This window comes from Mercenaria mercenaria, chromosome 18, assembly GCF_021730395.1.
Source record: "Mercenaria mercenaria strain notata chromosome 18, MADL_Memer_1, whole genome shotgun sequence".
NCBI classification, from domain to species: Eukaryota; Metazoa; Mollusca; class Bivalvia; order Venerida; family Veneridae; genus Mercenaria; species Mercenaria mercenaria.
The window spans coordinates 31,613,386-31,735,281 of record NC_069378.1 but is presented as its reverse complement, the minus strand read 5'-3'; the positions used below and the strand labels follow the sequence as shown (position 1 = coordinate 31,735,281).

General features: G+C 34.2%; 5 protein-coding genes across 10 annotated transcripts; 3 read left to right on the top strand and 2 right to left on the bottom strand.

The window, feature by feature from the left end:
* Nucleotides 1-877: 877 nt before the first annotated feature.
* LOC123538948 (uncharacterized) lies at nt 878-12,976 on the bottom strand. The gene is made up of 5 exons (XM_045323374.2): nt 12,873-12,976; nt 3,807-4,063; nt 2,473-2,566; nt 1,473-1,782; nt 878-1,245 (listed from the first exon to the last, which is right to left on the bottom strand). The coding sequence occupies exons 1-5, from the start codon at nt 12,893-12,895 to the stop codon at nt 904-906; spliced, it is 1,026 nt and encodes a 341-aa protein (XP_045179309.2). The 5' UTR covers nt 12,896-12,976; the 3' UTR covers nt 878-903.
* Nucleotides 12,977-26,154: 13,178 nt separating this feature from the next.
* Nucleotides 26,155-40,584, top strand: LOC123538347 (L-threonine ammonia-lyase-like). Of its 2 annotated transcripts, none has more exons than XM_045322379.2 (14): nt 26,155-26,252; nt 28,145-28,203; nt 28,472-28,568; nt 28,892-28,962; nt 29,380-29,425; nt 31,044-31,229; nt 32,192-32,247; nt 32,589-32,751; nt 33,216-33,306; nt 34,282-34,357; nt 34,872-34,997; nt 35,274-35,441; nt 35,752-35,809; nt 40,125-40,584. In XM_045322379.2, the coding sequence occupies exons 2-14, from the start codon at nt 28,166-28,168 to the stop codon at nt 40,233-40,235; spliced, it is 1,287 nt and encodes a 428-aa protein (XP_045178314.2). In that variant the 5' UTR covers nt 26,155-26,252; nt 28,145-28,165; the 3' UTR covers nt 40,236-40,584. The 2 variants fall into 2 exon arrangements, with proteins under 2 accessions (XP_045178314.2, XP_053385995.1); XM_053530020.1 differs by lacking the exon at nt 26,155-26,252 and adding an exon at nt 26,448-26,492.
* Nucleotides 40,585-45,410: 4,826 nt separating this feature from the next.
* On the top strand, nt 45,411-61,084 carry LOC123538346 (L-threonine dehydratase catabolic TdcB-like). Its single transcript, XM_045322378.2, has 14 exons — nt 45,411-47,174; nt 50,196-50,254; nt 50,485-50,581; nt 51,690-51,760; nt 52,038-52,083; nt 53,778-53,963; nt 54,523-54,578; nt 54,908-55,070; nt 55,553-55,643; nt 56,870-56,945; nt 57,378-57,503; nt 57,773-57,940; nt 58,199-58,256; nt 59,748-61,084. The coding sequence occupies exons 2-14, from the start codon at nt 50,217-50,219 to the stop codon at nt 59,856-59,858; spliced, it is 1,287 nt and encodes a 428-aa protein (XP_045178313.2). The 5' UTR covers nt 45,411-47,174; nt 50,196-50,216; the 3' UTR covers nt 59,859-61,084.
* Nucleotides 61,085-65,680: 4,596 nt separating this feature from the next.
* Nucleotides 65,681-82,910, top strand: LOC123538348 (L-threonine ammonia-lyase-like). Its single transcript, XM_045322380.2, has 14 exons — nt 65,681-65,911; nt 70,833-70,889; nt 72,078-72,174; nt 72,952-73,022; nt 73,701-73,746; nt 75,717-75,902; nt 76,457-76,512; nt 76,915-77,077; nt 77,346-77,436; nt 78,299-78,374; nt 79,633-79,758; nt 80,280-80,447; nt 80,741-80,798; nt 81,059-82,910. The coding sequence occupies exons 2-14, from the start codon at nt 70,855-70,857 to the stop codon at nt 81,167-81,169; spliced, it is 1,284 nt and encodes a 427-aa protein (XP_045178315.2). The 5' UTR covers nt 65,681-65,911; nt 70,833-70,854; the 3' UTR covers nt 81,170-82,910.
* Nucleotides 82,911-93,849: 10,939 nt separating this feature from the next.
* On the bottom strand, nt 93,850-107,484 carry LOC123538084 (L-threonine ammonia-lyase-like). Of its 5 annotated transcripts, none has more exons than XM_053530015.1 (15): nt 107,348-107,484; nt 106,438-106,655; nt 105,433-105,502; nt 105,035-105,131; nt 104,323-104,393; nt 104,028-104,073; nt 102,899-103,084; nt 101,418-101,473; nt 100,926-101,088; nt 100,375-100,465; nt 99,075-99,150; nt 97,839-97,964; nt 97,395-97,562; nt 96,520-96,577; nt 93,850-95,883 (listed from the first exon to the last, which is right to left on the bottom strand). In XM_053530015.1, the coding sequence occupies exons 3-15, from the start codon at nt 105,468-105,470 to the stop codon at nt 95,776-95,778; spliced, it is 1,284 nt and encodes a 427-aa protein (XP_053385990.1). In that variant the 5' UTR covers nt 105,471-105,502; nt 106,438-106,655; nt 107,348-107,484; the 3' UTR covers nt 93,850-95,775. The 5 variants fall into 5 exon arrangements, with proteins under 5 accessions (XP_053385990.1, XP_053385992.1, XP_053385991.1 ...); XM_053530017.1 differs by having other exon boundaries at nt 105,433-105,492; XM_053530016.1 differs by having other exon boundaries at nt 106,438-106,560; nt 107,348-107,464.
* Nucleotides 107,485-121,896: the final 14,412 nt, after the last annotated feature.

Sequence of the window (121,896 nt, the reverse complement as noted above, 5' to 3'; positions counted from 1 at the left end):
TTTTTTTTATCTTTTATATATGTATAATTGTATTTTTTCTCATTTTTTTTTCATGACAAACCTATACTCGCTTATAACTATGTATAAAGAAAAGGGTAAACATTTTCTAAAATTGATCGATTTAATTTTTCAACAATAAAAGAAAAAAGAGTCGATTTTTTCGAACTTTCTTGGGATTTTTGTAAGCCATAACATTTTCCCTCCTTGACTATTCAATCTGCTTCCCTCTACTTGGTCGCGTTGTCTTTTATATAGAACGAAATCGCAACAGGGCGAAATGTCCAAAATTAGGCACCATAGTACACTTCTGGCAATATTGTGAACAAAATAAAGTTAATGAATATAAAATTCTGAATGCAACCAACTTTACTTCAAGAAACTTGGAAGAAAAGAAGTGCTTCCTGGATGTATCCATACATTTTCTATCACCTGTTAGATCAGACTGTTTAAAATGCGACGAAATGCGAGAAAAAAATAGTCCTTTTTTTCAGTCATGGATAATAAATGTAACATCCTGAACGCAGTCAACTTCACTTCAAGGAACTTGGAAGAAAAGAGCGCGTCCTGGATATATACATATACGCATCTATGTTCATTCTTTGACAGTTGTTCCATGGGGGGAAAAGGCCACTCTGTTCTATGCAGCAACCTAATCATCACATTTCAGATTTTAGTGAAAATTTGATGAAAGGAAACATACCTTTCATTTAACATAGTGGGTGGGTTATGCTTGACTGCGAAAACTTGCATATTAAAATTTTCATCAATATTATCAATGAATTGTTTGCTATTTTTTTATCAAAACAGTTAATTTGATTTTTGTAGCATATAAATGTAAGAATTGGGTCTAAAAAAGAAAAAAATCGAGAAAAAAGTATGAGCATGCATGACGATTGTAAGGAATTAAAATGCCGTCCGCCTAGACACTCCAGAGGAGCATCTAGATCTTGCGGACGCTGGGTGGCAGGCGTTTTTTGTAGCATAACTTCCGGTATACATGGCGTGAATTCTGCCAACTTCTTCTTCGTGCTTCTCGACGACGTCAATGGCCTCGTTCTTATTGTAAGGCTTCATCAGTTCGGCGCTTGCATTGATGTAATCTTGGCTGATCTTTTTCGCGAATGCGGTATTGAGGACTATGGCGTCGTGTTTCTTGATGACGTCAACAGCATTGTTGTCTGGCAAAGATGGGCCTATTATCTCGTATTCTTGTATCTTTGGCAACTTTTGGATGCAAAAATTTACCTAAGAATTTACCGAAACATTACGTTCAAGCAACAAATTGCACATATAACATAACACAGAGCTACCTCAAACACAATTATCAAATTTTACATGTCGCAGCTCTAATCAAGAGCTAAGTTATTCATAAAACAAATAAGAAACACGTAAGCCTAGAATTAAAACCGACACTGATTTTTACTTTGCTTACAAAAAAGTGTTTAAGCATCCTAGCAAATCAAAATAATTACCTCTGCCATTTTTCTTCCGATGGCTGGAAGAGTGTCCTTGTTCCCATTGAACATTGACCTGTTTCTTGATAGTTCCGCCATCATTCTCTCCGTTTCTAATTTTTCTTGCTCTTTCTTTCTTTCCTCTTCCATCTTTTTGGCTTCTTTCTTTTCCTTTCTTTTTCTTCTCTTTTCTGCTTTTACATCAATGATAACAGGGGTAGGAGGGGGGTTGTCAGGCGACTCGGAAGAGCAGGAGCTAAGGTTTGGAGTTTGAATGAACTCATTGCCATATTGTTGCACGGAGTATGATTTCAGTCGCTCTAAATCTCTGTGTTAAATAATTGCAAATTATCTATTATTATACCAGATTTATATATCGTCCCTTTTTACGATAAACAGGTTTAATACGCGCTTTGCATAGCGCAAAGGCAGCCACACAGGGCACCAAATTCATTCTCTTCTAGTACAGACACAGAGCGATCTGACCAGAAAGACAGAGTGAGACAAAGACCCAAGAACAGAGAGAAAAATCCTTTTAGATACAGACATGTCCGGTTAAATTAGCCGAGCTCTTTGCGAATAGACAGTCTGTCTTTAAAGTGCCCGGTGTATAGCACCGATAAACGCGAAGCCGTCTTTCCTGGGAAGAACCAGTACTGGCCTCCTGTGCATCTCAGAAATTTGCAGTGTCCAGACGAGGGAACCACGCGCATGCGATGTTTATTTACCTTTTTTATAATTGTCTGGAGTAAAATGTATAGGTATTCAATACATGATATAGTTTATAATGGGACTGTTTTATTTAAATTAATATAAAAATGAACATATTTTCTAACCGGCCATCCGTAATTTTGTAACTGTAGCAAATTCTTGGCCAGAAACTTTAAAAGTGATTGAGTTTATTCAACCAACTGTTATGTTTATTTATGTGGCAGGTTTTTGTTATAAAGTTTGGCCTGTTGATAGATGTATATAAATTCAAAAATCGAATCTCGTATTTAATGTAGGGGACATTTACCTATTTGCACACTTGTATAACATTTCCAATTTAGCTCTTGTTTCTTTGTCCTCCAGCTCAAGTGCTGTATATGTGTGTCCAGACTCTGTCATGGCTAAAGTATAAACCACGTAAAGCTCATGAAAAATATAGAAATGGTTTGCCATCTGCGGATTCTTTATTATTTTTATATAATTGATATCATGGCTTAAATTTAGCATATCCTTTATCAATACAGGAATGATGTCTGTGTTTTTTTTATATAAATGTAAGTATCACGTGCCTAATGTACCGAGTGTGCAGTAGTACAGTACAACCTCTCCAGAGCGGCCCTCTTTAAAGCAAAAACCTCTCTATAACAGCATCATCAAAATTTCCCTAAGCTAAAATATACTATCAAATTTACAACTCCAGAACAGCAACCTCTACATAACAGTCAATATTTGTATCTCCCAAAGGGTGTTGCTCTACAGAGGTTGCACTGTATGTGCTAGATTTGAGTATTATTTTGAAATTACGCAAAAAGTTATAATTTCTTTTAATTCCAACCAAACATATAATTTGACTACCACAATGTGAATTTATCCCAGTGTTACTTCAGTAATACGGTTTATATTACTCATATATAATTTCTAAAGACTACTGGTAAATTTTCAAAAATATTCCGTTTAATCTTTTTGTTTGGACTTCAAATAGTCCCTTGTTTCAGAGGTGTTTAGGTTGAACACCCGTGACTTAGTCCGACTGTTCTCTACTTCACATCAAATTCATTTATTCAATAACGCTATTTCGACAGTTTCTAGAATATTCTTATAAAGGACTATATCGCTACTATAGAAAAAGAAAATAAAGGTGTGTTATTTTTAACGCTATAGATCTGATATTCTACAATATGTCAAAATAACGTTATTCAATAAATGGAGAAGAGTCAGATTTAGTGGTGTTCAACTTTTTACCTTGGAATCGATTGAACTTTGGAAAGACAAAGCTGCAACTTATTTTTGTATCTAAGCAACATTAATGAGCCGCATCATGAGAAAACCAACACAATGCATTTGTGACCAGCATGGATCCAGACTAGTGCGCATTTTTTCGTTGTTCGCTAACGGTTTCTCTATAATAGGCTTTGAAAGCGAACAGGTCTTGATCTATGCATTTCGCTAACGGTTTCTCTAATTGCAATAGGCTTTGAAAGCATTGATCCTGACCAGTCTGCTCGGATGCGCAGGCTGGTCTGGGTCCATGCTGGTCGCAAACGCACTATGTTGGTTTTCTCATTGTGAGGCTCATTTCTGTTTTGATTATTCTCAGAAATTGCACTGCTGCTACGCTATGTACATGTAACTTAGCATTACCTAGTGTTGTCATTTTCTGACCACTGCCGGGCCTCTGACGGTTGATTTCTCCACCGAATGAAGTAGGAGAGTGACCACTATTGGGCCACTGTCGTTCGGTGCTTTCGGTGAGTGGAGGGCATGGTGTATGTCTATACGATGTTTGTCTTCGTATACCACTGAGGGGCCTCTGTGACGTCACCATCTCTGTACTGGAAGATAAGGAGGTTCTTCCGGGTGGAATCAGTGGAAAGCTGTCTCTTGCTCTTGAAAATGACCTAGAAAATACACACATGTCTAAATTTCATGTTTTGATTCAGCTAAACAATCATCAGCTTCCTTACTTTTAGTAATATTTTAGGGTGGTTAAGACGATTTTGGTAAAGTTATGAATTTGTTTGAAACTTTGACAATTAAAACTATACACTTCATTATTTATACTGTGTTCTTGACCCTTGTTAGAATTTCATGGTAGTTATTTCTTAATTTGTTTTCCTATCCTAGTTGCGCAGCCAAGATAGAGTTTTTTTTAGCATAAGCATAAAATTTGCTTAACTGTTTTTGCCTACGGAATGATATGAATTCAACAACATTCGACAATATTGTATATTTGGCCGAGAGTTTGCCTATCTTGGTTGCAACGAAAACAGTTTGGAAATGAATGAATTAGGACGCTACACGCATTTTCAAATTATGTATATGCAAATGTAAAACTAGAAAATAAGAGGTATTATTGAAATCGAAGGGAATAACCCGCTTTTTAAACATTTCCATATGACTTGTGTGTGTGTGTGTGTGTGTGTGTGTGTGTGTGTGTGTGTGTGTAAGGGCGGCGGCGGTGGTGGTGGTGGTGTGTGTGTGTGTGTGGAGTGGGGGGGGGGGTGCTTATGTATTTACACATTAAGACGAAAAATACTAAAAACATACATTTGTAAACGGGATCTAACTCTATGTCATAGGTTTTCCTTTTGTTAAATAAATCTGTAAGAGAATATTCGAACAGTTGAATATACCATAAAATATTGTTTAAATGTGATTGACCTACTTTAAAACTTTTAAAGGAAACTCATTTAACTTGGTAACATAATAGTGAAAATATATTGTATATTTATCAAATAATCAAGGTACTGTGGTGTTTTGTCGCCTGATTTATCAAGGTTCAGGGTTCAGTTGCGCATTAGCACAAGTGATTAAATATCCAAGCATTTGAACGATGAGCCGTGGTAGATAAGGCGATAAACCAGAAGTTGGCCTTGATTGTTTTCATTTTTACATGTTCATTGAATTATTTTAAAGTAAAATTGTATCGGAAAAATACAAAAGAAATGGAAATAAATAGCCACTTAAAATAAGTCAAAATCAGGCATTAACAAAGATCATTTTGGGAATTTGCGAAAATGAACTAAACTCACACTGGTTATTCGGGTACCTACTCGAGTGAGCGATACCACCCTCGTGTGATTTATATACATGTACGTTGTATAGGGTATATAAAAACAATACCAACGTATGACGCATATTTAAGCATGTTGAACATTTTAAAGACATAATCGTCCGAGGAAATGCATTAATTCGCACTGGTGAAAATATCACTCCTCAATAATATTGATATGACTACAAAATTTGAAGAAATGTAACGAAATTCATGTAATTTGACGTTTTGAGACGTATTTTTCTTTGTTCGAATTTGAGATAACTGAATTTGGCACTCTCCTTGGTAAAACTATGCATACTCAACTACAAAACGAATGGATCGTGTACCTGCAAGTTATTTTTGTTGATAAAATTTCATTTATATGCATCCTGTCGCTGTTTTTGATGGTACCTCTGACGATGGATGAAAATAAACAATGATACCTACCCGTTTGCACATGGGTACCGTCCTCGTTATGTCAATGAACATTTATAAATCTCCCCGCAGCGATTACTTCCGCAATACGGTACACTTAAATCAACGCAATTAAAGGTAATCGCTTTGAGGATCTGGAAATAAGAACTGGAAATGTGAAACCCAACATTTAGTAGATCTATCTGATTAGAATGTTAACTTTAAAAATGTAAAGAAGTGAGTTAGCAGTATTTCACCAATATCAAATCTTCCCTCACACCCGCCCTCTACACTTGCTATCATCTTGCCTACTTGGAGTTTTTCTTTTTCTCCTTCAGTCTCATTATGAAAGCCACCAAACTTGTCGTCGCACCGTGCAAAAGTGCTTATATTAAGACTGACCTTCTTTTTCTTCCTGAAAGGGAAATCGGACCCTCTCTCTGGGCATGTATTCGTATAGGGAGAGGCTGCGGCTTCATAAATCTGCCTTTTATCGTATCTTGTAATTATAGGTGCACCCTCCATTAAGTTCGTGCTAATTATGCGACTTATTTACAAGTGCATACAATCTACACTACTGTATAAGTGTCTTACAGGTGACTAACTGAAGAAAAAGAAGCTGATAGGGAAGTCTGGTTATCAGATCCAATCTCTTTTTAATGTTTGTTCACACACTCCTCACAGTGGTTGTAAACGTTAAATGTACGTCAAGGGAGGAAATCTGTGAGATTCAAGATTTCAAGATTTTATTTATAACTGGACCCATACGGGCAACAGTATTATAATAACAACAAATTTAACAAAACAAACACTTAAAGGGACTACATAAAATAAAACAGTAGTTTAACGGTCATAATAGATCTGATACAAATATTTTGTCAGCTAAAAGATAAAAGACGGTGTACATTTAGAATTAACCAGGTATGAAAACAGTTTTTTTAACTGGCCAGCAGATAACTGCTAGTGACAAAAACCTATTCCTCCCAAAAAATTTGAAGTATTTTCTGTACAAACAATGCTAGCTTAAAAAGAAGAGTACTATCATTACTATGAAATAAACGTTGAAATGACATTACATTTGACTGTTGAAAGTCATTTGGTATATATTTTACTCTATCTAAATTTAAGTACGGACGTTCTATAATTTAATGAAATTCATCTCCTAAAGATGTATTATCACACAGATAACAAGTCCTGTTATTGAGCTCAATATTAAAAAATATCCCTCTTTCAACTTGTAACAAATTGTTCCTACATCGGAAATGACACATGGATATTGCGAGATTTGTTGGTAAACTTTAAAATATATTTCAAACTCAAAGGTTGTTATAAATATTCTGTAACACAAACATTTTCTGGAAATTTGCAAAGTTTTTTTTCATTCCAAGATTGAAAAAACTGGCCTTTAACCTCTGTTGTAAAATATTGCGGAAATACACTGGTGAAAATACTGATTGATTCAACCAGTATTCAGCAAATCCAAGTTCCTCTAAAAGTTCTTTTACATATGAAATCCAAGAACAATAATTTACATTTTCTGAGGGAGTCTCTACATGAACCTGTAAAGTATACAGTTTATCTTTTTTTGTTTACCATTAATAATTGTACACCAGTAGTTCAATATTCTATTTCTAATCATAACATCTACTGGTAATATACCAAGCTCGCCAAAAAAACATGACATTAGGTGTTGACTTTTTTAACCTTCAGTACCATTAAAAAAAATATTAAGCTGAAAACCTCTAACAATGCTAACATCACCACAACCCCATACCTCTGATCCATATTGGTTGAACCACAGACTCAAATAAACGTAATTGTAAATCAATACTAAGCTGCAACTTCCTACATTTTTTTCAACAGAGCAAACATATTTTTTCTAGCTTGGTCAACCAAATACATTTTAGTTTTATTGAAGTAACCATTGTTGTTAAATTAAATTCCTAGATAACTGAAGTCATCTACTACTTCAAGTGCCGCATTATTATAATAAAAGGTAGGCTTATTTCGCATTTTTACACGTGAAAAAATAACAACCTTAGTTTTATTGGAATAAACTGTAAGTTTCCAAATATAACAATATTCTGACATAACATTTAATGCAGTTTGTAAATCATTTTCTGATTCTGCAAATAACACTGTATCTATTCTGAAATATCATCATTTAGCAGGTCCTTTACATTGTTTGATAATTCCACTAGTACTGAAAAAAATTAGGCATACGTGAAACTAAATCATTCAAGAAAACAGAAAATAAGATCGGCGATAAATTTTCACCTTGTCGTACACCAGTTGAGCTATAATGAAGAAATTTGATAGACCTTGGCTTCTCTTTACACAAGATTTGGCTTTATCATATATTGCATATTTAGACTCAAAGACTTTGTCATCAATGTTATGCTGCAGCAATTCATTCCATAAATACATACGATCGACAGAATCAAACGCTTTCTTGTAATCTACAAAGGCACAATACAAAGGCACAATATAAGAGCAGATTGGTTTGTTTATACTTTAACTACTCCCCTTAGAATCATAATCACAATTTGCAATACAGAATTAGACGATAAAACAGGTAAGATGATATTTTGTTAAAGTTTAAGTATCAGACGAGCTGTAATAACTTTGAAATGATGTACAAAAAGTTACCCAGAGCAAGCATAGGGTGGACCCAGTTCACCAAAATTTCTCGTCTTTTTTTTTCATTTCCAATCCTTTCAGCTCTGATTTTCAACATTTTGATGATAAACAAATTTCTCGATGCTTGAATTGTTCGACAAACCTGCAAACGTACTAAACTTCATGTCCTCTTTACCTATCTTAATCAAGCGTAGCTACCTTTACGCAAATACGCAGCTGCATAGTGAAAATCTGGCAACCATACACAATTAATTGGCTAGTGCCATTGTTTACTTCATATTATGTTTGAAGTACAGTAAACTCCGGTTTTAGCGAACTCATCGGGACAAGCAAGTGTGTTTTCGTTATAACCTGAGTGTAATAAAAATAAAGCGAACCTGTTTCTTATAGACATTATTTGTATAGCAAACTGATTTATATGATTAGTTGATTTAACGTGCATTGAAATTCACCAATTGTCTTTGTAGTTTTATAACAATTTAGGTACAGTTTTGCAATTTATCTCATAATCCTACTATCTGATTGCTTATTTTGTAATAATCCTGACCATGTAAAATGTTACAATCATACGCTGTCTAGGAGGAAATTTCTATAACAAAATTATAATACAGTGTTAACAATTAATAAAATGTTGGTTGAGAAATCGGAAAAAAAAACATTTTTAAGGCTAAAAGCTTTTGAATATGACTTTTTGTGTAACACTGCAGACGTAATTTGTCTCGCATAATATTTACTTTATCTTGAGCTGAGCGCGAAACTATTGTAACGGTATATAAACAAAAAAATAAGATATAATAGCTTCACGCTCAGCCTTTGATATCATAGATATATGTTATAATTGTACTCAAGTGTATGAAATTATCAACTATTATTCCATAGAAAATAAAATTCAATAGAAATCCATTCATTACACCTAGTAAAATCTTACGCTATTGACACCGGTACAAGTCATACGATATTACAGTATTTGACAACCAATTCACAGTGAGATAAATATGCTCTTTCTATATAATTGGTGATTTAATATTTTCAATGCGTATTACCTAACTAAATTATATGTATAATATTTCGAAAGACCTTAAACAACATTTTTAAAAATCATCAAAACAAGATTTCAGTGTAATACTTGGTTTTAGATGTCCTTTAGATAATATTATATCAACAATCCCGCTACGTTTAAACACTTGTTTTATGATTCAATATTGTTAGTACGAAATCTGCCCAATGCTAATGTTAACGCCTGAAATTTTCATAGTTTCGCACTTCTCCGTTGTGATCTCGCGCTTCGTCTTTCACGCTTCTCTGTCATGGGAAGGCGATACCCGAAGCGCGAGATCAAAATGACAAAGCACGAAATGGAGTTTTTTTTTTCTTTTTTTTTCGCTTCACCACCGTGATGTTTAGCTTCACGATCGTGATTTCGCACTTCACGCTTCACAATACGTAAAGTGTTCACAGCGCGAAATCACGATGGCTTCACCACCGCTATCTCGCGCTTTACAGCTCGCCAGAGAAAGAGATGCATGAAGCGCTAAGCGCAAGATCATGAGGACAAACTGCAAAATAATTTAAAAGGAGTAAGAAACATTTTGCAGAATACTGTTTTAGTTGAAGAAAAGATAATAATACATTTTAACGAAGTTGGCATAATGCAGACGTCGATGACATTCGCCGAAATATTTTCCCTATGCAAGGCATCAGTTTCTTATTTGGTATATTTGTAACAATATCATGAAACTTAGCATGTCTTTGTTGACTAGTATTCAGTTTGGAGTTATGGCAAAATTCCTTTTAACAACTCTCGAATATATACTTATAAAAACTTCTCTTGTTATCCAGTCATAATGATGTTTTGAAAGTGTGTTAGCACCAACCATCTGTTTTGAATACTGCACACATATAACATGGATCAATGAACCACAAATTGCACGTGCAATATTACACGCATACCTAGTAAAATAATACATTTTATATAGAAGATTTAGAACGAATAAGGTTTTCTTGCAATGTTTAGCTTCAAATACACGCCAAAATGCACCATTTGCGGCTCTCAGATGAAAAAATAAATCATGGTGAGGTTATCAAGACCCCTACGCATTACCTCTGCGTACTATGAAGAATGCCCTGGCTACGCGCCTGTTAATAGAACATCCTTTTTTCCAACACCTATTTTTCATGAAAGTTCTATCATAACTTAAAGTACCGATGAAAATAAAGAGGGAGTGTAATACCCCTACTTTCGGTTTCGATCCGCAAAACTTGCTCATTTCATGCAAGCATGATGTATTCTTGCAGTAAACTGTGTGATTAAAGCACTTGTGCCATACGAATTTTCGAAAAACAAAACATGGAGAAATAAGGATCTGTTTACTACCGGCTTCTTTCGACTACTTTTCGACCGAATTACTGGCTTTATTCCTCAAAACGAAGCTTAGAAACATGGGTCGATCGCAATAAAATATTTGACAAAGATCATAGAATTTCTGAACAAATTTAATTTTGTTTTTGCTATGAACATTTTATACCCCGTAACAACTTAAATAACAAGACAAAATGTACGGAAGCAATATTCAATTGAAAATACACATAAGAATGTGTCTATGTAGATGGATCTTGATACGAAGTTGATAGCGAATTTGAAGCGATGTGAGAAGTTTTTCTCCGGATAGGCTGCTTCCAGTAGCTGGAGGGCATAAAAGACCAATGTTTTATCTTTATCTTGGCTGGTCATTGCATGTTATCGCTAAATTACACAAGGCAGTCTGAAAGACAGCTAAATCCCCCGCCACTGCTATGGATAGTGAAAGGGTAAAACCTTTGATTTTAGCTGTGACCTTGACCTTGAACTGACACGGCTGACTCATGAATTCTGCACAACGTCTTGATGAGGTGATCATTTGACCAAAGTTTCATGAAAATCCTTCAAGGGGTTTAGGAGATACAGAGCTGAAACCTTTGACCTTCAGTTGTGACCTTGACTTTGAGTTGACATGGCTGTCTCATGAGTTCTTGATGAGGTGATCATTTGACCAAAGTTTGATGAAAATCCTTCAAGGGGTTAAGGAGATACAGAGTGGACACCAAATGGAAGGCTCAAACCTTCGACCCATAGTTGTGACCTTGACCTTGAGCTGGCATGGTTGACTCATCGTCTTGATGAGGTAATCATTTGACCCAGGTTTTATAAAATTCCTTCAAGGGGTTTAGGAGATATAGAGTGGACACGAAATGGAAGGCTAAAACCTTTGACCTTCAGTTGTGACCTTGACCTTGAGCTGACATGGCTGACTCATAAGTTCTGCACATCGCCTTGATGAGGTGATCGTTTGACCCAAGTTTGATGAAAATCCTTCAAGGGGTTTAGGAGATATAGAGCGGACACAAAATGGAAGGTTCAAACCTTTGACCCTAAGTTGTGACCTTGACCTTGAGCCGGCATGACTGACTCATGGGTTCTGCACATCGTCTTGATGAGGTGATCATTTGACCCAAGTTTTATAAAATTCCTTCAAGGGGTTTAAGAGATATAGAGCGGACACAAAATGGAAGGCTCAAACCTTTGACCTTGAGTTGTGACCTTGACCTTGAGCCGGCATGGCTGACTCATGGGTTCTGCACATCGTCTTGATGAGGTGATCATTTGACCCAAGTTTCACGAAATTCCTTCAAGGGGTTTAGGAGATATAGAGCGGACACAAAATGGCAGGCTCAAACCTTTGACCTTGAGTTGTGACCTTGACCTTGAACCGACAAGGCTGACTCATGGGTTCTGCACATCGTCTTGATGAGGTGATCATTTGACCCAAGTTTCATGAAAATCCTTCAAGGGGTTTAGGAGATATGGACCGGACACGAATTTGTTACGGACGGAAGGACGGAAGTACGGAAGGACGGACGGAAGGACGGACGGACGGAAGGACGGACGCAGACCATTCCAATAATCCCTCCGCCACGGCGGGGGATTAAAAATGGGTCTGCCTCAATGTAATGCTCATTTCAGTAACGAGGACGGTATTCGCTCGATTGACAGAAACAACGAGGATGGTACCATGGTACATCGTCAGAGGTATCTTTTTTTCTACACACTGTCTTCGAAAAAATCGATCTAATTTTACTGTGATTCCAGATTTTGTGAATGGAAGTAACGGCTAACACATAGAATAACTGCTTTTCATTTTCCTAACAAAAATATCCTCATATAATCCGAAATAATACCATCAATCGTGAAAATATATTCCATCGCCTTAAAATATCTGCATTTTCGCAGCGAAAAAACGTAATTTTTTCACAGGTATTCGGATTATATTAGACAGATATTTGACATGGATATAGTTAAGGTATGATCTTACACATTCAATACTAAAACTTTTCAAATCTTCAGTTAAATACGGAATAATAACCTGTTAAAGGTGTGAATTTCCTGTTCACCAACATGTACATAAATCACACGAGGACGGTATCGCTCACACGAGTAGGTACCCGAATAACCAGTGTGAAACTGTCAGCTGATAGATTAGTGAGTTGACAATGATCCTTTTTGAAGAGGGGGGCGGGTTAAATACGTCATCCATAACAACACTTAATCATTTATGAGTAAGATAATTAATATTTTAACTAACCTTTTGTGGTTACGATGATCCATCTTGAAGTGAATTTTCTCTAATATGAACAAAAAACTTCAGAGACGCGGTATCTATCGCCCGGAGATACTGATGGCGTCCAGCTTCTTTGACGACGTCGCTCAGTAACGGGAACATGTGACTTCCGGTGCGCATCATTTTTCCGTAACGTCATTGACAATGTAATCGTAATAAGACGGATGGTTACGATCCGTATTCCGTATTCTGTCCCACTCACATTTATTTAACCTTTTTGAAGTTCGTTATGTTTTACACTGCCGATGGTAACTGATGGACACGCTTATGTTATGTGAAAGTTGGTTCAAACCATAATACATTGTGAAATTCTATGAGGGTCTAACAGTACGTTAAAGAGTATTTTATCCGTTTAATTAATGCCCAGGTTAAACTGCAACCATAAATGGGGTGGGGTTAGCTTTCCTTCTGGTGGCGACACGTAGATAAATTTCTGCGTTTAAAATGCAAAATGAAATGTGCAAGCATGTTTTGAGTACAAATATTAGGGAAACTGAGCGCCCGGTCAGATTTTTATTGCGGGGTCTTAGAAGGGAAGAAGTCCCGTATTTGGGAAAATCTGGCTCATGTCTAAATTTAGTGATCTTTACACCCAAAAATGAAATGAAATGAAAACGCATATACCACTTTTTTTCTTTAGAGGAAGTACCGTCAGTTTTTTCTCTTTTTGGCTCTTTTTCAGATGCTGTCTAATTTCAATCTGGTTTAGGCGCTATGTATATCGTAATAGTTCTAATTTTATTAATTTAAGCAATTTTAGACGGTTATTTTTCATACATACGCGTATTCCAAATGTGACATAAGGCACGAGGATCGAACTTGGGACAAAGGATATATGATCAGATTGATAAAACATCTGTTTTCGCCCAAGATCAAGCCAAAATGAAAAACACTTGTAGTGAAATATAAGCCTCTTTCAAACATAATACGAGGGTTGATTCAGAAGTTATGTCACTGGAGTCATTAATATGAGTAGATACTTTTATTTCCTTCTCGAGGGAGAGCAGGGCATATTTACAAAATGTTTAATAACCGGTCACCGTGGCCCAGTGGTTAAGGCGTCCGCCTCGGGGTCGGGAGGTCGAAGGTTCGAGCCCCATGGGAAGCGTTCGTCCGGGGATGTTTGTCATGGGACTCATTCCGAAATGCCCGGTCGTGAGCCGCGAGCTAGTTAAATGAATGGTTATCGACTTCTATCCGCCTGACGCCTGGCATAGTGGTAGGAGTTGGGAGATAATTGGTACGCACAATAAAGGTGTCTCATAAGCCAAATTGGCTGGTCCTTTCCAATAGGGGTGACACTACAATAAACAAGACCTTTACCTTTTTATAGATATACAATGAGCAAATTCATTACAATTTTACAAGAATATACAAAATATAATTATACAGATAAAATCAACACTCATGTATCTATATGAAGTTATTTAAAAGTAATATATTACACTAACTTACATACTCGATTAACCTCTATGGAAATACCATCATGAGAACAATATCTTACCGAAACGAAAAGCAAGAGCAAGTTATGATAAATTTCCAGCTGAACATTTTAATCAAACAGTAATATTATATGAACAGATAATGCAAATACGTGAGACCTATCTTATGAAATTCATCACGCGCATTTCCTTTTATACAGAACAGACCAGAGACAAGTTCACACACTTGTCGGGTCTCACTTAATTTTATTTCTGTTTTCCCATTTGAGCAAAAACGACTTAGACAATTAATAGCTGTTTTGCAAATAGGCTTTAGAGATGGTTGGTCAAGACATAGTCTCCATATTATATCTGAATATATATTCAAAAATAGCTCTCTCCACAACTCGTTCAGTCCTAGCTTTTCGGTCGTTATAGTGGAAATTGAGGACGCTTGTCTTAACTTTAGTTCACCAAACAGCTTTTGACGTGAAACAATCAGATGCCAGAAAAATGGTAAGACTATCCATCAGGCCATATTTATTCAAAGGTCTGTACCAGTCGTGAACAAAGCCTTGGGTCTGACGATCCGTGTCCAAATATCTGGTCAATATATAAGAAGCTGCTTGGCAATTTAATTTTCAGGTAGTCGGCAAAGTTGGTCAAAGAGCTGTACCTTTTCATAGCAATAATTGATTCAATGGAATATACACCGAGTGTTCCAAGGGCAACATCGGTGGAAAAAATATATGGACAGCGTCAGAATAATTTGATATACAAATGTATTGATAACGTAACACATAAGCACATATAGTGCTTGACTTCCTTTTCATGCTACCATCACGGTGAGGATGCGTACACCGGATATTGCCACCAAGTGATAAGGTATTTTCCGAAAACGTGATTATTTTTCGTCAACAAGGTAAGTAAAATCCCGATTTACTATTGTATTATACTACTACAGAAGAAAAGATCATTACTTTTCATAACTAGATACTATGTATATGCTCTCACAAGCCTAAAATGGGTCAATCTTAAGTAGAAATGCTAAATTTTTTGATAAAATGACAAGTTTATCATTTGATAAATGCATGCCGTAAAAAACATTTGTCCTGATACCATAACCTATTTGCATTGTGGAGAAAATCTGAATCGTACGATTTATTTAGTCACATACAAAGAAAAAATGTGCAAAATTTCAGCTTTGTAAAGGTTCAAATTACGGAGAAATCGGTGATAAAGAAGCGTCGATGGTGTACTGTGTATTGAGTTTTCAAAGTAATATTTGTACTGTGTATTGCAGTTTAGTGTACTGAGTATTGATATTGGAAAATGTGCATATTTTCAGCATTTATGGTCATTAGATAGACAAGGCATGTAATTCCATTGGCCTAAATGACGGAATGTCTTTTTCTGTTTGCAGATGAAATTAGACTTCACAGCGAAAATAACAAGCACCAGTTTGAACACTGATATTACAACTTACAGTTACAGCGGCATGCCAATAGTCACTCCGAGAAACTGTCTAAAGACCCAGCCACAAGTTCAGCCGTGAATTTAAATTTTATAATAATGGAACACGGGGTATGATGACGACAAATGCGGAAAAGGTCTCACCTTACAAGAAGAGCAAACATGGAACTATGTTACCCTTTCGCTTTCATACTACAAAGAGACATAAACCTTGGTCAATAGACGACCTTTATCGATTATGGTGTCAATAGTTCAAAGGTCAATATGGTAGGGGCTTTGAACTTTTAAAGTTGTTTCTACTTAATAACCCTAGACTCATTCTACGTAAAACCTTCGAACTAGTTTCACTTGAAATTTTCTTAAATAATATAGTCAAAGCTATTTTTATTGCTTTAAATGCATTGTTCTGAAAGGTAATTAGCTCACCACTTGCTTCATACGAAACAAAATGGGTGTCATATGCACTGAGCAATTTGTGTTAAAAGTAGGAGGAAACAGTGCCATGTGTTATTCTTGGAAGTGTTTTGCACACTTCATTTGCAAGATATATGTCATTTTTATGCAAACAGTTCGTTAACACTTTTATGTGATCAACTTCCCTGTTGACCAAAATTGTATATTTATTGTTAAGGTCAACTTTGAACTATAAAAAACGATCGGGAACTGACTTGAAGATCATTTCGATTTTTTCATGTATTCAAACTGTTGAATGTCAAATATTTATGATCTTTGGTTTAAACATATTTATTCCCAACAATATACATAACTATATTTATATACTAACATTACAAGTACAGTTGGTGGGAAGGATTAGAACGAAAGACAAATCTTATAGAGTTCTTCTACTATCTTATTATTATCTTTGCTATTTAATGAATTTGTGTTTACGTTTCAAGTTTGTTTAATAAATATTTCAATGTACATGACTTTTTGTTCTTTATCAAAGTAAAACATGACTTTTACAATATTACTTGGTGGTAAAATAAATCTGTCACAACAGAACCTATTTCAGTATCAATGCCCAATCTTATGTGGAAGTAATGTACACTCATCACATTTATGCAGTAACTAGCTGCTTCTTTTAATGTCAATAAGTATTCGTCTGTCTTGCTTTTTTCTTTCCTCTTAATTTAGCGTCAGAAATGCGGTCTCTGTTATGCAAGAAGTTGTATAATTGTAAAATCAGTGGAAGAGTTATAAGACTGCTCTTCAAAACAACTTGCAGTCTTCACTATACCTCATATTAACCAAGTTGTCGATGAAAACATTTTGCGACGTCAAGAAATATAGGAAACTATAAAATCGAAGAAAACGTTTCTTGGCAACCAAACTGATTAAAGGCTATTTATTCATCCATCTATTTTGTCACATTCTTTCATAGACTGTATAACAATACTCTTTGAAAACCCTGTCTGTCCATGGAATTGCACTCTGTGTAACATTAAAAGTTCTATGTACACCGCCGTGTATGTGTCTCTAGATTATATTTTTGTACTGGTAGCACAAGTAAATGTTGAGTTCTGCTAGATGGCGAGGTAGGTAGCATACATTTTCACTGCCATCAATGAACAGGCTACTCACCATTTGTCCAAATCAAAGGTTTCTTTCTGTTGCAAATTGGTCGCTTTGTAAGCGGGTTCCTTTTTGAAACAAGTATGTTAATATTTTCTGAATCAACAGTATTTTTTCTGCTTTTTTTTCTCTACATATGTCTGGTGCTATCTTGTAATTTACTTTTTTGCCGTTTTGGTCGTTAGCGTACTATAATGTTCTCGTATTTTGGGTGGTGTTCAACAAAATGACATACAATGGCCTTAAATTCGTTCGTCGAGCCAGCCATAAACACACATAAACAAGCTGAATCTGCAACGAAAAAAATCACAATATAGTATTTATTAGTAGGGCCGGGATTTCTGTTGGATACTGAGAGTAAGTCTTAGTGGCATCCAAATGCAAAATTATAAAAGATGCCTTTAACTGTTTTTGAGGTAATTCGTGTAAAATCAACTTAATCAATGCTCTGTGGAAGAATATATATACATTTACAACTGCTAAACGTAACAAAAAATATTGCCAGCTGTTGCACTATGGTGACTGAGAGTTACGTTTAGAGCTTATTACATGAATTACAACAGAGTAAACGCTATAAATATCAATGTAAAATATCACGTATCTTCACGGCTAAAGAAATTACTGTTTTGTACTTTGGAAAGGAAATGATAATGTATATTTTGTAAGATTAATTCTATAAAACTCAGCGATAATGTAAACAATACACAGTACACTAAAATGGGATACAAGTCAATACTCAGTACATATATTTGCAATACACAGTACACCATCGACGCTCATTTATCATCGATTTCTCCGTCATTTGAACATTTACAAAGCTAAAATTTTGCACATATTTTCTTTGTATGTAACTAAATAAATCATATGATTCAGAATTTTTATCACAAGACAATAAGTGACGATACCGGGAGAAATGTGTCCCCGACCTGCATTTATCAGATGGTAAAGATGCCATTTTATCACAGATTTTAGCGTTTCCTCATAAGATTGACTCATTTTACGCTTGTGAGAGCATATACACAGTATCTAGTTATTAAAAACAATGATCTTTTCTTCTATAGAAGTATAATACAATAGTAAATAGGTGTTTTACTTACCTTGTTGACGAAAAATAAACACGTTTTCGGAAAATACCTTATCATTAAATGGCAATATCCGGTGTACGCATCCTCACCGTGACCATTGCTATAATTATAGTTGAATCGCTGTAAATAATTGGATTTTGTTCATGTATGGACGATTTGGTTTAATTACAGTGTAAGCTGGATCCCAGCATCAGACATTATGTTATATACAATTGTAAAAGGGAACCAACTATTTGTTAGAGCAGGTACTCGTTGTAAAGTACTATGTTCGAATTTGAACCAATCAGAAACAAGTTCTATAAATAGCACCAATCAAAGCTCACTTCTGCTAAGGTATAATTAGGTAGATGGATGACAGAGAGATCATTCTGTATCCAGCGACCGAAGAAGACATATCGAGGACTCTACTAATAACTTATCTCAGTACCTTGACAAGTCAAATGGTTTATCGCGGCCAGAAATTTGTACAAACCGGGACAGAAGTTGCGAAATTATCATTTGTGCAGGAAAGAAGCGTTTACCATAATGTCCAGTACTGGACAGGTATAGTGACCATGCACGGACAAAGCCAATTTTCTCAGAGGGTGTCCGATCCCCTGCCCCCTCCCCTCCCCACCCCGTGGAAATTTTGAAATTTAGCTCTTCATTTTTTTGCATTCTGGGACAGTTTTATGAATTAACCTGTTAAATTTGGGAAAATGATAAAATCAAGCTTTCTTGAAGGTAAAATTCTTAGTTTCTTTTAGATAAATAATATGAATTATGTCGGGGTCGTATGTAGCAGCAGCCGCATATACTTTACATGCAGTCCTAATGTTGCCTTTTTCGAAAAACATTTTCTTTCCTTCTTGTCTTCTTTTCTTTTTTAAAGATTTTCCAGAGGGGGTCCGGACCTCCGCCCACCTCCCCCCCTCTGGATCCGCGCATGGTGACATATCATGCTTTCTGTTTATGCATGTAAACGTGTGTTTGGTTAAATTTCAACAGAGCACAATTGTCTGAACAATGTACAAACTCATTACTGTTTTTTTCAGGCAAGGGTGGAAAAAAGGTGGTAGACAATGAAAGCAGTAACATTTTTATTGAAAAAAAAACAACAAAACAATGAGACAAACATTTCCAACATCTTTGGACGGTTCAAAAATCCCATGTTAAACATACGATAAAGCCCGAAACGCGTGAAAATGTTCCGAATGTAAATCGGGTGAAGTAAGCGCTCTATGTATAGAGTTAGATTATGCGTCTAGATTGATTAAACTGGGCGAGTCTACTTACTTATTACTTGAGGATGAAAAAAAACGTGTTTTTTAGATGTTGCTCTTAAACAAGGGTGGCGGTTGAACTACTAAAAGTACAACAACAGTTAATTAACAACAAATCGTACGGTATGTTTTATAATCAGTAGAAGCTAGTCGTATTTACGCTTATGAGACCTGTTTCACCCACAAGTTAAGAATTCACAGGTCCATCATGAAATATTTCCCCAGCGCGCATATACTTGTCCTATTCAATATGATCGCGGCCTCATAGGATGCGATCAATAAGGAAGTTATTGCAACTACACTATCAGGGCGGATAAATTATTAAAAAGAAGACGTTTGAAGTTCATAGACTAAAGAAGAATTGCAGAATTTCAACAAGGTTTTGAGCTATAGGGCCAGCGCATAGTGTAAAGTGTCCGAGTTATAATTGTATGGGAATATTAAATGAATAAAGACTGTCTATGATAATATACATTTTAATGATCAGCTACGATTGCATGTTTGTTAAACTCTGATAAAGATCTTACTCATACTACAATGAAATATAATATGTAGGCGGAGCTTAGAGAGTCTGGCTTTAGATTGACAGACAAACTCTACTATAGTACACATAGGAGTTTTACCTTAAGGGTAGTCGAATGTTATAGACGATAACAAATATAGGCTGAGCATCGGAAAGCTGAGACAGAGACTCAGAGTTTGGTAATCTACTGAGATAGTAGGAGAACGGTTGCAGCTTATAGACGAGGTTTAGCGTTGTTGGCGAAGTACAGCCAAGGCATCGGGATTATATCTATATGATAGTTAAATGCTACATGTGATGGCATATAAGCGCTAAGCATCCAGGAGTCAGGGCAAACATAAAGTTGCAGCTTCAATAAAGAAGACATAGGCTGAGCATCTACGCGATAGGACTCGTACGTTGTTGTTCAAAGACATCGTCTGACAGAAACTTCGACAAAAAGACCAGTCAAGTATAGTATCTCCAGCCTATAGGAGTCTGAGCTAATTATCGTTAATTGAAGATTGTTAGTTTGAAAAATTTAGTAATTTACCTGATCCCTGAAATTATTTAGCTCTTAATAAAAATCATTTACGAATCACTGGTACACGAATCATTTAGGCAAGTTAGCCAGAGGAAAATTTTATATATGAGATATTTGGTTTCACCAGCTGTACGTTTTAACAAAGGAAATTTTACATCGTTTGTCAGCTAGTCTAAGACATAGTCACCTTAGCGATTGGACCAATTTCATTGTTCAAGATACAAAAGGCGTAGGCACTTCCCTGTGTCATATAACTCGTATCCTGACAGACAGTCCCTGCAAACGTTTCAATCAAAGTCGGTCTGAGTTATGTCCGGAATAGGGAATCCACATGTCACAACCGTAGAGAGCCTTAGGAATTACTTCTGTCAACATTGTTAAAGGGTTTAGATCTCCTAGACGAAGTCCACAGTTTAAAAGGTTAAAAAACGTTTGGTGTAATTTTACAACGTACATCTGCATCGCGAGTTTAATTGTTTACCACAGATGATTCCTAAATGTTATAATGAGGTCCGGCTTGAATGGCCTTAAGTAAGTAATTAAATGAATTTACTGTGCTAGCATCTCTTATTGAGTAAAATATGTCTTTCCAAATTTCTACAGCCATAAATGAAAACGAAAGTTTAAGAAAATTAGTTTAGGGTCGAAGGTGCTGTAGATCAAAATTCGTTTTAGAAGAAGGCTATAGTATGTATTGTCGCAAATTTCAATTGTGTTACAAGGTGCAAGCTTGTTTAACGCTTTATAAACCAAAACACCAATATTGTATGTAATCTTGTTTGTGAAAGTTAACCATTTAAGCTCACAGAGGAGAGTACTGGATGATGTTTGGAAGGATGCTTTCAATATAACTTAGTTGAGCTGCCCTCTTTTGAATTTTAAAGATTTTTTTTCTATATTTCCTTTAAATAGAGCAGTTTCCGCATATAGTTGATGCGTAGTCAAAATTCGGTAAAATGCATGAGTTATAAAACAGATTCTTCATACCAACATTTAGGTATTTAGATATTCTGCCAGTAAAATAGATACAGTTTAGAGTGCATTTTTTTCACACACCTTTTTTACATGTTGATCCCAACTTATTTTTTATTGATATAAACACCTAACAATTTTGACATGATACATTTTGAATATAGTTATCATTCAGAGTAAGGTTTATGTTTCTTACTTTATTTAATTTCTTGTTGGTACCAATTAACATACCAGTTGTCTTATCCGGATGGAGAGCCATATTGTTAGATGTGCACCAATTATTAACTTTGATAATATCAATTTGCAATTTTCTTTCAATACCTGATACGTTATGATAACTTACATGCATCGTTGAATCGTCAGCATGCATGTCAATGTTTGAATTTTCGACAACTAATGGAAGATCGTTTATACATATCAAGAAAAGCGAGGGGCCAAGTATAGATCCTTGTGGAACGCCAGTTTTTATATACGATAAAGTAGATTTTATATTATTTAATTGGACATATTGAGTTCGATTCTTTAGGTATGATTCGAACCAGCACAATTAAAGTTCACTAAAATAATACAGTTGCATTTTGTTTAAGAGAATGTTATGATCCTCTAAGTCAAAAGCCTTACGAAAATCTATGAAAACACTACCAACTATTTTTTCCTGAGTCAATGTCCTTCGCCCAACCCATTTATCAATTAATACAGTAAGGGCCGATATCTTTAATTTCTGTTCATTTATTTTCTTAAAATTTAATTTGTTATTATAGTTACAATTTTCAAATATTTAGAAAACTCTAATTTATTCATGAATGCAACCTAATAATCATCACTTAATTAAGAAATAACATACCCTCATCAGTGAATAAAGTCATTGTTGAATGAATTATATCACGAGGACGCAGTCCATGTGATATAATGATGACTGTGACTCAATGCAGACTTGGAGCGCCGATATAAATTACAGACTCCGGTATATACCGGATTAACTAAATTGAACGAAAAATATCTTAAATGTATATATTTTATAACCATGCTGATGCTAACCATAACCTTTAGTCAGTATATTATGCATATTATACACTAAATGCGTGCGGACATGCAAAAATATGCATATTTTTGCCGTGCGCTACAATTGATAATCACTTTCGGGCATGCGCAGAAGACCGCTCCAAGTCTGCAATGAGTTACATCGCTCAACGACCTTACGGAGGCCCCCTTAAAGAGAGAAAAAAATAAAACAAAAGTATAAGCAAACAATACATTTCTGATAAGAACTTACTTATACTTTTGTTTAACTTACATTATGTACGAAAACTATAAAATGAGCAAACTATTAAAGAAAGAATTAACGATGGGAAATATAGTGTTGACTCTGAGATACACATTATTTTTATTCTGTTTCTATACAACTTAATTTGTAGATTTTGGCAATCTAAATTTGAGAACAAAGCACATTTTTATCAGTTTAACTGAGTCGAAAACTGTATTTTTATTTGACTCATTAGCTGATATACAGTTTGCTAAATAAAGCAACCAAATTTAAAATAACCAGTTTTTATGCTCCAATCGGGTTAACCGTATGATTTTTTCTAAGCATACTGTTTAACCTTTAGCATGCTAGATAAATTGTCGTCTGCTGCAAATGTCGTCTGCTAAAATTGTAAAGTTCATTCAGTTTGCTCCAAAATTAGAAATAATATTGTCAGAGTAGCAAACAGCTTGGAACCTGATCAGACGCCGATTTAATCGGCGTCTGATCTGGTTCCAAGCTGTTTGCAAAGGCTGTTAAATTCGCCTGCAGCAGGCTAAGGGTTAAAAATACGTAAACTTTATTATGAAAGTGTCCATTTCTTACAAAGACATAACAAATGACGTATGTATATGCTGTTATTGTGAGATAATTTGATATGTAATTAAATAACCACCCTTAAAGCCTGCTGACAATGGACATAACCGGTATATAAACCTATTGAAAAAAATTTTGTACAATAAGCCGGCTAATCAGTGCATACCACTTATTGCAGTATTGTGTGGTTCTATTTTGGGCTTGAATGCAAAATATGCATAGCAAGCATGTTTCAATCAAGTCAGCGTAAATTATTGCGATATTGATTACGAGATAACACTGCAGATAGAGCAAATATGATTACATAATAATACAAGCTGTATTTGCTTTTTTAAATCCACGTTTAAACAAATAAAACAAGCAGTACACGCTCTGCAACAGTTATTTCGCTCATACAAGCCCAAAACGATTCATATTTCTGTTGTAATTAAAGCGTCCTAATTGTCAATACACTGAAAATATTTTAAGTTTCATAAGACTCTAAATTTTGACTGTGACTCAATGCAGACTTGGAGCACCGATATAAATTACAGACTCCGGTACATACCAGATTAACTAAATTTGAACGAAAATATCTTAAATGTATATATTTTGTAACCATGGTGATACTAACCCTAACCGTTAGTCAGTATTTTATGCATATTGTACACTAAATGCGTGCGGACATTCAAAACTATGCATATTTTTGCCGTGCGCTACAATTGATAATCACTTTCGGGCATGCGCAGAAGGCCGCTCCAACTCTGCAATGAGTTACATCGTATAATGATACCCATCTGTCTTAGATATAATACTTCGATACTTATACGACGTCCACCAAATATTTTGCCTGTTTTGTGCTGTTTTTCTTTTCCAGCACGCTGATATGACATTTGAAAAAAATCAAGGAAGTAAAACATCATGACTTATAAAAAGTTATATACTTGGGAGACAGTTTGTCTCATGGTGCCGTACACTATCGACAATAAAAACGGTAAATTTTGTTGAAATAAAATGATCTGACGCAATCCTGATTCACCTTTTTGTAACGAAACTTTTATGTATTTTCAAAATAATTCAAACAACATGCTCGAGGAATTACTAATTCATAAATAATAATAATAATAATAATAATAATAATAATAAAAACAATAATCAAAACATTTTATGAATCAATTCATACTTTGTCCACTGGAGCAAAAACAAATGCACTAAACTAAATGTTATTCAAATAGCTTTATCGATCGGATTACCAATAATAAAAGTCTTCTAATCTATAAACTTATGTGGTTGGTATACGTGCAGATATTTCGATTTTACTAGTTGTAATAACGATTGGAGATTATGTTATCAACTGATCTGTAGTCTATATATAGTAACAAGTCTTTTCGTCCAGGTTTCAGAATACCTTGTTGTTATTGTTTGTGTTGTCATGTTTTTTTTTCTCTCCGTACAATCAAAACATAAGAAAATATCTACTTTATGTAGTACTAGCGCAGACATATTCGGACATAAACACATCACCGCTTAGTATAAATTTGTAAAAATTCTAAAACACTGTGCACAACCTTCAAGTAACTTCACTATCTCCGGAAAACTCTGGGTCGGCCAGAGTCTTAAAGGTATTTGTTAAGTGTTTGTATAAAAAGTTAAAAGGGTAACTGAAAAACAAAATAAAAAAATGAATTATTTACTTGTAAACAGTTAAGATGTTTTTAGGCAAATGCAATAAACGCAGAAATGGTTATTTGCTCCTTTTATCATTTGTTCGTAAAGTTCACCCCCATCCCCAAAAGTAGTTTCAATGAAAAAAAAATAAGAGTAATTTTTGAAGTCATAATGTTAAAAGAAAACATTAAGTCACAATTTTCAAATTTAGGGGAAATAATTTTTTAGAATGCTACAAACTCAAAAGCGAAATTTAAATCGGTTTGAAATCCAAAATTATTCTTTTGAGAAAATGATAATATCAATTACTAGAACAATTAAAACTCTTTATTTTATGTTTTTCGGTGGTTTATCGAAATATAACGGTGAATTATATCCTGATAAACTCACTGGCCACTCAGTGAAAATTATCAAATCTGATACCCAGATTAACGTCAAAAAGTTTACCGAGCGTACTGAAAGCCGGAAACAATATGACGATGACGTCGTTAAAATGACGTCACCTTTGCGATGCTTCCTGATAAAATTTCCCGCAAATTTCGACATTTTATTGAAATAAACACAACAAAAGTAGAGTTTTAGACATAAAATAAACAGAAAAATTGTTGGTATCGATGTAATATCACGGTAATTTCACTCGTGAACACCAAAAGTTGTTATTTTTACTCGTGGCTGCGCCACTCGTGAAAATATCACTTTTGGTGCCCACTCGGTGAAATTATAACGTGATATTACACCGAAACCAACAATTATCCTCTATGTAATAGCTGTTAATAGCTGAACGATTTTGTATGGAGTTCATGTAAACTAAGTTCTCATTGATCTAAAAATATTTGTTATGGCCTTGGGTATAATATTTCTTCCAAGAAGAGCTATTGAAAACGCCGAAAATAAATTTGCTTAAATTGCAAAAAAAAAAAAAAAAAAAAAAAAAACATGCATTTAAAGAAGCGCTCAAATAAAGAAAAGAGTTTTGTTTGTAAACTTTAAGGTCAGCATTGCATTTTCTTTTAGGAATTTTGTCTGGTAAGATTTTACTTCCAATTTTGATTTTAAAAAATATTTTTACTTTGATTACTTACTTAGATTACTATTAGTCACACAGAAATAAATTAAGACATTTGGATAATACTGTAATATTAATGTTTCAAAAATATCTAAAGTCCTGGCAGAAAAAAAAAACGAAAAAAAAAAAAAAAAAAAAAAAAAAAAAAAAAAAATTAAAGGAGTTAGTGTATGGTCAACTACACTTCTGTTCTGATTATTGTAATATATTTTCATTCTAAGTAATATAAATATCATAGCTTTATATTAGTGAACAATACATTTCACTCATTTTATACCTTTATCATAAATTAACATATCGGAAGCATTGTTTAGGTAGGAAAAAATGTATTGCTCACATTTTAATTTGACCGGCGAGTCGTTTGGAAATGTTTATTGAGATGCTTGTATTGAAAATGTAAAGGCCCGCCCACTTAGCTCAACAGAGAGAGCAAAGATCAACGGATCGCGGGGCTGTTCTTGTCACTTTTCGGGAGAGTTTTAACAAGTGAGAAAACGTGTGTTGACAGAGAGATTCTCGCGCTCACGTACTGTTATAACACCTTTTTATGTATGCGCGTTTCGTAGTAAAGTGTTAACGTATTACGGCCCCAAAACGGATAATTTAAATTGAAATGGCGTCAACGTGAAAAAACAACTCCGACATTTTCGCGAATTTCATGAAAAAGTAATGACGTTCAGGTAGAATGTATTCATTTATTAGTGGTTTTGTTTCGCGTTTTGTGCTAGAATAGCGTTAGCGCATGCTCATTTCGTGTTACAACATCTTTAGAATCCCTCGGGATACGTTCGTTCCCTCACCCTACGGGCTCGGGCACCAACCAATCCCTTAGGATTCTGCAGACGTTATAACACGAAATAACATGCGTTATCCCTACAAATTCTCGCGCTCATGTGCTGTTATAATACCTTTTTTATATATGCGCGTTCCGTGACAAAGCGTAAACGTATTATCCCCAAAACGGATAATTCAAGTGGAAATGACATCAACTTGAAAAAAAAACAACTCAGATATTCCCGCACATTTCATGGAAATTTAATGACGTTGAGGAAAAATGTATTTATTTATTAGTTTTTTTCCAAACAGATGTTATGCGTACTTACATGGTTAGAAAAACACTACTTTTGATATTGCACATGAACTGTTCCAGTTAGAGCATTAAAGGGAAGTAATAAAAACAATAGATTCAATGAAACATTCTAGCAATATTCAAACCTTTGACAAATGTTAAGGAAAGTAATTATCAGAAATGGGATTTAACAAGAAATGAATGCATTTTATGTTCATAACGGAAAATGTTGCAGTCCCATTTTAAACAAAGGCATTATGAGCCTTTTAACTTCAGGTGTGTTCAGATCAACCATTAAAACGGGCTTCTTCAAAATTTCTATTTGTGTCATAAATTCATCCCTTATGTTTTGAGATGGAAAAATGCCGACCTTACCTATGTCAACAATTTGTAAAGAAAAAACAAGAGCTGTCGCAAGACAGCAACGCTCCATTATTCAACAGCCTTCTCAAAAGGGTAATAATTTTGTAAAAAAAAGCAAGTTTATCAGAGTGAATAAGTGTGTGAAGTTTCAATCCATTCCCACAAGTGGTTACTGACATACCGGCTTACATACAAAAACTTAACCATATCGGGACGCCGATACCAACGCACGGGTGAGTCCAATAGCTGTACCTTTTCTTTGAATAGTCGAGCTAACTAGGACTGGCAGTTAATAGACGCATACCAGAAATCCTGATAAAAACACTAGTTCACGCACGGATAATTTCCAATTTAAACACCAGAAATTAAAAATTGTTAAAGAGTCATCATAACATTGAAAATCTTAATAATCTTTTCCAGAAACATCTATCTCAACCAACTATGTCCACTCAAAAAGCAGAAAATGTCATCATGGATGCGTGAGTAATTAATTTCAAATGTATTTAACTTTATTACAATTCTGCTTTGAAAAAAACCCTTGAGAACGGTCTTAACCTAATTACTATGATAAAGCATTAAACCAACGAACGTGGTTACAATTAGGGAAAAATGTTTTGCAAAGAATGACTTATCAAGAAGGCTTACATGACCACTTATGCTGGAGGCGTCACCATTCGGTGAATGATAACAGGTGGCATTTTCACTTAAAACGGACGTGTTTTATTGAAATTCAAAATTCTATTTTAGTTTCTGCGATCCAGACCACCCGATAGCGGTAGACTTTAAAAAGGTTGTAGCTGCTCAAAAAGCCATTGGAGACGCAGTTGTAAAAACACCATGCCGTGTGAGTAGAATATTATTTAAGCCTTGTTTGTAGACCTAGCACATAGTCTAAGATTTATGATCATCCTGCAGGTAGAATATAAGATGTAGGCCACGGGATAGCATTAAAGAGAACTAAGAAAAAAGAAAAATCACAAAATCCACCAAAAGTAATTAAATATTAATTAATTTTCTACTATGCAACCTCTGTGTAAGAGCTTTCCTGCTTTAAAGGTGAACCCATTTATCAGTAAATCTGCTTTAGATTAATCGGGAACCAAACTTATTGCTCGAAAAGGCATCAAGCTAAAATTGTTCTTTTAGACTTGCAATCTTATTTTACAGCAATCCCAGATGTCCGACATGTTCAACATGGAAATTTACTTCAAGAAAGAGTTTCTTCAGTACACAGGGAGGTATGGGCGTTTCAATTCTTATTGGCGATGTTAAAATAGAAGAATAGTATCAGAATAAAAAGAAAATTATCACCATTACAAAAGACGTTTTCCGCATCGTTTACCAGTTGAGTTACAATATAATTTTGTTGCTAATGACAACCGTATCAAAATAAAGCGTGCGACCCAAAATACAATTCTCTGAAGGAGTTCATATTTAGCACAATACTGTATTATATATAGTGTATGGTAGTACAAAAGCTTAACCTTTAGTCTGCTGGCGTCAAGTGATTCTCCCTTTGCGACCAATGCTGACCAAGATGAACCTGCACATCCCTGCAGGCTGATCATGGTCTACACTGTTCAGTCAGTAAATTTTCAGTGTGAACACCCCTTCGGTTAAAGTGTTTTTATCTCGTATAAAATGTATTATTTCAGCTTCAAAGAAAGAGGAGCAAGGAACAGCCTGTTGAACCTGACTCCGGTATACAAAACAAACCATCTCATCCTGTTTTATAATACATGTTTATCTATTGTTCCATTTATTTCAAACCCGTAAAAGGTTTGCTTAATTTGCGTTTTATACACCTGGAAGACAGCACATTTCCCTACAGATTGTGGATTCCTAAGGGTGATTGCAGGTTTTAGCTTATTAGCATTGGTACATGATATTTATATTTAAAACAGCAGAAAAATGTCAGGTTTGTAAACTATCCATCCTCTTATTAGTTTACATGTATATCAGATTACAGAATTTTGATAGCCCGCCCGCTTAGCTCAGTAGGTAAGAGCGTTGGTCTACGGATCTCGGGGTCGCGAGTTCGATCCTCGGGCGGGGCATATGTTCTCCGTGACTATTTGATAAACGACATTGTGTCTGAAATCATTAGTCCTCCACCTCTGATTCATGTGGGGAAAGTTGGCAGTTACTTGCGAAGAACAGGTTTGTACTGGTACAGAATCCAGGAATACTGGTTAGGTTAACTGCCCGCCGTTACATGACTGAAATACTGTTGAAAAACGGCGTTAAACCCAAAACAAACAAACAAAAGAATTTTGATGTTTGATCCGTACGAGTTGACAGCAAGCCATGTGACCTTTGTATTCCTTTGTTAAGTACACTTTACATGCGTATACAATAAGGAATTAAACCCGTAATAGAATACCTCCTTTTTGAAGAGTATTCTATTCCTCCTATAAACCTACTTAGACTGAAATTTTTCAAGGGGCGTAGGTTCAAGCCCCACTGGGGCCGAATTTTTTCCCCTTATTTTCCTTTTTTCCTAGTAAGTTTTTACTTTTTTCAAGACTTATTATCTATTTTTTGTTACAGTGACTGTTGCGGTTACTTTTAACTAAAAACATGTTAACTTCACCTCATATGAGGAAATGTAAAATATACATTTTTACTTTTTCTGTAATTTTTTTTGTAAGTGTTCAACTGCAAAATAACAACCACTCTGTGCTGTGTCAACATAGGCTAATAGAGACAAGTGAAATATAGCCATTTTGACTTCACTCAAATCGAATTCATGTTCTAAAAACAAGTAATTACCACGGGACTTAGTAGTCATTCTGCATCTTAGAAATAATTGATTATCCTGCAGTAAAATATTCTTTAGTACACTCAAAAGCTTGCATAAATTCAAATAATATCATTTATGCCAAAGACGTCACTCCACATTTATTTTTTTTACTCTGGTTTTGTTGACTGAAAAATTGAACATAATACATTTTAGAAAGGATACATATTGAATCATACCCTGTATCTATCCTCAGTCGAATGAATCAGTTTACATGGAATCAAGTATCAGTCTAAAAGCAACGAGACTGCATAAAAAGAATCAGAGAATAGGATGTGCCGCTAACAGACAATGAATTAATTTGATAATCTTCTGCAATATACAGTTTTCATCATTGTCCGAATACAAGTGTTCATAAAGGTCTCTGCTAGAATAATATTTATCTGTTAATAGTAACTTGATGAAATTTCGTTTTTAGAGTAAAGTTTCTTTAAAACACAGTACGAATCTAAATCAGTTAAAAGTGATTATCATTTGGAGGAACACATTTTTGAATGACGTGCATGAAATCATTTGTAGGCGCAGAAAAAGAAAGGAGTAATAGCAGCCAGTGCCGGGAACCATGCCTTAGCTTTGTCGTATCATGGAAAGTGTCTCGGGATACCAGTGTCTGTTGTCATGCCAACAGTAGCTCCACTGATGAAAATAAAGGCGTGTGAGAAATTTGGAGCAAATATCACAATTTCAGGAAACAACGTTTGCGATGTAAGAAGATTGCTACTGTGTAATGTAAATTTTGCTCTGGCCGTGTTTAAATCTACCCTTTCCATTTAATGTTGATAATAAACACAATTTTGAGAATAGAACTCATTTAGCTACGATTAAGCAAAAGAAATATGGCAAATATAAGGAATGCTAAAAAAAGGCTTTAGCATTTATTTGTGATCATGGGCTATTTCCCTCATTGTCGAGCTGTATATTACATTCTAGCATAAAACTGCTGTTCTTGTCACTTTTCGAGGGTGTTTTAACAGGAGAGAAAACGTGTGTTAACAGAGAGATTCTCGCGCTCGAGTGCTGTTATAACACCTTTTAATATGCGCGATCCGTGGCAAAGCGTAAACGTCATTCGGCCCTAGAACGGATAATTCAAAACAAAATGACGTCAACGTAAAAAACAACCCAGACATTCCCTCGCATTTCGTGGAAAATTAATGACGTTGAGAGACATTGTATCCATTTATCAGTTTTTACGCGTTTTATGCTAGAATAGCGTTAGCGCATGTTCATTTCGTGTTATAACATTTGCTCGCCCGGGATACGGTTATAACACGAAAAAAACATGCGTTATCCCTACAAAATTATTTGTAATTTTGCTGTTGATTAATTTTTATTTCCCGTGTTATATGTTCTTAGAATGAAATTGTAAAAGAAAGTTACTGATACCGGAAAAGTAAACGAAAGTAAGAAAAAATCTATATTTTCGTGACAAAAAATACAATTGACACATATTCGGGATTCATTATGATAATAGTGTTAATATCAAATGATTACGTACTCTAGAGTATTATTTAAATAAATGAATTTAGAAAGCTAAAAGTTGACAATATTTGTTGAAAGGAGTAGTTAACGGCAACGAGAAATAAAAAATTACTTGCAAGCAAACAAAGAAAACCTGTGCAATCGTATGTTATTAAATAGTAAAGCAGATAAATTATAAATTTCAGTCCAGAGTTATTGCACTGAAAATGGGTCAAGAGAGAGGACTGATGTATATAAACGGGTTAGTCCTTTTTTAACATTTCTAAAAGATTTATCTATAAGGCCATCTTAGTAATCAGCCATCTGCACACCCCTTTTTGTTACTTCATTGATACACCTTGCCATATAACACGCTTATCACAGTAAATAAATTCTGTGTAACCATATGTATATAAAACTGATATACAAAAGTCATATTTTGATAAGACTTTTAGTAATGCTACAAATACTATATTAAATAAGATCATCCAGATCTAATAAATATCTGGAATTGGTGACTATATTATCATACAGCACGATAAACTGCGAGGTTTGCAATAAATAACTAATAGATATATACAAACATGATACATGTCTAAATAGATACGACCATCAAGATATAATAGCTGGGCAGGGCACGATTGGCTTGGAGATTGTAGAACAAGTACCTGACCTTGATGCATGCATAATTCCCATTGGAGGAGGGGGTATGATATCTGGAACTGCTCTAGCCATCAAGACAAAATGTCCACATGTTAAAATCATAGTAAGTTTGAATACGGTCGTTTTCGATGTGAAACCATCTTTTTTTCTGTTTACATTTCTTCAAAGAATTATGAGGTCAAATGCAAAAATGCTTGATAGATTAATTGTTCTTTTTATAATATGGTGTATTCATAATGATGAATCCTATATTTTTGGTTTATTTGTTTAATCCATTTTCATTTCATTAGATTACATTTGAATGTGTTACAACCTTAAAAAAGTTGCATCCCTCCTTTTACATATATAGAGAAGAGTGACTACTTAATGCGCTCCACCCGAAGAGTGAATAGCAGATCTAAAATTTCAACTTGTGAAAACATTTTTCACAACAGACGTACACACTTCCCTATTTGACAAGTATAGAATGACATAGAGAACGTTCAGTTTATTTAAAATCTTAATGTTAAGAAACCTTATTTTTGAGATATAGTTTACCAATTCAAACTGTTTATATCTTTTTATCAGGGTGTTGAGCCAGAGCACAGTCCCAGTTTCCAAGCAGCCATGAAAGCCGGGAAACCAACTTTTACATTGACAACTCCTACACTTGCCGATGGTAATAATTATCATGTTATAACAGCGCTTGTATGAATACTTAGACACCATTTATTGTATATTTTCCATTAGACCGTTACACCATATTTGAGCCGTGCCATGAGAAAACCAACATAGTGGGTTTGCGACCAGCATGGATCCAGACCAGCCTGCGCATCCGCGCAGTCTGGTCAGGCTCCATGATGTTCGCTTTTAAAGCCTATTGGAATTGGAGAAACTGTTAGCGAACAGCATGGATCCTGACCAGACTGCGCGGATGCGCAGGCTGGTCTGGATCCATGCTGGTCGCAAACCCACTATGTTGGTTTTCTCATGGAGCGGCTCATTTAAATACTAAAAACTTTGAATTTGAATAGGCGGATAAGCAGACATACCTGTTTCAAATTAGGAATAACAGCAGTGTCTTAATATCATTTTCAAATATCCCATTGGCTGCCTTCGATGTTTGAACTAATGTGTGATACGGACAAGAAATGGTACTATAGTATACTAATATTGAATAGTCAAAGGGCAATAACTTAATGAAAAGTCATCCGACCGGAACATGAAGAAAATGTGCTAATTTCCTCTAAAGAGTGAAGCTTCCTATGAAGTTTCCCTAAATTCTAGTTAGTGGTTGCTGAGGAAATGGTGTTATAGCATTCTAATATTGAATAATGAAAGGGCAATAACTCAGTGAATCAACCGACTCCGAACATAAAGATATTATGCGCATCTCCTATTGAGAGTGAAGGTTCCTATGACTTTTCGCTAGATCCCAGACAGTGGTTGCTGAGAAATACTCCTGACAAAAATGCGAGACGGACGCACGAACGAAACAGTGACATTTTCACACAGTTGGACATGCTAAACAATTTGGTACCTATGACAGGGTGCATGGTAGACGTTACGGGCTCCCAACCTACCAATCATAACGTCACATGTATACAGAATTACAATGCTATGTATTGTCTTTCTCTGGCTGTTATATATTCAGGTTTGGCTGTTCCAACTGTCGGAGTGAATTCATTTGAGACTGCACATAAATTGATAGACCGCATCGTCACCGTAAAGTAAGTAACCTTATAGACCGCATCGTCACCGTAAAGAAAGTAACCTTATAGACCGCATCGTCACCGTAAAGTAAGTAAACTTATAGACCGCATCGTCACTGTAAAGAAAGTAAACTTATAGACCGCATCGTCACCGTAAAGTAAGTAAACTTATAGACCGCATCGTCACTGTAAAGAAAGTAACTTTATAGACCGCATCGTCACCGTAAAGTAAGTAAACTTATAGACCGCATCGTCACTGTAAAGTAAACTTATAGACCGCATCGTCACCGTAAAGTAAGTAACTTATAGACCGCATCGTCACTGTAAAGTAAGTAACCTTATAGACCGCATCGTCACTGTAAAGTAAGTAAACTTATTCATTGTATACATCCATTATCAGTAAAACAAGTTTTAACATAATGGTGTTAAATAAAAAATGAAAAAGAATATAGCTTTTTTTTCAAATATCGCTAAAATGAAGATGCTTTGTAGGTTGAATGCACATTTATGTAGAATTCATTGTTTTTGCTAGTGAAGAGAGTATAGCATTGGCTATCCTGAGGTGTATAGAGTTGGAGAAAGCCGTAGTGGAGGGTGGTGGAGCTGCAGGATTGGCCGCCATCATTCAAGGACTTGTACCTGAACTGGAAGGCAAAAAGTATACACTTTTGTGAAAGGTTTAAGAATTCATATATACTGAAAAAAATAGATCGATCAGAATATTTTAAAATTTACCGACCTAAACCTCTATGTTTAAAAAGATGCACGCGTAAGACAAAATTTCAGCCGCTTATATTATGCTTGGCACTTTTGATTTTTTGTCCGCTTTTATTTGCAAATACATTCGTAAACAATACTGCCATATTGATAGTACTTAAAGCTTTTGAGAGGTGTAGATACTCGACAATATAGTTTGAAATTCATTTACATTTAGAGTCGTGGTAATCCTAAGTGGCGGTAACATTGACACAACAGTGCTTGATCGTGTGATTGAGAGAGCTTTGGCTGAAGATGAAAGGTTGGTCAGATTCAAAGTTTCTGTCAGTGACAGACCAGGAGGTATTGCAGAACTGACGAAAATAGTCGCTGATCTTGGAGTCAGGTAGGCAGGGACATTCTTTTCCTTCAGTATTCCTTAAATAAACTGCTGTTGAAAATAATAAATTAGACACAGTAGTTTATGGTTAATGGGAGGTAACCAATTCCGAGAAAAATGTACCTAACGGTACAATTTAGATAAGTTACAAATGATATTATTTCCGCTCAAACACACGTTTATTTATCGTAATTCACTACTATCATTATTATGTATAATTATGGCAATAATAGTATTCTTATGAAAGGGAAGACTTGATTTTTCCTTACAATAAGTAACATCTGTGTAAATATTTTAATAACCATAACTATTCCAGCATCAAGGACATATTCCAAGAGAGGCCATGGGAGAAACATGATGTATTTTCTGTGATGGTAAGTAAATGTGTCAGTGCTTTGATCTAATTTGCATGTAAATATCAACAAACGTGCATGTCTAAACGATTGCAGTTGTGGGACCAGCACTACACGTCTTCCGGTGCTCGGCGTATTTACAGCGCTCGTTGTATTCCAGTGCTCAGCGGCGTGTTCCACTGCTTGGCGCATTCCTGTGTTCGTTGATTTTTAGTGCTCTATGTATTCCAGTGCTCGGTAAATTCCAGTGCTCGGCATATTCAAATGTTCGTTATATTTCAGTACTCGACGTTTTCCGATGCTCTGCATATTTAAGTGTTCGGAGTATTCCAGTGCAGTGTTCAGCGTATATCATCAGATCTTGCAGTTTTCTTTTTGTCCTTTAACTGAAATTAAGTGATTCATTTTGCGGAAAGCACCAATAAAAATCAATTGAACTTGAGATCCTTATAATTATGTCTTTTAACTGAACAATAGAGTCCAGTTAAGACATACTGATCTACTCAAAGCCCATCATAATTTTGCAAATCAAGCAATACCATGCCTTGCGAAACAAGAGCTGTATTAGTCATGGCCATTCCTACACTGAAGCAAATGTTTCCTGAAAAAGGCGGCTAAAGAGAGAAAATATTTTGTAATGGTGACTCGTACGCATGTAAGTTAGAGGAGCTGGTCAGATCATTGTCAATTGTCTGTGACATTGTAGGCAGTTTAAAAGCAGTTTAAAAGCATTCACTTCGAAACTTTTCAAGTTGCGCTTCAAACAAGGGAAAGTAACAAGATGAATAATTCTGTAAAGACAAAGCAAACTAGTTATACTATCTGAACAATGAACTCATTGCCACTGTAATGTCTTAATATTTCTGAGTTATTGTCCGGACATACATATTAGACCTTTATCACGGAAACGGATCTGGAAATGTAAACGTATATGTACTCTGTACTTCAATCAAATTTGAGGGGTCATCTCAAAACTGTAAATTACTTGTTCAAGTTGTTGTACGTGCGTGTATATTAAGGATTTGTGCAAAAAGAAGCTAGATCTAGTAGTATTTCATATTTTCATTTTTTTCTCTATCAAAATGTGCGGATGTTAGGAATGTTGTAAATTTCTCTCAATGGGCTATGGTTTTCTGCAATTAAATATTTAGATGGATAAATAATGCTGACACATCTACAAGCAAGTATTTTAACGTCATGGTGGAAATAACGTTATTAGCGTTTCTAGCTGTGGCGTCACTGATGACGTACGTCGTTTACATGTGAAATAGTGTATAACGCTAGAAAAAAACGTGTTTTTGCTATAAAATAATAATAATAAAAACAACAACAACAACAAAAGAAAAAAAAACAATCCGCAATGGAAACAATTTCCTTTATTTACATGGTCATGTTGAAGGAAGTGTTATCTCTATCACATAACAAAATTTGTAAAGTTTACCGCTCGCGAATACTGAGTGTTTTTCGAAGGTCTGATATCTTGTAAGTGTTACTTTTTTTTAAAAGAAGCTAAATATATTTTACTAAAATGAGTTTCTATTTATCTAAGTGTTCTTTGAACAACAGCCCATTGAAGTATGAAGATATGAAAACTATCTTGACAATTTCTTTATTGAATATTAATATGAGACGAGAGTCTATCCGGAAGATATAGTCCCTGCAGATTCGTAACATGATTAGATCTACAGTATGGCAGTAAGAGGTATTTTGGAAGAGTAAAATATATTTCAACATTTTGAAGGTAACTTAGTCAAAAATGAAATATGTTGTAAGTTCTAATGTACTGTACTTATCATGTGCCGCTTTCAGATTAACATTAATTAGAAAATATATGCGTGGGTCTCCGTAGTTTGATAGCTATAGCGATGTGTCATGCATTACCAAATCTAATGAAACATACACGCTTTAGAAGTTTTATAAACTACACTGCTTAAAATCACAAACTTTTAAGAATGCATCGAATATATCGAAGCAATCAACTTTTCATTCCATTTATCATCGATTTCAATGAAACGGTGGAAATTTCAAATTCTATATATTCTTTCAGCATAATACAGATTTACATAATTTTGATAACTATTCATTTGAGTGAATTATTAATCTTTATACTTGAATTTTACGGGCGTTGGCGAAATAAATAGATGATGTTACATAAGTGAGTTCTTTTACTGAATTTATTCAGCTAGTTAATTAACATAACAAAACGCGAGGCTCGTGACGAGCATTTTATCTTTAAATGAATAAGGCAAGTGTTTCTTCCTCGTTCTTATAATTAACAAAATGTTATTAGAAATCATAACGTTTTAGCAAACTAGTTCAAAGTTTTCATAAATTTCAGCCACGAAGACCCCCAGTCATGTTTCGTGGCTTTAATCCGTTTAATTTAGAAAAAAAAACAACAGTACTACATGTGTTCTATGGACAATTCACATTTTTTCCTGTGACGTTATTACTGATACAGTCTTAGTTATAAAATGGTACAAATATTTCAATTTTGATTTCATCCTCCTTCTTGCATTCCAATACTTTAAGCCCTTTTTATACAATTACACATTAAAATGCGCTTAAATGAAACTACGTTTATCCCAGTAAAGTTGCATGTCGTACAAGAATTCAGAAAAAGTTCCGACATAGAAAATGCCTGGCTATTACTACTTTTGGGTAAGGTAGTTCTGGTCAACAACTTTTCAGATTGGCAAATTTCCAAGATAAATAGTATATAGCAAATTTATTTGGAGACCTAGCTTAGGATAGTGTTTGAGGCACTAGATTCAATGTCAAGATCAATATTGCTATAAACATTTTTTTTTAAATGTGTTATCTCAATGAATTTATATTAGAGTGAAACCTTGCCTAAAGGTAGCTTCAAGAAAAACCAAGGCTCAAATTGTGTTTGCAGCCAGAAGTTTCAATACTAAATATGCTGTACTTGAAAAATTCCAGTGTATGCAGCGATCATAGGCGCTGATCTAGAGTACATTTTCACATTTAGGAACTTTGAAGATTTGTAGTTAAAATCCCGATCGGAACTTTACTTTGTTTTGGCAGTGTTGACGGCATTAGGGTCAATGCTGCCAAGGTCAACATATTATACTAAAAGTAGAAGAAAAATGATTCAGTAATTGGATCGTCGAGCAGAACAGATGGTTTCCAGTTTATAGCTGAAGTACATAAATTGTCACCAAACTCTGTATATAGCAAGCTGCTGTAGAAACTAGTGGGTCCTCTAAGTCAATGTCAAGGCCGCCAATATTGAGAATAGAACAGAACAGAAGATTATACAGTCAAGAAGGTTATTCAATTAAGTTGACTTAAACACAGTATAATATAATCATGGTGTGATATAAACACTGAAATAGTAATATTTAAAGCAGAAAAAATATCAGCTGAATAACTCGTAATAAGTCTGCAATATCATCACGAACCTTACTAGCATAAAAAGGCTTAGACTGTAATTGGGGTCGCTCGAGGTAGTTAATAGAAATAGATAAAAACAGTATTCGGCCAACAACTTAAGCTTGGAGGGACATATTATCCATCAAACATGGTATATAACATGCATATATAAAGACCAAATTTGTGACTTTATTTGCGACGCCATTGTTTATTGAAATTGATTAGTTTCGAATTTTATGTTTTGAGAAATCCCCCCCGGAATTTGACCAAAGTACAGAGTACGTCTACATTTACATTTACATCTCCGTGTCCGTTGTAAAGGTCTATTAGTAACAAAGAACAAAGGAAGATAAATAAAAATGGGACAAAGTTGACGTATGCTTCTTTGACAGCGCACTTCCTCTCAGTCTCATAGGTTCCACTGTGTATAATATCAACAAAGTCCATTAAACAGTTCTTGAATAATATTTATGACAAAGATGACGCGTTACGCTTGAGAATAAGACAATGTAGTGTTACGGTTCTTAGAACACTGCTCTTTTCCTTTTATACTTAATATCCTCCATCTTTTATGCAGTTTAAATAAAGTTTCATCAGCAATAATGTTAGAGTTGTTCCCTGACAAGTATTTTTAAAAATGGGAGATAATTAAAAATCAAGGAGAGTAGAGTCAAGGTTCTTTAAAAACTGAAATTTCTTTCAATGTTCTCTGACATTTCATAAATATTTAACAAATCATTTCAATAGGTTTTGAGTTATTAACAAGACAATATGTTACGGACGGACTCGGGGTACAAATGGAATGAGACCATTATCATATCTCCTTAACCTTCTTTGGGTATGGTGGTGGCGGATTAATAATAAACATGTTCCGAAATGATTTTATAATTTTTATTGTTCAACTGGTTCTACATTTTAAATCTAAATTGATATTTTACAGGTGAAGGTCGTCTGTGAAACACGTGATGCCGAACACAGCAAACAGTTACATGATGCTATCAAGAAACACTACCCAAATAGCCATCTGATTTGGGGACCATCATATGATTAACTGAGCTATGCAAATAAGAGTTCAAGTGATTTTTGTTTCTATCTAAAGTGTTTTAGTTATTCAGAAGTTATCCATAAAATAATAATATTCTTTTATTAATAAGTACATTCAATAAACATTTAAAAGACTTTTAAAATGACAATAGGCAAGAAAATAATATTTTGCCCAAAACTGTTGATGAATTGTTTGTTTTTTCAATTCGTTTTTAGATTGTTGCCATTTTAAGCGATTCAAAATTTTGGTGTTTAAAACAATGAAAGGGATAGTTATTTCTTCCTATATAATTTAATCTTGACCAGGAAAAGCTGTACAATAGAAATAAAATAGCATGCCTCAAGTTAATATTTAATTTGACATTATTGTTTAACTTAATTCCTTTAAGTGTTTTGTGTATACAACAACAAAAGGAATCAGCAGAAAAGGAATAACTAGCTAATTAATTTTTTATTAACCGATGTTGTCTGTTAATAGTTTAGTATTTCTTAAACTGTCACTGTTACCTGTACATTAAGCCTAATAGTTGCATTAACGTTTCTGCAACTCATTTGCTGCTCTGTGTTTGAAAACTACTTTGTTTTGTCTGTAGGTGGTCTGTTACAATACCATTTGATATTGTTTTGATTTGTCCTAATTAATTGTGCTGTGACAACATAAAAGACTGTGCTGTGATAAAAGGATAAAAGAAAAAAAAAAAGCTTTTATTTGATGTTTAAAAATGGCTTTGATATGCTATAATCACTTATTCTACTGACGATTTTATGTGTGCCGTTCCTTGTCGTTTCTGTGGGCATTCAGCAAAGTCTTCTTGTACTTTTTGGAATAGGAAATCTTAACATCAATTGCAAATAAATAATCTAGGTCAAAGAACATTGTCAAAAATAGAGATATATGGGTTTTTTTAGGGTGGCGTTCCGGGCCGTAGCTGTGGCTACATTTTAAACACTTTATTGTTTTGTCATCTCACACAATTCTAGCATCAATTGCAAACACAAAGTTTACGTACCAAAAGTCGGTAAAAAACCGCTATTTTTTTCACGCAACCTCTTTAGAGAAATATGACATAAAATTATTTGCGGAATGATTTTTTTTCAAACTTGCATTATCCGAAACAATACGAGTGTTTTCTCCTTCAAATAACGTGTGAGACAGGTTGTTCTCGTAAACGTCGGAGATGACACTTCTTTTGCTAGAGATACTTAAACCTCCCTATCTCTATTGTCATGGTTAATCATCCTTGCATTTGATTCCATAGAACAAACTTTAGATTCCCTCATTTAAAGCATCTTAAAACATGCCCTTACAGTCTTTGGCTTTTTATTCATGAGATATTTTGATAGGACTTTCATTACACACTAACTTAACGTTGGGCATACTTTAAGAGGAATTAGAAAATCACTAAATCGTTAAAAGAAAGAGTTGTTTACATGAAAACTGAACACCATGTAAAGCAGGCATATTATATTCCAATAGTATTGTCAGTTTCCTGATATATGCCTTGATTTGTTGAAAAGTCTGCATGAAGGGACTACATTTGCGGACAGTTCACAGTTTCTGAAAATACATCTTTTTCAAAGACCTGTTACATATCTTCATTTAGACGCATTTATAATAATTTTGTAGTGCTGAAAGTTCGCATAACTAAGTTTAACACCGTTTTCGACAATCTTAAAATTGTTTATGCTTATTTTTTATAAATGGAATTTTCAAACGGGAACACCATTTTTAGAACATTTGAAGTATCAAATTGTACGGGATAGTAGTATCGGTCAACACCACGGTTAATGTGCGTATAAAATGTAAATTTGTTGGTAAGACTGTTCTTCGTTCACCACCATTTGTTACAAGTTTATTTTATGATCATTATTTACTGATGAATCAAGTCGATTTAATAATGTCAGTATATTAACAAGTTGTTTCCCTTAGTGTAATTGTATATGGTAGTCAATAAAAAATGCTTTTGTCGATCACATAGAAATTATGATTAAATCAAACATTTCGTTATATTTGCAATTTTACTGACCATGCTTTTCTAAAATTGTATTTATGCACAACATCTATTTGGACAGCTGCTTCATCAGATTTTGATAATAAAATTTAGAGTCTTATGTAACTTAAGATATTTCAATGTTTTGGCAATTAGTGCGCTTTAATTGCATCTAAATGCACATGACAGGCATATGAATCACTTCAGGCTTGTACGAGCGAAATAACTATGGCAGACCTGTGTACTGCTTGTTTTTTTTGTTTAAGCATGGATTTAAACAAGTGGGTCATGAAGGCCCTGTATCGCTCACCTGACCTATTGACCTAAAGATCATCAAAATTAACATTCTGACCAAGTTTCATTAAGATATGGTCATCAATGTGGCCTCTAGAGTGTTAACTAGTTTTTCCTTTAATTTGACCTGGTGACCTAGTTTTTGATCCCACATTACCCAGATTCGAATCTGACTTAAATATCATCAAGGTTAACATTCTGACCAAGTTTCATGAAGATACAGTCATAAATGTGGCTTCTAGATTGTTAAAAAGCGTTTCCTTTGATTTGACCTGGTGATTTTGTTTTTTAATTCCACCTAATCCAGATTTTGACTTGACCTAAATATCATTAAGATTAACATTTTGACCAAGGTTTTAATCCCACCTGACTCAGATTTGAACTTGACCTTAAAATCATCAAGGTTAACCTTCTGTCCAAGTTTCATCAAGATATATACATAAATGTGGCATCTAGAGTGTTAACAAGCTTTACCTTTGATTTGATCTGGTGACCTAGTTTCTGACTTCACTTGACCTAGATTTAAATTTAACTTAAAGATCATCAATATTAACACTCTGACCAAGTTTCATTAAGATATGGCCATGAATGTGGCCTCTAGAGTGTTAAGGAGCTTTTCCTCTGATTTGACCTGGTGACCTAGTTTTTTTATCCCACCTGACCAAGATTTAAACTTGACCTAAAGATCATCAAGATTAACATTCTGACCAAGTTTTATCAAGACATGGCCATGAATGTGGCCACTAGAGTGTTCAGAAGCTTTTCCTTTGATTTGAGAGTGTTAACAAGCTTTACATTTGATTTACCCGGTGACCTAGTTTTTGACCCCACCTGACCCAGATTTGAACTTGCCCTAACGATCATCAAGATTAACATTCTGACCAAGTTTCGTTAAGACATGGCCATGAATGTGGCCAATAGAATGTTCAGAAGCTTTTCCTTTGATTTAATCTGGTGACCTAGTTTTTGACTCCACCTGACCCAGATTTGAACTTGACCTAAAGATCATCAAGATTAACATTTTGGACAATTTTTAAGATACAGTCATAAATAGAGAGTTAACAAGCTTTTCCTTAGATTTGACCTGGTGATCTACTTTTTGACCCTGATAACTCAGTATCAAACTCGTCTAAGATTTTATTGAGAGTAACATTCTGACCAAGTTTAATTAAGATTGGACCAAAATTGTGACCTCTAGAGTTTTAACAAGTTTTTCCTTTGATTTGACCTGGTGACCTAGTTTTGAATTCCAGATGACTCAATATCGAACTCGTCCAAGATTTTATTGAGGGTAACATTCTGACCAAGTTTTTTCAAGATTGGACCAAAATTGTGACCTCTAGAGTGTTAACAGTAAAATTGTTGACGACGGACGACTTACGACGGACGACGGACACAGGGCGATCACAAAAGCTCACCTTGAGCACTTCGTGCTCAGGTGAGCTAAAAAGAAATACAGCTTGTATTATTATGCAATCATATTTGCTCTATCTGCAGTGTTATCGCGTAATCAATATCACAATAATTACGCTGACTTGATTGAAACATGCGTGCTATGTATATTTTGCATTCAAAGCAGCATGCCTCCAGATTTGGCTAAAAATAATCTTTCTTTCAAATTGAAGTTTGGTCATATTATTAACATTAGAATCTGAACTTTTGTTTCTAAAATATTTTAAAAGTTCCAAATCAAGAAAAAAAAAAAGATGACCGCGTCGGGAATCGAACCCCGGACCGCCGCGGCAATAAAGACATTTTCCCGTCGTCGTAAACAATAGTGGTATAGCTCAAGTAGTGAATAATGACTTCAAAATATAGATATTTATAATCGAGACAGTTTACCTGGAGTAAAAGCGTGACAAACGCTTTTCGATTTTCATCGTAAAAAGTATTAAAAACAGCAAATTCTCATGTGTTTCCGTGACATAAAGTTTGTCAGTAATTAAGTTTTAAAGCCGTCTTAAGAAATATAGCGTTTATTTCAAGATATCTAAATTTATTTTTATTTTTTTGTTGTCGAACGATCTGGAGGCATGCCGCTTTCAAGCCCAAAATAGAACCACATAATACTGCAATAAGAGGTATGCACTGATTAGCCGCCTTATTTGTACTAAATTTTTTTTTCAATAGTTTCGGTTTATATATCGGTTATGTCCATTGTCAGCAGGCTTTTAGTGTGGTTATATTATTAGTTACGCTGCTTGTTGGTGACAGGATACGGGATATACGCTGTCGAGGAAATCGAGGAAATTCGCTCTCGCCTTATATGGATTTTCGAGACAGCGTATATCCCGTATCCTGTCACCAACAAGCTGTGTAACGATTTTATCTTGCCGACTACCCTTTACTTACATGCTATTATCTAATATTTTGTAAAGTAACAAAGCGGCAGTCATTTATTTTTAAATCAAAATTCATATCTGAAAGGTACTAGCAGGATATGGAATATATCCTGTCTCCACGTGACGTCTATTGACCAATAGAAATGCAAGCAAGATAAAATTACATACCAAATTATCTCACAATAACAGCTTATGCATACGTCATTTTTTATGTCTTTGTAAGATATTGACACTTACGTATTTTAAACAGTATGCTTAGAAAAAGATCATAGTTACCTCGATCGGAGCATTACAACTGGTTATTTTGCATTTTTGCATTATTTAGCAAACTTTGTGTAACAGCTTAAAGGTCCACTACTAAAACCCGAACGAATATTATATGAAAACCAGAGTTTGTAGTTGAGACTTCATATTTACTAAAAATATGACCCACTGTATCGGATCTGACCAAATAGTCGTGAATATGTTCAAGAATAACCAACAAATAAAAAAACAAACTTTTGCCTATTTCAAACAGAAAGTATGATTTCCGACTGCTTACGAACCCGATTTTTTCGGAAGAATGCTCCGAAACTATGATTTATTATTTTTAGCTTGAACATTATTGAAAATTCTTTATTTTTCTGGGCAATCGCAATTGTTATATCTAGTATATTGGAGGTATTACTTCCCTTAGCCACCCACCCCACTTTTACGCCCCTTCTCCTTTTTACGGTGAGTGAGGTTAGGTGCCACCAAATACCCGTTTGAACTCACAACTGCCGTGTCCTCCCTGTCTGTTTAACATCGCGCGCGCATGCGTGTATGTATGTGTTGATTTTGTGCGCGCGCATGTTTTACTTCTGTTGCTCAGGATTTTTTTCTTTTGGAACGTGGCTTTCCGTACTGAGTATTTGTCCTTGGTATTTCCGCTCCAGAACATACACCCCCTTTTTCTTTACCCATTACCGTTTATATCTTTTATATAATTTACATTTACATTTTTATAGATATTTGAAACAACTCCTGTTTTTGTTTGCTATGCTCTCTGCTTCCAGGAAATTTACCCCTATCTTCTAATCTTTAAAGTTCACTCAAGAAAAAAAGAAGATTTTTGACAAAGGCATGACAAAAGTTCGATCGTGTGGTACTTTTGTTTCTGAGGAATTTCTAAGCGCCTGTAAAATAATATCTATCAGTACAAGCCAGTTTATGAAAACTTATCAGCGCAACCAAGTGCCTGTAAACAATTTTGTGTCTACATGACAAGAACGAAACTTATTTTGTTTGCTGTAGGAGTTCACCTTGAAATAAAAATTTACGAACCTTGCAAATCGTTACACACTCCCATTTTATTGTAGATAAAAGAAAAAAAACCCCTCATATATTAGAAAAAAGAATGTAAACTCTGCACATTGAATTGCTTAATATGCAAACAAAGATTTATGAATAAATACATTCAGTATATTATCTCTATTTTGAAAGACATTTTGATCTTGACATGGAAATCGAGCAAACTTGTTAATTTCTTGTTTTAATTATTCTGTGTCCTTAATGCCCAGTTATTAGTAAAACTTCAAGCAAAGTGTCATAACGTCATTACAAAAAATAAAATAGATGATTTCTCTTGTATTTTATTCTAATATGACTAACAATGCTTTAATCATCACAACGATAGTATGTTGACGTCACGTCAACGTGATATTTAGCGCCATGTACGCATCAAGAAATAGCGCTTTCAAATTTCATGAAATATTTTACTTAATAACATGTTTTAAACGAAATGCCACATTGCACAAATGTGTTGATTAATTTACACACATACTGAGTTAGTTATTCGCTTTGCTGAATAATTCGCAATAATTTACGCCCGAACTGAACTCTGCCGCAAGACGTATTACCATTTCCGGTCCTGGCGTGTTTAAATAAAGACCTACTATTGGCGCAATGCTTGCGCGAAGAAACAGTTCCATCATATGTGATATAAATTATACAATAAAGAACATATGAGAAAATCGAAATAATTTATAGCAAAACAGTGTTTTAACACTATTTATACACTCGGTTGGTAATACGTAGTCCAGTTTTTTTTTTTCGAAAACTGTATTGATTTACGAATTCATTTTTACCTCGGGTAGTCACCCTGTCCTAAGATCTTTATCGCTTCTAGGAAGAGATAGCGTTTGGTCGATAAATATTTGTAGTTTGCAAACAAGCAAACGCGCATTTGAATGCGCGCTTTTGACAAGTTAAAACTCACTGTTCTCTCTATACAAAGAAATTTATTTGAAATTTTTTTAAACGTTCTTTATAGAATTGAGTTCTGGGATATTCAATTCGGTAAGACATATTCCTCTTATCATTGTAGCAGATTTGAACAAAATTAATAACGTTTTAAAAAAAACGTGTTAAGAAAAACAAATATATAGTTACAAATTGACAGCGCCATATATATAAAGCCAAGAAAAAGTGGTTAATGTCTATTCATTTTATTAAATTAATGTAGCAGTATGCACAAGTACTGGATGGTTGACTTTAGTTGATCAATTACCGATGTTGAAAAGAGACTCGCAAATAGGTTGTGAAGTAACCTGTCATCTTGAAGTATAGCTGTGTTATAACAGTTTTGTCAAAATGATTTTCATAACGTTCATGTGGGAGGAAAAAGTAGTTCACTAGGTTCTGGTGGGTCTTTTAACTTTTTTACATTGTAATTATATGAGAACAAAGATTCTCAATATCGTGTCGACAAAATGCGCAAAAGATGAAGCTCAATGAAAAATTAAGGTCCTTGTACCATTTAGTTTGCATTTATTTATTGCTTTATTTTATTTGCTTTTAACAAATATTTCTTACCAGTTAATGTTTGACTTTAACTATATTATTATAATTATATATGACTTTTTAAAAATAAATTTTCGAACATTATTGTTTTTTGTTTGCACTGAAAGATATTCGACGATATCATAAAAATAAAGACTATTACTCGTATAATACGAAGTTTTGAAAGTTTCTTATCTCATATATGAATGACCCTGTGTGCAATTGTATTTTCCTTGGGATAAAAGCGAAAGAGGCATACGTGCATATAAAAAGGTTGTAGTCCTTTATATTTTATGTACATTAGCGAGCCTTGACAAATACGTAATCAAAACCTTTTCAATCCTGTAATGTCTTTTTGCAGTAATGGCCAATGATATGTTGTTCTCTGCGAGTAATGAAAAATAGTTAAATTTATCTGACAACAATATGGCTTCACGGTATCTTAAACTACTATATGATCCGAAGGAATCGATACATTGGACGACAAACCACTCGAAGGCCTTGATTATTTAATAAGTAGAACATAAAACATGCATTACACATTTAAGGTGACGTAAAATGCTTTGTGCAACTGGTTTGTGCCTGTTGTTAATATATATAGAAATTTTTGGAAAGGATTAGAGAAAACAAAAGGACCGCAGTCTCTTTTACTACACAACGATACAGGGCATCAAATGAATAAATAAATAAAATAAAAATAAATAAATAGATAAAATGTCGTAGGTATCATCTCTGTTTGGACATGTTTTACAGTTATATTGTATTTTATACATTATTCCCGGCTTGAGGGAAAAGTAAGACAAAATTTTGATACATGTCTTCAAATTAGTTTTATGCCCATTTTTGTGCAGTGAGAGCGGGTTATATCCTATATCCTAAGTCATGAAACAATTTTCGTTTCCGTATACCGAGTCCAGGCTTTATTCTACTTTATCCGGATAAATGACGTTATACAAATATTTTCCGGTTTATCAAACATGCAGAACTACCAAGACCTTTCAAAAATATATAGGTTTGTATAACCGGATGTAACCAGCGGAACGCCAGCGATCATCAGCAGAGCGTAAAGAATGATCAATAGAGTCAGTCTAGTATATTGAACTGCGTTTTATTAAATATTCAGGGGTTAATTACTCGAAATGCAAATAAACTTGATCATGAGGAGATTGTAGAACTGTTCGAAAATAACGACTTACTATTTTTCACTGAAACGTGGTCGAATGATTTAACTAATATGACATTTCCCGGTTTTAATTTGCATGCACTGCACAGATCTGACAAATATTCAAATGCTAAAAGGGACTCTGGAGGAATCTGTTGTTTCACTGCGGGGAATCACATGATCAAAATAATCTCTAAACCAAAATAAATGTAGAAATAATATGGGATAATATTGAAGAATCTTTTGCTAAAAATCTAAAATATAGACTATCATATGCCAACACACATGTATCCTAAAACTACAACGATTTCAATCACAATCACCTTCTGATTATCTGGAACACTTCAAGAAACTGATACTTATTATTTTCCTTAGTGTTTGTAATTACAGGATATCTATCATTATCGTCAACTACATGATAATTTAACAATTTTCCTTAGTCACATGATAGGCTATGTTTAAATATCTTATCATGACAGGAAATTTTATTCATGTTCTTCAAAATATAACTTTGGTTTAGACATTATTTTGATCATGTGATTCCCCACAGTGTGTTTTATTAGAGACAATTTATTTGAAAATGTTGAATTTTATAACAGCGACAGCGATGATATTTTGTGGTTAAAATTGTCAAATGTATTATTCAAGAGCCAGTGTGATTTATATATATGCTTATGTTATGTCATACCACAGGGCAGTAGCCGTGAAAATTTAACTGATATCCCAGTGTATGATAGAATTTTGTCCGACATGTTAAAATATCTAGTATATTGGAGAATCCAGGAACATTGGTAAGGTAAACTGTCCACCGTTACATAACTGAAATACTGAAAAACGGCGTTAAAGTTCCTTTTGGATCATCGAGATTTTATTCCTGAACCCCATACCTCGAAAGTCGAAATCACGAAACTACGATGATGAAAACCGAAACCATGATGGTTAATGTCGAAATCACGTAACCACGATGACGAAAACGCGATATCATTTTGCATTTTCACCATCGTGGTTTCGTGTTTTCATCGTCGTAGTTTCTACTTTCATCACTGTTTGGACATAGTTTACGGTTCATCGTCGTAGTTTCTACTTTCATCAACGTGCATTCGACTTTCATCACCGTGCTTTTGACTTTCCATGGTAAAAGTGGTACTTCGAAATTTCTATTTATGTCATAACGTCATCCCTTATGTGTTTTGAGACGTTACCTATGTCAACAATTTGTAAGAAAAAAAGATAGGACTGGCAGTTAAAAGACGCATACCAGAAATCCTGATATAAACCTCCGTTTTCACGCACGGATGATTTCAATTTTAAACATCAGAAATTAAACATTGCTATAGAGTCATTATAACGTTGATAATCGTTATACTCTGTTCCAGAAAAATCTAACTGAACCAAATATGTCCACTCAAGAAGCAGAAAATGTGATCATGGATGTGTGAGTAATTTCAAAATTTAGACTTGAAATGTCTTAAACTTTATTAAAATTCTGCTTTGAAAAACCTTGTAAACGGTCTAGATTTAATTTCGATGATAAAACTTTAAACCAACGAACCCGGTTATAGTTAGGAAAATATGTTTTGCAAAAAAGAAGGACTTATCAAGAAGGCCTACATGACATTTACTTAAGACGGACATGTTTTATTGAAATTCAAAATATTATTTTAGTTTCTGCGATCCGGACCACCCGATAGCGGTAGACTTTGAAAAGGTTGTTGCTGCCCAAAAAGCCATTGGGGATGCAGTTGTAAAAACGCCATGCCGTGTGAGTAGAATATTGCTTATTCAAACCTTGATTGTAGACCTAGCATATATCTGGGATTCTGGGATTTTTGGTCATCCTGCAGTTAGAATATAATATGTAGACCACGTGACCGCATTAAAGAGAACCATCACAAAATCCCGATTCCACCAATGACTAATTACCTACTAAGTGCTCTCTCATTCCAGTGCAGATAGTTTCGTATACATGTACTAGAATTCTTAAGGATTGATTGTTTGTTCGTTTGCTTTTAGATGTTAGTTATCGAGACGACATTGCGAAATATGCAAAATGTAGGCGATGAACATGAACAAAAGTGTATAATCAAAGCCTTGAGATGTCTGGTGGTTGCGGGTTTTGCTAGATTTATTTTCTATTTAAATAGCAATCTATAAATATACATGAATGAAAAACAAATACAAATGTGGCTCATATCTAAGATGAACTCTGTCTGACCTAGCTTGTGATGTAAATATGGGCTGGAAAACCTTATCATTGATAGATCTTGTATAATCTTAAACAATCTATGAATGGATACAGATTGAATCAGAACTGCTTGATCATTGATAATTAATCCGCATTGTTCATGAATGGGACTATTTTGTGTAGCACATGAACATCCTTTGGATGTGATTTGGAATCAAATAAAGATGCTATATGATTGTCAGAATTACACTTAACTTTGGTAGCGGGTAAACCCGCAACCAAAAATGAATTTGTATAATTCTTCCATATGATTTTCATCGTCACGTGAAATTTGTGATGGTTGTGTTTTGTGTAACGCAAGAGAAAGAAATCGGGGAGTTTGAATAACGGCTTCCTTTATGTATAGATAGAGCATTCGTAAAAACATTACAGAAAAAGGTTAAAACTGTAACAGAAATTTAATAACAAAAAGTGTGCAATGATAATGCTTGAATTTAATAGATCGATTGAAAAGGGCGTAACCAGCATAACAATTCTTAAGGTATAAAACGTTTCATTTAAGAATCCATTCCAATTAGAGAAAATACAACCTGTGGGAGGTAGTGTAAAATCTAAAAAAGGTGAATCCATTTGTCAGTAAATCTACTTAAGGTTAAAAGCATCAAGCAAGGATGTTCTTTTACAGCGCTCGCAGATGTCTGACATGTTCAACATGGAAATTTACTTCAAGAAAGAATTTCTTCAATACACGGGAAGGTATGGGAGTTTCACTTGTTATTGGCGGTGTTGAAATAGATAAATAAATGGGAAAATTTTCGATAATTATGACTAAATACGTTATCCACATTTTCTACCAGTTGAGTTACAATATAGCTTTTCTTGCCAATGGCAACCGTATAAAAAAGTCATGTGACCCAAAATACAGTTTTCTGCAGGAGTTCATATTTAGCATAATACTGTATTATATCTTGTATGTATGGCGGTATAAAATGTTAAAAGTATTAAAGTCTCATACAAAGATGTATCATTTCAGCTTTAAAGAAAGAGGAGCAAGGAACAGCCTGTTGAACCTTTCTCCGGTATACAAAACAAATCATCTCATCTGTTTTAAATACATGTTTATTTATTGGTGCTTTATTTCAAACCCGTAAAATTGTTGTGCTTACTTATACCGATATACACTATTTGTGTGTTTACAGGATTACTTATGGTGATAGTAAGGATGGTAAGTCATCCGACCGCTCACTACTTTATATAAGATTATAGGTTTTGATGGCAATCCATGTGACTGTTATATAACCTTTGTACATTTTGCATGTCCAAATTTTGAAGATTATACAATGGTAAATAACACTAAAAGAAGTTTTAACGAACAGTTACTGCTGCAGTTACTTTTAACTAAAAACATGTTAGCATATACATTTTAACTTTTTGTAAATGTTCAAATGCAAAATAAGAACCACTGTGTGTCGTTATAGGCTAAAAGATATTCTAAGTAATAAAATACTGAAAGTTAGACATTTTTTCATTCATATCGAATTCATATGCTAATGCTAATAAACAAATAATTACCACGTGACATGGCAGGCACGTTTTCGCGTATTTTTGTTTTCATAAAACAATTGATTATCTTGCAGTAAAATATTCTTTAGTACACTCAAAAGCTTACATAAATTCAAGTAACATCATTGATGTCTGCTGCCTAACAAAGGCGTCACTCCATTTTTATTCTTTTTGCGCTGATTTTGTTGACTGGTAAATTGAAAATAATACATTTTAGAAAGGATACGTAATGAATCATGCCCTGTAACCATACACCATTTAAGGTGGGCCGGTGGTCTAGTGGTAACACGATTGACTGCCAATCCAGAGGTCCGGGGCTCGAATCCCGGTCCAGGCACTGGAAATTTCTGAGATGCTCTCTTGAGTGTCTCCTACCTAACTTAGAGGCCTGTACTGGTTCTTCCCAGGAAAGACGGCTACGCGTGTATCGGTGCTATACACCGGGCACGTTAAAGAACCAGACTGTCTTAGCCGGACATGTCTGTATCTAAAAAAGATTTATCTCTATCTGTTCTGGGGGCTTTATCTCACTCTGTCCCTCTGGTTAGATCGCTCTGTACTAGTAGAGGATGAATTTCGCGCTCTGTGTGGCTGCGTTTGCTATATGTAAAGCGCCTTTGAACGTGTTTATCATGAAAAGGGCGCTATATAAATATGGTATAATAATAATAATAATCATGAATCTATCTTAAAGCAACGAGACTGCATAAAAAAGAATCATGGAATAGGATGTACCGCTTACTATGGCGGCTGATTTCTGCCAACTTCGCCTTTTAGCTTTGTCGCGGCGAAATTTTTGGTTTTGGCGCGTTGTCGCCTTTTGGCTTTGTCGCGGGCGCTAGGGCGGAAAGGCGAGACTGAGAACACGACAAGCGAAAAACTCCAACGCAAAAAGGCGAAATAGTGAGATTTTTAACGCGCCGCGTAAATCTCGCCTTTTTGATTTGTCGCGGGCTACAAAGCGAAAAGGCGAAGTTGGCAGAAATCAACGAAATAATTTCATATTCGTTTGCAATATACAATTTTCATCATTGTCTGTAAAGGTCTCTGGTAGAATACTCTTTATCTGTTAATAGTGAAATAATAAAATTTTGTTTTTTAGAGTAAAGTTTCTTTAAAACAGTACGAATCTTAATCAATTAGAAATTAAAAGTGATTATCCTTTGGAGGAACACATTTTTGAATGACCCTCGCATGAAATCATTTGTAGGCGCAGAAAAAGAAAGGAGTAATAGCAGCCAGTGCCGGGAACCATGCTTTAGCTTTGTCATATCATGGGAAGTGTCTCGGGATACCAGTGTCTGTTGTCATGCCAACAGTAGCTCCATTGATGAAAATAAAGGCGTGTAAGAAATTTGGAGCAAATATCACAATTTCAGGAGATAACGTTTGCGATGTAAGAAGATTGTTACTGTGTAATGTAAATTTTGCTCTGGTCCTGTGCTTCCAGGAAATCTATTCATACCTTTAAATTTTGATAAAAAAACAACACAGTTTTGAGAAAAGTACTTATTTAGCTACGATTTAGCAAAAGAAATATGGCAAATAAAAGGTATGCTAAACAAGGCTTCAGCATTGATTTGTGATCACGGGCTATTTCCCTCATTGTCAAGCTGTATATTACAAAATTATTTGTAATACTGCTGTTGATCAATTTTCATTTTCCGTGTTATATTTTCTTCTAATGAAAAAGGTAAAAGAATACTAATATTGGAAAAGTAAACAAAAGAAAAAAAAAACATATATTTTCATGACTTAATATACAGTTTACACATATTGTAGATCCAGTATGAAAATAGTGTAACTATAAAACGATTATGTACTCTAGAATATTAATTTGAATAAATGAATTAAAAAAATCATATAGTTGAAAGTTGACAACATTTCTTTAAAGAAGTAATTTTACGGCAACGAGAAGAAACATGTGCAATCGTATGCTATTATGTAAATTTCAGTCCAGAGTTATTGCACTGAAAATGGGTCAAGAGAAAGGACTGATGTACATAAACGGGTTAGTCTTTTTTGAACATTTCTAAAAGATTTATCTATATAGGCATCTTAGTAATCAGCCATCTGCACCGCTTTTTGTTACATCATTGATACAAATTGCCATATAAAAGGTTTATTACAGTCAATAAACTTTTGTGTAACCAAATATATAAAACTGATATACAAAAGTAATGTTTGATAAGATTTTTAGTAATGCTACAAATACTATATTAGATAAGATCATCCAGATTCTAATGAGTATATGGAATTGATGACTACAAGATATACTGCGAGGTCTGCAATAAATAACTAATAAATATTTACAAACATGATACATGACTGTCTAAACAGATACGACCATCAAGATATAATAGCTGGCCAGGGCACGATTGGCTTGGAGATTGTAGAACAAGTACCTGACCTTGATGCATGCATAATTCCTATTGGTGGAGGTGGTATGATATCTGGAACAGCTTTAGCAATCAAGACAAAATGTCCAAATGTCAAAATCATAGTACGTTTAAATACGGTTGTTTTCGACGTGAAACCATCTTCTTGAAAACACTTTCTTTTCTGTTTACATTTCTTGACAGAATTATGAAGTCAGATGCAAAAATGCTTGATAGATTTATTGTTCTTTTTTATAATATGGTGTATTCATAATGTTTTTAGTATATATTTTTCATCTTTTTTTCATTTCATTAGATTACATGTGAATGTGTTACAACTTTAAAAATATCTTTAATGTAGGTGACATCCCTCCTTTTACATACAAAGAGACGAGTGACTACTTAATGTGCTCCATGCGAAGAGTGAATATTATATATCTTAAATTTCAACTTATGAAAACAAGTTTTACAACAAACATACACACTTCCCTATTTGGCGCATATAGAATGACACAGAGAACGTTCAGTTCATTTAAAATCTTAAAGTTAAGAAACCTCAGTTTTGACATATAGTTGACCAATTTAAAATGTTTATATTTTTCATTAGGGTGTTGAGCCAGAACACAGTCCCAGTTTCCAAGCAGCCATGAAAGCCGGGAAACCAACTTTTACATTGACAACTCCTACACTTGCTGATGGTAATATTTATCATGTTATAACAGCGCTTGTATGAGTACTTGGGCACCATTTATTGTATATTTTGCCGTTAGATTTTGCCGTTAAACCGTTACAAAAGCCAGTCCGCTTAGCTCTATAGGGAGAGTGCAGATCTACGGATCGCGGGTCGTTAGTTCTAAAACAATAGACCGTTACAACTTGTTTAAATACCCTTTGCACCATTAGACATATGAAAGAACCGCCAACCCTTAACCAATTACCTTTGTTGTTATAATCATTGTATTGTATTTATATTGCTACCATTTATATTACAGAATACATGTACAATATAACATCCCAAAACTGGAAAAATATGTTAGGCTTTGTGTCTCTCAACAAGAAATTGAAAGTGATAATATGGACAACACGTTTTTCAATTATAATTCAGGAAAACATTTGTACCGCTGGATTTCTAACACATTTTTCACAAAGCCATGAGCCACTCCCATTAGTTCTACATAACGATAAAACATATCCAATAATCAAGCCATTTTAAGTCAAAGACAGTGTTGAAAGTGAATTGATAACGTATGGAAATTTCATATGATAGCGTACTGAAATTTCATGAAGAAATTCCATCACCTTTTCTTTGAAGAGCACATAAAACATTAAACTTGAATATTTTCACTGTTTGCCTTGTTATCGGTGCTTCCGAGGGATCTACTTTCCAGATTTTATTTATTGAATAGGCTGATAAGCCGACATACCTGTTTCAAATAAGGAATGGCGGCAGTTTCTTAATATTATTTTAAAGGATCCCATTTGATGTTTGAAATATTGTGTGAAATGGACAAGAAATGGTACTATGGTATTCAAATGTTGAATAATAAAAGGGCAATAACTCAATGAAAAATCATCCGACCGGAACATGAAGATAATGTGCTTATTTCCTCTTAAGGGTGAAGCTTCCTATGAAGTTGCGCTACATGCTAGCCAGAAGTTGCAGAGGAATATACCGGGCAAGAAATAGTGTTATTGTATTGTAGTATCGAATAATTAAAGGGCAATAACTCAGTGAAAAATCGACTGACCCTGAATATGAAGACATCCTATTTGGAGTGAAGCTTCCTATGACTTTTCGCAAAATCCCAGCCAGTGGTTGCTGAGAAATACTCCGGACAAGAATGCGGACATATTAATTATAACGTCACATGTATACAGAATTACGATGTTATGTATTGTCTTTCTCTGGCTGCTGTATATTCAGGTCTGGCTGTTCCAACTGTCGGAGTGAACTCATTTGAGACTGCACATAAATTGATAGAACGCATCGTCACCGTAGAGTAAGTAACCTTATAGACCGCATCGTCACCGTAAAGTAAGTAACGTTATAGACCGCATTGTCACCGTAAAGTAAGTAACCTTATAGACCGCATCGTCACCGTAAAGTAAGTAAACTTATAGACCGCATCGTCACCGTAAAGTAAGTAACCTTATTCATTGTATATATCCCGTGTCAGTAAAACAAATCAGTATATTTTAGTTTTCACACTTTGGTAAGGCCCTTACATGCTAATGTTGTCCGGGTAGTTCTAACATCCCGATAGTGGTATTCAAATCGTAAATTCATATCTTTGGAAATACTTTGAACCGTGTGGAGTCGCAAATGGTGTTAATAAGGAAAGAAAAATAATATAGGTTTTTCAAATATCGCTAAAATGAAGATGCTTTGTAGGTTAAATGCACATTTATGTTGAATTCATTGTTTTTGCTAGTGAGGAGAGTATAGCATTGGCTATCCTGAGGTGTATAGAGTTGGAGAAAGCCGTAGTGGAGGGCGGTGGAGCTGCAGGCTTGGCCGCCATCATTCAAGGACTTGTACCTGATCTGGAAGGCAAAAAGTAATACATTTTTGTGAAAGATTTAAGAATTCATATATACTGAAAAAAAAAAAATAGATCGATCAGAGATGCACGCATAAGACAAAATTTCTGTCGCTGATATTATGCTTGGCACTTTTGATTTTGTGTCCGCTTTTATTTGCAACTTAAAATCAAGAAATAGATTCGTAAACAATACTTCCATATTGATAGTTCTTAATGCTTTTGAACCTTTCAACATGAGAACTGTAGATCCTAGACAATATAGTTTGAAATTCATTTACTATTAGAGTCGTGGTAATCTTAAGTGGGGGTAACATTGACACAACAGTGCTTGATCGTGTGATTGAGAGAGCTTTGGCTGAAGATGAAAGGTTGGTCAGATTCAAAGTTTCTGTCAGTGACAGACCGGGAGGGATTGCAGAACTGACGAAAATAGTCGCTGATCTTGGAGTCAGGTAGGGCCTTTCTTTTCCTTCCTTATTCCTTAAATAACGAATAACAGGAAGTAATGGAGTGATAACAGGAGGTAACCGATTCCAAGAAAACTTTACTTAATAGTTTTATCTAGATAAGTTACAAATGATGTTATTTCCAACAAAACACACGTATATTTATCATAATTCACTACAATGTATAATTACGTATGAAAGTGTAGACTTTCCTTACAATAAGTAACATCTCTGTAAATATCTAAATAAGCACAACTATTCCAGCATCAAGGACATATTCCAAGAGAGGCCATGGGAGAAACATGATGTATTTTCTGTGATGGTAAGTAAAATGTGTCAGTGCTTTGATCTAATTTGCATGTAAATATCAACGAACGTGCATGTCTAAACGATTGCAGTTGTGGGACCAGCACTCAACGTCTTCCGGTGCTCGGCGTATTCCATTGTTTGGCGTATTACAGCGCTCGTTGTATTCCAGTGCTCTGCGGCGTGTTCCACTGATTGGCGCATTCCTGTGTTCGGTGATTTTTAGTGCTCTATGTATTCCAGTGTTCGGCATATTCCAATGTTCGTTGTATTTCAGTACTCGACGTATTCCGATGCTTTGCATATTTAAGTGTTCGGAGTATTCCAGTGCAGTGTTCAGCGTATATCATCAGATCTGGCAGTTTTCTCTATGTCCTTTAACCGTACTCCAGTGATTCATTTTACGGAAAGCACCAATAAAAATCGATTGAAATTGAGATCCTTATAATTATGTCTTTTAAATGAACAATAGAGTCCAATTAAGACCTACTGAACTACTCAAGGCCCATCATAATTTTGCAAATCAAGCAATACCATGCCTTACGAAACAAGAGCTGTATTAGTCATGGCCATTCCTACACTGAAGCAAATGTTTCCTGAAAAAGGCGGCTAAAGAGAGAAAATATTTTGTAATGGTGACTCGTATGCATGTAAGTTAGAGGAACTGGTCAGATCATTGTCAATGTTCTGTGTCATTGTAGGCAGTTTCAAAGCAGTTTAAAAGCAGTTTAAAAGCATACACTTCGAAACTTTTCAAGGTGCGCTGCAAACAAGGGAAAGAAACAAGGTGAATAATTCTGTAAAGACAAAGCAAACTAGTTATAATACCTAAACAATGAACTCAATGCCACTGTAATGTCTTAATATTTCTGAGTTATTGTCCGGACAAACATATTAGTAACAAAGAACAAAGGAAGATAAATAAAAATGGGACAAAGTTGACGTATGCTTCTTTGACAGCGCACTTCCTATCAGTTTCCTAGGTTCCACTGTGTATAATATCAACAAAGTCCATTTAAACAGTTCTTGAATAATATTTATGACAAAGAAGTTGCGTAATGCTTGAGAATAAGACAGTGTAGGGTTATGGTTCTTAGACATTGCCCTTTTCCTTTTATACTTAATATCCTCCATCTTTTTTGCAGTTTAAATAAATTTTCATCAGCAATAATGTTATAGTTGTTCCCTGACACGTATTTTTAAAAATGGGAGATAATTAAAAATCAGGGAGAGTAGAGTTAAGATTCTTTAAAAACTGAAATTTCTGTCAATGTTCTCTGACATTTTATGAAGATTTAACAAATCATTTCAATAGTTTTTGAGTTATTAAGAAGACAATATGTTACGGACGGACTCAGGTACAAACGGAATAAGACCATTATCATATCCTCTTAACCTTCCTTGGGGATGGTGGTGGCGGATTGATAATCAACATGTTAAAAAATGATTTTATATTTTTTATTGTTCAACTGGTTCTACATTTTAAATCTAAATTGATATTTTACAGGTGAAGGTCGTCTGTGAAACACGTGATGCCGAACACAGCAAAGAGTTGCATGATGCTATCAAGAAACACTATCCAAATAGCCATCTGATTTGGGGACCATCATATGATTAACTGAGCTATGCAAATCAGAGTTCAAGTGATTTTTTCTTTATCTGAAGTGTTTTAGTTATTCAGAAATTATCCATAACATAATAATATTCTTTTGTTAATAAGTATTTTCAATAGACATTTATATGACTTTTAAAATGACAATAGGCAAGAAAATATTTTTTTGCCAAAAACTGTTGATGAATTGTTTGTTGTTTCAAAGCGTTTTTAGATTGTTGCCATTTTAAGCGATTCAAAAGTTTGGTGTTTAAAACAATGAAAGGGATAGTTATTTCTTCCTATATCATTTAATCTTGACTAGGAAAAGCTGTACAATAGAAATAAAGGAGCATGCCTCAAGTTAATATTTAATTTGACATTATTGTTTAACTTAATTCCTTTAAGAGTTTTGTGTATACAACAACAAAAGGAATCGGCAGAAAAAGCAATAACTAGCTAATTTTATTAACCGATGTTGTCTGTTAATGATATAGTATTTCTTAAACTGTCACAGTTACATGTACATTAAGCCTAATAGTTACATTAACGTTTATGCAACTCATATGCTGCTCTTTGTTTGAAAACTGCTTTGTTTTATCTGTAGATTGTCTGTCATTATACAATTTGATATTGTTTTGGTTTGTCCTAATTAGTTATGCTGTGATTACATAAAATACAGGAAAAGTGCTTTTATTTGATATTTAAAAACGGCTTTGATCTGTCATAACCACTTATTCTATTGGCGATTTTTTATGTGGGCCATTCCTGGTCGTTTCTGTGGGTATTCAGCAAATCTGCTTGTACTTTTTTTGGGTAGAGACTATCTTAACATCAATTGCAAATAAAAAATCTAAGTAAAAAGATTCGATCAAAAATAGATAATATTGAATTTTCAGGGTGGCGTACCGTGCCGTAACGGTGACTACAAGAAATATGACAAACTTATTTGCGGAATGTATTTTGTTTTCAAACTTGCATTATCCAAAACAATATGAGTGTTTTCTCATGCCATTGATTTGATCTTGTTCTTGTAAACGTCGGATATGACACTTCGTTTGCCAGCGATACTAAAGCCTCCTTATTCCTGTTGTCATGGTAATACGTCTTTGCATTTGATTCCTAAGGACAAACTTTTTTTTTGGTAGCTTTGATTTAAAGGATCAGGCATAATGTTAACTTTATGGCAATCGAAATTCCCTCATTTAAAGCATAATTATACCAATAATGTGATAAAAATTCTTAAAATATACCGTTACAGTCTTTGTCCTTTTATTCATGAAGTAATTATTTGGATATGACTTTCATTACACACTAACTTAACGTTGGGAGTATTTTACGAGGAGTTAGAATATCACTAGATCGTAGAAAGAACGAGTTGTTTTACATGAAAATTTAAGGATGAGATTCAGGCCTTGAGAAACAAAACTCAAACAACACCAAATCATAGAAAGAAAGATTTGTTTGACATGAAAATTGAACAGCATGTAAAACATATATATTACTTTACGAAACAAGTGTCAGTATACTTATAAAAACATTGAATTCCGGAAAAGAACTGCCTAAAGGGGCTCCACTTCCGGACAGTTAAACGCCTTTAAAAACTCACCATTTTTAAAGAATAGTTACACATGTTCGTTTTGATGCATATGCAATAGCGTGCGAGTGGTGAAATTTCGCATAACAAGGTGGAACACGGTTTTCAGCAATTGTTTATCTTTATTTCCTTACAAATGGTATTCATTTTCAAAGGGAGACAACTTTTTCGGATTACTTTAAGTACAAATGGCATTCATTTTCAAAGGGAGACAACTTTTTCCGATTATTTTAAGTAATCGTCGAGAAAAAGTTGTTTCCCTTTGAAAATGAATACCATTTGTAAAGAAATAAAGATAAACAATTGCTGAAAACTGTGTTCCACCTTATTATGTGAAATTTCACCACTCGCACGCTATTGCAAATGCATCAAAACGAACATGTGTAACAATTCTTTGAAAATGATGAGTTTTTAAAGGTGTTTGACTGTTCGGAAGTTGGGCCCCTATAGGCAGTCATTTTCTGGAACTCAATGTTTATGTCAGTATACTGACACTTGTTTCGTAAAGTAATATATATCTTTTACATGCTGTTCAATTTTCATGTCAAACAAATCTTTCTTTCTATGATTTGGTGTTGTTTGAGTTTTGTTTCTCAAGGCCTGAATCTCATCCTTAACGTCATATACAACATGCATATTATTTTTAATACGCTTGTCAATTTCCTGATATAAGCCTTAAGTCTGCATGAAGGGGTCACATTTGCTGACAGTTAAAAGATTTTAAAAATGTACATCTTTTTCAAAGAACTGTTATATATCTTCAGTTAGACGCATTTAAAATAGTTTCTCAGTGCCGAAATTTCATAAAAGTAGGTGTAACATCGTTTTATTCATATAAACTAGGTGTAACATCGTTTTATGTCTATTTCTTTATATTTACATTCCCCCTATTCTTTTCCGTTGAAAATTATGACATTCATTTCGTAAACAGCAAAAGGGAAGGCTCGAAAATTACGTCATTGCTGCTTAGTGATAACCGACCGCTGTTTTGACGACGTCCGCGTATAGTCAGAGAGAACGTTCCTTAGATGACATCGAAGTTGTTCCGTCTGGTGAACAGAATGTCCGGGAAGCTGATTTTAATATTAAATGCCACAAACCATGTGCAATTTATAATTTTATCTTGTTTACAAATGGAAAGGAAATATAATGTAAATATAAGAAATGAAACTATTTTTTCGGAGTTCATGCGAAATGAACGACAGAATAGGATCTGCAAATTAAACATGAATCGCGCTATTGATTTGCAGAACCTATTCTGTCGTTTATTTCGCATGAACACCGAAAAAAAATCATTTCCTTTCTTAAATAAATGGAATGTTTTAAACGGGGGTAACTATTTAGAACATTTTAAGTATCCTGTTATACGGTATAGTACAGGTCAATATGGTTAAGTATGTGTTTGTGTATGTGTTTTTAATGCATGAGTGTACAACGCCATTGAAGATGCTTTGTGTATTGAAATAGGCGTTTAAGATAATTCTCAAGTTTCAAGTTTCAAGTAAAAATGTTCTTCGTTTACCACCATTTGTTAGAAGTTATGTGTATTGGTTTTACAATAGCTGTTTCCAATAGTTTAATAATTGTAAATCACAGTCAATAAAAAAATGCTTATGTCGAACACATAGAAAATATGATTAAATCAACGAAACACTTCCTTATATGGTCACGCTTTTCTCACCATGTAGTTATGCACAGCATGTATTTGGACAACTGTTTCATCAGCTTTTGGCATAAAATTTATAGTCTTATGAAACTTAAAATATTTTCAGTGTGTTGACAATTAGGACGCTTTAATTATAACAGAAATATGAATCATTTTAGTCTTGTACGACCGAAATAACTGGGCAGACCGTGTACTGCTTGTTTTATTTGTTTAAACATTGATTTTTTAAAAGAAAAAATACATCTTGTATTATTAGGTAATCATATTTGCTCTAACTGCAGTGTTATCTCGTAATCAATATCGCAATAATTTACGCTGACTTGATTGAAACATGCCTGCTATGTATATTTTGCATTCAAGTCCAAAATAGAACCACATAATACTGCAATAAGTGGTATGCACTGATTAGCCGGCTTATTTGTACTAATTTTTTTCAATAGGTTTATATTTCGGTTTATATATCGGTTATGTGCATTGTCAGCAGGCTTTAAGGGTGGTTATTTAATTACATACCAAATTATTTCACAATAACAGCATATGCATACGTCATTTATTATGTCTTTGTAAGATATGGACACTTTTATAATAAAGTTTACGTATTTTTAAACAGTAGGCTTAGAAAAAATCATAGTTAACTCGATCGGAGCAAAAAAACTGGTTATTTTAAATTTGATTGCTTTATTTAGCAAACTGTATAACAGCTAATGAGTCAAATAGAAACTACAGTTTTCGACTCAGTAAAACTGATAAAAATGTGCTTTGTTCTCAATTTAGATTGCTAAAATCTACAAATTAAATTGTATAGAAACAGAATAAAAATAATGTGTATATCAGAGGCAACACTATATTTCCCATCGTTAATTCTTTCTTTCATAGTTTGCTCATTTTATAGTTTTCGTACATAATGTAATTTAAACAAAAGTATAAACAAGTTCTTATCAAAAATGTATTGTTTTCTTATACTTTTGTTTTATTTCTTTCTCTCTTTAAGGGCGGCCTTCGTAAGATCGCTGACTTCAAATCACCGATGTGGGTTCCAGCCTCACTAGGGGCGTTGAATTCTTCATTTATATTAAGTTTTACAAAACTTCCTGTTTTCTATTCCACAGTAATGAGGTGACTGCCTTAATAAGCATTTACAGTGTGTTTTGTAAATGGTTCTTGGCCCAGAGTTAACTTTTATTCAAACTGTCTGGGTTCTGCATGCTCTCTAAACAAAAGGGAGATAACAATAATACAAACCTGTATGTCTTTTTAAATTTGTACACAGAAAACATTTTCCTAATCACCGGAAATTGTAATACCTAACATTTTTGGCTTAAACAATATCTTATTAATCACAATTCATTTACAACATGTAGATATATCTAACATTTTTAGTTTGAACATTATTGAAAATTATTTTTTTTCTGGGCAATCACAATTGAAAAATTACTTCCCGGTAGGAACAATAATTGTTATATCTAGTATATTGGAGGTATTACTTCCTTTAACCACCCTACCCACTTTTACGCCCCCTTCTCCTTTTTACCGTGAGTGAGGTTAGGTGCCACAAAATACCCGTTTGAACTCACAACAGCCGGTTTGCCACTGGACGTTCCTGGGAAGTGCCCCTCTGTGCTCCTTTTTATGTTCGTTTTGTCCTCGCTGTCTGTTTGTTTAACTTCGCGCGCGCATGCGTACATGTATGTGTTGATTTTGTGCGCGCCCATGTTTGTATTCTGTTGTTCAGGTTTTTTTTTCTTTTGGAACGTGGCTTTCCGTACTGAGTATTTGTCTTTGGTATTTCCGCTCCAAAACATACACCCCCTTTCTCTTTACCCAACAACGTTTTATATCTTTTATATAATTAATATTTACATTTTTAAAGATATTTGAAACAACTCCTGTTTTTGTTTGCTGTGCTCTATGCTTCCAGGAAATTTACCCTTATCTTCTCATCTTTAAAGTTTACTCAAGAAATAAACAAGATTTTTGACAAAGGCATGACAAAAGTTCGATCAACTACCTTTAAACAGTGTCTACATGACAAGAACGAAACTTGTTTTGTTTACTGCATGCGCGCACGAAGTTAAACCTTGAAATACAAGTTTACAAATCTTGCAAACCAGTTTATTGCAGATAAAAGAAGAAAAAACTTATATATTAGAAAAAAGAATGTCGCCTCTGCATATTGAATTGCATAATCTGCAAACAAAGATTTACGGATGAATACATTCAGTGTATTATCTCTAATTTGAAAGACATTTTTATCTTAACATGGAAATCGAGCAAACTTGTTAATTTCTTTTTTTTTTTAAATTATTCTATTTCTTTAATGCCCAGTTATTAGTAAAAGTGCCATAACGTCATTACAAAAAGTAAATAAAATAGCTGATTTCTTTTATATTTTAATATAAAATGGTATTTATTTCAATGCTCTTGTAAGAAATTAAGTTGACGAGAGTAGTTTCATATTTTCCAATTATTTATGAGTGTTTGTCTGGTTAGTGAAATTTTATTTAGTAATTGAAAACAGGAGCAAGGCAACTTAAAAATCAAGTTTGATTTTTTTTCGAAAACTGTATTGATTTACGAATTCATATTTTTTGCCTCGGGTAGTCAGCCAGGTATACCTTACCTATCCTAAGATCTTTATCGCTTCTTGGAAGAGCTACAGTTTGGTCAATAAATATTTATAGTTTGCAAACGTGCAAATATGCATTCAAATGCGCGCTTCTGACAAGTTAAAACCCGCTGTTTTCTCTATACAAAGACATTAAGTTTAAATTTTTGTAAACGTTCTCTTCAGAATTGTGTTTTGGAATATTTAATTTGGTAAGACCTGTTCCTCTTATTATTGTAGCAGATTTGAACAAAATTAATAACGTTTTAAAAAAAATGTGTTGAGAAAAACAAATATATAGTTACAAATTGACAGCGCCATATATATAAAGCCAAGAAAAAGTGGTTAATGTCTATTCATTGTATTAAATTAATGTAGCAGTATGCACAAGTACTGGATGGTTAACTTTAGTTGATCGTTAATTACCGATGTTGAAGAGCCGGCTGAATAAGTTTGCAGATAAGTTGTGAAGGAAGCTGTTGCCATCTTTTATAACAGTTTTATCAACATGATTTTCATGACGTTCATGTGGGAGGAAAAAGTAGTTCACTAGGTTGTGGTGTGTCTTTTAACATTTTTTACATTGTAACTACATGAAAACAAAGACTTTTAATATCGTGTCGACAAAATGCACAAGAACAGAAGCTCAATGAAAATTTCAAAAGAAGCTCCTTGAACCTTATTGTAACATTTGTAATTGCTTTCTTTTGTTTGCTTTTAACAGGTACTTCTATTCTAACCAGTTGATGTTGAATCAGGGTTTAACTATATTTTCATATATATATATGACATTTTAGATTAAATTTTCGCACATTATTGTTTGCACAGAGAGATGTCCGATGTTATCATAAAGATAAAGTCTACTATAGTATTATAATACGGTATTTTGAAAGTCTCCTATCTCAGATATGAATAACCTTGTGTGCAATTGTATTTTTCGTGGGATAAAACGTGCATATAAAAAGGTTATAGTCCTTTATATTTTTATGTACATTAGCTAACCTTGACAAATACGTAAAGAAAACCTTTTCAGTCCTTTAATGTATTTTTGTAATAATGGGCAATGATATGTTAGTATTTCTCTGCGAGTAATGAAAAATAGTTTGACTTATCTGACAGAACAATATGACTTCATGGTATCTTAAAACTACAAAATGATCCAAAGTTATCGATAAATTAGACGAAGAACCGCCCGAAGGCCTTGATTATTTAAGTAGGACATAAAACATGCTTTATGCATTTAAGGTGACGTAAAATGCTTTGTGCAACTGGTTTGTGTCTGTTATTATATATAGACCTTTTTGGAAAAGCGTTAGAGAAAACAAAAGGATCACAGTCTCTTTTACTACAAAACGATACAGGGCATCAAATAAATAAATAAATAAATAAAATGTCGTAGGTATCACCAATGTTTGAACATGGTTTATAGCTACAGTACCCAATACTCAACCGTTATATTGTATTTTATATACTATTCCTGCCTTGAGGGAATAGTAAGACAAAGTTGAAATTAGTTTTATGCCCATTTTTTGTACAGTGAGAGCTATAGTGGCTTATTTGGGACGTTTCGTTTTGTCGTGTTGGCGTGCGTGCGGCCTATTTAGCACATTTCACTGTGACGTCCTGGCGTGCGCGCTAAAGTGCCAAAACGAAATTTTGGAAGCTTCGTTGTGTGGGTGCCGACACAACAGAACTTTTAAAATCCAGTTATGGCGCGTTAGCACGCGCGCGCCAGGAATGGCGCAGTGAAACATGGGCACGTCACCGCGACAAAACGAAATGTCTAATAAATAAAAACAGCCACCATAATATTTCCTTAACCATAAAAAATGCCATGAATTTGAAACAAGTCTTCGTATCAGAAACCTGTGACACGTTTCCTTCAAGTAGTGAATAAAATGCAATACAACTTGATAAAGGGGGATCGTCATTCAAAATCTGATAATGCATAAAACTTTTTATCCCCTTTAAGAGTAAGTGATATCTTTTTTCAATCATGAACTCTATAGTTAGTTTTTTTCATCTGTTTAGAGATTTAAAAAGTCATTCCAAATGGTTTATTATACTTATTATAATACAAAGATACAAACCTTAGACGATTTTACGGAAACAATTGCACATTTAGCATTATACGCTACCTAAAGATTATTTTGGCAGGGCTCAATATTTAGGTAAAATAGTAGAAAATATAAAAAAAGAAAACGTTTTAGCAAATCAAATTCAACAAAACATTTTAATATTTTTTTTATCATTTTTAGTAATTGCCATTCAACACAAGGAAGTTTAAGCAGAAAAAAAATAAATAAACATTTTCTAAAAGCAACCAGGGTCAATATTTGAAGACAGATTTTAACGACGGATACGCACGTAATTTTGAAATCATAGTGTCTACTTTTTTTAATAAAAGGAAAAATTAAAAAAAAAAAAAAAAAAAAAAAAAAAAAAAGAAAAAACACGAAAAATATAGCCCTGAGAAGGGTCTTGTGTTTAATTTTTTTGCTTGAATGATTTGAAAAAAAAATGGACCTCACACGTTTTCTTGCTGGGCGTCTATGGGAAAAATCACAATATTGATAACATTTTCGCGAGCATATTTTTCTATATCGTAGATTTCCATGAAACTTCTCGCATAAACATGTGGAAATAACATGTATATCACCGGGTTGCGATTGATTCATGAAACAATTTTCGTTTCCTTATAGTGAGTCCTGGCTTTATTCTACGCTATGCGGATAAATGGCGTTATGCCAATATTTTCGGTTTATCAAACGTACAAAACTACCTTAAAAACCTTTCCAAAATATATAGGTTTGCGTAATTTTAAATATAACAAAAGAAGATACAAAAAGAAGATTTAAGGTATCCGATCCACAAATAGGTAAATTTCGATGTCTGGTGACCCCATGTTTTTTTGGTATCATTTGAAAGTGTTGTGTCTGCTGAACAAGAAATAGTAAATAAAATGACTATAAATAATATGCATGAATCACTACAGACATGTTTTTGACTGCGAAATGATAAATCCTACACTGAAATAACTGGATTTCTATTGAAGTATCATTGAAGACCATAAAATAAAAAGATAAAGATTCTGTAACGTATTATTGTAATGTAATTTATATTTTCTTTTTCAGTAGACATTACATTTTCAATTGATACCAAAATTATATGGGCTTACCAGGCATAAATATTTGATATATCTTAATAGCACTGTCATTTAGAACATGCTTATTTGTGGATCGGATACCTTAAGCGAATACAATTTCATAAAGCGTTACACAACACCTTACATTGTTAATTTTATGAACGCAAAATCAGTTCATACATTTAAAGAATTGAACAGCAATACAGATCAACGATATCAGGCGCAAAATCAGACAGAGAGACGGGTTATAGTCTAGACCCATTATTATTATGTATATATGGACCGTATATTCAAACATCGTAATTTAATATTGATATACATTATAAGAATGCATTTCAAATTTGAGTCATCATAGGAAGGGTATTCAACTAAAATATCCATTTTTAAGGAATCTAAAACGACCATTTTTGCTAGACTAAATAGCATTTAAAAATTTGTATAATTACAAAAAGTATGTCCTTTACGCTTGGAACTAATAGCGGGTTATAGTCGCGGAAGGTTTAATTTTCGCTATATTCGCGGTCAACATTTGGCAGCGCGAAATCTATTTTATTTCTATTCATTTTCATTGTAATTGCTGAAGTAAATATAAACAAGGGGTTTGTATGAGTACATCGTAAGAAGCTACTTCCCATGTGTTTCGATACGTGATTAAAATTTGATAAAACAGAGATGAAACATATTTTAATGCATTACAGAACTAAATTTCGTACGAGTGTTGAACTGTTACCAGTATTATCCGCTACATGCGTCTCTATTCAGACGACAACAACAGACTTATTTGCGTGTTTGTTATTATTTGCATGTCTAGGAAGAGTGATCTCCCTTTCTTTTGTTTACAACCAAGGTTTATAATTCGCGGTCTAAGTAGTTTCCGCGAAATCAAGACACCGTGTATTCAAAACTCTTAAAACAAGGACAGCAACGCTCGACTATTCAACAGCCTTGTCAATTGAATGAATACAAAAGTCGAAAAAGGGGCATAATTTTGTAAAAATGCAAAACAGGGTTATGGAACCTGCACAGTGTTTATCAGCTCATGCCAGTAGACAAGTGTGTGAAGTGTCAATCCATTCTCATTAGTGGGTACTGAGAAACCAGCTTACATATAAGAATTTAACCAAAAACTGCTAAGTTGAAAAAGGGGTATAATTTTGTAAAATGCAAAGTAGAGTTATTGAACCTTTGCACTGCATGTCATAGTATGACATTGAACAAGTGTGTGAAGTTTCAATCCTTTCCCATTAGTGGATACTGAGATACCAGCTTACATACAAAAAACTTAACCAAAAACTATTAAGTCAAGAAAGGGGCGTAATTTTGTAAAAATGCAAAGTAGAGTTGTGGGACCTTCACAGTGCATATAAGATCATGACAATGAACAAGTGTGTGAAGTTTCAATCCATTCCCATTAGTGGATACCGAGATACCAGCTTACATACAGAAACTTAACCAAAAACTGCCAAGTCGAAAAAGGGGCATACTTTTAAGAAAAAAAAAAAAAACAAAGTAGAGTTATGGGACCTACTTAGTGCATGTCAGGTCATGACAGTGAACAAGTGTATGAAGTTTCAATCCATTCCCATTAGTGAGAACTGAGATACCAGCTTAAATACAAAACCTTTACCAAAAATTTCTAAGTCGAAAAAGGGGCATAATTTTGTAAAAAAGCAAATAGAGTTATGAAACCTAAACAATTTAAGTCAGTTTATCACAGTGAATAAGTGTGTGAAGTTTCAATCCATCCCCACAAGTGGTTACTGAGATACCAGCTTATATACAAAACCTTAACCAAATCGGGACACGGACGCGGACGCCGACACAAGGGTGAGTCCAATAGCTCTACTATTCTATGAACAGTCGAGCTAAAAACGCGAACATTTGGCACCGTGAATATATCCCACTATACAGTATTCCATCGGGTGATCACTTTTCGATAACACACTGAAACAAACACATATATGACAACCAATCACTAAATATTTTAGAAGAGTCGACGGTCACCTAGCCATGTCAACCCAGAAGAAAGAAGACATTCTAGACAAGTAAGTCATACAGATTTAGAACCAAAACTGAGATGTATTAATCTCATTTAAAATTCTGGAATGATCCATTTTTTCGTAAAGGGCAAGGCAATGTTGTTTTGATGTTAATTCCGTCTGTTGGGATTTCTTTAATCATTTAAAGGAGTGAAAGAATTTTCAAAATCGACTTAAAAATGAGTAAGTTATGAGTATTTAAATATTTGATAAAAAATTTCGGACATTTTTTTTCCATGGCAACTAAAAACAAAATGCCGAATTTATTATATTTCTAGACACATATTTGAATTGTATTTACTTATTTCTACAAAAAAAATTCTCTATTGTTTCTGTCTATAATGAAAGAAATTACCATGTTTTAGATCTTACACTCAAGAAACATATAAAATTAATCTATTTTAAAGGTTATTTGCTAAATAAAGAATCCAGCAGTGTGTAAATGACGTCATAAACACACAAAATGGCTGCCTCCATGATCAGCAATTTTCTAATATTTCAAACTGCCATATCTTTTTCAATAATGGTCCGATTTTAAAATTCTTTCAGCGTTATGAAAGGCTTGAGGAAACCACATCAAAGAATTCTTCGTTAGTAGTATTTTGCTGAAGTAAAATAATAGTAATGCCTAAGCAGTTACCCTTGTGCCGGATATTCCCATCTTTACCCGCTGCTAGTGATTGATTCGTTTTCTTGCATGCCTTATTCTTCAATTTGTAGAAGATATAAAGAAAAAACGAAGGTTTTTCTTTCAGGCGCTATTTTGTTATAGTAACATATGAATTTACGCATTCATTCATAAATTAAAGCACGTGAGTCATCTTTCGTCCCTGGGTGTAAGATGACTTTTTCTAGCACCGTAAAAGCACGGGAAAATCCTGTCCGGCATGCAAGAAGTAGAGGATATATTATGACTTTATTAAATGAGTTGAATAAAATGTTAAACTGCGAGGCACTGCTCGACAAATGTCTTTCTTACTTTGAAACGGCGAAGATTAATGACACGGCTTTATTTAACTCCATATTGTAAGATACAAATTTCTTACCTAGATGTAATTAGTAGGAATTAGATTCCTTTTCATAAAGGTAGTCTGGGCAATAAGGCCGCTGAATGTACGAAAAGCATTTGTAAAACGAATTTTTTAGCGTTCTATGAACATACTTTATTTGAATTTATTGAAAGTTTTATTTAAGGTTCTGTGATCCTGAGCATCCAGTAATAGTAGGCTTTGAAAAAATTCAAGCTGCTCAAGAACTAATTGGGGACGCTGTTGTGAAAACACCATGTCGTGTAAGTAGCGGATCACTTCCATAATCATAAAATTTATTGAATAACTAACTCACACAATCACTGAGCGTACCAAAGGAAGCCAGAGCCGCACGCCGAGCTGGAGCTACATACGAATTGTGGCGGAAAGATATGAGCCGCGCCATGAGAAAACCAATATAGTGGGTTTGCGACCAGCATGGATCCAGACCAGCCTGCGCATCCGCGCAGTCTGGTCAGGATCCATGCTGTTCGCTTTTAAAGCCTACTGTAATTAGAGAAACCGTTAGCGAACAGTATGGATCCTGACCAGACTGCGCGGATGCGCAGGCTGGTCTGGATCCATGCTGGTCGCAAAGCCACTATGTTGATTTTCTCATGGCGCGGCTCATATAACAAACTGAATACAGTCAAACTTAGTTCGCTCGAACTCGGATAATTCGAGCTCCGCCAATAATTCCAACTCATCGTCAAGTCCCGGCAAAGTTCCTGTATAATGTATATTGTTAGATGGCTCGAATTACGGACAATAACAAATTGTGCCGGCCCCGTCGAGTTCGAGCGAACGATACTCACCAACGTAAGACATAACAGTAATAATGGTAAAATCATTGTAAGTGGCACCATAAATATATTCATCAACCGACAAACAGACATATCATGTAGTATTTCTAAGCTAAATTCTTTCTCTAAAAAAGTTTTGAATCGCTTTGAACACCTTACTATTTTGCAAAACTTGCTTGTACTATTAGACTCAACAAAAAATATTTGGTATAAAAAACCAGGATGTTGTTTTTACAGCGTTCACAGATGTCTGACATGTTCAACATGGAGATCTACTTTAAGAAAGAGTTTCTTCAATATACAGGAAGGTAAGGTTGTTAAAGTATTGTTCAACTAGAACGCAACAAAACATTTAAAGCGACTAAACCACACATTGTAAAAACAGAAAACAACTTTTTCTATATATGCCTTTGTGTCAGATGTTTGATGTAATCACAATGTCTTTTTGTTCAATTTTGTTGAAAATCGTTGTTTTGCTAATAAATGTGAAATAACTGCATTCATCATCGATTTCTGATAAGGGTTTCTTTGTTTTAAAAAACGGGATTCCGTTTAGTGAGCACCTTGCAAACATCACGTGACAATGTGTGCAATCACTATCTGTCCCTATAATCCCTTTAGGTTGACGCATCGATCTGCTTGGTCTCCTATATTAATATGTAATGTTCATATCTCATGTTTTGACTTGTTCTCACAAACGCTCTTTACAAACTAATAACATCAAATACATGTATTTGTTTTTTTTTACCGTAGTGCATTTTATATTCAAGCATTTTGTTGTGTTCACATTAAATATAAAAATACATTGTACGTCCTAAGTATGCCAGATAATACAACACAACATATGATCATGTCATAAATCTGTGTGTTGACAATTGATATTTTACCTAAAGTATCCCCAAAACAGACGTGTTCAGTGTCAATCACATCTTTCAGAACTGAAAAAAAATCTTTTACGTTAAAAATTATGTGTTTTCTAATTTCAGCTTCAAAGAAAGAGGTGCAAGGACCAGTCTGTTAAACTTATCTCCGGTATACAAAAGCAATCATGTCATTATATTTTCATCTAGGCCTAATAATACAATTTTAGATCACTAAAAACGTCTTAAATTAGATCATATAATAATCTTTAATTATGCGAATGTACTTAACAAATCTGTGGAGACTGCTCACTGCTTTGTGTGATTTAGTGGCCACACAGCATGTTAAAAAAATACCTATAATACTTTGCCAGTTGATTTTTGTAACAACAATAATGTTGACAACGCAATAAAGGTTCCCTGTAGAAATGGATACATCCAATTTTGCATTTGCAGCGACCAGCTTATGATGGCGATGTTCATCGTAACCGAGAATAATCTGTTGCTCTAGAACAATTTTCAACAGTATTTGAGCCGTGCCATGAGAAAACCAACATAGTGGCTTTGCGACCAGCATGGATCCAGACCAGCCTGCGCATCCGCGCAGTCTGGTCAGGATCCATTCTGTTCGCTTTTAAAGCCTATTGGAATTGGAGAAACTGTTAGCGAACAGCATGGATCCTGACCAGACTGCGCGGATGCGCAGGCTGGTCTGGATCCATGCTGGTCGCAAAGCAACTATGTTGGTTTTCCCATAGCGCGGCTCATTTTATTCACTTCGAAGACAAGAAAAATGACACATACGAGGGCTGTCCCAGAAACGCGAACTTTCGAAAATAAGCGACGCATCAAATAATCATTTTAACTGACGTTACTTGAGAGGACTATAGAGTTTAAAATTAGATATCATGTCATATTATTTGAGTATTTTTCGAACTAATAAAAAAAGTTCGCGATTTTCTGGGACAACCTTCGTAAAGACAGCCGTAACTCCTTAACCACATTAAAAAACAACAACAAAACAACACTAAAACACAACAAATATACCCATTTGTTACAGGAAAAAATGGTAAGTTTGAAGAGAATTAAAACGTTAAGGTGGATATGATTTTAGTTTATGGTACAATTAATATTCTTTGACACAACAGGGTACCATTAGCAACCCAGTCGTTTTCTTTTTTTACGACAGGTCACCTCCTTCATGAACTGATAGCATTATCATTACTAGCCTCTTGCCAATAGTTACATACATACTGGTAGTAATCTTTTCAATCTTTGATAATTTTACATAAAAAAGTTTTAGCAATACAAAAAAAATCATTTTAGGGCTTGTCCAGATTGACCAGTTCTCAAACTGGTGGAATAAATGAACTGAAATGGGCACTGCCTATCCGAATCATGTGGAATTAATGCAGTCTAAGTTCTAAAACATCTGTAAGGTCGATTATTCCACATTGTAGACGAATATAAGCGTCCGATATAAAATAATTATCAGATCAGCTATTACACTATCTTGGCATAAAGAACATTTATTTTTGCATGACCTATATTCTTTGATTACCTTTAATGCAAACATTAATTACCTTTATATATTCATCACAGCCAGCAGACTACTAACCATGTGACTGGATCTTCCTGTTAAATCAAATGGGCTGTATAATTTTGCAATATTCTTTTACACTGAATATTCATGACAAGAATAAATATTTACAAGGAAAGAGAACCTGAATTTTGTCTGATATTTGGGAGGGGGGAGGGGGGGGGGGGGGGGGGGGGTGCGGGTTCTCCGTACTTTGGTCTGTCTAGTCAAGTGTGATACGGTTAGATTGAATGCAAAAACTAATTACCTTTAAGCTGGCATGACCGAGGGAGTCAACTGACTATTCACCAACTTTCTGTGAAATCAAATGGGCTATATACTTTGCAATTTACTTTTTCATGAATATTCATTAAACAGAAACCGTCATTAACAGAATACTAATATTTGGACCGAGAACCAGCTTTTTGTGTGATATTTGGGTCTCTTCGAACTTCAGTCTGGTCTGTTTGGTCTGTCTAGTCATGGGTGTCTATTTAATTCTACAGAAAATGAATAAATGATGGCCAACTAGCCCTTTTTCAAAACTATAATCTAACTGACAGGAGCAGAAAGCGAAAGGAGTAATAACAGCCAGTGCCGGGAACCATGCTTTAGCTTTGTCGTATCACGGAAAGTGTCTCGGGATACCAGTATCTGTTGTCATGCCAACAATAGCACCACTGATGAAAATAAAAGCGTGTGAGAAATTTGGAGCCAAGATAAAAATATCTGGACACAACATCTGTGAAGTAAGAGAATTGTGTCTTTTTTTGTGAAAACAAAATTGCAACATCTTCCTGGAATTTGCAAAATATGATTGCCAAGAGACGTGCAAAACATCCTATATTTTCAGAGTCATAGTTATTTGTTGTGTACTTATGTTCTATGCATAAATATACTAGTACAGTTATTACTTGAATGGCTTGCAAGTAAATAGTTAAAACTATTTGTCCGAGACTCAAAGGTTCTTATCTACCTTGCGAAATAAATATGACACACTCTAGTTATAAACATAACTAAAATATATCTGATAAGGTAGTGCGTCGCTCTCTAAGATAAAGACCATTGGAAGTCAAAGCATGTATTTTATACGGCACATTAAATATTTCCAAGCAACAAGAAGTTGATAATTTTCTCCATAGGTTCTGAATATTTTGTAACAATGAGACATCGCAAGATATGACACATCGTTAAACAATTGAAACTGAAATGTTGCCGAAAAACTATGCCGAAAATTGTCTGTAATAATTGATAATTAATGAGCTTACAGCAAAGATATGACAAGACGATACATTAATTTCAGTCTAGAGTAATAGCACTGGAAATGGGACAGTCTGAAGGAATGATGTACATAAACGGGTGAGAGCAACAGTTTCGAGCCATTCTTTAAGTTCATAAATATTATAACTTCAGGTGTAATTATTGGCCACTCTTCTACATGTTAAATAAACTTTTGTAAATTTACTCTGATTCAAAGTTTCATACCTGATATGTCGTATGCTAAAACTGATATTGGCAACTCTTCTACATGTTAATCAAACATTTGTAAATTTCCCCAATTCTTTTATACCTGCTGATAAAATAGATATGCCGTATGCTAAAACTGATATCATATGATAAATAGATAGCAAGACCTGGAATATAAAAGGATTAGATAAACTGTAACAAATATCTAACATTGATGAAATATTTTACGATCTATTTAAAAGATGACCAATATGTACGAAAATGAAAACATTAATGATATCAGTGTCATGTTAGATACGACCATCCAGATATAATAGCTGGACAGGGCACGATTGGCTTGGAGATTGTAGAACAGGTACCTGACCTTGATGCATGCATAATTCCCATTGGAGGAGGTGGTATGATAGCTGGAACAGCTCTAGCAATCAAGAAAAAATGTCCAGATGTCACAATCATAGTAAGTTTCAATTTGAATATTGTTTACAGATATTAATTACATAGAATATCCTTAATAGTTCCAGCCTAACAGTTTCAAAGGAGAATGTTGAAAATGTTTTATTAGATATATTGTGTTACAAAATTCTGCTTAAGGCTGTGAGGTGTGTACATCTCACGAACAGACTGAATCTAATAAAATCTGCTATTATTTTGTTTGGTTAAATGCTATGCTTCCAAAGAATTTGTGTCTCGTATAGATTTTATGACAAAATCAATTTCATTATCAGGGTGTTGAACCAGAGCACTGTCCAAGTTTTGCCGAAGCAAGGAAAGCAAAAAAGCCAATTTATACACCAACGACATCTACGCTTGCTGACGGTAATAAAATAAACGATGCCATTTGCCGTTAACAAGTTCGCCCGCTTAGCTCAATGGGTTATTCTTATAAATAAACTCTAAATAACAATGTAAGACAATTAACTAAAAAACCCAGACATTTTGGAAATATTTACGAAACTTATCTGCCAGGATTTCAGAACTGCTCTTGACTGTTTATTCCTATTTATTCTATATATTTAAAAGGAAGTTCCTTTAAATTATCACTATTAATGCAATGTTATAGGACATTGTGAACATTTAAGACTCGATAGGACATTTATAGAAGTCTAACACTTAATGAACAATTACTTTCCTTACTTTAGTTGATTTGCGTCAATATGGTATTTCATCATTCTGACATGAGTTTGTAAAACTTCACTTTTTGTAAATTTTTCCAGGTTATACTCTTGCCGTTTGTATAAAATCTGTGACCGGTCAATCAATCCCGATAGTCTTAGCACTTTCAGAGTCTGTATAAGTAGGGAAAACATTTCATTTAGATTTGTCCGACTAAGCTGACACTTACAAGGTCTTGGAAGCTATTTATAGATTAGACAATAAGTAAGAATGTATCGGCTGAGTGTACATAGATATACGTGCTACAAAATAAAGCTTTATCGAGCTCAACTATGGCATGTCAAAATTTGCTTAATTATATAATCTATTTTATTATTATTGTATGTCTGTTATTGTTATTCAATGTCCTATCATTTATATTCTAAATTTTGCTGTTATTGTATATGTCGTTATTCTTACTGTATGTTCGACATTCTTATTATTTCTAAACAACTCAACTATTTATAAATGGCTTGATCTGAAATATACACCTGCTTGCAATATTATATAAAATATTTACCGTCAGGTCTGGCTGTTCCAACTGTCGGGGTGAATGCATTTCATACTGCGGACAAACTGATAGATAAGATAGTAACTGTCAAGTAAGTAACTACCAGTCAAGTGAGTATTTTTTTCAAGCACGTTTATGTCAGTCAAATGTCAGTCAGTTAAGTAACTTTTTGTCAAGTTAGCAACTATTCTAATGCAGGAAACAAAAAAGTTATTTATGTATATAATTATACAAATGAACATGTAATCTAAACATGACATTAAATAATATATACAAAACTGCAAAACGTACTCTCTCTCTCTCTCTCTCTCTCTCCTTCTCCCCCTCTCTCTCCCTCTCTCCACCTCTCCCTCTCCATTCATCAACTTCTCTGAATTTAAATCCATCATTATTGTCATTATCGCATACGCTACCTGGGAGCTAAAATTCTTGAGAAGTGTCTAATATATACTCATGCAGAAAAATTTACCTGTCGGAGAGGGTTGGTCTAAGGATTGCAGGGCCGCGAGTTCGATCCCTGGGCGGGGCGTATGTTCTCCGTGACGATTTGATAAAAGACATTGTGTCTGACATCATTCATCCTCGGCTCCACCTCTGATAATTCATGTGGGGAAGTTGGCAGTTACTTGCGGAGAACAGGTTTGTACTGGTACAGAATCCAGGAACACTGGTTTGGTTAACTGCCCGCCGTTACATGACTGAAATATTGTTAAAAACGGCGTTAAACCCAAAACAAACAAAACAAACCGTCCTGTTCTATGTCGACTGTATTTTATTCTATATAATAATGTTAAACTGCTAACTTGTGCAGTATGGGTTTTAGCACATGATGCACAGTAGCCATAAGTTAAAGCATTTATTTTTGAAGGAACCTAAGCTAGTTTTAATTGTTGCTAGATATAGAAATAGGCATGCAACTGACAATCGATACAGAACTGAAATGTAAATTTGCTCAGGAAATGTATGTCTTTACAGTTGCTGTGTTTGAGCATACATATCATCTCTGCGTAGCATATTCTAACAGATTTGGCGTGCAATGTCAATAGCGACTGTTTAAAGTAGAACTTTTGAGGCAGATCTATCATATGTCAGTAAAATAGCACTTTGTTGATATTACAATAAAACTATAATCAGTCACATTAAAGAAACCTGTAAAGTGGCTGTTTAAGATGCCATGTTTCTTAGTTCAGTAATTATAAACGATGTAATGTTTAATGTTTGTAAAAACACCACAAAGGATACAAAACATGTGTTACTCGCACTCTCCACACCATCTCTCTTCTTGTTACTTTTTCTTAGACCGTTCGTTCTAAATGAACCGTGTACCATCTGCTTGTATTTTACTCCAGCGAGGAGAATATAGCACTAGCCATCCTGAGATGTATCGAGTTGGAGAAAGCCGTAGTAGAGGGTGGTGGAGCTGTAGGTTTGGCCGCCATCATTCAAGGCTTTGTACCAGAACTGGAAGGCAAAAAGTAATTTATTTAGAAGTATTATGTTTAAATCGATGTAAATCTGAATAGTTAGATAGTTTCATACAAAATATTATTTCTCTTGGAAAACTTGGTGGAACTGAAACGAAGTAAGAGCATCAATGTAAACAGATTATAAAATGTTTCCTAATTCAAATGAAAAATATTATTTTATCTAGTATTTACTTCTGTATATCTGAAATGTTACGTAAGTACCTTCGGGTTTGTCACAGTCACTGCAGAAATAAATAGATAATTTTGCCAACTTCTTTAAATGCAGTGCGGAGGTCATAAAATGTCTCCTCGTACTTGGATTCAATGCTGTTATATTTTATATTTTCTGGTCCTTTTGGATCATGGAGTTCATTAATTATCTGTGAATGAAAATTCCGATTAAGCTTAGGGGCGTAAGAGGTGTTGCACTTTTCATTACCCCCTCATATACAGCCTCGGCCAAACCGACTCTGCTATTATACTGCTTGGTTGCCTGCTATGCTTTCAACACTTGTATCATGATTAATCAGGGTCGTAGTAATTTTGAGTGGTGGTAACATCGACACAACAGTGCTTGATCGTGTAATTGAGAGGGCTTTGGCTGAAGATGAAAGATTGGTCAGATTCCAAGTTTCTGTCAGTGACAGACCAGGAGGGATTGCAGAGCTGACGAAAATAATAGCTGATCTTGGGGTCAGGTATGGTCTCTTCCTTTTATCAATAAACTATAAGGTTCTGATAAAAATAATGAATTAGAAGAACAATTCTGTAGTAAAAGTAGCCAATTCAAGGGAATTTTACGTAACAATAATGATCTAAATAAATAACAAATGCTTTTATTTCCACCTCAAACACACATGCATTCACCATTATTTACCACAATGTATAATTACTGTAAGAATTAGTATTCTTATGAAAGCGCAGAGACTTGATTGTTTCCTTACAATACGTGAGATCTGTGTAAATATTTTAATAATCACAACTATTACAGCATCAAGGACATATTCCAAGAGAGACCATGGGAAAAGCATGATGTATTTGCTGTTATGGTAAGTAACTTATTCCAGTGCGTTGATCTGACTTGCATTTTGTTAAGATTTAATAAGTCCCTTTAAGGGTCTTGGGAGTAATTGACCAGAAAAAATGTTATAGACAAACTCACCGAACGGGATCATTACAATATCCTCTTCGCCTTCGCCTTCGGTTGTGTGGCGGGTTGAAAAAAGAACATTTTTCGTATAATTTCATAATGTTTGATTTTTCAAATGGTTCTACATTTTAATTTTATTTGATATTATTTGTTTTTCAGGTGAAGGTCGTCTGTGAAACACGTGATGCCGAACACAGCAAACAGTTGCATGATGCTATCAAGCAACACTACCCGAATAATCATCTGATTTGGGGACCATCATATGATTAACTGAACTATGCGAATCAGAGACTTGAACTATGCAAATAAGAGTTCAATCGATGTATTTTTCTATATGAAGTGTTTTAGTTATTCAGAAATTATCCTTAACCAAGAAAAAATGAAAACAAAAAAAATGTTAGCAAGACCTTTCAAGAAACATTCCAGTTGACATTAAAATAACAAAAGATAACACAATTTTATTTTGTCAAAAATCTATTGATGAATTGTTTGTCGTTTCATTTTGTTGTTGCTACTTAAAACAATTCGATATGTTGATGTTTTAAACAATGAAAGGGGTAGATATTCCATGCTGTGTTACTAAACCTTAACCAAGACAAACTCTATTATCTTCATATATAGATATCTAATTATCTAATTGATAAAAGAAAATTAAATAGCATAGATTCTCTAAAATTGCTTATACATTTTGCATGCCTTCAGTTATTACTCCTTTCACATTGTTGTATTATTTAATGATTTTAAGAACAACAAAAGTCGAATCAGCAGAAGCAACAATAGATAGCTATCCTACCTAATGTACTGGATTCTAAATGATATTCGGTGATTTCCGTTCGGTAAATTCGGCATTCTTTGCATCTATAATTCAACGCGCACATAGCTTTCCGTTAAAACTCATTTGTTGCTCTGTGATTTGAAAATTGCCTAGTTTTGTCATTTTCGCATACCAGAGGTCTACAATGGTTTCCTAGTTGAACCTCTGGCTCATTTCGCCAATATTTGTGGTTGGTAAAAAGTTTCAGCCAATCAGCGACGTTTCGCAACAACTCGTAGGGGACCAATCAAAATCGTCCGTGAAAAGCATGACCGCATCCTTTCCAATATCGACGATGATTTACGAGGAATATTACCATTTCTTGACATCGAATTCGAGTAATCGCCATTATAGAATATCACCTTTATCTATCGATAGCTTGCTTGAACAGTGTTTCAAGTTTCAATTCGGAGTACATAAAAATGGCAAACATTGATTGAGTGATTGACTCCCGGTAGTAATTACAAGTGTGCAAACGAAAGAAATAAATCAGCGGTTCGTCTCGTGATTTTGACGAACCTCTGATGAATGAAAATGAGTTTTGTCTACAGACTGATGCTTTTTAATATTGCTTTGATATGCCTGAATGATCTGTCCCATGATAACTGAAGATATTTCAAAAAGCTGTGATGCGTCATAACCAGTAATTCTTTTTATAGCTAATGTTCAATTGAGACTTGTTTTGCTTGGTGACAACGGCGTTTCTACTTTGAAATGATTTAATATAAATTAAGTTTAAACTTAATAATTTCAGCAATTACTTTCACGCGAAATTGTCAATAACTCATTTGTTGCTCTGTGATTTGAATATTGCCTAGTTTTGTCTACTACATGTAATACTGTTTAATATATTCTTAATTATCTGTCCTGTGATAACTATTAATACTTTCATGTGATATTTAAAAGCAGCTGTGATGTGTCATAACAAGTTTTTCTATTTTATATCTAATGTTCAGTTTGGACTTGTTTTGCTTGGTGATTTGTAACGTTGTATTCTGACTTTCTTGAATACCGAGACAATAGACAAGGATTTTGTCACTGCTTGTTTCTTAATGAAACTAAACAAGCAGAAGAAATGGTTTTAAATATCAATCAAATATTTTTGTACACTTGTTTATTTAAATTTTAACAGTTGACATTGTTCTTATAAATTTAATTCTATCTTTATTACTAAAAATAAACGTGTTATTCACTACATCTATGATTGTTTCTTTCTGCACTGATTGTCTCTAGAAATGACTTTAAATGGACCGGTATTGTAGAGCTTAAAGACGTTTTAAATATTGTAGCTGATACAGTGACGGTTTTGATGAGTGATGCCTCCAAGAAATATTTTCACTTTTTATGCCAATTACAGGGATCTAAAGGTTATGGTTCAGAGTTTCTATGTAAAACACGATCAAGATGAACGTGTAATAAGACGATGCGCTGTGTGCACGACCCACTCATTTACCCAAAAAGTCAATGTGACACTTGGAGAACAAACGCTTAGAGGAAAAACGCTAACTGGGTCTATTAAGTCTTTTAATAGCGTCTGTTTTGTTTTCGCTCCCTAACTCGGCCAGCCACCGATGGATTTTAATATTTTTGGCAAAATTGTTACCCATAACAAGATAACGTGCCATGTGAAAGAAACAGGCCCATAGCTCAAAGGTCAAGGTCACACTTAGAGGTCAAATCTTTCAGAGTTTCAGTGTAAAAGACGATCAAGATGAGGTGCTTTTCAAATAACCTGAAATAAGGCGATGCGCCGTGTGCACGACCCAAACACTAACCCCAAAATTCAATGCCACACTTGGAGAACAAACGCTTAGAGAAAAAACGTTAACTGGGTTTTTAAAGTCTTGTAAGTCTTTTTATATGGTCTGTTTTGATTTCGCTCCCTAACTCGGCCAGCCATCGTTGGAGTTTAATAGTTTTGGCAAAATTGTTACCCATAACAAGATAACGTGCCAAGTGCAAGAAACAGACCCCTTGATCAAAGGTCAAGCTCACACTAAGAGGTCAAATCTTTCAGGTCCATTTCCTTGTCCGGTCGATAGCTTTGCCATGCACGGATAGATATTTAAAAATCTTGGCGCAAACATTCTCCATAAAAAAATAAAAATGCGTCGTTGCACAACCCAGATTGCTTGTTAATACGTAAAGGTCACACTTTGGGGCCAATGGTAAACAGGATATGTTTTGTGTACGCTCAATAACTTAGTCAAACGTAAAAGGAATTTAATACTACTTGTCACCAGTGTCCACAGAGCGAGATAAAGTCCAACATAAGACCCAGACACCTAGGTCAAAGGTCAAGGTAACATTCAGAGGTAAAACTTTAAGGTTATTTTCCTTGTCCAGTCTGTTACCTTTTTAAGCATAGATGAATATGCATATAACGTCCACATTAATACGATGTGTCATATGGACCTGAGAAAAGTATGCCTGTTTTTGTTGATGTATTTTCATCATTAATATGATAACATAAAAGTTTGTTATTCATTACATTTTTCTATATTCTCAACAATTTTAGAACGACATTGCATTAAAATATGATCATTAGGAGCGAACGCAAAGGTCCAGTGGTGACACTGACTGACTATGAAACCAGAGGTCGAGGATTCGAGCGCTCCAACTCCTCAAACTAAAAATTGCTAACAACGGGATAAGAGTTACGTGTATGGGAGTATTACAATCAGCACGCCAAAGAACCAGTGAAGCTTATTTCTATACTCCCACTAAGATTACTAACAGTCTCCTGGAGGAAACGCCTCATTAGGGTATGCGACATTTGAGATAAGTAGTCCGCTAGAGACAGGGGACTCTGAATTGCATAACAATACTGAATTCAGTTGTTAGCATTGCAATTAGCACATGTATATGTTGCACTTAACTAAGTAAAAGAACTTATCAAACCAAGCCTGTAACATTTTCATTTTTGTCGTGTCATGGAGTTACCGTTTTTTCTATTTTAGATCCTTGCGTCTAGATCAAAATGCCATAGAAAGAAAATACATACTATATGCATGAATCACGGAGAAAATATGTCGTTAACAATTGAGTTTACAACTCGATAATTAAGCGGAAAGACATTGCTAAAATGCCAGGTTATTGAACCGTTCAAATGTTACAACGTAAGACGTCCTTCCTAAATTAAGAAATGCGGTGTTTGAAATGTGCCCTGTAGGCATTTGTTTATGAGGAAGAAAACTGGTCGAAAAAACAAAAATCTGAAAGGCTGGTACACCTTTCCAATCTAATTAAACATAAGCTAACACCAATCATGATGGTTCAGATTTAGTACAGGCAATTTGAAAGCAAGCCAGGAGAGGCAACTGCATTTAGCGATTTATCTCTTGTTTTCTTTAAGGCAAAATACTCAAATAGAAAAAGTGGAAACTCCACAGGTTGCTCAACACAACAAAAACGAAAATGTTGCAGGCTCGGTTTGATTGAGCCTGTTCATGGACGGTAATGGAAATGCATGCTACCGTCCACGCCCTCTAGCCCCGGGTTGAGCAGAACTCAACATTTACACATGCTAAAAGTACAAAAAAAAACAATTTAGAGACATCCGTAGATGTGTTCATACGGCGGTGCACATGGAACCTTCAATGCTACACTAGTGTGTGTGTCCATGAAAAGCGGCGTATGGTCCCCAGTTAAAATAATGGGTTTGCCCTAAACGAGAAAACAGTGAGCAGAACTAAACAAACTGGAATTAAGAAAAGGGGATCTGAGGTAATGGAGCCTGCATATCACAGGAATTGTCAAAAGACAAAATTAAAAAGCAGGCACCATATCCAAGGGGTGATTAAACAATACCCAAAGCTATGAAAGCGGGAGTATTGGAACCACCCAGGCCGAAATGTTCATGCTGAGAAACTAAACAGTACCAGTAACACGACATAAAAGTCTGCTGAACGATCTGAGAAGATCGAAATATAACAGCCCTGATTGAATGTACGGGGAGACATTTTACGGCCGCCACACGGCACAAACAACGCTGCTGTGATAATAAAATAGAAAAAGTGGAAACTCCACAGGGAGCTCAACACAACAAAAACGAAAATGTTGCAGGCTCGGTTTGATTGAGCCTGTTCATGGACGGTAATGGAAATGCATGTTACCGTCCACGCCCTCTAGCCCGGGTTGAGCAGAACTTAACATTTACACGTGCTAAAAGTACAAAAAAAAAAACAATTTAGAGACGTCCGCAGATGTGTTCATACGGCGGTGCACATGGAACCTTCAATGCTACACTAGTGTGTAATTCCATGAAAAGCGGCGTATGGTCCCCAGTTAAAATAAGACTTGTTTGCGTGTTGATGTCCTTTTTAGACAAACACACTCAGTGTTCTACCAAGCATGGACCTATGTGTGAAAGGGGTGATAGAGTTAGACCAGTTCGGAGAATTATGAATGATGCCAATGTTCCGCTTCCTGTTAATTGGAAACAGTACTACATCCTTAACAGGGAATAATTATGAACTTAGTCTAGCTGATCTTCTTTCAAACAAGTTCATGCCATGCGCACAAACGAACTGATACATATGGATGTATTGAAGATACAAGAGGCATTCCAACATCGTCTGGTAGAGATGTGCATAATCTAGCCTGCAATCATGAAGAAGCGTACAAGCGTATACTTTGCATCTATTCAGGCCCATCTCGACGGGTCGGTATCACGATAGAATTTTTGTTTAAAAACAACGAAAAAGACCACAGCTTTCGAATTCCATGGACGATTTTTACCTTGCTTTCAGTGCGAGTAATTGCAAATGCAATGGCAAGCTGAGAACCAGCCATTTCAATAAATAAACCCAAAGGGACTCTTTCTAAATGGAGATAGTTTCCTTTTTGCGTAACTGGTCGGTTCCCAGATCTTTCATTCTCTGTTATGTTGAACATTATCATAATAAACGGGCCGCTGAATAGCTTATACAAAAATCTAACCCTGATTTAAAAATATAAAGACGGATTTGAAAGACTACTGTATCAGGGGAGGGAGTTGATATCAGTCCGTTGCTTTCCTGTTCTGCCAAAGGATGTATGGATGCAAAGCGGAACTTCAAAGACAAGAAAATCCATAGCAGTTCTTGCAATCATTCCCTCGGGTATTATTAAAAGGAATCTTGTAGCATATCATTCAGTGACAATGTGTCATACTGTAAGTCAGTTATGGAGTCATAGAAAGAGATCTATACGGATAATATATGAATGTGTCCCTGAATTTCTTGACGGACTTTGAAAATGTGTTCTGAATCCAGAAACAATGAAAGGTGTTGAAAAATTCATTTGCCGAATATACAACCGAAACAGTAAAGACTAAAATTATAAATCTACGAACTAAGTTGTTAAGTAGATAAACCCCAGACTTTAAAAAACTTTCACCGACATAAGATGCCCTCAATCTACATATGAAACGAGCGCAGTGTCATGCATAAATCTGGAATTTAGCAATCGTGCCAACACCTGACTTACTTCCACCCGAGGTATATGTACAGAATTAGGTTTTCTTCGACCTAAATTAAATCAACTTGATGCTCTCCCTTGGTCAGGTAATGCAATTGTTACATGCGGCTGGAACCTCGAGGCATTATTTCAAGCATGCCCTAGCACCTGGTAGAACCATCGGCCATCCATAAGCTAGCTGGATAGCGCCATCACATGAAATAATTCTACGCACCAAATCCTTTTGCTGTTAAGTTTGGTCTTACTTATAACGATGTTATTTTGACACAGCTGTGTGGAATTTAAGCCAATTTCAATTTTGGATGGCTCAAAGACTAAGTGTTCCAGTCGGATTAAAGTGTAGATATATAATGTATAACAGGATATTCTTGCTCCGAGATATATACTACAATCCTTACAGATCAATGGAAAGAGAATTGGAACCAGACGTGATCCAAAGTATATGGTTATGGCACTTCAAGCTACAAACACACAAGTAAACTAACATTATTACGTCTAGTCTTCTTTGAAAATAAAATCAATATTCCTTAAGGTACGATAACCATCTATGTCGCATATACATATTTGTTTCAATATTGAACTAAAAATGTTTAATGTTTTGGGTTTATCGTCACACCGACACAGTTACCGGACATATGGCGATATTTCAGCTTTTGATGGTAGAGGAAGACCCCAGGAACCGCTCAAGGCATTATTTCAGACATGTGCTGGCATCTGGGTAGAACCGCTGGCCATCCATAAGCAAGCTGAATAGCCTCCTCACATGAAATAATTCTAACCCCCCAAAAAAGAGGCTTCGAACCCACAGCGATGAGAGGCAAGTGATTCAAAGTCAACCTTAACCATTCGACTACGGAGGCCCCGCGATTATAAGTTAAAATGGATTGTTTTCGTACCATAGTGCGCATAGTTATAATAAAAGTATTTGAACATTATTTTATATATTAAAGATATAATTTCGTAGACCTTAGTAGTAGCTCTAATCTTACTCTGTTTATGGACAGTGGGTGGAAATTAACTTTTTAAATATTACGTTACCAACCTTTTTTGTGATTCCGACAAATAGATACCCCATTGGCGCTTTTCGATGCAAGATTATCAAACATTAGTCTGTGTTCTGACCCTATGATTTGTTCACAGGAGATAACTCCTGTGGCTATTCAAATTTTTATAATTATGTCCCTTTTCTTTTCTTCTCAAAACATTGGATCTGTGAAAGAATGGTATCAGCATCTCCTGAATCCTGGAGATCGACCTTTCATCAGGTCAAGCTATTGCAGCTGATAATGATCTTGTTATCAAAATTAATACAGTAATTCCAAGATAATATGCATCAATGACAATTTAATGTTACTTTTCTTATCCATTTTTTGTACTTTTTTATCTCAGTTTCCGACACTGATGAACTAAGATGATGCTGATGTCCAATTTAATATTTTCAAATGTTTAAGGATAAAAACACAGAAATACTTGATAAAAGAACAACCTTTTTACCAACAATCTACCTGACCACTACATGTTCTGCCGTACTGTCCCGTACGAAGGATACTTAAAATATTCTAAAAAAGTTATCGCCTTTTAAAAATGAATGTCATTTGTAAAGAAATAAAAATAAACAATTGCTTAAAACTACTTTCAGTCTAGTTATGTGAATTTTCAGCACTGGGACATTATTGCAAATGAATCAAAACGAAGACATATAACAGTTCTTTGAAAATGGCGTTTGAATGTCCGAAAGTGTTGCCCCTTTATGCAGTCTTTTTTCAGAATTCAGTGTAATAATCAATAAACTATATATTGTTTTCTAGAGTAATATACATCTTTTATGTGCGTTCAATTTCTTGTGAAACAACCATTTCTTTCTATGATTTGGTATTGTTTGATATTTTTTCTCTCAAAATTTAAGGCTAAGTGTTAACATTGAATCAGTCGAGCTAATAAGTTTTTACCAGATATTGAAAAATCATAGTATACAATATCATTTTGAAATATTTTCGTTATAGTAACAAAGCTGTAGCGTTATTTTGGTCCTACAACTGCATTCAGTCAATCGAATAAGATTCAATGTTTCAGACCACTTTTTACTCGGATGGAACGTTTGTTTGCAGTTTATGGATCAGAACTGTCCAATGAAAAAATCTAATTTAATATAAAACATGATTTGAAAGACATAAACGATTCAAGAGGGTTGTTTTTGAAACAAAAAGTATGCACGTTTACCATGCTTTTTATTTGTAATCACAGGACCATAACTCTATCTATCTATCTATCTATCTATCTATCTATCTATACTGCTTAACTCCCCTTTCGGATATTATTAACAGGTGCACAGTCAGTGCAAAAGAAAGATCCTTACAAAAGTATTGACAGTGAGATGTCAAAGTGATAAAGTGAGACTGAAAAGAAGTTAAAAGTGTTAGATATACAGAGAAGGGTAGTAAAATCAGGTTAAAAACGCACTTTGCTACAACTAATCACATGTATGTTGGCATACTGCCTGCTTGAAAGATTCAAGCGTAGGCAGGAGAACAACGTCAGATGGGAGATTGTTCCATAAGACCAAAGTGCTTGGAAAAAAGGAAAATTTATAGTAATTGGAAACTGTATGGATTTGTCTATAGGCCAGGGTGTGTGTGTGACGAGTCTGTCTTCTTGGTCTCTCAAAATATGTTGGGACAGGAATAGTTACTAGTGAATGGACAATTTTGTTAAACATTGAATGGACAATTTTGTAAAACATTATTAATTATTAATTTTGCATCAGTTCGTCTGTTCTCCAAAGATCTTAAACTGAGACAATTTTGCATACCTGAGACAATGTCATATGTGGAATAGTTGTTGTAAATCCATCTGATTGCTCTTCTTTGTACCATCTTCTTATCTTATTGATATTAAGTTTAGTGTAGGGTGACCAGACTGTGGATGAGTATTCTACCTGAGGCCTGACAAGCGTTTTATTTGCTATTTCTTGAAACTCAGAGAGAAACGATCTAACATAAAACGCATAAAGTATGTGTACTTATGATCAGATAAATAATGTAGTAATCAGGAAAATTTCATTAAGAAAATACCTTCGAGGGAGGGGCATAACTACAAAATAGATATTCCTTACGAAACGTGCCGACGATTTGCATAGATATGCTTCATAAAAATGAGCACTTGAGGTGAAAACAATACCTATTTATGAAAATTTATTAACTTCTTCTGGTTGAGTATTGTCAAAATAAAAGCTTAAATTTCGTGGTAACATACCCCTTTTCTGATAACTATAACTTTTGTTTTTTCTTTATTTACTTTCAGTCTCATCTTTGAATATCTACACCCTCAAAACCGTAAAGCAATAGTCCGTCTTCTAGGTTATTTAGGTACGTTGATAACAAAAAGGGGATAGGCTCTCCCCTTGACGAACCCCTAGATAACATTCAAAACTTTCACTTAATGCATTGTCACACTTAATTTATGTCTTAAAATTGGTAGACATACTTTTAATAATATCAAATATTTTACCTCTAATACCCAGCTGTATCAATTTGTACCATATATTTTCTCTTACTAAGTAACAAAATGTTTTAGAATAGTCCTCAAAACAACAATACAGTTTAGAGTTATCGTTTATCATATGACTTACAAGTCACTGTAATGCAAAAATATGGTCATTCATTCCCATTTTAGAACGAAATCCTACTTGTGATTCAATGTAAACATATTACTGCTCTGCCCAGTTAGATAATCTAGAATTTAACGGCCTACTAAAAAGTTATCCTACAATACTTAAGAGAGTAATCCCTCTATAAATATTTACATGTGACAAGTTACCCTTTTTATGAATAGGCACAATACAACCCTCACTCCATATGTCTGGCTACTTTCTGTGCGGGTGGACAATGACACCCTGATATCTTCAGTAGCAAACTGACCATAGTTTACGGTACTAGGTGTCATAGAACGCCATTTTAACGGTACACCCACTTTATTGATATTTTGTTATTATCAACGTGTAACCACCAATGGTAAACCAGTAGTCTAACTGTTTAAATTCTATACTTGCCCTATATGTCAGTCCAATATTTTCTAAAACCTTGTCCTTTTGCATTCTATTCATCATTAACAATTACTAACCTGTCACCCGTAACTAAATTCCAATGATCAGGTACTATGTGTAACGCTTCATTACACATGATACCTGGTGATTGTATTGTAGTTGCAAGGATCTACCCCCTTTGTGGGTAGTTACACATCCTTATCAATCAGGATACCGGTCTACTTAGTAATATAACTGGCATTTGCATAACAACATCTCTCTTGATAAAGCATGTAAATACAAGTGTATGTCGCGATTAACACAAGATGCGTTGAAATAGATACATAGGGCAACCTCTTTTGATGCGTCGATATTGGACAATCACTGTAGGTGCGTCATTATAGATCATATACCTTGGGCGAACCTTGACGGTCTCTTATTAGTCTAGGATGCAGTGATTTCTCCCGGACCGTCGCTCTATATATAATGCGTATACATACACAGCATTTCCCGTGTGCATGACTGGCATAGATATGCATTGTACCAAGTAGTCGTAAATTACTTCGTGTGAGGGTTAATGGGTACTGGACCACTAATTGTTATATGATGACCTCTTTGCAGTGTGTCTTTGCATCATATAACTTAGATACACACATGATCATTTGTGCTACAATGACCAGTGTATATACAAGTACTTTCTCAACTGTCCCAGCCATTTACTTTCAAAAGCGCAAAGAACATCTGTGTAAATCTTCAAATGACTTTAATAATTGACATGTGTCAGTTACATATCATGCATGGTGTGCAAGCTCATCATATCAGTCAGTTTTACAGTGCAATTCATATCATTAAAACAGTAACAGAACGAGTGCATCTAGTGATAAACTAGCAAATTTATAAATAGCATCAAGTATAAAAGTGTACAACGATGGACCGAGCCTATACAATGGGTTCTTCTTCTCAAGTTATGAAACGGTTACATGGAAATTCTTTGAATGGCAATACAGTAAACAGAATACTTTTCGTAAAGATGAATATGTGTACGAAGTCCAATGCACCTCCTTGGTTTTGCCATTACGTGGTTATTTACACAAGGCATACCACAAGGTTAAGTTTTCTCTGCTATGCTGTTGTGTCACTTGCTATACATAATAAATAAGCACAATGTTCTCAGTAAAAATGTTCTCCAACAGTAATTATGATTGTAAGGTAGTATTCGTTATACCTTGAACTGAAGGATAGTTGTATGCCAGCCAAGAAGTATATCTAACTTTGACAGCAACTTAAGCCTTGTTGTTTTTATTCTCAAGTATTTTACAGTTGAGAAGCATATACCCGAATGCAAGACGGGGACCTGTATATATAACCTTCAAGACTATACCACGTGACTAAATTATGTAACCACAAGACGGGCTTTCAACAGGGTAATGTTATCCGTCCAAGAGAGAAATACTGCATTGCGCTGCTAAAATTACATATAAATATAGACTCTGACATTTTACAGCGGGCTTTTATGACAAGCCTGAGCATATTTAACAAATCAAGTTAAAAATCATGCAAATGATAAAAAGCCAGAGCTAAACCTTAATAGCGTACTACAATAGCAGACAAAATTTACTACGCCGAACATAATATAGTCCTTGTATATAAAACAATGAATTACATCAATATAACAATTGCTTTAAACGGGCTTACAATTATTTTTACATAAATATGGATTCCTGAATGTTTTATGTTAAACAGAGACAATTCACAAAAAGCCGGAATAAAAAACATAAAAATAGTTCCAAAGTTGATCCGCCGCCATTTTACGAACATCGAAATGGACACTTGGCACACTTGTAGAAAATGTCTAACTGGCTCCGTAGTCTGGCACTTTATGGTCAATATCATGTTGTCAGTCTGTTCCAGAATGATTTGAACATTAGCTCATCTTAGGAATATCCATTACATTACCTTTAAAAGTACTCGCTTCAAAGAAGAATTTAGACTGAAATTGTAGAGTTAGTTTTCACGGAGAAATCAGCTCTGGAATAGTTAATTTCGGCACAGTTAAAAAGCTTCCACTTACAACACACTAACATGACACGATTCACAGTCCATAGAAGTAAGTTTCTGCATATAGATTTTATTTATGTATATTTTAGAATGGATTGTCACATGATTTCATGGCAGTGTATATGTAATTTGTAAAGGGGGTGGGGGCATTTATATAGTTACATGTTACTGAGGTAACATTATATATTTTGGTACAATAAATATTTAGGATATTTATACTTGTTTTCTGTTGTCTGTCTGGCATTGACAGAACCCACTCTACAAAATAAATGTATGCCGACTAGGTTACGTCGGCACTGGCGCCCAACATGGGACCGTGATGGCATAGCACTTTTTAGTCTCCGACGCTTAATTGCTTATATATAAAGTACCCGCTGATATTCGAGGACGATTTTCAAAACGGTTGGGAAATATGTCACGGTATAGAACTTGAATATTTAAACGGAGAGAAAATGTGTAGGCGGCCCGGCTAGCTCAGTCGGTACAGCATCGGAACGGTATTCCGAGGTCCCGGGTTCGAGTCCCGGTCTGGCTGCACATTTTTTCTCACCCTGTGACATAAGCAAGAAAGTGTATATCAGAACACAAAACTGTCGATTTCTTTAATTACATTGTATTTGTTCACAAACACCCATGGTATATATGTATTAAAATATATATAAAGGAAGTGTAAGAAAATGGTCCCCAATTTTCAGAAAGTTTGAAAGTTAATAACGACATATAAAATGACTTGTTTCAGTTTATTGATGTTTAATCGAATAAAATTGTTACACAAAGCTTGACTTCCATCTTTAAATTCCATTTAAAAAATGTCCTCCGTGGTAACATTTCTTTTGATTTTCAAGAAATCTCAGAGTGTGACTGTTAGTAAACAATTTTGTAACGGCGAAAGGATTACTTGTAATAAACTTAGGAGATGAATGTCGAATTTATGGCGTTTTTTTGTACAGAACATTTCTTTGACTCAGTGTTGTTACATGTTCTTGTCCTTTGGGATCATAAAGAACATTCACAAAATTCCACTTAAGCCGGTGCTTGGGCGTGAGGGGTGTTGCACATTTCATAACCTCCCACGAACCAAGTCTGCTATTAAGTTTCTCGGTTGCGTTCTATGCTTCCAAAGGATCTTTTCCCCCCAATGGTAATTCGGAAACGATTTATGTAACTGCAACTAAGAGTGTCATGCTTTATGTGACTTTTTTATTCGATAGACATTAAAGTAATAATATTTCATATTGTATACATGTTTTGATTACTTTTCGAAATTACATATGCAAATCTTATTTATCTCATTAGGACTATTTTTATGAAAAATACTTAAAAACAAAAGAAAGGTTAAACAACAGCTATTCACAGTGTAAAACAAATAAATAACTTTAAAGTATTATCGGTTTCATCAAAATGATATTCAATTTTAAAGGTTTCCTCTCCAATACTATTTTTGTAACGTCTTCTCCGAACATGCAAAATGATGCTTAGAAGTGTCTCAAAGAATAAAACAATCCCACCCAATCTAAAGGAAGTATGAAATTTATCACAGTACGTAATAGTTAATAATCTTTTATAATAATTCGGTAATAGTAAAATTATATTTGCTTGCACAGTAAATGTCAGACATCTGTTAGAAGAACATTTCAATAAACAAGAATATTTATAAGACTCCAGTTGAAATTTCCATTTCAACAAGATGACGTGCTGAACCCATATTTGTATTGCGCGGGCCTAAGGTAAGGACCTTAATTTTCTATCCAAATCCATCGGAGGAGATTGATGGAACTTGGTTAGAATGTTTATTCCTTGAAGACAAAGCGCAAGACGTATGTTACAGTTGGATTAACCCGATGTCAAGGTCATTCCTGAAGGTCAAAACGTTTGAGAATGCTTCATATTTACTCATTTTTCTCAGCTTAAAAGGGTGATACATAATATCTAATAACATTTATATGTCTATGTTGTCTATAAACATTTCTGCACATAGCATGTAATTAGACAGGGTTCGCGTGCACACTTTAAAAACTTTTACATGTATATATTTACCTTTCAATATTTTGTTTTTAATACCACACTTTTCGGAAAAATTGAATATTTTCTACACTGAAAGGTAAATTTATTCTTAGTTGATATCCAATGAAACTTCATGATGTGTATATGAATAAGACATGTATCCATATGGTGTCATCAAAGCCAATGATATTTTATAATGGTCATTAGATAATATGATTAAAATTGGTTATATTTTGTCCTGTATTTTTAAAACACACATTGACATAGTTCAGGAATCTAAAACATCCTCCTCTAACTCTGTTGAGTTATACACCATTAAAATTCAGAGATGAATTTGAGAATAAAATTTTGATTGACACACATTATGTACATTTCTCAAATTCACTATTTGTTAGTTTTATCCGTTTCTATTATAGAAGTTTAAGAACCTGTAAGTAGAAGGGTAGATAATTATGGCTTATGGATGCATCTGTGACATTAAGTATGCAATAACATCCTGTTACTCAATATATATTTCAGTTAGTCATATGACGGTCCCCACTTTAGATTGTTTGGATATCTTTCCTCGAGAGCTTTGCGTAACTCTTTGCTGTGTTTGGCATCACGTGTTTCACAAACGACCTTCACCTGGATTGAAAATTGTTAAATGTTATACATTTACTTCGTAGAATCCTTTCAATATCTTTGAGTAATGAGTTTAGATTAATATTAACGTGTTTGTGTTATGTCTTGGATGAACCGCGCTTATTAAAGTACGAAATGTATAAATTACATTAATTATATTAATAACTTAACACAAAATGTATTTTGCTCATTTCTTCGTGCAGTAGAGGTCCGAAATCAACACAGGTTTTGATTTCTACATCTAACTTTGGTGTAACTATTATACAAAATAGTATTATAAAATCTTTCTTCTTCTGTTCTGCATGTTAGTACATTTTTAATAAATAAATAAAATACTGAACTAAATTGAATCAATTCCGTAAGTTATTTTTGGATCTAAAAAACGTCTATAATTTAAAAAAAATATATATAATACGATAAACTGGATTTGTGTAAGCATTTTAACCAGGAACTATAACACGAATTTCATATGAAAATATCTTTGTAAAAAAAGATCTAATAATAAATCTGTACCTTAAATCACCGGTGGCGGTGTCCCACTATTAACTTTTAATTTCTATCCACCTTTTTAGTTTTTATGCGCGTGTGCAAACATGTTTGTTTATCTTAAAATACGTGTTATTTAATCTTTGGCCTTACCATAGCAGCAAATACATCATGCTTTTCCCATGGTCTTTCGTGGAAAATATCCACGATGCTGAAGTTTAAGAAATAAAGAAAATTCATGTTATACATAGTTAAGTTGTTGGAATGACGTAATCTTTTTCCCTTGACGAAAACAGTTTCATTACCATAAGTGTCATATTGACAATACAACGAGAAAAAACAGCGGAATAATGAACACTCAAGTGGTATTAAAAACTTCTAACATTGTTTGCAAGCGTAAAGAAATTATTACACCAGAAATTGTCTTCCTAGTACGTAAATATATAGAGGATATTACATGAGTGTCTTTTCATATTGAATTTATTAAACAAGTTGAATAAAATAATAAAATGCGAGGCTCTGCCGAGCATTTTATCAATTTTATTCAACTCGTTTAATAAATGCAATGTGGAAAGGCACAAATGTAATATTCTTTTTATTACATGTAAGCCTTTTCTGTCAAAACATCACAAATTGTACTTTCTTTTACTATATACACAAGTCAGTTTGACCAACGTTTCCTATACTATAAACGACGTCGACGTCAAAGGTTTTTTACACTAGTGTATTATCATTTTTATTTAATGGCTTTATTACATTCCCGCGACGTCAATCATGTGATAAAAAATATCCATACTATGAATTGTTGAGATTTAATATTTAAAAGTATTATCTTATTAAGTTTAAACTGCATCATTTACAACTTAATGGCATTATGGTCAATTTGTTAAAACGCGTTACCTCCCTTTGCTTATACATCTATTACCCGTAACAGTAGGCGTAAAAACTGACAAATCTTACATGCACAACCCTTCCTTAACTTAACTTGCTTCATGCGAAACTTACATTTTGCTAAACAGTATAGTTACCTGACATTCTGATCAGCAAGAAGTTTCGTAAGCTCTGCCATCCCTCCCGGTCTGTCGCGGACAGAGACTCTGAATCTGACCAGTCGTTCGTCGGTAGCTAATGCTCTTTCAATCACATGACCCAGCACTGTTGTGTCAATGTTACCTCCACTCAGAATTACCACAACCCTAACGATTGATAGAATTTTAAATATTTTATGGAGGAACTATACCTTTCAGGTTCGTATGTAAAATATTACGTAGGCTTTGGTACTAACATTGACTATAAAGTAAAGCTTGAAACTTCGGACATAAAACCAGTCGTCTAAAATAATATAACGACTTAATTTTATCTTACACGTGAATTTTCTTTTTAGCAGAGGTGTGGACGAGTAAATATTAAAAGTATCTTATATGTATTTTTTCAGTATGTATAAATTTTAAGTGTTTCACAAAGTTCATTACTTTTTGCCCTTTAATTCAGGTACTAGTCCTTGAATGATGGCAGCTAAGCCTGCAGCTCCACCACCCTCCACTACGACTTTCTCCACCTCTATGCATCTCAGAATAGCTAGTGCCATATTCTCCTCACTTGCAAAATAAAAAAAGAAAACAAAATAGCAATCAATTCAATATTTAGGCATATTACTGTTACAAATGATCGTCACGTTAATGCGATATTCATTTTGAACTTCCTTACTGAATTTCTCCGCAATTTAATTCATCCGCACAAACTAAATTATTTCCAAATTAAACGTTTACTATTGAAATGCCCCTCGTTTATTTATAGACTCAGTAGCGTTGGTTTACGGATCGCGGGGTTGTGAGTTTGATCCCCGGGCGGGGCGTATGTTCTCCGTGACGATTTGATAAACGGCATTGTGTCTGAAATCATTCGTCCTCCACCTCTGATTCATATGGGGAAGTTGACAGTTACTTGCGGAGAATAGGTTTGTACTGGTACAGAATCCAGGAACACTGGTTAGGTTAACTGCCCGCCGTTACATGACTGAAATACTGTTGAAAAATGGCGTTAAACCCAAAACAAAGAAACAAAATACACTCACTCGAACAATTTAGACATGTGACGTCATTGCGGTGCGAAAAGTGGATAACTGCATTGGCATAAAGAATCAAAGCTGAGATAAATAAATGAGCCATTAAAGGCACTGACCTCCAGAGTTTGGCTAAAAAATGATTTTTCTTTAAAATTGAAGTTTGGTCATATTATGAACATTAGAACATGAGTTTTTGTTTCTAAGCTATCTTAAAAATGCCAGATCAAGAACCAAAATCATGCCCGAATCGGAAATCGCGGCAATCTACGGTCTACTCTTGACGGAAGAATACGTACTTAGTTTGTTAAACGCAAAGCTTTACAGAGTAGTTTACCTCTAGTACCCCGTTACGAAAGCTTTTCAATTTTAAATGGAAAAATTAGTAAAACAACTATATCTTATGTGTTTCTATAACTTATAATCTGTCAGTAACTAAGTTTGAAGGCTTTCTTAAGAAATATAGATATAATTTTCTGTTATCTAAATACTTTCTTTTTTGTTGTCGCACGATCTGGAGGTCAGTGCCTTCAACAGAAATAACTTTTACTTGTCTCTGCTGTCAGTGCTATATAAGGAAGATATATATTGATACGTTTTCTTTGCAACAGATTTTATACAATGCCTAAATGATTATGTTCCTTACTTTACAGTGACAATTTGATCTATCAGTTTATGTGCAGTCTCAAATGCGTTCACTCCGACAGTTGGAACAGCCAAACCTAAATTATAAATATCAAAATATAACATCCAAAGAATGACAATACATAATATTGTATCTCTATAATTTCAGTATGTGATACTAGAATTAGTGCAAATGTAATAGTTCTCTTAGGACGATTCATTTCCAGTTCTCAATTCATAACATCTATTTTCAAAAACGGAGAAAAAACATAGCGATTATTAAATGCCGTAAATTGTAGCATATTGTCTAGCACTTTTAACGTTTTGTTTTAAATGACTGATTGATTAAGAGAACAGTATTAGTAATTGTAATCAAGAACTCGATGCTAATAACATAATAAGACGTTAACACACACACACACACACACACACACACATATATATATATATATATATATATATATATATATATATATATATATATATATATATATATATATATATATATATATATATATATATATATATATATATATATATATAATTTATTACCAACCACGTAAGTAGCACATTGTTTGCTTACTTTCTGGTATATCCATAATTTTTAAATTTCTTTTAGCACTGTTCTTGATTTAATTAAGCTTCAGTCCATTTTAGATCGGGAACCATAGGTCACCTTTCATAGAATTGCTCTCTACTGCATCATTATAGGCTCCATTAGAGGTATCAACACATCTGTTAATATCTCTTTATGTAACATGTGCAAATGTTGAGATCTGCTCAACCCAGGGCTAGAGAGTATGGACAGCAGCATGCATTTCCACTGTCATCCACGAATATGCTCAATCAAACCGAGCTTGCAATATTTTTATTTTTTGTCGTGTTGGGCGACCTGTGGAGGTTCCACTTTTTCTATTTATTAAATTCATTTCATTGTATGTAGAACCATATGATTTGATTCATGGCTTTGTGAAAAAGATATTAGGCAACCATGAGTGAGTTTAGATGTTTACGCAAATTAAAACTGTAAAACCTCCTAAATTTTCAAAATAATTATCATCTGTCACTAAGAACTCCCTCTTGTCTGGTGAAAAGAGCCCTTTGTCTCTTTTTTTACAATCAGGGAATGTACTTCAGACATACAATGTATGAATTACAATAAATATGACACTCAGATATATGTGACAAAAAGATATGATTAAAAGCTGGTGGTTCTTTAATATGCCAAATGGCGTAAAGTTATTTTATTACTGGATATTAATATAAAAAAAATAATAACGATGTCATATTACTTCGACTAGCTCTGTTTTAACATAATTTACCATCTGCAAGTGTAGGAGTGGTTGGTGTAAATATTGGTTTTCCGGCTTTCATGGCGGCTTGGAAACCAGGACTATGCTCCGGTTCAACACCCTTATGATGAAAAAAGAAGACAATCTAAATTCGAAAACTTTATATCAACATTTCTTTGTAAACAATGTAAATTTTATATCAACTCAAAGTTTTCTATATCATTCTATATGCGCCAAAAGTAGGTTGACGTTCCCACAAGTTAAAATTTTCACTCTTCGAATGGAGGATATTTTAAATCAATCATTCGTTTGATAAGAACATATGTAAAAGGGAGAGGTGTCATTTGATACCTACATTAGATATCTCTTTGAAGTTATAACATGTAGTTGATAAATCGAAAGAAAAAAGATAAACTAATGCTTTAAATTTGTAAAACGGGGAAAACATTAGATTTACTTCTATTACAAATAATGTTATGAAGAAACACGTATAAAATCTATCGAACAAATCTTTGCATCTGTGAAAAAATGGATGCAGAAAGAGATGGGTTCAAATCGATAATATATTTATTGATACGTACAATGATCTTGACATTTGGCAATTTTGTTTTAATAGCGAGAGCGATTCCAGCTATCATTCCGCCACCACCAACAGGAATAATGCATGCATCAAGGTCAGGTACCTGTTCTACAATCTCCAAGCCAATCGTGCCTTGTCCAGCTATTATATCTGGATGGTCGTATCTAACATAATTATAGTAGCATTCCGTTTTAAGTTGGCAAATACAAATACAAAAAATATGTATAAACTGTAGATGGTCGTACCATATAACATAGAATCCAATTTTAATTCTTTTTATACACGGTAAACTAAAATCACAACAAGCATGACTTTACACAGTTTTAGACATACGCCTGAACTCGAGTTTATATACCGAAATAAGCATGCTATATCGTAATGTATACCAATGATCTGACAAAAAGATGCAGATAAGTGGTGACTGTAAGGTCCCGCTCGAGACTGGTTTATAAGTAAAATTTTGAAACATGTTTCCAAAGACCTCGTATCTCACCCGTTTATGTACATCTGTCCTCCTTCTTTACTCTTTTTCAGCGCAATTTTTTTGGACTGAAATTTATATTAAACTTTATTACTTACTGTCACTGTTGCATTTAAACGTCTTCTTTCAAACTTTCAAGTAATGTTGATAATTTGACAAGTACGTCGTATCAACTTTAAGTCAAAATTGTTTGATAATCTACGCTTTAGTGTAACTAGTAAAGCGGCTTTGAACGTACAGTGGCAAATAACATTACAGATTAGTACTAGCATTTAGGAGTGACCTGTCGCTTTTATTAATAGATTTGAAAGGTTACTGGAATAAACCACTTCAGTAAAGGGGTACCCTACCTTTTTATAACTTATTTTATAATAAATGTTTAAATGACTACCTCTTCGACAATTAGACGCCGTGGTGCAGTGGTAAGCGTGACTGTTCTAGAATCTAACTTTTGTGAGTTCGAGTTACAACGGAGATCAATATTTTTTCATTTTTTTTATATTTTTTTCATTTTATATTTTGGTAACATGTATTTAAAATGATAATAATGTTAAAGATGCATTCGTATGGATGGATCCGTACCCGTAGATACTTCCTATTTGAATTGAATTACTTGTATCATTTTACTATTTTCGCATATAACATAGGTTTTTCAAATATCTTTTTGATTGTGAATTATTCAACATGGTTGACATAGCTCTTGACAATTTGGTCATTCAACTAGCTGATGACACTGATTCGGATAAAACTGACACCGCCAGCGAGTGTGAGGATGCTCCATTGGGCGCGTGTGTTTGAAATGTATTGAATGTATTGAAATTGTATGAATGAAATTAAAAATGAAATTGAAGTGATGAAATAAAATGAAATTAAAACAAAAAAAAAAAACGTGAAAAAATATAAATACACATGTAAAACAAATTCAATCATAAAACAAATCGCCCTATGTGGGATTCGAACCCACAGCCTCCTAATCGCAAAAGTTAAATCACTAGCAACACTCCGCAATGCTACCAACTGAGCTATCAATGCGATTTCAATCTGTTTAGTATTTGGAATATATTTATAGTTTTAAATAAGTCAAATATCTTTCAAACCCTTATTTAATAAATGGAACAGTCTGGAAAATCCAAATCTAAAAATAAAAGCGACAGGTCACTCCTAATTGCTAATATGTTGATCCACTGAAGATTACTGTATAACTGGTTTGAATAAAATGTTATTCTATTACTTCTTCTTGTTTTCTTTTATCAGTTTTGTTTGCTTTTGAGTATTTCACTAGAATAATACAGCAGAGAAAATGATTTTAAACCAAAGCAATGTTAGAAAATAATTACAGTTTGAAAATAAAGGAAATAGCCCATGATAACAAAAATAATGCTGAAGCTTCTTCGCTTGCATATTTTTTCTCCCTTTTTCCGGCTGTACATACAATTATCAGAATTGTGTTGTGTCATCAAACAAATATTTATCCCAGTTAACAATCTTCTTACATCGATTATGTTATCTCCAGAAATCGTGATGTTTGCTCCAAATTTCTCACACGCCTTTATTTTCATCAGTGGCGCTATTGTTGGCATGACAACATACACTGGTATCCCGAGACACTTTCCATGATATGACAATGCTAAGGCATGGTTCCCGGCACTGGCTGCTACTACTCCTTTCTTTTTCTGCGTCTGCAAATGATTTCATGCGAGAGTCATTAAAAATGTGCTCCATTAGGGAAACGGACAATTTTTAGTTATCTAAACTTGTCCTGTTTTTTAAAAGAAACTTTAATTTTTATTTCGTAACTAACACAGATAAAAACAATGTATTTGTTTAAGGACATTGTGAATACGTATATATAGACAATAAACAACATAATTTGTTGCAAAGAAATGTATTTGTAACTTGTAAGCGACACGTCTTATTTCCTTGTATTTGCTTAATATTTCATTCAAATTGATACATTCAAAACGGTAATAGGATAGACATTGGGCATGATTTATTGTGTTTTTTCCATAAAATATATTGATTTTGATAAACCGAAAAACAAGACAATTTTAAAAGAATAAAATTGAAGAGAAGTCTTTATTAGACAACAGTAAAGAATGTTTTTATCTTAATTAATGCGATATTTCCTAGAGACTACTATAAATCAATGACATACAAATGTAATGGCTTTATACTCTCCAAAATACGCAACAATTGTGACCATCATTTTCAAGGTGTGACCCTAATATCACATGTTATCAAAAGAAACATAGTGGATTTCATTCTATGAATGAAAAATATAAAATATATATATATTGTGCTAACAAACGAAAGAAATTAGAAAAATATCTATTACACGTTCCACATTCGAGCTGAAATTAACTCATTTTTCATATCATATACTGTTAAAAAACAATGTTTTATTGTTAGTAAAAGTCGTATCAATGTTGTTTACCCTCACAAATTGCTCCAGAACATTGATACAATGTAAGCTACAACCTGTTAATAATTTGCTGCTTTCCGTGTTTACATAACGTCTAAATATTATACTTCGGCGCAATTCAGTACAATTTATACATGTTAGAAATACTGCAGTTAGGGGTATACATGTAATTCTAAAATGAGGTGTTTTGTTTTGTATACCGGAGACAGGTTCAGCAGGCTGTTCCTTGCTCCTCTTTCTTTGAAGCTGAAATGATACATTTTTGTATGAGATTTTCGTAGTTTTAACATTTTATTCTACCATACAATTTGATAAAATTTAGCTTTATTTTGATAAGAATCAGCTCTTTGAGAAAAAGTTATCATAGGTCACACGCATTATATTGAAACGGTGACCTTTTGTCAAGATAATCTAAGTAATTTTTGTTCTTCACAGGTTTGAACGTATGTCTACCTTTTAGCTTATTAGCGTCAGTTACAACTGAAGCAACCATACCTTCCTGTGTATTGAACAAATTCTTTCTTGGTGTAGATTTCCATTCCGTACATGTCGGACAACTGCGAGCGCTGTAAAATACCATTTTGAGTTTTCACATACGAAAACAAAAGGTTTATTCCTGATAAGTCTAAAGCAGATATACCGCTTACCTTCTTAAACAAGCTCTCATACAGTCGCCTGCAGGTTTACTTTTTGTACGTTTACGAATATATTGAATTCTTAATTCAAGTGTTTTAAACCTCGTACTTAAATTTTATTACGCTCGGTCCGGTCTTTACTTAAAAATTCAAGCATCAACACTGCAAAATTGAAGCAAGTATAATTCTATTACAGTTACTGTAACCTTATTTTAGACGTATGTATAGCGAATACTTACACTAATTACAGTCACGTCACGTACAAATACCACGTGACAATGACAATCAAGTGACTGTTAGACTAAAACCAAAGAAAATCAAATTTCTTTTAATTTTGAATTTATTGTTATGTTATCACCTTCATAAGCCTCATTTCATTGTAAAATACTCAACAATCAAAACGTTGTCGATAACTAACAACTTATAGAAAACACTAGATCCTTCAGAATTTTGCTAAAGGTATTTTTTTTTGTATACATTATAGAGTTAACTGGAGTCTCGTGATATAGCTGCAGGATGATTAGTAGGAAATGTACCAAAATACAGGCTAAAATAAGCAGAATTCTACTTACGCGGCATGGTGTTTTTACAACCGCGTCGCCAATGGCTTCTTGAGCATTTATAACCTTTTCAAAGTCTACCGATTTTGGGTGGTCCGAATCGCAGAAACTAAAATATTATTTTGAATTTCAATAAAATGCGTCAGTTTAAAGTAAACCGTTTGCCATTTGTCATTATTTACTGAAAGGTGACTTTTTCTCGGAAAATTGCATAGGTATATCAATCTCTTTGTGAAAATATTTCTTATTATACTCACGTACGTTGATTGAATGTTTTTTCACTATAGTCCGGTATTAAAATTTTAAGATCAAACAAAATAGAAATGTGAAAAAATAATAGTATCTCAAAGCAGAACCGTAATAAAATTTAATGCATTTCAATTCTAAATTACGAAATTAGAATTACTTACATATCCACGATCTCTTCTTCTACTTCTTCAGTTGACATGGCTAGTTGAATGTTGATGTTTCTAGAACAGACTATTTAGCGTATATAAAATATATAAAAATAATGTCATGATGGCTCCAATTGCTACTATAGTATTCAGTATTAAGTTTCCGACATGGGCTTACTTTTACACATTTAAAACTATTGAAACCCATCAGCCCAATATCCAGTGCCCATTTATCAACAAAAATATGCATGGCTCTGTGCTTCTAATACAGAATAAAGATAAACATAGGCGCAAATGCCACGAAAAAAGATCATGCTATATCTTACGCATGCGCTTCTGTCAGAACAAGTGTCAAGAAATCAAGCGTTGATCAAGTACATAAGCAGGCCTGGCTTCAATTTCACGAAACAACTTAAGTAATTACTTAGTTAAGTCTGTTATTTTAAAATCATGCTTTTACTTAAGTTATTGTTATTTCATATTGATTGTTTCTATAACAATGTATTTATAGCTACATTATACTATGGTAAGTAGTATTTGTCCGCAGTATTGATTTCAGTCATGCAAACATGATATTTCTATTTAAGCACGATATAATAAACATAAGTATTTGCTTAAGTTTATTTCTTATTTCTACACTTTGTTTTCTGTAAACTTCCGAATTGTTGTGTTTTGATCTATGAAATAGTCATAAACGGAACTGATTTAGATGAAAAAGACAACATTGAAGACACATAAAGGGCAAAAACAAGCATTTGAAATAACTTAGCTAAGCAATTAGTTAAGTTTTTTTTTCATGAAATTGGGACCAAAACACAATTGTTGCAAATACTTTAATGACCCATTGGGTGTTTAAGGAAGGATATGTAAAAGTATCTTCTTTATCCCTCAGCAATATAAAAGCGACCGGGACAATAGGCCGTGTCCATCTTACAGACAGGTAATTCTTGTTGCGGTAAAACAATTTCCATATATGCAAACTTAATCTAGTTGCGGTGGCCTAATGGATAAGGCACCTACCCCGCAATCGGGAGGTCGAAGGTTCGAGCCTTGTCAGAGGCGGGTCTTGTTACTGAAGAGAGACCGGTTGGTGAGCCGCCAGCTGGTTAAATAATGGTTACCGATTGCCTACCTGCCTGGTGCCTGGCATTAAAAAATAGGAATCGGGAAGAAATGCTGTTCAATGTATGTAGGTGTCTCATAAGCCAAATTGGTTGGCCCTTTCAGTAAGGGTGACACTATAATAAACAAACACTTTAATTTTTCTAGAACTTAAATAATTTAGCACTGACCATTATTGCGTCATTAAAAGCGGATGCGTAATACAAATGATCAACATAAGGAGACAACATATCAAATAAGTGAAAACTGTTGCATTATAATGATCACTTTCGTTCTTCATATTCATAGAAACTGATTCCATTTTCGTATCGGCTTATTGACAATTTCTCACGAATATATTTTGTAAATCTATATTTACAATAAAAATTAAAAAGGAAGTAAATTTCTGAAATAAAGAATATAGAAAATTCTACATTTTCTATACAGATTCATTTGATACCTAAAACATTGCTTATGAAAACAATAAAATATATACAATAACAAGTAAAATCTGTAAAAAGATCCCCTGGAAACATAGAATGCAACCAATAAGAAAAATATCAGACTTTGAAAGCGAACAGTATGGATCCTTACCAGACTGCGCTGATGCGCAGGCTGGTCTGGATCCATGCTGATCGCAAACGCACTATGTTGGTTTTCTCATGGCACGGCTCATTTCTAATCTACTACCATATACTAACGTTTTGTTTCATTTTCCCGAAATTTAAAACATTAGAAGCAATTTGAACGCATGTCTCATTTTAGCCTAACAAAACAAATTCCGCTTTCAAAGTAAATTAAGTATTGATAACTAAAAGCAACTGCTTACCAAACAAAAATCCTATGACAATGACACTGTAAATGATAAACGCCTCTTTAAATGCGTAATATTTTGTTTTTTGTTGTGAACAAATATAATTTACAATATCACTTCTTGTAAGAAACTTTATACAAAAGGCCATCAGAAAAAATATCACAAAAATCTTTCTGATATCACAATTTATAAACACAAATACGGAAGTATCGAGGTGACAAGTGTGCGGCCACGAGATAAAAACGCATATTTGTCACCCAAAAGTATTTTTCTTTCCGTGTGGTTTTGGAAAATCTATTCGTCTAAAAACAGTGTTTAAATAATAAAAAAAAGACTAATACTCCTGTTACAACTGGGTCTTATTGTTGTTATTTTATCCGATTTAGTCGAGTCCTATCAGCTGCTTTCGATATCATCGACCCCAAGACGCTATTGCACCGCCTCCACGACCACATTGATATCGCAGGGAAGTCACTCGAATGGATAACTTCATATCTGAGCGACCGCTACCCAACTGTGACCATAGATAGTGAATTGTCAAAACCAGTTAACATACAGTGTCCCACAGGTGTCCGTTCTCGGACCAAAATTTTTCACAATGTACACTAAACCAGTTGGTACAATATGCCAGAAACATGGACTAAATCACCATTTTTACGCCCGACGATGGGCAGCTTTATTTATCTTTCAAACCAACAAATCCGGTCTCTCAGAATGATATTTTACGCTGTGTTGAAAACTGTCTCGTAGAAATTGTATCTTGGATGAACAGCAACATGTTGAAAATCAATGCCGATAAAACTGAAGTCATTGTATTTACCTCTCAAAGAAACGAAAAACATATTGAAACGGTTTCTGTGAAAATTGGAGAAGAGAACATTAACCATCTCAATGTGTAAGGAATCTTGGTGCTTTTCTAGACTCCAAAATGAGCATGGAAAAACAGATTAACTCAGTTTGTAGATCAGGATACGGATAGCTACGTCAAATAGGCCACATCAGGAAATATCTAAATAAAGATGCAACAAAATCGCTAGTAAATTCACTCGTCACTTCACGCGTTGATTATTGAAATGCGCTCTTGTATGGTGTGCCGAAGTCCTTGCTGAACTGACTTCAAAATCTTCAGAACACTGCAGCTCGAATCATAACGAGAATATCGCGTTATGATCACATCACACCGGTCTTAAAAGAACTGCATTGGATACCAGTTACTCACAGAGTGGACTTTAATATTCTAGTTCACACATACAAAGCATTGCATGACCAATCACCGATCTATGTTAAAGACTTGCTAGAACTCTATCAGCCAGCAAGAAATTTGAGATCCAAGAACAACTCAAAACAACTAGTTGTTCCAAAAAGCAAAACTGTGAGGTACGGTGATCGTAATTATTTATCAGCTGCACCGAAGTTATGGATTACTCTTCCGGCTACCATTAGGGACGCTAAAAGTTTGGATGCTTTCAAAAGATCATTAAAACACACTTTTTCTTCAAGGACTATTGAAACTAACTTTGCACTGGAAAACAAGCTGTTGTATGAGTTTGCAATAGAAGTTATTAACTGTTGTTTATTGTTCTTTGAAATATCTAGTACAATTAATATGTAGAGTCAAACCTGATTCAGGTAAACTAACTTTTATTGTTGATATATTTTTTGTGTTGTATTGTGTGTCCATATCATTCTGTGATATGTAGTTTGTATAGCGCTTTTGAAGGTTTATTTTATAGTAAAAAAAACGCTATAAAATCTGGTAAATAATAATAATAATTATGTTCAGTTACTTAAGTTCTAACTAAATGCTTTATTATCATTTTTCTTGTCTTTGCACTTTAATAAAAACGAAACAGAAACAATATAATAGCAACAGATCTTTCAGTCCCGATTATGTTGAATAGTAGCATAAAAAACAAGCTGCTGACATGTATTTTCAAAAACCTAACCTTGTTTCGGTCCTATATTAAAATTACTGACGTAAAAGTTTATTTTAGTATGCTTTTTCGTGGTAAGCATAGATCTTGTTTCAAGTGTCAGATTTTAGACTATTACAATTATTATGCAGCTTACATAATACGTCGGAAGAAAATTCGTACAATTTACATAAATCATACAGAGAGGATATTACATGAATGTCTTTTCATATTGAATTTATTAAATGGGTTGAATAAAATAATAAAATGCGAGGCTCTGCCGTGCATTTTATCAATTTCATTCAACGAGTTTAATAAATTCAATGTGGAAAGACACAAATGTAATATTTTTTATCATATGTAAGCTTTCCCTGTTGAAACATCAAACTTTCTTCTTTCTTTAGCTATTACAGGCCAAGTATATTCGACCAACGTCTCCTATAAATAAACGACGTCAACGTCTATGCTTTATTACACTAGTGTATTAAATATATTTAATAAATATCCATAGGGATTGTTTTTTATAGCTTTTATTATCACTCTTTGCGACAACATTTCGGCCCAGGACCTTTATCAAGTCACATGCACAAGTCTTAGATTACATATCTTGCAATTCTTCTGGCTAACAAATACATAAGATAAGTAACGTTATATGAAGTCAGGGAAATGACGTTAACGTAATAAATACAACCGACGTACACCCGACAAAATTGGGGTACAAACTTTCTATTTAAAAAAACCGCGCTACTTACTGAAAGTTATAGGTTTCCATTAGAAAACTCTTATTTAGAAATTCAAAAATTAAATAAAGGGAGGTAATAAATCAATGATATGTATGAATTATGTTTTAAAAAACTGTATCAATAGATTCCGTGATTCCATACAACGTTACTTATCTTATGTATTTGTTAGCCAGAAGAATTGCAAAATATGTAATCTAAGACTTGTGCATGTGACTTGATAAAGGCCCTGTGCAAAGAGCACTTAGTCGAGTGTATTATCAAATTTATGTAATGGATTTATTTCACTCCCTCGACGTTAAACATGTGATAAAACAATAAACTATAAAAAATAAAAATGTGATTTAAAGGTTTTAAACACTTAGTGCACCGTTAGAAAAAGTTGTTGTATTATGAATATCCAGTGTCTTTTAGGTCGTATAATCTATAATAAAGCTATTTTGTGATTTACGAAGTTATGTTAAGCAATCGTGTAGCAAAGAATTCCCTTTCCTTTGATGTATAAATACATGTGTAATGTATGTACAATATTAAAGATAATACATGAATTGAATTACTTATGGAACACCCTCGTATATTCTGAAACTGGGACGGAATGATTAATTGTATATATTTATATGCAATAATTTCGTCGCAGTTTCAGTATATATATATATATATATATATATATATATATATATATATATATATATATATATATATAACCTCAGTAAAATATACAATGCATAGGGAAATATCGGTATATAAACTAAGGTTTCGTGTTACAACTTGTTTACATAACGTAGCTACTAAGTTTATAGAACAGACTATTTTCTCATATTTTGGTTAAAATTCAATACCCTTGAACTACAGGAAGGTTTAAAATTTAATTTTTGATGAAATCAATACTTTATAAACACTTTTGAGTGGAATGTTACGAACAATTTCAGTACTTCAAACTGAATGTCAGTACTACAACCTAAATGTTTAGGTTCCGGGTTCAAGCATCAGTATTATTTCCTACTGCAAATGATGCATTAGAATTAGTCTAATGCGCTGAAAAAGTACATTGTAATCTATGGAAGCCCTGGGGAGACATTTGACTTCCGTACTTCCTACTTTTACTTTTAATTTCTGACTTCTGCACTTCTCACTTGCAAGTTCTCGACTTCTTACTTCAAACTTCTAACTTTCGCACTTCTGACTTCTAACTTCCTAACTTCTGACTTCCGACTTCCATCTTTCCAACTTCTTACTGCCAACTTCCTCACTTCTAACTTCTAACTACCTCGCTTCAGACTTGCAATTTCTTCACTTATAACTTATAACTTGCGAACTTCTCATTTCTTACTTACAGTTTCCACACTTCTAACTTATTGACTTCTGACTTCTGATTATTTCCAACTTCCACACTTCTTTCTTCCAACTGCCCCACTTCTGACTTCTAACTTCCACTTCTCTAACTTTTAAGTTCTAACTTTCTAATTTCTGACTTCTAACTTCTAACTTTCAAACTTCTTATTTCTGACTTCCAACTTTCAAAATCTGGCTTTCGACTTCCACACTTCTGACCTCTAACTTCCTGACTTTCGGCTTTCAACTTTAAAGCGTCTGTCTTCCAATATTCCCTCTTTGGAAGTCGGAAGTAAGAAGTGTGGAAATTGGAAATCAGATGTCGAAAGTCAGGAAGTTGGTAGTCAAAAGTGCGGAAGTTAGAAGTCAGAAGTGTGGAAGTTAGAAGAAGGAAATAGGAAGTCAAGAAGTTGGAAGTAAGAAGTGTGGAAGTTGGAAATCAGAAGTCGAAAGTCAGGAAGTTGGAAGTCAGAAGTACGGAAGTTAGAAGTGCGAAAGTTAGAAGTAGGAAGTAAGAAGTAGGAAGTGAGAAGTGCAAACGTTAGAAGTCAAAAGTGGGAAGTACGGATACCAAGTGTCCATCCAGAACTTCCATAATAATCCCTACTCGTATAATCATATTTTGGGAATATTAAATGGACTTTGACCTTATGCACGGACTTGGCTTGGCCTTACTTGATTTAATTATATGTGATTACACAAGGAGTTGAATTAAAGACCCACCACACCTAGTAATCTTCTTTTTCTCCCCGCATGAACTTCATGAAAATTATTCTGATAATACTGGTATAAAGCAGCTACTACAAGACGACAGGTGGACAATTTAGGCCCTTCTTAACCTTTAGCCTGCTGGCGGCAAGTGATTCTGCCTTTGCGACCAGTGCAGACCAAGATCAGCCTGCACATCCGTGCAGGTTGATCATGGTCTGCACTGTTCGCTATTCAGTTGGTGAATTTTTACTGAACACCCCTTCAAATAATAAGTCGTACTGCCCAAATTGAATGATGGACCAGTCCATTTTAGAAATTTAGCAGGGTAAATGTTAAATTAATGTGTTCTGCAAACAGTCAACCTCCTCTCAGCATAGTTTTAAAAACATAGTGGTATAAACTTAAAAACATTTAAATTCACAATATATTTTGTATGGAAAGAAAAGAAAAACACTTTTTTTCGTATAAACAACATTGGCGTAATGATATCAAGGATGTCCCTTTCCGCGAAATTGCGCGCACAATCATATGTCATTTACAAAATCATAGACAAAATGGCGTCATTCAAAAAATTCTTTCAAAATTTGACGCCAAAATTTAAAAAAAAAAACCGCAAATTGTAGTTAATCAAAATTGAATCGGCACGAGTAAATGATTTTTAACTGGCTTGAATAATATTTTAAATAAAATCCAGGAACTGTATTTTTATTGGAAGGCGAATTACAATTTAACGTGGTGGGGTCATTTTTGCTGTTCTATTTAGATGTTTAAAATATCGATATCCTGACATATGTCCTGATTTTCAGTTACTCGTGGAAAGTAAACCACTTATTTTTGTAGCAAGTTACTACAAAAAATGTAAATATAAGAACTGAATGTTATTTTTGTGTGTTTATACAGGTATAAACCACATTTCGACTTCTTGCAAATCATCCAAGAATCGCTAGCCCTATTCATGTATTTGCAAGAACCCCCTATACCCGTATAAATGCACAGAATAGCATTTGATTGTTAAATAAACACATCAAGCTACATTAATTCAATGAAATGTTAATACATTAAGCACATTGTCTTGGCCTAATTTATGTCACTGTCAGTGTGTAACTAGATACTTGTATTTCTCATTTTTATGCAAATTATGTATAATTACTATCATGGAAATACAAAAGAATACAGTTATTCTGTGGTGGGTCTTTAAATAGCCTGGCTCCCTGGCTGCATGGTTATTTTTTATATAAATAATGCAAACATTTTATAATAATATTTTAAGCCTCTAAAATAGCACATTTTATCGGATGGCTGAACCTATGTTCGGAGCAAGGGGCAATAAAAATATCAATGTAGAAACAACCTGCTGGAGTAACTTCCCTCTTGATAAATAAAACTTACAATATATGTAAAGAAGAACAAACATAGGGACGGGAGCCAGTCTAGTCTTTAAATAATTGGTCGTTTACATACCTTCCACCCGCTGCATCAGGGTTTCCTTATTTACCAAATTATAATGTTATTGAAAGTATCATGTAACAACATACAGTACAACCTCTCCAGAGCCGCCCTCTCTTAAGCAAAAACCTCCCTATAACAACATCATTAAAATTTACCTAAGCTGAAATATACTATCAAATATACCTCTCCAGAACAACAACCTCTACATAACAGTCAATATTTGTATCTCCCAAAGGGTGTTGCTCTACAGTGGTTGCACTGTACTTGTAAAAGTTTTGTATGAATTTATCCGGGTTCAATTTGTATCACGATTTGTTTATAGATGAAAACTTAAATTTACTGCGTTGTACTTAAAGAACGAAATGACTCGCAATTTATTAGCTTCATTTTGATTCGATTGCTCAACCGTTTTTTTTTTTTTTTTTTTTTTTTTTTTTTTTTTTTTGTTACACTCTGTATGTGAGACTGTCATTTTCTACAAAGGACTGAGGACTGTGACCAGTATAGTAGTTAACTCACATATGGCAGTAATTATAAAGCATTCATATAAACGACAGCTTACTATTGTAAAACAAACGGTATTATACATAACTTTTTCTACGATATTTGAGAATGTTGTCCTCTTTCTATCTTTCTATACAGATCGACTTTTGTGACATACATATATCAGTTCTTATATTCAGTGTACTTCTTTTCATGGAAAGGAGAAAATAATCCAAATGCATTTCTTTGAAATAGATAAAATAGAAATGTCTCCTCATTCGTTTATTGACCTTCGTTTTGAGGAGGCTACGTTTTTGGTGCATGGCATTCCCTGTTTGATATTTTTCTTTGTTTTTTATATCAAGTCTATGAATTCATACGATCAAATAAGATTGTACCCCTAAACGCCACACATATAATTAAATCTATAAGAAATTAGGTAAAAACTTAAGGATCTCAGAGGTTCAGAAATAACAACATGTACACAGGTATAGGGTGGTTTTTACGACCGCCAAGAGGGCACATAGAGACTGTTGTTATGTATACACATTCAGTTGATTATACTCATGAAGCATTATACTACTTACACAGAACTAACCTGAATCTAATGAATCTCGCAAAACTCCCTGTATGATTAACTATAATATCGTGCTCACATTTTGCATTTACTATTAGTTGCCTTAGCATATTTTCTTGTACTTGTACAGTTTATATGCGCTATTAATGTCAGATACCTGTTAAGTTGTGTATTTTTCGATTTTTTCTATGATTCCAAATGGAATATAGTCAAACTTGCTCGAGCGACCACGTTTATTTACAGATCATTAATTGCGTTAAAATGCCACATCTACACGCAGGATCATCTGCATCTATCCAGATAAATGACGCTACACCATGACTTCTGGTTTATCAAACACGCAGAACTACTTTAAAAGAGTACTGCCCCCTTCCCTTAGGTGGTCTCTTAATGCAAATTGTACTGTACTTCGACCAACAGATCGTTATTTATGTGTGTATGCATTTGATTATAGGTGCCTTTGTCGGCGTACTAAAACTTTGCTATGTGATACTTTGAGTACTTTAAGTATTTTGTTTTAAGAGGATTGTTCAAATATGAATGCATCTAGAACGTTATCTCGCTCAATAATGCGAAAATCACGATGCAATTAAGATTATTGGGTAGATAAACATGTTAGCTTTACATTGATACCACACCCATTAAAATCCGTTCACTCGTGTATACTAATACAAAAATGGTTGGAAGAAGGTCAGCGTACGCCGTTGAAATACGGTCCTATATTAAGAATCGTTGTATTATTGGCATAGGGTGTAAAGACATTATTGATGAAATATGTTCTGTTTATGGGCATAATGAAATGTCTTTTTCGACAGTTATTCGTTGGTTTAAGAAATTCAAATGTGGGTTAGTTTCAACAGAAGATGCACCACATGGCCGTTGGCCGAAAACAGCAACGTCTGCCAAGATGGTTGCTAGAGTGAAAGAAATAGTTGCTACTGATGCAAGATACACCGCTAGGCAAATAGCTAGTATGGTTGGCATCTCATTAGGAGCAGCTAATACAATTCTGAAACGTAATTTGAAAATGAGAAAGATCTGTGCTATATGGATTCCCCATCTGTTGACAGATGAGCAGAAAAAGGCACGCCTGAAATACGCAAAATTGTTGCTGAAACAGTTTCTAAATTACAATGCACGGTCTTTCGCAAATGTCGTCACTGGTGACGAGACATGGGTTCACTTTTTTGAGCCTAAACGAAAGATACAGAACAAAATATGGGCAACAAAGTCTGACAAAAGACCATGCATTGCAAAGCGGACCATGAGTGTTAAGAAGGTAATGTATGCCATATTCTTCACAACTCAGGGTCCTGCCATTCAGGTTGATGTACCTAAAGGCAAATCCGTAAATGCGAAGTTTTACAAGGCTAAAGTTCTTCGAAAACTGAAGAAATATTTCAAAAATGTCAGATTGCTACATGACAATGCGTCATCGCACAAGGCGTCTATTGTACAAGACTTTCTGAAGCAGAAAAAGGTTGTTGTGTTCCCTCATCCTCCTTATTCGCCCGACCTTATCCCGTGTGACTTCTTTTTGTTCCCAAGGCTCAAAAAATACCTTTCTGGTCGAAAATTTGTGCAGCGAAAACACCTCGGTTCTGCAATATTCCAGTGTCTTCATAGTATACCTAGAAAAGACTATGAAAATGCCTTCAAGGATTGGATTAGAAGACTGAAACTTTGCGTATCTGTTTGAGGTGAATACTTCGAGGGGACCAAATAAAATTTTAATTGAAATCTATCAAGGATACATTTTTATGTGCTTAGATGCATTCATATTTGAACAATCCTCGTATGATTGTAAAAACACCAAATTAATCTTCAGATATAATCAATTATGCAGTTTATTGTTAGTTCGGAAAGCAAAACAGTTGCTAAAAAATAAACGTGCTCGATCACACTTGATGTTTTTAAAATGCTTTTCAATCCCTACATCGATGTGTGCTCATCCAGATACCTTATTGTAATGTTAAATGTCACTGAAGCTATGTAACAATGCCTACCTTCATTAGGGAACAATAAAAAGGTCTGTTTCGTCTGTATCCATTCAAAGTTGTTATTCACCACATACAACATTTAAAAATGTCATGGGTTATCAATTAACAATTATCATGCAAAAATAGTTAATGTATATTAATAAACCAGCCCAAAGATAATCAATTAAAATATTGAAATTGAAAGCAGGATATGGTAACGCAAACGTAATCTATTCAATTAAGAAAACAAACAGATAAGATGATATATTTCATCATGACATAGCACGAATGTGACTTTAAAAAAAGATTTATCGGTTTTATTTATACTATCACTCTACTTTTGCTATGAAAAACAAAACAAAACAAAACAGCAACAAAGTGACATTAAATAGCAAAAAATGATTATGAATTATTACTCAACTCGTTAATAAATTCATTATGAGAAGGCACCCATGTAATATCCTCTATACAATCGTTAATATAATGATAATAATTCTGTATAACAATAATAATAACAATAATAATAACAATAATAATAATAATAATAATAATAATAATAATAATAATATTGTAATTGTAATTACAAGAGCAAGAAATTAGAAATAATATTTTAATGTAAATAATTTATACTTTCAAAACGGCCGAAAATTCTTTGCTCTTTATAAAATATGGCTGCATGAGCTGCTTATTTGTAACGTAATTTTGTCTGAAATGCAATTTTATATTACATAAAAATATAACTTAGAATGACCACAAAAAATAGAAGGTTTGATAGCAGTAAAATATTTTAATGAGACACACATGCTAAAAATAGACCCAAAAATTTGAAATTGAGGTATAAGGCCTATGTTTTTGGCATACATGCAAGTATACCATTATTCCAAGATAAAATCTAAGACATAAAATGTTATATCGAAAAAAAAACAAAAAAACAAGATGCCACTGAAATTTTATTTTGAGATACTTCTTAAAGCGAATAGAATAGAATATGACGCCACTTTATGCTTTTATGCTGTAAACCAATCAAAACGCCATCTCTCCTTACTGTTAACCAATCAAAGTGCATGGAATTTTAGTTATGCTTGTTGCATTACGAGTAGAATTTTAGGTATACGCGAGAGTGGGTTAATGTAGAAAAACTGACACAAACGTTGTTTAAAACTGTTGCTCACACATTCAGTACCAAGAATACATAGAAATAGAAGGAAAACTATAACGACGCGAGGTTGAAACTTGGTAATTGTTTTAGAGCTATAGCCAGCTGCTAAAGCACTGGCTAAAAACAAAAGAGGCCAATAACGGAACATTGTACTAAACATATTTTATGGAGTACGTTCGGCAACGATTGCCCTAACGGAACATCGTTCTATATAAGTTTCTGGGCGTATGTTCGGCAATAATTGCCCTTACGGAACATTGGTTCTTTATGTACTATACATATTTTATAGAGTACGTTCGGCAATGATGGCCTTAACGGTACATCGTTCTATAAATGTTTCTGTGCGTATGTTCGGCAATAATGGCCCTTACGGAACATTGGTTCTATATGTACTATACATATTTTATGGAGTACGTTCGGCAACGATGGCCCTAACGGAACATCGTTCTATACATGTTTCTGGGCGTATGTTCGGCAATAATTGCCCTTACGGAACATTGGTTCTTTATGTACTATACATATTTTATAGAGTACGTTCGGCAATGATGGCCTTAACGGAACATCGTTCTATATATGTTTCTGGGCGTATATTCGGCAATAATGGCCCTTACGGAACATTGGTTCTATATGTACTATACATATTTTATGCAGTACGTTCGGCAACGATGGCCCTAACGGAACATCGTTCTATATATGTTTCTGGGCGTATGTTTAGCAATAATGGCCCTTATGGAACATGTATGTGTGTGTGTGTGTGTGTTCGGGTTTAACGTCTTTTTCAACAATTTTTCAGTCATATAAACGACGGTGTCTACACCTGGTTCTATATGTGTCATAGGGTGTATATCCATTAATAAGTAATAAATCATATTTAAAACTAAATAGTACCAGTGTTCACTTATTTTCTTATTCCCCATACATTGCAATTATTCCGTGTCTACTTTAGTCTAGTTTAGCTGTCTATCAGTAGTATTTGAAGTAGTTTGATCGTGAGTCATTCTAAGTTAGAAGTTCAGTCCAGTACTCCGTAGTTTAGAGATATTATTGCACGGTTACCTTTCTTTACTAACTCTAACACGTGATTGTCATAACCAGTCGATTACTTACTTTCACTTTACAGCCATTATTCAAATACAAATAAACAAACGCCATTTTCTGTGCATCAATGAAAATGCCATTTTTGTAGTTTACATTCATATATCTACAGGTAAATGATTGTCCTATATTGTTGTATTATTTTGCCACATATGTAATAATTATCTTAGTTGGTTATTCAATATTTGTTGAGATATTCGTTTGAAATGTCGGGTCATTGTTTGCTTTATCCGTAATTCATTCGACACACCACCGTTCATAATGTCAATTGTAATAACCACATATATATACATATATGAGATTATATATTTATGTTGTTTCATTATTTGTTTACAGGTCATCTAAATTATATAGAATACATCTTCTGAGTAATCGAACCTGCGTTTGTTAGATATTGATACAGACAAATAGACAAACAAATATCTTGTCCCAGCTCTGCCTTCCCCATCAAAGGGCGTAGCGCGGCCGTCGGCGACAATGGCGCCCAACTGTGTATCTTGGAATGAACGTTCTATATGATTGGAATGACGAAATCATGGTATGAAGCATATCTACAAGTGTACACGATTCTTATAGACGGTACCAAACTATGGCCATCCATATGGACATTTGTATGACACCCGGGATTACATTCGTTAAAGCATGCTAAGGGCCCTCTACATTATAACTACAGAACCGTTTATCAGCACCAAGGACTTTCGCCAATGGGATCAAGGACTGATATAAAACTGTTCAATATTTGTGAAAAAGTAACACTTGTATTTTGTGAATCGTATTGAACGATCTGTGGTGGTGTGGTGAGATTATGTTTAGTTTTTCTTTTTGCATTTTCTTGTTGTATTTTAAAACATTTAATCATTTTTGTTACATATGTATCATGTCAGGAGTTAAAATCATTTTTACAAATTAGGTAGGCGTACAGGTGATCACTGCACTAATATTGAGGATACATGTATATTTAACCTACAGTACGTCCCTGCATGTATCACTGACCAAGACACTAATCCGGTAACATAAGATGTAATAAGTAGGACAGTAGATGTGTATAGATGTATATAGATTGATTATGTAGGTCATCTCAGGTAGTATAAATTTAAGATAAAATATTGAAATATTGAGTCTATAATTCAGCTGTCCTGCGTCCTTCCATATGTCTGTCTGTATGTCAGTCATTACGCAAAAAGGTGTAACCGTTTACTTATTATAAAGCAGGTTATTTGAAAGTTATTCCTTATGTCACCGTAAAATGTGTCACTATCTGGAACAGTAATTTTCGCCAAGTGAAAATATATTGCACCAGAAATCTTGTCAGAAAGTAAATGAACGTTTATTTCTTTATGATATAGGCCGGATCCACCTATTTCATAAGAAATAATAACTCAGTACATCTTACTTCAAAACCTTGCAAGGTAAACGCGTGCTATATATTTTTATCGCGAAATTTTCTAGTGCGGTTTGTAATTTTGTAAAAGTTTACAGAGACAAAAATCCTGTAGAATTTACAAAATATCATAAAGGTCTCCACTTAGTTCGATTTTCCGTAAAATCGATTTTATCGTGTAAACCATTGCGCTTTGTCTGGACTCGCAGTTTATTTTATACTGTACACAATAGTGATAGCGATATTAGTAAGTGGCGCAATAGCTCCATCGGGAGAGCTCTAGACTTGTAACCTGAACATTGTAGGTTCGAAACCCACAGCTGCCCAATATTTTTTTTTTCAAGTTTCTGAATTATTTTTCAATATTTGACTCTACATTTTTTTAAATCCCCCACTCTATAGTACCTGCGTGTCCTATTTGATACTCCTTTTGTTACACATATAGCTACTTACCAGTGATACAATACATTGCTTTAACTGTGCTAAAATGCTGTACTGAATTTTGTGAAACTTGAAAGAAAATATAGCACTATTCTATACATAGTATACTGTAAGACAACAATTACAGAATAAGGGTATACACAAATTACAGCACACTTATGACACTGATTCACAGTCTTATAGTTGTATGGGTTGTTAGTTGATAAGGCATCTCAAAGTAACTGAAATATATTGGATCCCATTGAGTCTTTGTGTATTTGTGGATGATGGTGTAATGTTAGTTGAAGTGCTGTAGTTGTGTGGAAATATCAAAGCATTTACTGTGAAATTGAATTAATGATTTGATAAGGCAGTTGGTCTTGGTGAATAAAGACAAATGTTTTGTGAATTTGAAGTGTTGTGATGTGTGATACTTTGGCCATGATGATTTTTGTTGAACTGAATTAAATTGATATTGTGAATCTGAATTGAATTAAATTGTGTAAGTAGTGATATTGAGTTGGTGAATGAATTGTACTGAATACTTTTGAATGTAAATTCAATTGAATGTGAAGAAAGTAACATTGATTTTGTGGTAAGTGAATATGTGAGTGAAGTTGAATTGTGAAATATTTTGTGCTGCTTAAGGTTAAACATTTTATGAAACATAATGGCACACAAAATGTCTGAAGGAACTAAGGTGTCTTAAAAGAGACAAATTGCGTCAGGAAATAGCCGACATGGAAAAAGCCTTACCAAGATGAATAGAGAAAGATAGATTAGGACAATCAAAGAAATGAATAGGAAATTCAACTGAATCAATTTAGAGAATTACAAGAGACAGAGAAGTGAACTTGAAACAAGAGAAAAGAGGCTAAACAAGGAAGGAAAGATTGAGACAAATGAAGGAAGATAACAAAGGGAAAACAGGGAAATAGATGAATTAATAGAAAGGAAAAAACATTAATTTAGAAGTAGAAAGAATTGAAGTTGTTGAAATGTACCATGAAAAATTGTTAATAAAGAGAAAGTGAATATGATGTTTTTGATGAAACAGATCGATGAATATAGAAAATGAATGAATGAAATAGAAAGGAGCATGTTGCTATGACAATGAAGATGAATTTAATGATTTTATACGGATGAATATATAGGGATGATGTCAGATATAAGGATAATGCTGCTATTGGAGATCCTTGGTCACTGTGGATAACTATGGCAATATAGATGCTATCAGCTCAATAGGTATCGACAGGCAAAGTATAGAAAAGTAGAAGTAAAAGAAATGAACAGGATGAATTACTTAAGAGTGATACACATGAAAA

Excerpts from the sequence above, each read along its gene's own strand:
- LOC123538948 (XM_045323374.2), bottom strand. The coding sequence starts at position 12,895 with ATGGATCATCGTAACCACAAAAG. Across the intron at positions 2,567-3,806 it reads TCAGAAAATGACAACACTAG|CCATGACAGAGTCTGGACAC; the intron begins GTAATGCTAAGT and ends TTTATACTTTAG. Across the intron at positions 1,783-2,472 it reads TTATACAAGTGTGCAAATAG|AGATTTAGAGCGACTGAAAT; the intron begins GTAAATGTCCCC and ends TATTTAACACAG.
- LOC123538347 (XM_053530020.1), top strand. The coding sequence starts at position 26,463 with ATGGTCAACTACACTTCTGTTCTGATTATT. Across the intron at positions 32,248-32,588 it reads GGACTGATGTATATAAACGG|ATACGACCATCAAGATATAA; the intron begins GTTAGTCCTTTT and ends ATGTCTAAATAG. Across the intron at positions 32,752-33,215 it reads GTCCACATGTTAAAATCATA|GGTGTTGAGCCAGAGCACAG; the intron begins GTAAGTTTGAAT and ends TCTTTTTATCAG.
- LOC123538346 (XM_045322378.2), top strand. The coding sequence starts at position 50,217 with ATGTCCACTCAAGAAGCAGAAAATGTGATCATGGATGT. Across the intron at positions 52,084-53,777 it reads GCCTGTTGAACCTTTCTCCG|GCGCAGAAAAAGAAAGGAGT; the intron begins GTATACAAAACA and ends AATCATTTGTAG. Across the intron at positions 55,644-56,869 it reads AACTCCTACACTTGCTGATG|GTCTGGCTGTTCCAACTGTC; the intron begins GTAATATTTATC and ends CTGTATATTCAG.
- LOC123538348 (XM_045322380.2), top strand. The coding sequence starts at position 70,855 with ATGTCAACCCAGAAGAAAGAAGACATTCTAGACAA. Across the intron at positions 72,175-72,951 it reads TTGTGAAAACACCATGTCGT|CGTTCACAGATGTCTGACAT; the intron begins GTAAGTAGCGGA and ends TTGTTTTTACAG. Across the intron at positions 76,513-76,914 it reads GGAATGATGTACATAAACGG|ATACGACCATCCAGATATAA; the intron begins GTGAGAGCAACA and ends GTGTCATGTTAG.
- LOC123538084 (XM_053530015.1), bottom strand. The coding sequence starts at position 105,470 with ATGTCAACTGAAGAAGTAGAAGAAGAGATCGTGGATAT. Across the intron at positions 104,074-104,322 it reads TTTGTTCAATACACAGGAAG|CTTCAAAGAAAGAGGAGCAA; the intron begins GTATGGTTGCTT and ends GTATCATTTCAG. Across the intron at positions 95,884-96,519 it reads ATGATGTATTTGCTGCTATG|GTGAAGGTCGTTTGTGAAAC; the intron begins GTAAGGCCAAAG and ends TTTTCAATCCAG.